The following is a 122,864-nucleotide window of genomic DNA, read 5'->3' on the forward strand; positions in this document are numbered from 1 at the left end:
ATAATACAAGTAGTATAATATTTGAATTTAAAGGAAGAGTAGTAACGGGATAAAATCTTCTTAAAAAATAAAATAAAAAAGAAAGCCACCATAAGCACTTTGCAAGTTAGCATCATTACTCCCATTCTCCTCCTCTCTTTTCTTAATTTCTAGCATTTGAGCCTGGATAAGTCTTAAAACTACTTCGTCTAAACTTTAAGGCATACAATTCGGGGATATTCCCACCTGAGTGGAGAAGTCAAAGATTTACATTGGAACTCAAGGAACCTTAGGGGATAAATGTACATTCCGTCACTTTCTCGAAGTGGTTACCGTCACATAGACAAATATAATAGCTTTCCAAACCTGAGATAACAAGGTGGAACTAGAGAGGGTATGCCGCTGAGTGAATTAGAATAGACATACTACGTTCGTATAGAATCTAGAGACGGGCAATTTAAATTTCATCTCAAGATTTCGACAAAGTAATTTGACCGAAAGAAAACGACTGACCATGATCATATTATAAAAGCATGATACCGACGCCAAATTATATATTAAAAAAAAAATCTACAATCTTTGAATTTAAAGGGAGAGCAATAGTAAGACAATTTTTTTTTTTTTTTTAAAGAAAGCTAGCATAAGCACTTCCCAAGTTAGCATCATCACCCCATTCTCCTCCTCTCTTTTTGTAATTTCTAGCATCATCAAATTTTCATCCTCTTTTTTTTTTTTTTTTTCTCCCCCCGTGGGACACGATACAGAGACGGGGCAAGGAACAAGAGGGGAGCACACGGACCGTCCGCGTGCACCACGTGGCACGCCGGCGGGCGAATCGCGGCCCTCCACGCCGTCCACGTGGCTCCACCTCGCCTCCATATAAATACGCTCCCTTCCCCCGCACGCGCCTCGCATTACCAAATCCCTCCGCCCTCTCCCCCCGCGACGACCGGACGGCCAGTCCAGATTCCCTCGCCGTCGCCGCCGTGAAACGCCGGAGCGCACGGCGCACGGACCCGACGGACGCCGTCCTCCGCCACCGTCGCCGAGGTTGAGAGCCATGTCGAGCGACGCGCGCGCCGCCTCCGGCGCCACCGCCGCCGGCGCCGGGGAGTTCATGCTGTTCGGGGTCAGGGTGGTGGTGGTGGACCCCATGAGGAAGAGCGTGAGCCTGAACAACCTGTCGGAGTACGAGCAGCCCCAGGACGCGGCCCCGGCGGCGGCGGCGTCGGCAAGGACGACGCGGGGCGGCCGCCTCCGGCTACGCGTCCGCCGACGAAGCCGTCGCGCACGGCTCGAAAGGCGGGGCCGGCCGCGAGCGCAAGCGAGGTAACGATCCGAACGAATCCTATCGCCGATGGTGATCTCGTGTTTCCGGCGCCGTGCTCTTGCGTTGTCTTTTGAGATGCTCTGTTTACTGATTAGATCATCGTCGATCGACGCCTTGCTGTTGTTCTCGCATGGCGGTGATTTCGATTAAGATCTTAGATCATGCCGAACGGTCCACCTGCCGCTTCATCGGGAATCTGCTTAATCATCGCTTGAGATTGAGACGATTCGACCATTGCTACTGGAGATCTGTGATCGCTTCCGATCGGACCGATCATTTCTCTCCCTGGCTTCGGACTTCTAGATAGAATCTGCCGTAGAAATTTGATTTTTCCCCCTTTCTACGGATTGACATGAAGCACAGATATATCGGCCGATTCTCGCCTGAAGTGATTCTCTGTTCAAGTTCAATCCTTTTCGTCTTTCGATTGAGTTTCGAATCGGAAGCATGTTCTTCTCTAGATGTGTCGTATCCATGATTTTCTTTGGTCGAAATAATATATCTCAATGTTTGCCGTGAACTGTAAATTAATGATGTTCTGCGATTCATCTGTTGTTGTGATCAGGAGTCCCGTGGACGGAGGATGAACACCGGCTGTTCCTGCTCGGGCTACAGAAAGTAGGAAAGGGCGATTGGAGAGGCATTTCGAAGAACTTTGTGAAGACTCGGACGCCGACCCAGGTCGCGAGTCATGCCCAGAAATACTTTCTCCGCCGGAGCAACCTCAATCGCCGTCGCCGCCGGACTAGCCTGTTTGATATCACCACCGATACGGTAAACTATTTCCACCAATTACCTGTTTTTTTTTTTTTTTTTAAATTCATTATTGCCGTAAATCGTTATCTTGTAAATGAGAAATTGTTTGCTTTTTGGTTGGTTTTGTGTGGACTATGCAGAGAGATTGCTTCCCAGTTTGGATTCTATGAGTTTATTGTTCCTCTCCTGTGAAAAATTAATGCACTGTCTATATTTCTTTGACTGCTTAATGTTGCTATAACTTATAGGCTTATAGCTTTCGTTTCCTTGGTGTTGACTTTCTCTGGTAAGCAGTCTTTTTAGGATTAGTTGGTGAAGGAATATGGTATATTCTCATGGTTGCACGTTTTAAAGGTTGGAACTTGGACTTTGTTAGTTTCTCTTGCCCCTTCTTTCTTCTCTGCTGCTGGACTGCATTCAAGAATTGCCGACGACTAGACATTGCTTGTTTTTTTCAAGTTTTTTAATATGTAAATGTGAACAAGCGCGTAATCATTTTTACGCGGGTGGCTTCATAATTGGGAAGTTGAGCTTAAAAAATGAATTGGCCTGGTCTTGTGATTTCTCGAGTAGTGGGCTACTGCAAATCAAAACCCACTCTCATTTCTTTGTGTAGATAAATATGATAATTGCACTGTAGGGCCAAAAAGAGAAAGCAATTATCTAATGACTGGTTGTGCTTTTTTTTAAGGTCACTGCTGGTACAATGATGGAGGAGCAAGCTCCTCCAGTGGATGTTGCGACTGAGTCATACCCTGCACCACCAACACCAACAGTGCCCTTGGAATCCAGCAACATCTCGGGTTTCTCAATGATGCCACCGACAGTACACGTTGTGCTACCAGTTCCAGCAGAGAATCCTGTGGAAAATCTGAGCTTTGGACCAGGGGGCCAATTCGACAACTCTCCAGCGAAGCTAGTGCGCCCGGTCCCCATTCTTCCAGCTCCAGCTGTCCACGATCTCAACTTGTCTCTGGCCTCGCCTTCGGACCAAAGCGAGCCATCGAGAAGACCCTCGGCTTTCCAGATGACCCCGAGCTTCGGCAAGGGGGACAGCATGATCAGCGTCGCATGAGAGCTTCCGGGGGGGCCTCACAAAAGGTTAATCTATATAGCCTCGTGAAGAAAACTTAGGTTAGGGGAAAGATAGGGTCGTCGCTGATCTGTACAGACAACGGAAAAGATGGGATGATCATGTCTTTTGTCGTGCCGTCGATGCTATTCTTCTGTGCCTCATTAGATATCTTGGGTCATTTTGTCCGTCTTGTCCTTTGTATCTGTGAGCTCAAAAACTGAACTAACGAAACCTCTCTCTCCGTTTCATTGCCGTTTCATTTATTCGTGGGGTCTGATTTCCAACATCTACCGGTTCACCTAGGAGATCCGTGAGAGCGAAAGCGAATCAAACTGAGCCCCACCGGTGGCTGGTGGGGGGTGGGGGCAAAGACCTTTTATTTTACTTGTATCGAGGGACACGGTCGAGATCGTGATCTCTCGGATAAGATGAGGTTCAATAATTGGTGCTGGCCCTTTCGATTGGTCCAATCTATTGGTGGATCTTGTGTTAGCTTGGGTCGGCTCGAAAACAGATAAAACCCACCATGTCTGAAACTGGATAGCGAAAGGACAAAGTAAATCCGGATATGGTGCTGGTCGTTTCACCTTTTATGTATGATATTGATTGCTTGATATTCTCGTATCTGCGTTTTGGTTTGGTGGTTTTACCAATTCACCTGGGGAGAGTTGTTTGGCAAACATTTAATGATCTTGTTGTGTGCGGGGAAAGGTAGAGATCACACGAAAGGTGTATGTTCTCTTAAGAAGGATTTTCCTGCCAATCATTACTGAAAATTACTACTTATATTTGTAATAATATGTGGATAGATTGATGTCAAGTTAAGGAAAGCTCGACTTCTTAACCTGGTAAGAACGGTGAACGGTTAATTCACTGACCTCAGCATACATCGTCCACGGGAGGAAGGACTTGATTGTACATGTTTGCGACTTAGAAACTCGTGAATATGACATGCTATGTGCATACACTTCATCTGTTTAGTTAGCCAAAAATCAGCGAGGTTCAATTCACCGTATTATTTCAATGAATTAGGTGCAGTATTGTCTTTTATCGAGTTGCTTGGCCACAGGGGGACTTAGAAACTCTTGTGAATACGACGTGCTGTTTGTATAACGCTTAAATCTGTTTAGTACACGAAAAATCGGCGTGGTTCAATTCATCACATTATTTTAATAAAATAGGCGCACTACCGGTCTGTTATCGAGTTGCGCGGGCACTGGGCAGGACGTGTCACGCTTTGGTCTTGTCCTGGGAGTCGGACGGAATACTAATGGAATGTCTAAAACGTCACGATGGCACCTCGCGACAATTCTTCCAAACTAGAGCAGAAATTAGGAAGATTCGATGGAACAGGGGTGATCTGTCCAACGATTTGGAAGATCCAACCCGGACTCAGCCCCCCGGAACCGTTCAACCATCTTTTTTTCTTCGCTAAGCAACGAGATTCCGCAACATCAGCCGGTTCACCCTCTTAAAGATTCCCCACAGAAAGGCGTCTTCTCTGCCAAGAAACTCGTTTGAAAAAGGAGTCTAGAACCGACTTATTCGTCAAAGATAGAAAGTGGAAGCACTGGATAAGTTCAGGGGTTCTTTCCATATTGAGAGAGAATCGCCCTGCTGCAACGAAACTGACAAGAGAAAGCGAATCGAGAGTTCTGATTTTGAGGTCGCGATGTAAGGAATTTGGCAAAATTCTAAGTTAAAGGCCGAGATATGGACACTGCACATGAAAATTTTTAAGATCATAAACAAATATCAACAAAAATTACGGCGACGGTTGGCGACCGTTGCCACCAATACCCTCGGACCCATTCCTGGATATCAGTCAAGACACAAAATGTACGGACACACATCTAAAGTGCTAAGGGCATGCAAGAAAAGTGGGAGGAAGTCGAAAGAGGAAGTTAGGAACATATGATTTTGCATGCAAACTGACCAGCAAAGCCAAGACAGCCAGCCACCCCAGACCATGCGCGCAAGAGAGAGAGAGAGCTGCCTATGAACTTTCCATAAACTTTATTTCACTGATAGAAGTAGGCAACGGAAAACAAGATTAACATTCGCTTGAACTATATGCGATAGTTAAATTACCCTGCGCAGGCGGGGAAACATGGCTACTTGTACCTCGGCATACGAGGTGGAGGAGGCAAGATGGTAGGAGCATTCGCAGTTACTTCGTGGAAATGAAGTCGATTCTTCTTGTGGACCCGTTCGATATAGTCGGAAGCCCTACAGTCGACGTTCATGTCATCACGACGCACATATGCAGACTCGGTCCCATCTTCCAGCTCCACCAAGTAGGTGACGGGCATCGACCTGCCCCGCGGCCGCTGTGATAGGCAGGTACCAGGAGACTGCACAACAACTGATTTCTCAGCCATCATGGAAGAATCCTCAGCGAAGCTATGACTTCTAATCGGAACTGAACGGACAGTGGTGCCTAAGGTCGTGCTGGCTATTGAAAGAGATGAGGACCTAAGGATGTTGGTCATCATCTTCATAGACCTCTCACAAAGGGAGTCGTTGCTTCTGGTGTTATAACTCATGGCTATTCACTCTTGACTACCTCCACTAAACAGCTCTCAGAAAATAGTAAAGCAGGAAGAATTGGGTTAATACAGAACGAGGAGGATGGAGCTCTTATAGAGCAACAGGACAGAAATGAGAGACATAGTTAGTCAAATTTTCTTGTCGTCGGGGCTCCTCTACACTCAAGAGACCTACTTTTACTGTGGATTCGCTCATATTTCCCGAAATGAGGAAAAAGAGGGGTTGTAGGTCCATGATCTATTTCGTGAAGCAACAAAAAGCATTGGTTCTATTTCAAAATACGCAATTCCAACAATTGGGCTTAGAACAAAAGAAATATCTCTAGTACACCACACATTCTTAATACTTTCTAAAACTGATCATAATGTCTTAACTAGTTGGGATTTGAGGCTACTCCCAATTTATTTCATCCAGATTCCAATTTGAAGAACTTTTTGTTGACACTAACATAATCTTGACAAAAGGAAAAGAGAACTTGATAAGGGTCCTTCCATGAAAGAGGGGTTTATGCTTGGAGATCCCACACAAAGTAGCAATTTAAAACTAAGTATGTGCCAGTTACGCGTCTAGCTATAGAGCTGCATCCATGACTTCGCTTCATTTTGGATAAAGCTAGATTCCACTCTTACCACCCTTTTTCACTATGCACTCCTGAAAGCTTCCAACTAATTCGGCATTTACTTCAGTAACCTTCACGAAGAAGTTTCGCTCTCTAGGCAACTATGTTTCTCCCCACCCTACACCATCAGGGGTCGCATCGAATCCTTCATTTTGTCAAAAGGGGTATTCCGGGTGTCTAGATTTCTGTGAGTCAGTCATAATACATATTGCTTGTTTTGCAGGTAAAGAGCAGTAGAATTGGATTCTTCCGTCTGCTTTTCTAATTGAATTTCTGAATGCTTGTCTCTGCCACTCGTTTTAACATTTTGTCACCTTCAAGATGACGTCCCTTCACCCCTGTCATTTGGAATGAGATACTCAGAACCCAAAAGAAAGAAAGGCCACTCACATGGCTAGCTTATCAACCCAAGCTAGAGCGGCCCCAGGTGAAGCTCAAAATCAACTGCTCTTTTCGTTTGAATTACTTTAAAAAGGATAAAAACAAGAGGAAACTATTGAATGAACCAACAATGGGCTTCACGATGGATTACTTTAAATTACAGGAACAAGCTCTTAGCATTGGCTAAAATAATTTGCGTCTTGAAATAAGTAAATAACAAGTCAATACAACGGTGCAGCCGGCAGGACTGATGGAGAGTAAAAGTGGTGAAGTGTGGGCTTCATCTCATGTACTGAAATAAGCCTTACTTTATATAGGCAACACCAAAAGATGAAGAAGCAGATTTGATTACTAAAGGGATGTCCCTAAACAACACATAAAGTAAAGATATACAGCAAGGTACAAGTAGCTACAGCTCAAAAACAGCAAATCAAGCAATTCAGTCAGAATATACTAAAATCAAGCAATGGTAAGTTGTGGATATCTCTAATTCCCTCAGCTAATGCAAACTTACAGTAGCTTATTTCTCACTTCCAGTTCTGCTACGGTGGGTGTTACCCTTCCACAGAACTTGATGAAAGCCATGGGTTAGGGGGAATGTAGGTATAACCCTGAAAATATTCGCCTGCAGTAGGTGTTGGAGCTGGTGAGTCATCTAGAGGCATTGCAGTCCAGCATCTGTCAAAGTTCGCTGTACAATCTTTTCCAGAAACATCTGGCTTGAAATTTGGCTGCACCTCTCGAGCCTCCAATTTCTTCCAGTTGATTGACCGGAACCATTTGTGACCTTTAATCTCTTCTCCACCTTTTGGTCCACTTCCTAATCTTTTAGATGGTTCCTTCTGTAGCAACTGCAAAGAAGAGGTAACAACCGATTCTAATTATTTGTTAGTTTGCACAACAAAAAAATATAAAGCTCACATTGAACAAATGCTTACTCCTTTGAGCAAAGAATGAGCTTCGCTAGTCAAGCGTGGTGGCAGTTTAACTTTCTCATTGATAATTCTCTGCTGAAGCTTCTGTCTATTTGTATGCGTATATGGTGGCTGCAAAAATTATAAGAATAATGTAATTCAGGAAAAAAGTGGGATCTTAGGCAGTAGATTTGTATACTGAATGCCTTAGTCATTACCAGCTGAGGCAAATGCAGAAAGTGGGCAGGCAAACAGCTGTTGAGTTACATTCTACTTTTTCTAACTATATGATGCCCAAATCGACACTTAATATACTAGCCAATGCATTAAAAAATTGACCAATTTCATCTGAGATTCCAGGAATCACAGCTGAAAAAGGCTGACTGACCTCCCTAGATATCAGAATAACTGAAAGCAAGCAGGCCAGGGATATGTTAGGGTAGAATGAATTAGGTTACCAGAAAAATGAACCACCCATATGCATAGAGCATTACCTGTCCATTTAACATTTCATATAGAAGTATCCCAACGCTCCACCAATCTGCATCTTTATTGTGGCCTTTAGAAAGCAAAATTTCAGGAGCCATGTATTCAGTGGTTCCGCACATCGAATTTGATCTGCTTAATTCATCAATTTCCTTTGCTAGACCAAAGTCAGTAAGCATTACCTGTTTGAAGAACAGATATTGAATGCCGATTTGAACAATGTATAAAACCAGAATCATGTGTAGAATGCATATTTATGTTGAACAACTTAGTTACGTGGCATTACATGTCCATCAGCATCCATGAGAATATTTTCAGGTTTAAGATCCCGGTGCACAATTCCGCATTTGTGAAGATGTGAAACAGCAGATACTATCTCAGCAGCAAAAAACCTCGCTTGATCCTCACTGGCAGCCACAAAAGACTGATTAGTTAGAACAACTACAAACTAATCACGTAAGTGATTCAAGAATTCAAGTCACGAGATACCTAAATATCCCTTGTCGGTAAAGATGAAAGAAAAGATGCCCTCCGTTTATGAAGTCCAGGATCAAATAAAGCTTCGACTTGGTCTGTCAAGTGGACAAAGGAAGAGAAGAGAAAATGTGTCACAACCTAAAAGAGTAACGATGAATAAATTGATCGAAGCCTGAAATAGTGATGGTAAGGCTAAGATTCTCCAAAGCATATTCATGTTTCAAAGTTGAAAACCAAGCTTCAAAAGCAAATTATACTCCAAGCACCGACTCAACTAAAGGATTGCCCTTATGTCATCATGCTTTTTTACAACTGGAAGAATTACAGCAACATGGCAAGGCAGGTATTATGCAATAAATTATAATTTTGGGTACAACTAAGCCCAAGCAAACTCATTGGGAAGATCGTTGATTGCCATAAATGTATCATGGTCCGACATTTCCCCATTCCATGAAGGCATAGATATCAACTTTGTCATACTGGGAGAAGTGTGAGGAATATCACGTGGAAGATGATAGTCCATTGCCATAATGTGAAATGGATGATACAACTGGACTGTGTGTAAGCAGTGTTAAAGAGTTTGTGCTCGAATCAATTGATGAAAAGTACATCATGAGGAAGATGTCCAAAGGTGGGATTGGGCACTCATACAAAAACAGGTCGGATGCTAATGCTGCTCTCTTGATGATGACCTCAGCAGATCGAAACTAGTTGTTGTGTGGAATCAAAACACATCCCCTGCTCAGGATAGGAGATGCCCGAGTTTAAGGGAGACATGACACAATTGATCAAAATGAGGCATTCCAATATACAAGCCACGACCCCTAAGGAAAAAAGGAAAAAAAAAAAAAGAGGCTGGCCTAGTGAATCAACTCATCATGCGCCGCGTGTCTCCTGACCGAGGCCAGTTGGCTCCAACCGCAGAAAAACAGGCAAGCTCATGATCACCAAAAGCATCAGTTTTCAACACTCACAGCCTGCTAAAAAATATGAAAACGTCTGTATCTACTTTCAAGTGCCAACAAGCACTTCGAGTATTGCATGGCAAAGGCAAATTATGCTGCTCTACCTATCAAGTCTAATAGTTTCGTACTCGTTTCAACAACTCCACAAAATGCACTTTTCTCGAACCAGTATAACAAAAGGCAATCAAGAACCCCACAAAATGCACTTTTCTCGAACCATTAATGAAAAGCAATCAAGCAAAACAGTTAACTACTCTCAAGCCAGAGAACTTTCACTTCCCCATCCAAGAAAAACTAAAGCAGTCTCCATAATCCAATTAGCAAAATAGCTAAATATCCTTTAACAGCACAAATTTCACTTCGCATCCGATTCTCGAACCGCCACATAACTCTCCAAAACGCACAATATATCCACAACTCAAGTCCAAGAAAAGAGCTTCACATCTGGAAACAGAGCAAACATCACCTGGAAAGAATACCGGAGCGGGACGATGAAGGGGTGCACGACCTTGGCGAGAATATCCCTCTCCGCCTTCATGTAATCCACGTGGTTCTTCTTGATGATCGTCTCCTTCCTCATCACCTTCATCGCGTATATCCCGTCGCCCTCCCCGCCGTGCCCGCCCTTCTTCCTCACCTGGAACACCTTCCCGAAAGCGCCCTTCCCCACCACCCGCAGTATCTCGAAGTCCCCCGGCCCGATCTTGGCGCCGCCCTCCGCGATTTCTCTCCCGCCGACGCCGCCAAGGTCCGAGCTTTCTCGCTCGTTCCCCTCCAAAATCCCGCCTTTCGCATCGTCGTCGCCGTCTGCTCCTTCGTCTTCGGAAGAGTCGATGAAAGGGAGAGAGTTGGAGTGGGCGTAACGAGGGAGGGGCCCACGAAGGAGTGGGACCGGTTCTGGATCATGGGCGGGTCCTTGGGCGGTTGCGGATTGGCGGAAGAGTAGGAGGACGGGTTCGGGTTCGGGTTCAGGTGGGGCGTGATGGGGCCGAAGACCTCGGAGAAATCGAAGTCCAGAGGGGGCGAGGAGGAGAGAGGAGGAGCGGCGGCGGCGGAGGAGGAGGGGATGGTGAGGTTGGCGAGGTTGCGGGTCAGGAGGGAGTAGAGGGGCTGCTTCTTCTGGGAGGAGGACGACGACGCCGCGGCGGCGGGAGACACCATCTTGTCGGCGGCCGTGGGCGGAGGCCGGCCGGAGATGGAGAGCCGGCCAAGAAGGTGGCTTCGAGGCAGGCCGACGGAGCGAGGATTACATTGTTAGAGAGAGAAAGAGGAGAGAGAGAGAGAGAGAGATAGAGAGAGAGAGAGATGGAACGCCAAGAGTTATAGAGAGAGAGAGAGGGAGGGAGGTGGCAATGATGGCGACTGCGGGGATTCACATTTTAGAGAGAGAAGGTGGAGATGAAGTGCGGCTGCTGCCGCCACAGTCATGATTCTCTCTCCTCTTTTTTTTTTTGTTTTAATTTTTTTTTTCACAGCGATTGATTGATGATGGGGAAGAAGCAGTTGTGAGGAAATACGCACGGGGGGAATAAGAAGTCAAAGCCCCATATCATCTTCATCATGGATTTGGTCTTCTTCTTTTTTTCTTTTTTTTTCAATTGAATTTCAGACAGGGACAAGGTGTGGAATCATTTTTTGGGAAAGAGCACGCGAGTCAGCCTTGCCTGGAATGGCTAAGTCAATTAAGATTATTCTTTTTTTTTTTTTTTTTATGAATTGTGGTTTTTTACTAGACTTTTTTTTTTTTTTTTTGAGACAAAGGCGTTCCTATTTCGGTCACTAGAAAAGAACGGCGAGCTCGTACCCTTATTTGAGATTGAGTTGGCCATTGGGTACTTATTTGAAATTTCCACTAATTTCCTTACACCTCCTTTGGCATTACGATAAGTTTCCGGCCGATCGTGTCATGTAGGATGGTTGGCGTCCACGTTCGTAAATTCTAATTAAAATTGGGTGGATAGATTCAATTGACAAAATTGAGAAATTTTATGATTGAATTGGCCAAACTTTAATAGGCCTAGGATTTTTTAAACAATTTTCTAATAAGAGAAAGCATGAGTTTGTGTGTTGTATTTGCCCTTCTTGTACCAAAGAAGGTTGGATTGTGATGCATATACATTGATAGTGGAGTAATGAGCAAAATACCATCAAGCACTGTTTTTCCATCCCTCGAATCGATGATCTTCTTGACCAGCTTCATAGCGTTACTATCTTTTTCAAGATCGATCTTTGAAGTAGATATCATCAAATTTGAATGAGAGCTGGAGATGAAAAAGCTGCTTTCAAAACAAGAGATGATCTCTATGAATGAATGGTCATGGCTTTTGGTCCTCTAATGTTCCTAGTACATTTATGCGCCTTATGAATCATGTCCTCCAACCAATTATTCACAATTTTTTTGTTATTTATTTTCATGACATTCTTGTTTATAGTTCTACTCAAGAGCAACATTTGAACCATCTTCACCAAGTTTTCATGGTTCTATAGAACCAAAAGTCATATGCTAACTTGAAGAAGTGTCAGTTCTTTACCGATAACCTTATTTTCTGAGGCTATGTTGTCTTTGAAGTAGGCATCAAAATGGATCCTAGCAAGGTGGAGGCAACATAAGTTGGCCCATTCCTACATCTATACATGACATTTAGAGTTTCCATGGTTTGGCCTTATTTTACCATTCTTTTATCAAGCATTTTGAAGCCATCATTCTACTATCATCAAATGCTCAAAGAGAGGGAGTTTCAAGTGGTCCAAAGTGACACAACAAAGCTTCAGAGTCATCATAGCTTTATCAAGTGGATTGTTGGCAACATTATCTATTGTTCAAGAAATTTATTCTCTTTTCGCATCATGAAGCTTTCAATGGGTAGAGTTTCTACAAGCTTTTCACTTGTCTTATCAAACATAAAACTACAGCTCTTGTTCAAGTGGCGGATGCTTTAAAGCATAGGCATTCCTTGCTATCCACAATGCATTTGAAAATCTTGGGCTTTGATATGATCAACAAGTTTTATGAAAATGATTCGGACTTTGGGAAAATTTGGAAAGATTATTCAAAAGGTCCAAATTAGCGATTCTTGTTGTAAGTTGGATTTCTTCTCAAGAATAATTGTTTGTGCATACTAAAAAGTTATCTAAGGGAAGCCCATGGTGGAGTACTAGTCGATCATTTTGGAAGAGACAAGACACAATCTCTTGTCAAAGAAAAAAAAATTTAGCCTTGAATGGAAAAAGACGTAATGAGACGTGGAGAAGTGTAGAACTCGTCAAATTGCTAAAAGCTATGCTTAAGACACTGGCTTATACATAAAAAAAATTTAGCCTTGAATGGAAAAAAGACGTAATGAGACATGTGGAGAAGTGCAGAACTCGTCAAATTGCTAAAAGCTATGCTTAAGACACTAGCTTATACATTCCATTACCGGTACCCACAGCCTCTTAACAAGATGTAAGCCTAGATTTTGTGGTTGATTTACCTAGGATACAAAGGGTGAAGACTTAATTATGGTGGCTATTGATCGGCTCTCAAAAAGGCACATTTTGTACCATGTAACAAGACTTTGGATGCTACTCATATGGCAAATCTTTACTTTCAAGAGACTATGAAACTTCATGGTATTCCAAAGACAATAACATATTAAAATTTATCATAAGAAGCTAGGCATAACATTTCAATTTAGCTTTTCTCATCACTCTCAATCGATTGGTAAACTAAAGTTGTTAATAGGCGTTTGGGAAATCTTTTAAGGAGCTTAATTGGAAGTAACTTATGTCAATGGGACCTCACTAGCTCCAGCGGAATTTGCTTAGAACCGGTCTTCAAGCCAAACAACTGGAAGAAGTCCTTTCAAGGTTGAGTATGGAAAAAAATCATATTGGTTCATTGGGCTTAACTCCACTTCCCATCTCTTAACATTTTAGTTGAGATGCCAAGCAAAATGCCACCTATCTAAAGAAGTTTCGTAGGTAGATTTGGGAAATAATTATAATGCACAATGCGGAGTATCAAGAAAAAGTAAACAAGTATTGAAAGTTTGCAACTTTTAAAGCAGTAGATTTGGTTTGGCTTCATCCTACAAAAGAAAAATTTCCTAGGGATTGTCACGGGAATCTAAAGCCTTTGGCTAAGAGATCTTTCAAAGTGCTACAAAGAAAAATTTCCTAGGGATTGGAGATAACGCCTATAAGATTGAACTCCCTAATGGATTATACTCTTTCAACAACATTCAATATTACGGATCTTTCTTACTACCATGAAGATGAAGATAAAAGAAACTTTGGGACGAGTTTACATGCAGCAAAAGCGTCTAATGCCAGAGCATTTCTTGAAGGCCATTAATACATCAACCTATAGAGTCAAGATCTAATAAATGTCATTAAGTTTCCCAAGTCCTTATTCAATTGTAGTTGTTTTCTAGTATAATAAGTTGTCTTTACAATGAGACTTGAAAATTACTAATGCTTAGATGGTCATTCCATGCTTATATATATAAACATGCTATGATGAAAGATAAATTAAGACTTGATTTAGAAGTGATCGATTTTTGGTCCAGTTCCCAAAAATTGAAATTGGGGACAGGTTCGATTGATCCTAGGATGGGAATCAGACCACATTGTTGAACCAATCCAATCTAATGGAACCAGTCACTACTTTTTCTTATTACTTTTTTCCCATTTTTTTCCCACTACTTGAAACCAGAGAGATATTATTTAGTTCACTTTTTCTTTTGAAGAAATAATTAAAAAAATAAACGTTTTTAATCGGTCCGATCCACTCCTGTTCCCCTTAGAACAAGGTACCGAACCACCTAGACACCAATTCCACTTTTAAGAACTGAAAATTGAATTGGCACTCCGAGGAACTAGACCAAAACCGCCAGCCAATTCGGGCGATCCATTTTGCACACCCCCACCTTGATTGATTCACAAATTATTTGAGCATTTATCAATCAGAACTCCCAGAGCACATGTTAAGAGTAGAGAAGAGGGCACCTCATCTTTCAACTTCTGAATTTTCTTTTTCCACTGTAAATTATCGCACAGAAAGAAATTACAATCCTCTATACAAATAATTATACCCCAAAAATTGATAAATCAAAGAACCGAAACCACTCTCAACCATCCTCACTAGAAATACAACAGAACGCGGTCTGTCCCATCCGAAAGCATTCGACGGGGGGGCAAATAAATCTCCTAAAAAATCGGAGAATGACAACTCAAAAGCACCGTGAAGAAAAAATTATAACCTTATGCACAAGACGACCAATACTGACGCGTAAGGCCTAATCAAAATGGCCTCTCCGTGCCGATCAGCCTTACTGTGATACAGGCACCAGGTTCAGCTCAAGCGGTCTCAGGGCTCCTTGCACGATCTCTTGAACCGTCCTGTTTCTTCGGCAGACGTCAGATAGCTCCTCTATGGGAACCATCAGGGCATTGATGTCGGTCCCCAATGCTGCATCAGATAATGCTTGTAGAAACCGTGTGCACTCCACCTCTGTGACTGCTGTTGATGGAATTAGCGAAATGCCGTTCTTGGCCCATTCCAATGCTTTGACTCTGTATGCTCGTGTTAATGCTAATAGTGCATATGCTACCTGGAAAAAGCAGGATCAGGTGAAATGAACAATCTCAGTTCTAATTTTCGAGGTATAAACTTGATGTGCTACAACGTGTAAGTGATTGAGAGAACTAGTTCTTACTGTTTCTAATCTAGAGCTTGGAAGAGCTCCAGTTAATGAGGCCAGCAAAATTCTTGCAATGCATGGTCCTCGTGGAACAATCACGCTATCCCTGATGGACACGTATTGCTTATCCATATGAGATTGTGATAAATCAAAAATATCGGTTAAGAATCCCAATATCGATTTCGAGGCCTCCCTACAAGGTAACACAATTGACAAATAACAATAGGTTTAGGAACAGCTTACCTTCTGAGTAAACACTAAAAAGGAAAATTCCACAACAAAATGCAAGATCGTGAATTATCAGCAACAAACATTCTGCTAAGAATGCGCACGATGAGAAAATGATAATATCTTTCTTTCCAAATTCCAACACGTATATCTTATGGAGCATAAGATGCTCGAGCGGTTCCCCTTAATAAAGGAATTCCTTAACTCGTCTTAAGTTTCATCTCTTTTATTTTCACATGATTTCCATAATTTCATTTTCATTGTCTTTGAGTAAACATGGTCCAACCAGTCGACCTGTGTTGAACTGATCAACCCAAACACTACATACACCTTGTGATTTTACAGGCTGATCAAATGTTTGTGAGAGAGAGGCCAAACCTGTGTTGAACAGTAATCCCAACCAATGAACAATCGACCAATGAAGGAAATACATCTGATGGGATGAATAACTGTGGACAATATCGAATGCATCTTGATGCTAATAAAAAGCAATCATCTGCTATATCTGGTCTAGCAGTGAACTCCTGGAAAATGAAGGATTAAAATGTGTCAGCAGAACATGCTTATCTGCAGAAAGAAACATAGTTCATTGCTCATTCAAACCATACCTTGATGTTGGGGAGAAGGCACGTTGTTTGCTTAAAAAGCACTTCAATCAAATTTTTCAAATAGGTTGAACAAGAAAGGTCGGAACCAAATATCTGCATCCAAATGTTTATTGCATATTTAAGCATATATGCACTTATAAATATGATGCAAATCACAGCTCAGAGTGTAAGTGTACCTTAATAACTTCACTAGAGAGATAGAGAAAACAAGGCTGATGGTGCTGTATGTATAGGCCTTGTATTTCTTCCAGCATCACACCTATTGTGATCCCCATGAACCTCTTAGAAGTTCTAACCTGAAATAGACAATTGATGGTGATAAATACTATTGCATCCAGCATTTAGAGCAACTCTTATATACCGCCAAAAGTGAATATAGTACCCTTATGCAATGATCACATGATTATTAACATGAATATAGCAATTTAAGCAAAAGCCAATTCAAGGCACTGCAAAGTCATATCCTCTAATTTCTTCCAGTTTGTTACAGTGACCACTTCTGGTTTTAGATGAGTAAAAGGCAAAGCTAAGGACGGTGGACAAAATGCTTATTCATAATTTGTTTACTGGAAATTAAATGAGGGATGGACAGAAGCAATGAACACCCAAAAGTTCAGTGCAGAATAGTTTAGCACACTCACAGCGTATTTACAAGCACGGCAAAGAGATTCCATAGTCCGCATGTCCCAAGCACGACTGCAGCAAATCATCAAAAGCACTTAAAAACATATGAGGGTAGTGAACCAATTACTCTACAAAGGACGAATCTATTCAACAGAGAGATTTATGCACTCACAGGTCAAAGATTGCTTTGAAAATTGACCAGAGCCTCTGAATAGCATCTGCGACAGCTTCAGGATGATTCACATATCTGCCTTCCATCAAGTTATAAGGGAGGAGAAAGAAACATGAGCAGAAATAACATGGAAGAAAGAATATCAATTCCATAATTCATGACGAACCTAAAAATGTAGGCAATCCGATCAATATGGACAGTTAAATCACGAGCATGTTTCTTCTCAACTACTTCTGGACCCTGGCTTATGATCCCCTGGAGTTCAAAATTTATGAAGCTGAGAATACTCCTGGATGGAGGAGGGCCAACTGAACACAGACCAGAAAGAAACCAACCTGTAAATGTGTAACAACGGGCAGACATAATGCTTCTAAAGCTTTCTTTGCATGGTCCGGAGGAAGCTCCGTTATGACAACACTGAAGAACAGGATATGAATGAAAAGACATCATTATGAGGAATTCAAACGAAAGTTTACACCACAAGGCAAAATTGACAACTAAATATTCTCAATCAGCCAGCATACCTTAACGCCTCGACTAAATGCAATGAGTCATCAGCAGAGACTTTGAATTCACCACTAACTGCTCTATGATATACATGAAACAGGCCATCCAAACATCCACAGAGCTTTCTTCGACAATCTATAACCAGCACAGATATCCTTATTAGGGCAAAAGGCAGTGTGGAATACAATCTACAGAGAGAGAGAGAGAGAGAGAGAGCACAGTATACAACTGAGACATACAGCCCCATATTAAAGAGCCTGACAGTGTAAGAAGCACCATACCATCACAAAGATGCCTGAATGCAAGAGCTGCAGCTGCCGCAGAATCTTCAGACGTACCCATTCCGCTCAATAGAATATCTATGACGAGAGGCAATATAGAGAGTCCACTTGATGCAGCATCAAGCCATTTTGAATAAGCTCCAATCGTCAAGCACACTGAAACATTTAAGTGACATGTGACAACACTCAGCAAAAATACTCTCCTATTAGATCCAGGGCGATCATAGTTCAAATCCACCCTTCAACAGCCATGAAAGACCCTCAATTAACATTAATAGCCCAAAGTAATCTATTTATGCCCATGCTCCAATTTCCACATGACAGACAAGAGAGGAAATTGTCGAACTATTAACAATTTATTACCAGTCTGAAGGAGTTCCGGCTGCTGAGGAAGCTTTGGAAGCAAAGCCATAATCTGAGTATAGCAAACCAAGGCACAAATTAAGAGCAGTCATATAGAACAGCAAACAAAATTTGAGCCAACATATAAAAGATGGAAAGGCCGATAAACAGATAGTATGAAAAATTGTCACCCGTCAGAGGGAAACAGACGATATCTCAAAGTTCCAGATTTGCATCTACCAAGTTACAAACCCCCTCATTGTCATCAGTCATCAACAAGGAAAATCAAATCTGTGAAGTCCATTGATGTCTTGTTCCAGCCATTAAGATCACTGTGTCATTTCCTTCTTCAACAATTTACTCTTAAAATGAACAAAACAACAGCCTTTTCCATTTTTCACTACTTGGCTTTTCAGGTGAATATGCTATGCCACAAACCTAGGATACCATGAGTGGTAGAGAGTAAATGAACAAGCATGCTACTTGCGAGAAATCATCAGCCAAGCTTCAAGGAAGGAATTTGCTGAGCAGAAGTGTATATACCATTTTTCACATTTTCAGATGATAGCTTGCTCAATGTCAAATAACTCATGAAGCAGAGAACCGGCTCTGCTCTCATTTATTCTAACCAAGAGAGGGCATGCAATCCCACAGCTTAACCAAGGCAGCAAGAATAACAACTTGTGCTCAGTCAAGATATGAGGACTGCCTTTTTTAATTTAAGTTTCTTCGAGGAAAGAGAAGAAAAATCAGAAAGCATTCATACCAAGGGCATAACTTCTGCTTCATCAACTGAAACATAATTCGATATTGCATGGATGCAAAATAAAGCAGCCTCTGCTGGACGCCATTGGCTCTGCTCACCATTTGTACAACATGCTACAGCCTTCAACAACGAAAGAATAACTGTGAAGTCCACCATAGTACTCTCAAAGACCTATTTCACTTTTGCTATTAAGCTGTTGATTATGGGTTTAATTAGTTGAAAAATTACTTTACCAGACTGAACAATTAAAAACACTACAACAAGAAAAGGAGCTTTTACTGATATAGGATCATTGATTGTACATCATGACAACTAGAGGTACTACTGGGAATTTACTACTTCAGCATATAAAAAGAAACCAGCAACTCAAAAGTTGGTACAAATTAAGACCCTGTTCAAATAAGAGAAAGTAAATAAAAGGTAACTTGCTAGAAAATCAAGACATAGGGACCTATCACCTATAACAAGTCACAACTATATAGGCCAAATATATAAAAATGCAGAGTAATCCTCATGTGCCAAAAATCATGTGATATTTGCATTAAAAACAGATCAATATCCTTGTTGAATCTATTCCCACAATGTGTCAAGCCTTTGTGTCTCTGGTGAAAATCAGCAGAACATAAATGTAATGATTGAGACATTCCAAACACTCCCAGAGCAAAAGCAACAAAGCCAATTTGCTAATTATGGAAGTGGGGTGGGTTGAGGAATCTCAATGGCATCATTTGTAGCATACAGAGTTTCCAATAAATGCATGAAACTTTTAGTAGCTTAGGGACATTTCTACAATTAATTCTCCAGTAAATAGTCTTATACTGCTGATGTGAGCAAGGAAAAGCATTTAAAACAGATTTGGGATTTAAGCAGAAATGACCGATCAAGGCTGAATAAGTTCAAGGAAATTTGAATGTAGAGCTAGCATCTCCAGACAAAGGATAGCACTTGCATCAGCCCTCCAAAAGACAAATTCAATCCGACACGGCACAAATAATGACAGTGATGGAAACAACAGATTAGTTACTATATTATGTACACACCTCCATGAGCTTCACATAAAGAATCTTCAGAGTAGTGTCACCACCCAAAACTGATGCTGCATCGATCAATACATCCGCAACAGCTAATAAAAACCAGAAATTTCATTAGGAACAGCAGGCGCAAGGTCCTGGATTATGATGCGCGTTTACAGGAAATGGTACTCATTTCAAGGAAGAACATAAGTCATTTTTCATCTCACTTACTGCAGAGACTCCTTCCACATGTTGTACTTACAGCAACTAAAGTTATATCAAACCAAACACGGAAGCTTCTTACAGAAACATAATTTATAGATTTGAGCAGTGGATAGTTAAAAGCAAATGGCCAAAGGCAAAATGCAGAAAGAAACCTAAAAGAGATTGTCAAAGATAAAGAACAGGATTTGAAATGATGATCAGACATAATGGTAGCAAAAAAACACTGGTATAAAGAGACAAACAGAAAGAATAAGCCCACTAAATCATCAAATGCAGCAAATTTAATTAACAGCAATGACTAATATTGAATTAAAAGCAATCTAAGTCGGGGACCAAGGTAGTCAAACTCACTTATTTAGCTAGGATCAGTGAGGGCCCCTTAAAATGGGATTGTAAGATCTAATTGGAAAATCATAAGATTTTACAAATTTTATAAGTGGTGATAGGATATGTTAAATGTCACCATATATATTGATCATAAAGCTCCAAAACAAAGTTGGATCAATAGAAACAATTCAAATGATACCATTCTCATAATATCAGCTCCACTAACCATGCCTTGGCACATGAAAAGAGAAACCACAACATCATATTTTAATTAATTCTTCAAGTTCAAATCAGAAAAATATAACCAAAGAGCTAAAAACATTTAACCCCATTTGACATATAATTGTAAGTTAAGATGTCAGGCATAGAGAATTCAGCAGTAAATTAAGATTTAAACAGAGTTAGAAGAAGAGAATAGAAGTTTGAATAGAATTTGAAGGTCAAGAAAAGAAGACAGGATTATGTCAGAAATGAATAGGAAAGCTATATATTTTCTCTTACTTCAGCAAGCTCTCCTGACAAATCCAACCTTTCCATTTCCTCATAACATTAGCAAATTCAGGAGATAAATAAAACAAACTTCATACACCATGCTCCTTTGTACTTGAGCTAGTACAATTTTGTAAACTTGCTGCTTCGATTGAGTTCTTGAAACGTTGAACAATGAACAGAGAGACATGAAGAAAAGCTCTCTTTCTTTTGCCTAAAAGAGTTTAAAACGTTGAACAATGAACTTTCTGTTTTACTTATTTTTCTTATTGTTTTTAAGTCAAGGCACTAGTGAAAGGGTGAACTCGCCGTTTAACTTAACTGACTAACTGTCTGGCTTTGCTTTTTATTTGCTTATGGGCTTCAAGAGTCCCAATACCCCAACTTGAGACCACGCAGGCAGTGAGAAAAAGGGTACACCAAGTCAAACTGAGTTGACTCGTAATTTTAGCAATTTAAATGAGTTCCCTCGCCATTTTACCCGATTCCAATCCGCTGCATGATTTTTATGCGATTGGACACAATTCCCATGATTTGGCTTGTAAAATCATATGGTTTTTTGAGTCAAATCGTGATTTTCAATACACTGGTCAAGACATAAGGTTTACTTTGTTATAATGTCTGATTCAATATGGAGATAATCTTTACTGCTGCTCGCAAACTTCCGACATGCGTCTATAGGAACAAATAGAAACAGTTCCATTCTCAAACATGCAAGAGGGCTTTAGGCATACCAAATCTAGTATGCTTAAATTCCTTGAGGTCCTCATGTGAAAGGTCTTGATAGTCATGTGGATACTGAACCCGAAAGCTCACCTGCAAGAGAATAATTGAAGATATCTTAACTTTCTCAGACAATGCATCATATGGCGGAAAAGTCAATGTCTCCAACTGCCCATCTCTTATGCTCAGGCCAGTCGTCAGTCATTAACTTTTTTAACCAAATAATATTTCTTCAAATGCCATATATGATTTTTTAACATCCAGTGATAAATAAGTACAATGATGAGAGACATCTCCAATTACAACAACGGGGACACATGACTGCAGGTGGCAACAGTCTTCAGTGGCTGGTATAAGTGGCATTCTTTCGAACAACTAACTAATAGGGACCATACCTAAGCGTATCATCAAAGATCAGTAGTATATTGTCATGATGTAGGCAGTGACAGTGATGACACATCTTATCAGACACCAATGGAGGTCGAAAGAATCAGTAGGCATCATTCATGAATGCTAATTTATAAAATAATAAGCAAAAAAGTGCCAGAAGATGCATGAGGCATCAGTGAATTATCTGTGTTAAATCTCCCAAGAACAGGAGAAACGAGATTATTTGCTGCCACAAAATTTACCAGAAAAAACAAATAGTAAATTTAACTCAGTCAAGAGATTATCTTTCATTCATGTAATAGTATCCGAACCATAGAATGATAAAGCTATTCTTGACATTTATAAATCTCATGTTAGTAGAAGCATGACGAGCAAAGTTAGATCTTTCAGAAAAAGCAACTAAGTGAACAACCATGAATATCAATTCATCTTGACCAGATTCCAGTGGGTTACAACCAGCGCATATGGATACACCATCCTTACACAAGCAGAATGCATGTGCCCCAAACCCACCCACCCGAATACCCATCCCCCTCAAACAAAGACCAGTAGATTAACAATAGCCTTATCGTGAAAATCTGATACATGTTGACAAAAGAGTTGTCGATGCACTTCATCTATAAAGAGAGGATACCGATAATGGATGAAATAAAAGTACAAGGAATAAAACTTGAGAAACCTCACTCTACACTATATTGAAATTGAGTGCGCAACTGTTTGCGCCAAAAGTTCTAGTTATTCATGAATGGCACAGATTATATTCTAAATCTTTAAAACTACCTAACTTCACGTAATGCAATGCATTTATGATGAGAATGCTATAATTTTTGGCAACCCAAATGAGAACTTTGGATCAACATCCCTAATATGGAGAACCATGACTAAAGCACACTTCTAAAGTTGATGACGAAGATTGGCACATCCAAACATCCTAACCAGAAAACTCACCAGAGAAACGAGATTTTCATAGGCTGACCGAAAAATATGTAGCCTGCGGTTTCTTTCAGCTTCAATTGTTGCTTCATTTGGTAATGAAGCATAAGAGTCCCTATTAAAGCAAAATGAAAACTTGAAAATAAATCTTCAACTTCGCATGATTAAATCAAGATTTAGGAGATCTCCAAAAAGATTCACCTTCTGGTCAAGTTAACCTGAAGATTATGCCAAAAGTTGAATGTCATTGATGCAATATCAAATTCAGGGTGAGAAGCAACTCCCAGCAAAGCATGCACTATTAGCATCGATTCATCGGAACCTGAATATGCAAGATGTATCAAATATATAATACAGATTTTACCAAGAATACATACTTTGAAATAAAATTATTCATGCTAAACATCAAAAAGTATGCAAAAGTGATGCAGTTAAGTGATGGCATGTAGGTATAAATATGGCACATGTACGGACCAGTTGCAATCAGTTCTACATATGAATCACCCATATCAGCAAAGAGACGGGCGATGGCTTTTACATCTTCCTCATCCTGATATCAGAAACACATGCAAAAGAAACACCAGTCAGGAAGCAGCAGGACTAAATATCAACAGAAAATGGACCACATTTAGCATTTGAATGTTATGGCAGTAAATTAGCAAGACAATGATGACCATGCCCCTCTGAAGAACTGTTTCCACTTGCTCATAAGCATCTTTTTTTTCCCTTTATGACAAGCAAAATTTGTTAATGCATGCCAAAGGGTTCATATCAATGCACCAAGTCAGCCAATTAAAAAACATCAACAAGCTCTCTGAATTGTTAGCCATCTATAAGAGTTCTACCACTATTGAAGAAATAGGCATTTTCTTTTCCTGAGAGCCCATACGTCAACAAGGCTACTCAACCTGCAGCTAGGTAACAGTTTGGAAGGACAATGATTTATTACCTTTGAAGGATCTCTGAGCTGTGATTTTAGATTCATAACGTGAGGCACAATCACTTGAATCAGAGGCATCTGTACAGCGACCCCACCAGAACTTGCGGCTGCTGTTAAGTGAATCAATTCCGACACAACTGCATGCATGACAAAATATATAAGAAGCATAACATAAAATAAAAAACATAACAAATTAAGAGTAATATCCACAGAACACCAAATTTCAGCAGTAAATTTCAATCTCCAGAAGTCAAAGCTCTTTTCAACAACACATACTCTGGTAACAGGATTGCAAGTACAAGAACACCATAGAGAAGCCTCGGCATCCGAAAAAGTTATGCTTATGAGCAGAAACTCCGCATACAATTTACAATATTATATTGGTTTTCTACATTGTATAGCATAAACAGTGGAAAAAAAAAACTAGCTATTTGGTCTCAAGTTGCTTGTCTCTCATCAATATACGGCAGTCTAAAATCAAGGAAGACATGTATATTTAAAGCAGACCAAAAAATGATAACTGGACATTTCAGATTTCCTGTTTTATGCACTACATAAGTTCCAAGATTCTAGTGACCTGAACCTGATTGATTTGTCACATCCACGATCAGACAAATTAAGAGGTTCACTCCTGTGCGCTAGCAAATCCAATCACCAGTCACTAACACATCACAATATCTCAGGGTCCCCTCTCCCCCAACCAAAAACACAGAAATAGAGTGGAGGGTAAAAAGGAAGAAAACACAGTCATGCACATACCCACACTAAAAGGTTGAACTAGAAAACTGCAAGAAGGTAAAGAATGCTGAATAACTAAAAAGCAAATCCCATAATAGCAAAATCTCAATACCATTCACAGATGCCTCGGAAAGTAGTTCTGAGGTCAAGCCTGAGAGAGCAGTATGTACTAAAGGGTGAGACGCAAGCATCAACCCTGGTAGCCTGAAACAAAGAGTACTCAATAAGTACCAGTAAAGACGTAGACATTCTCCTACTCAGAGAACTAACAAAAGTCATACATTGGCTCAAGAGCCAACTGAGGAAATTTCATGAAATTGTCATTAATTAAAAACAAAATCATTTAGCACAACAGAAGGAAATATAATAACAAAGAAGAACTGAACGGAATGTTTTCATATGACGCCATGGTTACGTTAGACACATAGAAGAAGTCTACTGTAGGAGTTGCAGAAAACATCATAGCTGCTTAGAGACCCATGACCTGGCTCAAGGAGGATTGCATATCTTCCAAGCACCGGATATAGGATAAATTTATTCATGTGTGCACTTCAATAAGCTATGTTTACCACTTGTAATTGCACTAGTGCAGTTGGTGGGGCAGGGATAAATGTTTCAGTGCAACCATCAAAGTAGAAATGCATACCCGTTCCTTAGTCGAAGCCAAGACGCAAATGCCTCAAGAACCTGAACAACAGTGAAATAAAATTCATGGAGAATGGCTAGATGCATAAAAACAAGGACAAAGAAGGTAAGTGCAAGGACTCAAGAATCAGAGAGATAAGTGAACTACCACGAAGTATTTTGTTATCAAGATTAAGAGTGTTCGTAGTGTGATTTAGGAGAGTTACAAGAACAAAATATCCCATTGTAAACATCTAAAAACTGCTTCTGGCGATTCAAAAATTGCACTTTGTAACAAATAACATCTAAAAAACACGATTACACTATAGTAAAGAGAAAAAAAATAAAAAATTACAAAACTAACCATAATATCACTATTCAGAAACATGCTACAATGCCCTAATGAGGGGACATGTGAACCTAGCTGATATAGCATAATTACTAGGGGTGAGCAGAAGGAACCACTCAAACTGGCCGGTTCTGGGAGGTAGCTGGTTCCAAAAAATTCGAACCAGTGATTTTCGATCCAGTTTCTGGTTCCATGAGTAGAACCGCCCACCAGGACTTACTTTTTTTTTTTTTTTTTTTTTAATTTCATAAATCCCTGCCAACCAACTCCACTCTCGCTCTACTGAATTCACTCTTTCAAAAGCAAAATCGAAAAACTTCCAAAAAAATCAAAGACATGGGGGGGTCCTCTCCTTTATTTGCTCATTTCCAGTCCAAAGTCCACCCCTTTCTCTCCAGAAGAACCCTAGTTCCTCCCCCTCTTGCCAGTGGAATTTGCCCTTTTTCATCCTCCTCCTTCCCATGCCAAGCAATGGGCTTGACGCAGGTGAGTGAGGCCCTGTGAGATTTGGGGATACAAAGGGGTTTGCGAGCGTGATGTTGGATAAGGAGCTGGAGGATCAGCTTGCGAAGGCGGAGACTAAGCTCCTAGAGCCGCCAATTCCATTGGCACACTCGAGAACCGGACCAGACCAGTTGGTCCAGTTCTAGGGGGACCAGTCCAGTTTCCTAGGAACTGGCCCCTCTGGTTCGGTTCCTGGGTGGGAACCGGACTGCCCAGGAACCAATCACCCCTAATAATTATGCAGCATCCTTAGCCATTGCATATTCAACGTGTAGTACATACTATGTATAACCTCACACCTGCACTAAAATGATAGCATACATCTAATAAGGACATTGCAACAAAGGGAAATTATGTTCAAAGTATCTTACCTGCTCTCTAACTTCATTAACATTCAAACAAGCTGTCAAGATATTTAGAGCGACTTCCATTTGAGATGAGAGCTCCTTCTCAAATTGCCGGCGCCTTTCTGGACGAGCGGCTATCTTGTAGTTTGTAACCTCCTGAGCAGAATCAAACACGCCGTATAAATGACATAAAAGTGACAGATCCCGAAGAGTGTCATGTCAAAGGAGAAAATTTTCCTCTGCCCTTCTTTCCATTCAAAAAAGCAAATTTCTGGGCTTGATACTAATCAGATCCTCACCTACACCAAAATAGTGTGATTATAGCTAGGAAGATCACTAGGATGTGCTTGATTATAGCTTAAAGCAGAAATAAATTACACATAAATACTTTCAATTAGTCCTTATTCTGACAAGATACATCATATTTAGCTCATTAATATACTTTCACGGAAGTCTGAAGTCCTACAGTAATTATTCCATTTCAAACAAACAACATTTCGCTGTCCAAGTCTTGCAAAGCCCATTTGTGTTGCCAACTTTTCACCTCAATGATATCTAAATATTATGATCCATCCACATTGGTGCATCAACATGAGATCCAAGCACTTTGATTCACCACTTCAATTAACTCGAATCATTTGACTAAAGGACATGCATCAAAAAGAAAAAAGAGCACAATCTACACCTGATCTTTCCAACAAGAGTTGTGAGGGAGTAATGATCAAACGTCACCCCTGGTAAAGTTATCGTCAGGTTTCGATTGAATAATTTAAACCTGTCTCTTTCATCTAATAAAGGTCCCACACTCTTCTACTGACCAAATGTTATTGGTTAGTGAGGAAAAACTGGCTGGGATTCAAATTACTCAAAAGTTTTTGTTCCAGGCATATGACCTGGATATTTGCACTATCCAAGACAGTCTCATTAAGTGATAGCCATAAGGACACCGCTAACAAATAAGCAAGTCTGCAAAAAGAAAGCTTTAGGGGATTGCGTGACTAAAGAGGCACTAGAAGAGTATGGCAGCAATTACAAATGTGAAAAAAGAGAAAAGAAAGTCCATCTCTATCAATTTAAGTAATGCCTTCTACAACTCCGGGTGTGAACACACAAAAGCCCTCTGAACTGGAGAAGACAACAGACACCTCAATCAAGTTATGTGCAAACATTTCCATACCCTTGGAAAGCTTAAACTATCTTCATATTCTATTCACATGGTGATTTCATAATTTCAGCAAAAGAAAACATCAAGGTAAACAATTTCTATAATGAGGCATGAGAACAATAAGGCTCAGCTACAAAATTACCCAAACGGGAATATATATACCTCTGGAAGCACCGTGAGTAGCTCCAAAAATCCTGGGACATATTCAGGATGAGAATTCATCTCATCCCTCAGCCAATTGACGATGCCACCATCCCCCCAGTCTTCAGCAGGGACATGCACAGCCAATGCAGCGACTGCAATACTAATCTAGAAGGCCAAGAAAATTAAGCACAATAAGCCCTTAATACCATACTGTTAATGGGAATCAGAATGAGAATGATTGACAAAGTAACTTGAAATCTATACCTGAGTTCTAACTCTGTGAGGGCCCTTGTGGAACTTTTTTAGTAAGTTCTGCATACCAGGGGAAGAGAAAGAATAGCCATATCCATTAGAAAAAGTTCTAAATGGTCAAAACTTGAACATATTCTCGTTTGACGCTGTCGTCAAATATAACCTAATGATACCCCGCAGAATCCTCAAGAAAGCACAAGATATATCATTTAATTGACATAGCATAATTTTCTTTTCTGACTTCCAAATTAAAATTCCATAGCATTTTTCCCAGCTTTTAGACTAAAATCACTTACTCAAATGTCTAATTTTAGATCAGTATTTGTTTTACCATGTTAAATCTAATTAAACATTATCCACTTACATTTAACGAATCCCTCAGTGGACGAAATGCTTCACAAGGAAGTTCCTCAAAATCTCGTTGTACCTATCAAAAACCACAAAAGTTATTAAAAGTCAGAATGCAGATAGAATAACTTGCCCATCACAACCCCAGAAGTCAAAGCCTGGCCTTCTTAACATTATTGCTTGTGAAATCAAAATTCCATGACCCGTGACTTGTACGAAGTGTGGTGAATTACCTTGCTCCGAAGGGTCTGGGAACAAAATATCAAGGTTTCTAGATTACTTGTTGAATCATGCAGCAAATTGTCAGCCACCTGTGCAGATAGAAGAAACAAACAAGACTTAAAGTTCCACGATTATAAACTAGCTGCATGCAGTCGTTTTCCTATATCAAAAGAATAACAAGTCCTCTTTCAAACGAAGCAGACCAAGCTCTAATGTATGCATGCAGACCTGTTCAGTTCATTCGTTTTTCACATGAATAGATGTCCCAATTTTAGTTCATAATAATTTTATTGAAGTCTGTCAGTCTTAGCTACATTTGATAGATTTGGCTGCATGACAATGGTACATTCACCATAGAGTTCTCAATTCCAAGAAGAGGCCAGCAACTTGATGAGTCTGCTGACTTGGACTTTTTACGAGCAGAACTGAAGGATTCTATTTTGTTCCTTGTAAATAATGAAATTTGGATGCACTAATATCCAAGTGGCGAATGAACATCTTTCTGACAAAGGCAGCGGATGGAGGTCTAAGAATGCCATTTTCCTCCCAATCCTAGAGTACAAAATCAAGCTTTGAAATAGATGAAGGAAAATAGAACATGTTTTGGTTCCACCAGTTAGTCTTGTCGATGCATTTTACCATGGCCCTTGTATTTTCTCAATGGCAGCACACACCCTCTTGGAGAAAAGTTTTAGATGGGAAGGGACTTGGTGCATGGCAAATCACGACGCAGGTTCAAGCAATGTTTGTGCGTGTTTCATGTGTAGCGACATCCAGAAGATAGTAGTCAGCTTGTCCAAGCCTGTTAGAGCCCTAGCAGCATTTTATTTAAAATTGCTTGCACGACAGTCGTAAATGAGCTGCTAGCTGAAGATAAACTACTTGTATCCATTCCAACAGTCAGTAAAGTCCCCAGGCTTCAAAATTGCATCCACTGCCACTCCAAGGCTCCACAGAGAATTAAACCTTTTGTGCGAACACAACTTTTTTTTTTTCAATAAATACGATTCGTAGCACTCGAAACAGCACAGCTATCCGGTAGACGACCGATTAATCCCAAAACACACCACGAACCGCAATGCCGATATTCAGAAACCAGAATCGACAGAGCCAAACACAACGAAACAGACTCCAGACCGCACGTCACAACAGAGAACGCGGACGCGAGCTAAGAAAGAGAAACGAAACCGGAAAAACCGCATCGAATCGGCGCCCCGATTCCGGCCGCCCGAACAAAAACCGAGCCGGGAAATCCCTTCGATTCTTACCTGCCAGGCGTCGATGGTGTGCTGGAAGTCCTGGAGCCAGCGGTCGGCCTGCATACGCACGGCGTCGTCGGGGTGGTGGTACAGCGCGTTCAGCGCCTCCTTCACCGTGTTCTGCAGCTCCATCGGAGAGGCCGCTCCGCTCGCTTGCCCCGACCGAAATCCGATTGCCAAATCGCTCTTCCCGGATTGCGATTAGGGTTTTGCCAGGCCGATGCTCATCGCCGATGATTGAAGAGAGAGGGAGAGGAGAGATGTTGGAGATTAAAAAGGGTTTTTGGCGCCTCCCTGTGAAGAGATAGAGAGAGAAGGGGCGAAGGGGAGAAGCTTTTTGGGCGTTCTCTAGAGAGAGAGAGAGAGGGTTTGAGTTGAATCGTTCGATCTGATCAAAAGAACAAAATAAAATTTGATTTTTTGGAGCCCCTCGGAACTCCGTCCTTGGGGGCGCCAGGTTTTGTTCCGCTGCGGGGCGCGCCGGGTGGGACCGTGTCGCGATTGGACGGGTTCGATGGACGGCTGGGCCCCGCCGTCTCGTGATGGCCAGAGCCGGCCGGGCGATCGTGGGAGCGGAACGATCGGAGCCGCTCCGTTACGGACGAGATTTTTTTTTTTTCGGGGATTTTAATTTCGATTCTTTCTCCTTTGATTTGATGTTTTCTAGCTGGACTAGGTTGTCTGATTCCTTGCACATCCCTTTTTGAACAATAAGACACGAATTGAATCCCTCATCATTTCTTGCTTCCTTGGCCCTTCTTTTTTTCTACCTCTTGGGCAAAGAGAGCTGTTCAATCCGCGGTGCAACAATTCAATCCCGAATCATTATACGGATGACAATTCGATTTTGAACTTTCCAAATTTGTTAATGTGATTTTAAGCCTTCTTGACAACTTTCATTGTAATCTTCTAGCCAATTATTATTATGAATCGCTCACCTAAAATTATCCACATCAACATACCTTATAAAACAAACGGTGATGATTTGAGCTTTGTCAACGATTTTCATTGGTAATTGGTTGAAAGAATTAAATTGGAATTTATGCAAAATTTAAGACTATCAACAAAATTAGAAAGTTTAGAATTGCATCAATATCTTTACATTAAATTTATTACTAATTTCGTAGATCTTTTAAAATAAGAACTAAAAATGCTTGAGATTTTTTATTTCCTCTTGTATTCTAAAAGGGGGTGATGTTCGCTTAAGTAATTAGAGCAGGTCAATATATCTTTCCTATTTAGAAGATCTAATTAAGAACAAATGTATACATATCTATAATCTTTGAACATATTTAATAATAACCACTAGGATTCAGCCTAATGGGCACCCTTTCAATTGGAAGGGAAGGTCAAACAAATTTTTTCTCATAATATTAGGTGGGGATGAGTAATTTTAGGAATATTTTCTTTTTCGAATGTATTTAATAATATTAATTAATTTTCTTTTTCTTTTTTGTCTTCGCAAGTACATTTACTCGAAAATTTTATGCTTACAAAAAGAACAAGAATCCAATCACGTCAGCATAATTTCGATATCAACTATTAATTAGTTACCTAACGCATTGCGTTAAATCTAATGATTCACCAAAAAAAAAAAAAAAAAGCTTCTCACCAATCACTTGATGGGTCATCATGAATCACAAGCTAAAAATCTAATGTCTAATGGGCCGGGCCGGCGCAACCGAGCCCAACGGGCCGAAGACCTCGCGCCGGCCCGCACGACTTGCTATTAACCGTTCTGATGCGGCTCGCGAGCTCGCGAGCTCTCTGCTATGGCGGAAGCGGAAGCCCCCTCGCCGGCCATATACATACCCGAGGAGTGGTCGGAGGCCGCCGCCGCCATCGCCCGCGGCTCCTCCGCCGCCGCCTCGCCGCCGCCGGTCGCTCTCATCTGCGGCGCCAAGAACTGCGGCAAGACCACCTTCTCCCGCCACCTCCTCAACGTCCTCCTCCGCAGGTCGGTCCGCCGCCGCCGGCACCTCCTCCTCCTCCTCCTCCGCCGTCCTTTCCGTTCTTCCCGATACGCGCGCGCCGCGTCGATGTTCGCTTCGTCGTCGGCCTCGCTTCGAGAGTCGAATGGTTTTGGCGGCGCGGTCGCCGATGAACGCGTTTCGCCTCCTGTCGTGCTAGGCCGATCGTATGTTCTTCGATGCGTTGATTAGTGCTAGTGCATTGCGGTTCGGTGATTTGCGTTCTCGAATGTTTGATTTAGCAAAGCAGTTTTAGCAGCTGCGATTCGATGAGATGGTCGCATGGTTCGGTTTCGACTTCATCAGTGCATACGTTTGCTTACCAACGCGTTAAGGTGAACATGTAGGAGCTAGTGGTTTCATAAGCTAGGAAAGGACCTAAAAAGATCTTATTGATTTGGCAATCGAATCTCGGCGGATTACGAGTTTCGTGCTCGAGTTTTGCTGGCACTTTTGATGCGCCCGGTTATCAGTTAAGCAGCCCGGTTGAGTTTGGCTTGCATTAAGCTCAACATGTATGAGCTAATGGTTTCATAAGCTAGGAAAGGAGCTAAAAAGATCTTATTGATTTGACTATCTAATCTCGGCGGATTATGAGTTTCGTGCTTGAGTTTGGCTTGCACTTACGGTGTGCCTGGTTTTCAGCTAAGTAGTTCAGCTATGTCAATTTGTTGGTTTTTGTATATTTGATAAGTTGAATTCGACGTGTTTTTCTCTTCCAATTTGTATACTTGACATTCTTCTGAGCTGCTCTTCCTCTATGCAGATATAAAAGAGTAGCTTATTTGGATACGGATGTTGGGCAGCCAGAATTCACTCCCCCTGGGTTTCTCTCTCTTACCATAGTTGACAAACTGACACCAGGTACCATTCTTGTAATTGCCACCTTCTTTTGTTTCCGACCCATGAATTGTATCTCTATTTTCGTGGCTAACTCTTGTTTTTTTCTCTTCCTGTTCTTTATCATCTATTCTTTTGCAAAGTAGATTTGACAATTCCCTGCTTGAAGACACCTGAGAGGTACTTATCATGTTACTTACCTTGCTGCTGCTGAAATTTGACTGGATTCACAACGTTCTTCTACTGAATTAGTTGGTTGGATGTTCTCCCTCATAGAGGGAAAAAGATCTATAGTGTGGCTTACCAGTTTCCCTGTATCAGATGCTTTTTCTTTGGAGATGTTTCTGCAAAAAGGGATCCTGCAGCATATTTGAAGTGTATATATGCTCTCTATGATTACTTACGTGAGGGGCACCGGAGTTTGAACAGCAAAGAAGACCCTGCCATAGTTGGATTGCCCCTTGTCGTCAATACGCCCGGCTGGGTCAAAGGCATAGTATTTTCCATATCTAAATCACTATTATCATTTCTGCTATCTCCTTGAGACCCTTTAGGGTTCTCCTTTTCTTCTCACTTTGTAACTGCTCACGTCTTACTGATTGTCTCCAGGTGTTGGTTTTGATGTACTGGTCAAGACGTTGAGATATATCTCTCCTACACACGTAGTTAAAATAAACATCTCGGCTGAGAGCAAGAATCTACCACCTGGGCATTTCTGGTTAGATGAGGATTACGACGAAAGTGTTCATTTAATAGAGATCAAGTCGGCTCGGCAGGATTCTTTCAATAGATCGTAAGCATTTACCTTGTTTAATGGTTATCAATGAACCAATAGTGTCAAGAAGCGAATTAATTTGCCTAGAACTTGCTCTTGTTGTCCTCAACATTGATGTGACAGAGGGGTCTTGAGCACAAAGTATTCTCTCACAGCATTAGTAAGTTTTATTGGAATTCTCTCTAATTAATAAATGGTTATGACCGTAATGACATCAAATCTTCTTGCCTAATGAAGTATTTATGTTATTATGTGCATTAGGAGCTCTTTTCATCTATTTGAGTATGAGTGATCAAATACGTTCATGATGGTGCTTTCCTCATCTATGATTGTGGGCTACCATGTCGCACATCTATTTCTATTTTCCTTTTGCAACAGAAATCATGTATTCACACTAAACCTGGTTCACCTAGGAGATTGTATGACTTTTATGGTTCTATGTGGTCCAGGGTTCTCACACAAAAAGATGCACGGCTTTTACGAGATATGAGGATAACTGCTTATTTCAGGCAGTGCTTCCCCAGTAGCTCAAATATTACCAAAATAAAGGAACTTGCACATGCATTGGCCTCTCATCCCCCTTATGAAGTTCCAATTTCTGCCATCAAGATAAAGCATCTACACTGCCAGGTTGGTTCCTAGTGATGGATAAATGTCGAAAGTTTCTTGCTGGAGATTTTGGTATCAATCTCTTTGGATTAATTATTTTGAAATAGAGGAAATAAGTGGACAACAAACGACAGGAACTTATCTAGAAGATGGTTTGTCAACTATATTATGACTTTCTGTGTTACCTAAAGCAGATGATGCCTTCTATTTTTCTTCTCCTTGTGGTCTGTGGTAGGTCCCAAGTACTGATGTATTTTATAGCTTGAATGCATCCATTGTCGGCTTGGCAATTAGCTCCAACGAACCTGATGATTTGCCTTCTTCTGTAGGTCTTGGTAGGTTACTTTCTTCTGTATCTGTTTACAATTAGTTGCTGATGAGCTTATGGTTCAGGTGTGCTTTCAATAATGTCTCTGCATAAGATAATATACTTATCTAGCTCACTTTTCTTGATGGACCAGGTATCGTAAGAGGTATTGACTTGTTGAAAGGATCTATTTATGTGATCACCCCTGTTCCTTTGAAGATGCTGGAGAAGGTTGATCTATTTCTGCAGGGCTTCATTCAAATACCTACGAGTCTGTTGCAGGTATTGCATCTTGATTTCATCCTGCATCAGATCTTTGTCATCTAGACTTGCATCTTCATGGATATCTACATCTTTTAGTTTTACGATCCTCCTATCGGTGGGATGACACAACACCCTTATATTTTGATTTGTACTGGTTTTATTCAATGTGCATTGGCTGCGCTAGCGATGGATTTATGGTCTTCCTTGGTTTTTACTGTCACTATCTTGACTAACTTCTGCATGACATTTTTGGTGGGCATTATTAAATTCTTGCCCAGTAGTTCCATTCTGATACGGGCAGATCTGAACATTTCAGTTGTCCTTTGTAGGTACAAGGATACATGTCCCCATACATGTCTACAGATGTTTTACCCACAAGCTAGCCGAGGGTAGTCGTCATCTGTCATATGGCCTCTGCAGTAATTTAGATCAGTCATTGTACATCCAAGATGAAGTGCGATATAGTAGTTACAGGACAGTTTGGAAGTAGAGGGATATCGTTGTAGGAGTGAATTTCCTAGTTGAGTCTACGTGCGGTGGAGCGAAGCGAATAGACAGTTCACACCTCAGAAAAAAAGTATTTTCCTCATGCAGGCAAGCGATTTTGTTGAATTATTTGACTCTAATTTGATTCAGGAAATTGGTGTTCAGGGAATCATGTACTCTATTGGCTTGGTGCATTGCATGAGAAAGAAGTACGGCAGCTTGAGCAGTTACTATAGCATGTCCTTTGCTGAAAGCTTGATTTAATTTACCCATCATAATATACAAAGTCATGTTCATCAAACAAGTCGCATTCAAATTGTAAGTTTTAAAAATTGGATACGATTAGTAAGATTTCTACAAACTCCATTCATGGTGGAAAGAGAATAAATCTTAGTCGTCGTTGATATAATTTACCCATCATAATAATATACAAAGTCATGTTCATCAAACAAGTCGCATTCAAATTATAAGTTTTCAAAATTGGATACGATTAGTAATTTCTACTAACTCCATTGATAAAGAGAATAAATCTTGGTCGTCGTTGGATTAGAGACGTCTGCATTTAAAGTTGAATATTAGCTAGTTGAATTCTTCAACATGTCAACCATCTAGAAGCGATCGTGTAAATAAAATACAATATCTCATGAGCATCACTTCACTTCTGGATAAATATCGATTAGTCTATAACAAATGAACAGTAGAACAGTAAAAAGAAAAAGAAATTGTGAAGCAATACTCATTCAATGTTAACAAAGGAACTAACGTTTGTTATCGGTACTTTCTAAAAGGAGTTGGAACATAGAGTGGATATAGCATGCCATATTGAACGTTTGTTATCTTTACTCCTAAAAGGAGTTGGAAAAAAGAGTGGAAAACCAATTAATTCTAATAATACTAAAACTTATCAAAACACATTTTATCTATTAATTCCATAAGAAATGGATATTCCACGCGTTGGATGAGATTGATAAAGATTAAATGCAAGAAAAAAACCAACTGGTTTAAGACAAAGATGGTGTCTTTGGTTTGCATGTCTGGTGGAGAACCGTCATTTCAGGTAAGTTCTTGACCGTTTCTATTAATAGTCGAAGCAAAGCTTACCACCGATACTTTTAGAGAATCGTGAGTTGAAACATAAATCTATCAAGCCAACCTGTCTCTGTCCTTCCCTGGAGAAAACAACAGAGAAGAGAAGAGACAAGAACAAGAGGTCATGATCTCGGTCTGCTCTGACTCACCAAGGTCATGATCTTATTATGTCTCTCCATTGATTGATCACTCCATTTCTCCCTAAACTTTTTTGAAGTTTTTATCAGTCACTTCACTTTCCTTCGTGATTTCGTCGCCGCGAAAGGCATATGGCGAAGCGATCATTCAAGTGTTTTGTGGAGCAGGAGCTGGGAAAGTTCCCGCTCTTCGTGATCTACGCCATGCTCGAATGGTTGCTCATCATCATGCTGTTCGTCGACGGGTTAGTGGCGTTCGCCGCCAATGAATTCGCCAGGTTCTTCGAGATGCGGGTTCCTTGCCTTCTCTGCACGAGGATCGATCACGTGCTGGTCCGGAGGACTCCTGATTTCTACTACAACGACTCCGTGTGCGAAGCGCACAAGAAGGAAGTGTCGTCCCTCGCGTACTGTCACGTCCACAAGAGATTGTCCGACATCAGGAAGATGTGCGAGGGGTGTCTTCTTTCTTTTGCGACCGAGAAGGAATCCGACTGCGATACCTACAAGTCCCTCGTGGGCATATTGCATAAGGATCTCGAAAGCTTCGTTCAGGATGATCCCGGGGTTCATTTGGCATTGCATTCAGGAAAGAAGGATGAGAGGGCTGAGGTCAAGAAGAGCGGTGATCAACGGTGCACATGCTGTGGAGAGCCGCTCAAAATGAAGCCGTCTTCGCGTTCGAAGAATGGCCAGAAATCTGGAAAGTGCACTAGCCCGATCGCGCAAGCTCCCGCTCCATCTCCAAGAGGACCCTTCGTGACATTGAGGAATGAGGAGGCGTCTAACTTGATGTTGCCTCATATCCGTTACACAGAACTAAAATTCAACCCTGATGCTGGATCCGACATTCCTGGCCACGATGCGAGCTCGAATGCGCAACTTCCTGACAACCAAGGTAATTTTTGTGCCGGCGAAAATCATCCCTCATCCTTCAATGATCTCTTCGAGAAATTTCAGAATTTTGTCTTTAGGTAACAGCTAGGACAATCATATTCATTTCCTAGTCTGAATTCTTTTCTTTCTTCTCATCCATGACAGGTACATTTGAGATGAAAATCGCTTCGGTGCCATTGCTCACTGAGAGCGATGACACTGGTGAAGCAATCAGAACCCCTCCCTTTGCGAGGGGAAACAGGTTCTTTGGCATCCCACTTACTGATTCAGCTAACTCGAGCCCGAGGGTTGGTTTGAAACAGTTAAGGAAATCGATGCTTGACAAGGTAGATTTTGCTTCTGAGCCCAGTGACGGCAGCATAGCAAGTGAAGACTCTATTTTGAGCCATTTAAAGAGGCAGGTTCGCTTGGACCGCAAGTCGCTGATGGCCATGTACATGGAGCTAGACGAGGAAAGAAGCGCCTCAGCTGTCGCTGCCAACAATGCGATGGCCATGATCACACGGTTACAAGCAGAGAAGGCGGCCGTCCAAATGGAGGCCTTGCAGTACCAGAGAATGATGGAGGAGCAGGCAGAATACGACCAAGAAGCCCTTCAAGAGATCAGTAACTTGCTTGCTAAGAGAGAGGAAGACATCAAATTATTGGAGACCGAACTTGAAGCGTACAGAGAGAAGTACGGATGCTTGGAGGGTTTTGAAGTTCGTAAGAACAGAACAGCAGACAAGGATTGCCAGGAGCCAAAGCCTCAGACCTATTCGTTCTCCGACGGGGGTTCCGAATGTGGAAGCCACTCTCCTAGTGTCAACGGAGGAGAAACCGTTGGGGATATTGCACAAGATCACATCATCCTTGATTCGTTGCAGGAGGAAATAGGTAGCAGTGACTCTCCAGAAGAAAAGATTTGATCCCAGTAGGAGTACTACGCTTAAGAACGAGTGCATTTCTTGGTTAGTCATTATCAGAGGAGGCGAGAAGTGGAGATGGGAATGTTACGACGACAGAAGCATCTCATCATACGGAGTGTAATAACAATTTTAAAGAAGGACGTGAAGGGACTGCACTTCCAGAGCAAAACATATCAAGTTTTAATAAATTCATTCCTGATGGTAATTTATTTCCCATACTTAGGTCCTAACAACTGACAAGACACAGAAAGGTTTGCCTGTATATAGGAGTGATTTTAAACATCTGGACAGTTGCAGGTTGCTCATTGTAAAATTCAATTTTTCCTCGAGCGTTTGTGCCGGAAGTTTCTCGCTACATCTCAACGTGCTTGAATATTCTGTGTTTTTAGCATGATCATTGAGATGCCAAAGAGCATCTTGCACACTGACATGTAATGTGCCTGCTGAGCAGTATCGAATCATGTCCTGTCCGTCATCTCAAACAATTTCCAGTGGACGGAAACTCAAATCTGAGTCAGGTCCAAAGGACCCTAACATGTATAGAAGTTTGACGGAACGAGTAGGAAAATAAATGCATTAGCTGGGATGCAATTTATATCACGCGAACCATCGATAAATACAATGCCGTGCATGGTTCTTTCCTTACATGATCAGTTAAACTGTGCATGTATGGCCAACTTCATCATGATTTTCTATGCTTTCTATGGAAAGAAAAAGAAAATGATTTGTCCCCAACAATGATCCCAGATAGACTTCCTTTTCCCTTAATGAACCTCTATGTTTCTGGCAACTGATGATGCCAACGAGATTCCCACATCCCGCTTTCACTCTTTCTCATCCTGGGAAGATCTCTGGAGTACTGGAGTTAGAGGCCTAATGGAGCTCAATTCCTGTCTGGACTCTTTCCAGCGCTTTGAATGTCGTCGCCGATGATTTGCAGCATCACAAGTGATTGAAAGAAACATTATTTCATGGGAGAACCCATGTAACGCAAATTGGGAATCCGGCGATTTCAACATTTTTGCCTGTGTACTTATTTGCAGAAACAGATACGAAGTGGCAACTTTTCCCACTTTTGTAGCTTGATGATGCAGTGAAGGGAAAGATGATGTGCAGGAAAATTAATTAGATCTTGCACTTGAAAACTGGATGTCAAACTTTGGTCACATCCTTCGTTGTCTCCTGTCTTCTGAGAATTGAGAAACTCTTCTCATTCCCTTTCAGAACAAGGAAGATAATGAAATGATCAAGTTCAAGGAGCGTTTGTGTCATCACATTTGGTATCCCTGAACTTCCATTATTTTTTCAATATAGGCCTCAAAACTTATATTAATTACGATTGAATCCCTGAAATCGTATTATTTTTTCCAATCAAGTCCATCCATATTCAATCTCGACAATTTGGAGTGCACCCTATAGCTAGAGTCCGCCACTATTGTGGCAAAAAATTAGCCACCGTGAACAATTAGCTTGTGTCGACTCAGCTCACAACGACAACAATTCAAGATACAACCGCCACAATTACGTTAAAATTTTGTGTACTTATCAATGGAGGCACTCAACATCTCAACATAGACTTTCGATCGCCAATACCAACCCGGCCTCGGCTTCGATTTAGCCCGAACTGGAGACGGAGCGGCTGGATCGGGAAATTTCCATGTCAAGAATTCAAGGATCATATTGAAAAATAAAGTCCAATTCACGGACCAAAAGCGCAAAACGTTCCGTCTTCTCCGCTTTTTATTATACGCAAAAAGGAAAATGCTCGCTTGCGATAAGTTAACTACTCGGAGTCGGGTGGCACCGATGACCCACGCGCGCACGTTGGCATCGTCCGTCGCTTCGAGATCGCTCTCCTCCTTGGCTCGCGTCCTCGTCCAGCGCCCCTCCGCCGGCGCCCTGCGCGCCGCCGCACGGACCAAGATGAGCGAACCCGGCAGCGAAAGCCAAGAAAGGGACCAGCTTGAGTCCACATTCAAGCAGAAAAAGATCCTCCGTACCCAAGTCCGGAGGGCCCTCAGATCCATGGACCCGCTTCAGAGATCTCAGGAGGGTAATCGGTTTCGTTCGTTTTTGCGGATTTTGTTATGTTATTAGTCGGAAAAGCTTGTTCTTGATGATGGGTTTTGCATATGAAGCCTCTCTGTTTGTCTAATGTATGAAATGGTAGTAGTCGAAATAGCTTGTTCTTGATGATGGGTTTTGCATAGGAAGTCTCTATTTGTGTAATGTATAAAATAGTGTTGGAGGAGCTTGCTCTTGATGATGGGTTTTGCATATGAAGCCTCTCTGTTTGTATAATGTATGAAATGGTTTTAGTCGGAATAGCTTGTTCTTGATGATGGGTTTTGCATACGAAGCCTCTCTGTTTGTGTAATGTTTGAAATGGTATTGGTCGGAACAGCTTGTTCTTGATGATGGGTTTTGCATACGAAGCCTCTCTGTTTGTGTAATTTATGAAATGGTATTAGGCGGAATAGCTTATTCTTGATGATGGGTTTTGCCTACGAAGCCTCTATGTTTGTGTAATGTTTGAAATAGTCGGAATAGCTTTTCTTGATGATGGGTTTTGCATACGAAGCCTCTCTGTTTGTGTAATGTTTGAAATAAAATTAGTCGGAATAGCTTTTCTTGATGATGGGGTTTGCATACGAAGCCTCTCTGTTTGTGTAATGTTTGAAATAAAATTAGTCGCAGTAGCTTTTCTTGATGATGGGTTTTGCATTGCTCGAATTTATGTTGGTGTGTTTTGGTTTTGGACCCTTTTTGTTTGATTAAGTAATGGGGAAACTTTTTGTGGGATATGAAGTTTTTTCATCAAGGGAATAGAATGAAAAGGGTAGGAAGAAAGCAGTGACATAGATTTCTTTGGTTGTAGGTTGTAAATTGTCATCTGGTGACTAAAGTTTTCTGATTTGCTCCACAATGGGATTTCCATCCTTTGTTTCAGCTTTTTCAAAGGAATGCATACCGAGCATACAGGACAAAATGTTTTTGTGTGTATGTGTGTTTTCTCTAGCCGATACATGCAGACGGCAGAAGTGTGTTATTACGTACATAGAATTGATGGACTAGATTGAGGCTATGATCGATGGAATGTTGCGACTTAAAGCTAATAAAAAGGCACTGCAAAAGAAAGAGGGCTTAAAGTATTCCAGGTTTGATTTGTATGTCTTGGTGTGGGTTTGTAGTTAAAATCATGGAGAGTTTCGCTTGAAACTATGGATGACTTACAACTGCTTATCCCAGTTTCCATGGACATTAGTTACTAGTCACAGAAAAACAAACCATGGCATTGATTTTATCGGATGTGACGCATCATTTTCTTCATCAAAAAATTTTCCTGCTCAGTACAATGTGATTGACATGGCCTTTATCAGATGAGACAATCCAGAGTCTTGTGCTAGATGCTCCATGGTTCAAATCTAGTCAGAGTTTGTGCGCATATATCAGCTGCAGTGCCCTACGGGAAGTAGATACCTCGAAAATTCTCTCACAAATTTTGCAAAATTCGGCCAAAGGTGTGCTCCCCTGCTTTCCGCCTTTACAGTCTCATTTAGCTGCCCAATTCAATACTCCAAATTTCCTATCTCTGCTATGGGCATAGTGATCATTAAGGTTGTTTCTCATGTACCTGAAAACTGATATATTTCCCAATTTATCTCTAGATGGCCACATACAGATGAAGAAGAAGCTTTATGTGCCACGCGTGGAAGACAAAAACAGCCACATGAGAATGCTCAACATCTCAAGTGTCAACGATATGATCGCAAACTCAATGGACATATTAGAACCTGCTGCGCTAGATGCTGATGGAAATGAACGTGAAGATGGTAATTGTCTTCTTATCAAAACCATGTCTCTTCTTACTGCCATTCTTCCTCCTTGCTTTCTTCTTTTCATCAATGTAAGAAATAACATTTAAAATTCCTTGGCTGATTTTTTTATGCGGACTTTGTTTTGACGTTATGCATCATTCCTCATGGTTTATAAAAATGTGGTCTCTTATGGTCCCGAATTTAAACTTACAAAAGCTTTTGCTAGTTAAGACTACCTTTAGGAAAGCTCATCAGATTGAATAATTACTTAATATAATTGTTTCTCTTTGTTTGACTAATTCCTTACTGTTGTGGTAGAATTTGGCAGATCCCCCATACTTTTTAGGGTGTTAGGCTATGATTTTTATTAAGTGTCCCACTATTCGTTATACTATTATCTATTGCTTTGATCGAGCTAGATCAATAGCATTTTCAGATCTGATGTCTGGTTTCTGCTTCTTTTCCATGAAAAGATGTTTGAACCTTCTGAGGGCATTACAAAGTTGAATGGACAGTGATGAGATTATACATACTATTTGGAAGGGTATATGAGTGTTACGTGATTTCGTGTAAGTGGGTGGAGAGGCATACTATCCTACATATTGTCACTTTTCCATTCTACTGAATGCGAGATACAAATTGACAAAGGATGAGATACTGCATTTGTGGCTTCCTAATTTATGTGAGGCACACGTTTGTTATTCATTTTGTAATCGGAGGTTGTAGCGTGTCCAATGAGGATAGCTACAGTTGCTTCTTCATCTTTTAATAAATCTTTGTGTATGTTAATCTTTGTGATCCTTGAGCTCATGTTAACACACTAGATCTCAAATATTGAATTCCTTGATACGCGTAAAAACATGTACACCAGATGCTGTCTCCTTTGGTTGCGTATTTATGCTGCATTTTGTTAACCTATACATGAGGCCTGAAGGAACTTCTCTTATCTCAGTCATGCAGGCAGATGATCCTGTTGACTTGTTCCTTTTACCTGGTAATTGTTATCATTCATCCTATTATTGTTATACAGCATGCTTCAAGGTTAGAGAAACTAGAACATCAGTTGCTTTGCTTGTCTTTGTTGCTAGGACTCGCATTTGACGGATCTGGAAGACGCTTGGGCCGAGGTGGAGGGTAGGATTGCGATCACTAGCTTTCATTTTGTGTTCGAGATCTAGGCTCTATCAGTAATATACACTTGCTATGATAGTGGATCCTGACCCCGTTAAATTTCTTCATTATGGTGACAATTAACCTGTCATAGTGTTTTCTGTCTTAGTAATGTACTTCTAATTTAGGAAAACTTTTGCTCCACATCCCCCAGAGAGCAGAATCAAAATATTTCTCATTAGGATTTTGCTTGCTTTTGCCTTTTTGTACTGACTGTATTGTGTTTGCAAAAGGTATTATGACACTTTCCTGAGAAACTACCAAGAGCTTGCACATGCTCGGAACTGGAAGAAACCCCTCCTCGGTATGTTGGTGAATAGTTTCTTTTCCTTTCTTAATTTATAGGATGGTATAGCTCAAGAGTTTCGGCCTGTTCATTTCCAATGCTTGCAGTTGCCTTGTCATACTCTCCACAGATTTTGGAGAAAGGAGTCATACCAGTCACTCCAGACGACATCCCAGTAGATGCTCTCGTCTCCCCCTCTGGTGTGATTCCCATAAGCCCTGCAGCTTTGGACAGGTTGGCCTAGGATTCTGTGGTCTTATTTTCCCAATATTAATTCATTTCTCAATACTGGTCCAATTGGTCGCAGAATGAAGATTTGACACGGGCTTTGGCACCCTGCCTGGGTTCTCTGCCAATCTAATGTGGGACCTGCAAAGGGTGATGTCCATTGCTTGAAACATGTGGCTGGCTTTATCAAAGTCATGACGATGAGTCCTTAATGCCAATTATGGTTTTGCACTGATCTCTAATACCATCGATACATAGAAGAGCCAGTCGGCGAGAACACCCTCCTGATGTGTCTTCTGTTTCATGGATCAAACATTCCAACTCTTAGTAGCCCAGGTGAATCTTTGCTCTCTTGGGGAGCTTAGCTTGGTTATGTCATTCTGGGCCTTCTCTCTTATCACAGATGTGTAAAAACCACATTGTAACTGTTCCTTAAGTAGCAATTCATTAGTGAAAAATGAATCGGTTTGATCCCTGAACCAGAAGAGAGAAAAATCAAAAGAATGCCAGTCATTTGGGCAGACAGCAATTTCCAACGTTTACCAGGTCAACTCCGCGTGTACCAGGTCAATTGCGTGCTGCTCGGGGAGTTGATCCCTCCACTACATTTTTTCCAATTCTGATAGGAGAAAGAATAAGCTGTTCGATCGTGTGTGGATGAAAAACAAGCATGACAAGGATCTACAAGGAACAGTTTTATGAGAGCTACTTGTATGACTTATTCCTCCGGTGGACGACAACTCACTGCCTTCCCTTTCACACTGTCCTGAAAAATGGGGACCCTTTTTAGGCTAAATCTGCTTTGTTGCAATTTTCATCAGTCGCTTTCTTCACCAAACATGCTTCGAGGTTTCGACGATCACCATTACAAGTTTCCAAGACATTGTCCTAGACTCCTAGGAATGGGTCGAGCAAATTATGCTTGGCTAGCCAATCTTTCTTTTGTTCTCCTTATACCAAATTTGATTTTGTAGGCCATGTGGAAGTGGTAGATTGACAAAAGATTTAGAAGGGCTAGAGATTCTTACCCATGCTTTCCTAGTTGATCAAGGAGTCAAATCAAATATTCGCATAGTGTCTTTTAATCAGGGGTACTGGCCCACAAGTTAGTTGAAAGACATTGTGTGAAACACAAGTCAACCTAGCAAGGACTTTCACCTCCCTCTCTCATCTTCACCATCGCAAGTGGCTATTATATTGATCTACCAGGTCCTCAAACAACTTCCAGAGAAGTTGCAGTAAAGTCTAACATCCCCAATATCTTTATCTTCCTTGCCCGGGGAATACTTTTGAGTTTTACGACTTAGAGTTGAGACGAAGCAATTTGAAGACATACTCAGATCCGAGTGCTTTCCTAGTTGATCAAGTGGGTCCAAATAATATGTCCCAACTCTCTTTCTTCGTGAGAGGAGAGTTTTCCATAGAAGTAACATGGTCTATCCAAATCAATTTGCTCAATTATCTTACTAGCTGATGGCCCATCTCTACGCACTCCTTAAATTACGTCTGCTTACTTCTGAAATCCCTTTTTCATTTGGATTAGGTGGAGACTATGCTAGACAGATTATTCAAGTGCTTTTGTCTTCATTGCTGATGCTGCTAGCAACGACCTTGCAAATCTTTCTGTTGATTTGTCCGGTCATTTTAGTTGTGCCTGGACTTTTATTTCAAGCCCCATTCGCACGTCAGAAGGGCCAGTTAGTCTTCTGCAAGTTGCATCCAACTAAGGACCACTAAACAAACTTGTATATAACAGCAGAGAGATGCTTTTAACCCACCGTAAGTCTCATTCTTTCTTCTACTGCCAAATACATTTTCCAGCTCTCCCATGGCGATCTCACCAACTTCGTGGATCTCACCGTTGTTTTGGCTAACAATAGTACTCATCCTAGTTTCTTCTATTCCTTGTTATTCAGCCGATCCGGACTCGTTACAGGACTTCTGCGTCGGAGACTTGAAGGCTGCCATAACTATTAATGGCTTCCCCTGCAAACCTGCCTCAGAAGTAACCCCAGATGACTTCTTCTTTGATGGCCTGAGCAAAGAAGGCAATACAAGCAATCGATATGCTTGGAGCCTGACTCCTGGAAACGTCCTCAGCTTTCCGGGGTTGAACACGCTGGGGATTTCGATGAACCGCGTCGATTTCGCTCCTGGCGGACTTAATCCGCCCCACTCGCACCCTCGTGCGACCGAGTCCGGGGTCGTCATCAAGGGGAGGCTCCTTGTCGGATTCACGACCACCAGTAACGTGTTCCACTCCAAAGTGCTCACCGCGGGTCAGATGTTTGTGGTTCCAAAAGGGTTGGTGCACTTCCAGAAAAATGTTGGGAAAGGGAAGGCCCTTATCTTCACAGCCTTCAACAGTCACTTACCCGGGTCGGCGGTTCTTCCTATGACACTATTTGGCGCGACACCCGCCATCCCAAACGATGTCTTGACGCAGGCTTTTCAAGTTGAAGAAGAGGTGGTCAATGAGATGAAAGCCAAGTTCAGCACTTGAAAGCCAACTCAGTACCAGGAAAGAAGCCAGCCGGCCTCTTGATCTCAAGATTACGGATTTCAGAAGATTAAATTGTGTTTAATGCACCGTTCTGCTCAGACAAATTCATTCTTTGGGTAATGCCGGCGAAAACCCACGGATCAATTTGCCGGTCTCACTTGGCAGTTCATATCGTTATTTTTTTTATTTTATCAAAAGCATGTAGAAGTTATAGAGATTTGGATGAAATAAAGTAAGTGGCAAAATTTTAAGAAAAATACGTCGTGGAATTGCCGCCTCATATTATGTTCCCAAAGCCACAAGTAAACAGTGTACAAGGTATCTGATCCGGTTAGACAGTACAGACGGAAATCAGATGCATTTCCTGCTGAGATTAAGTATTACATAATTTAGAGAATGGACCGACAATTTTCGATTTGCGGATTTGGTGCTAAACAATAAGATATCAGCAACAAAGTTCATGTTACATATCGACGTGGACCTGAATAGTTAATCTGGCTCCTCACGATCCTAAGTTAAGTCGAGCAAGTCCGTTGTCATCATGTCTCTCTCTTAAATCCGCCACCGGTCTGCATATGAAGCCAATCCGGTTGTGCTTGTGATCCTTGCAGGTAATCCCTCGCTGCTTGTGAGGCAAACATCATCCCAGTACCGTCAAAATGCTGTGACATGAGCTAAAACCCAGATTGGACTAGTCAATAATTGCAGCTGCCAGTTGCTATCGTCGGCAAGCTAAAATCAACGTTGCTGGTGGAAGTTTATTCAAATTGAATAGGACATAAGTGAGCCAGCAAGAAAAGTGACGTGCATTAGAACTAGCGTTCTCATTGTAGTTGCATTGCATGGTCTTGTGGAAAACAAAGACTAGCTCTTATAGTCACAGAACAACAGGACAGGCGTCGATTAGGAATGCAATTTACTAGAAGCTCAATGAGAAAAACGTCATTATCTTAGAAAAATGGAAACGGGAGTCTTAATTGGGCCTGATGCCATGCCGCATACCCGTTTAGGTCATGGACTAAATTAACACAGCTATCTTCTGTCCATAAAGCATGCGTACTTACATCTTTGGGAACAAAGCCTTCCACTGCTGGGCTCATGTCCATCCTTGAATTGACTGCTTCGAGCTTCATCGACAAGAACTAGAATATCCATTGTATAGATTTAGATCGATAAGACGAGCATAACAAGTCATCCGGTATTTAGCTGGAATAGCGACCGAAAAGCCTTACCTCAACCTGGTGCTGCAATGATTGGATATAATTGATAATCTCATCGAGAACCAGTGCCTTTCCAATGATCTGATCAGAAGGAAAACATCAGGAATTTAACCATGTAGCCCAGAACTCATGTATATGGTAGACGATATACGTTAGCTTTGGAATGGTTTGAAAAGGTTAAAACCGTTTACCAGGAAGGTGAGAAGCGACATGGGACAATGAAAAACGCTCAGAGGCCTATATATGGTTAACGATGGTGCTAATTCAGCCAAGACAAGTAGCATACCTTATTGCAACCAGGGACCAAATCTTGAAGAGTTTTCATCCTCTCACTAATCTTCTCTCTCCTAGCCTGCCAAAGAGACGCGAACGTAGGCACAGATTATACAGCAATTGATTCCATGCCTATGTATATTCCAGTCATGTATGTTGCCCAACATAGGTCGAACACTCAAAAGATTACTTACTCTTTCTGCTAAGCTGTGACTGTCCGTCGCTTGGCCCCTCCTCGCCCTCACATGTATGTAGTCTTGCTTTGGTGGCTCAGACGGTTTAGCACTCTGTTCCGCTGACGATTTATTACAAGCAACAGAATTCGCCTCTACTTCAGCTTTGGAACTGCCATTTTCATCACGGGATCCGGCTATCTTCGCGCGTTTGGCACCATTCGAATTGTTCTGTTCCACAAAAAGAATGATAATCAACACAGCAAATCCGACAGAGGACCATAGATCTTCGCATAGCAAGAGTACCAACGCAATTTGGCACTCCCATCTCTTGCTCCTAAAGATCAAGAGCTTTTGGCTCCGGACTCGAAGTCAATGCATTGCAGACTTTTACAACCATTCATTTGTTCCCCCACATCCAGCAAAAGTAAAGAAGACTCAGACCCATAAACTGTCTACCAGTTCCAATCAAATTGCAAGAAACCTTGACCAAATTAGGCCAAGACCATAAAAGTCAATGCCTGAGTAATTACATCAAATCTACTCAAATCCAACGACCCAGAATCATAGTCCGAGAGCAGAACATTAAAAATCGAAACTTTAGACGTATCAAGAGAATTGCACTGCGAACTCACCAAATCACTGCCCACGACGCAGCTCGAGGACACCATCTTGGACGACTCGTCCTCGGAGCTCGCGTCCTTCATCCTCCTCCTCCTCCTCCCGCTGCCGCTCTGCTCCGTCACCGTGGACTCCTCCACCGACCCGTCGAGGTTCCCGGCCCGGAGGCCCGGCCCGACAATGCCGGTGTCCCCGCCGAGGGGCCAAATCTCGGCCAAGCTGTAGGCGGAGGGGTTGGCGGCGGAGAAGGAGGACGCGTTGACCAGCGGCGCGTCCATCGCGGTCGACGATGGGTCCGTCCTGTTCACGCACGACCCGAACCGAACCGACCCGACCAGGGAGGCGGATCCGGATCAGCAGGAGGGGGAGAGGAAAGGTGGGTTCTTGGGATTGGGAGGAGTGGCAGTGGGCAGTGTGCAGTTGCAGGGAGTGAAGTCCCAGGGGGTGTTGGATGGGGGGGGGGGGGAAGATCAGTGAGCTGAAGACTTGTTTAAGTAGGGGAAGTCAAGAACTGAACACAACACAGAGAGAGAGAGAGAGAAGAGGAGAGAGAGAGGAGGAGAGAGAGAGATGAGTGGGGTCCTTGCCTGGAGATTGGAGGAAGAAACAGGAGGTGTAGGTCCACTCTTGCTCATGAGCTGGTTTTGCCCCTTTTCTCTCCCACTTGAACAACTTTTTAACTAAATCTTAAAACTCATCGTGAAAATGTAATTAATTCATGAAACTTGAATTTTACTGAAGATCATAAAGCATGTCTGGAAATGTAATTAAGTTGAATTTACAAAAAAAAAACACACACACACACACACAAACTTGATGAGTTTTAGGATTAATCACACTTTTGGAATAAATTTTAAGATTTTATTACATTTTGAGGAGGTCTTTCATGACTTCAATTGATATTCCGAGAGAAACCATGCGTTCTCGATTTCTAATGGTTTAATGATTACCGATGTAATAAAAATTGTTTCGTCATGAGATAAACAAGGAAAATGTAAATACCGTTAATTTTGTATGTAAGATGATGGCTTAATTTTCATTAGCAAGATGTATCTTGACTCGAATAGTTCAAGCCTAAATAAGTTATGCACGAGACTATTTATTAATAGTTGCCATCATCTCAATCTTACATTAACTTAGATCTAAACCTAGAGATAGCTCTTGGTGTGTGTTACGTATGCATTATATTTTATTTATATAATACAGATTCCATATGCAGAGAGAGAGAGAGGGAGAGAGATACAAAATTGTTTATTTATTTATTTGTTTGTTTAAGGTTCAAATCATAGTCTTCTAGTTAAGAGAGGCTTTCCCGGATCCTAAGGACCTAACTTTGCAATTTAGTCCTTCGGCTTTTCTAATTTGCCAAGGCATGAACAGAAACTTAGCCCAAACAATGCTCCTTGCCACGTGGAGCTCCTAACTTGTCTATCAAAAAAATAAGCAATGTAGCTAAGCAACCCTAATCAATCCCTTTAAAGCCCTCTTTGTATTTTCCCCAATTTAGCTCTAAGTCTTTTTCAAATGCCACTTACATTTGTCAAATCACCATCTCATTTTCGACTACTCCAAAATTGTTTCACTTAGCAATCCGTCGTCTCAATTGTCATATCAATCATACCAATCATTCTCAGATGACTTCTTATACACCACTAAACATTCACATTGTTTTCCAATCAATTACCGTGATCAACTGGAATCTAATCTTATATCTCGTGACAAGATGGCCATGATGGAATCATGAGTACAGAGAATCAATTCTCAAATAAGTTTAAACGGATTTTTTGAGAAAATTTCTATAAGATCGAAATATAGTCAATTTCAAAAGAATTTATTCCAACCTCTAAATCATACAGATCTACTATTTGGAAACTTTTCATTTGGACTTTGAAATTTAAGTTAAGATATTAATTCCGAGGCAATTTATTAAAAATGACAAAAGTTCTTCATTGAGTTATCTAACAAGTGTTCCAAAAGCATTTATTGATGAAATTCTGTCCTCTCCTCGATAGACACGTGTCCGCAAAAATATAGGTTGATTTTGGCGAGCAAGGCAGCTAAGTTTGAATGGGTTTTCTGCATATGGAAAAATACAGCTAAGGTTGCTGTAGGTAAGGTTGGTCTAAGTAAGGTTCCCTCTGCAGCTCAAATAAGTCAGATCACTTCCGGCACGTTTTCTTTCCTTTGCAGAAGTTTCAAATTTAGTCACCAGGAGAGTTAAACATAAGTTGACAAAAAGAAAAAGACTTGTCAAGAAATTCTATTTTCAAACAATTTGGGTCACCAAATTCAAATTAATCTAGATTCTTCTACTGAAAAGGTTGGAACATTTTTCCAACCCCCTTAAAGTTGAGGCCCATGGTCAATCCAGCCTGGAAAAGAAAAGAAAAGAAAAAGGAGAGCAAAACCAGAGCCCGCATGAGGTTGCCCATGGTCAATCCAGCTAGGCCCATTCTTGCTGTTTGAGACAAGAACATTGGTTTTGTCTGGAATTTACTATGCAGAGAGCTTGCCTTTGGATTAATCATTGGTGGGGGTGGCTAAAGCTTGAAAGAACGGTGATTCTTGGCCCCATGCTCTAGAACACCCTAACCCACATATTTGATGATGAACTGAAGCACCAGGACCCATCTTTCCCCTAGCAAAATCAATAATCCTGAGGGGCCCCTGGATCTGCAAATGGGGTCACAAACGTTTTCAGAGTACCTTGACCAACCTCCCAATTATGTGATGGGATGTGGGAAATTACATACCACCATCATCCACGCCAGAGTTCCGTGAAATTTGAATTCTAGAGCCGGCATGGTGTAACTTCGAGGTTGCCAGCTCTGTGATCGTTCTGTGGAGGTTGGAAGGAATTTTGGCGCAAATCAAAAGGCGAGTCGCATTATTGGCCAGCTGTCTCTATGCATGCTAAGGCCCTGGTTTTGAAATTCGAATTTGCTTATAAAGATTAAAGAGTGTCTAATGCTTTTGATTACAAAGACCAATGCCCTTTGCATTAGCATGGAGTCAATGTAGGGTCGAATCGATACTTCAACTCGATGAAGTGCTTCGGATTTGATCCTGCCTCCTCGTGACACAAAAGTCCGAGGTCTAGTGTAATGCCACTAGGCCACTTGGTCTTGGACCATTGCAATAACATGTCTAGAAGTAGCACTGATCTATGAACCAAGCTCTGTGAGCTAACTAGGTGCTGATGTGCATACCCATTTCAGCTTCGTAACAGAAGCCCAAGAGACCAGCTACTCTCCTCCGCAAAAAAGTTGCGAAACTAAAGAACAGGAAACACGCAAGAAGAAGCTAGAAAGCCAAGTCAAATTTCAATGAAAATTGGAAGACTTAAAGAGCTTCCTATTCCATGTGGCTTGTCCCCCAGTAAAAATCCCACGACAAGCGAGCAAAAGCAATGGCTTCGAGATTCAGCTTCACCCTTCCATCAAGTGAGCCCACTCACTAGGAAAAGCTTTACTTCCAACACAAGAAAAGTGATGAAACCAGCAAAAGGGCAAATGCCATTTCCCAAACTCCTGTAAATCAGAATTAATGTACAATTTACAAAAGGACGGCATTGCGTGTAGCTTTTTTATAGCCTCTCACAAGAGTTCCCTAAACCCAAAAGAAGCTCTCCAATCTTTTTCCCTTTTCTGCTTCCCCTAGCCACCCCACTTCAATCTGCTCTCTGTACTGTAGTTTTAAACAAGAGGACATACATCTTTTGATCCATTGAGAAGTACATGAACCCCCCTACCGAGTGCGTCACAAAAGACCCAAAGCTTGTCCCCACAATGCAGTGCCAAGCAGGTCCGTACACCCCATCAAACTCCTGCAACACCCGAGCATATTCATCAATCAAAAACCGCAAGCAGAACCCATTAATCTTTACTAGAATCATAATCAAAGCTGTAATCTTTTTCGGAATTTGGGTCGTTTGTTGTTACCTTCTTGAGGGTGGAAGCAAGCGCCCTGCAGCTGAACTTCTCGAGGCTATCGGAGGCCTTCCTCGCACACTCCACGGCATGAATCTGCATAAAGGGCGGCATGTCGACCGCAACAACTCTCACTCCGCTGCTGGCGAACACATCGCTCAGCTCAACCTCCACGCCGCCGAAGGACCGCCTCCTCCTGCCGCTCGCCGCCGCCACCGCCGAGGACGTCGAATTCCTCCTCCCGCCATCCGCACCCTCTTCGGGGCCCTTCCTCGACTCCTTCTCCTCCAACGACAGAGACGCGAACTTGACCGCGTCGATCCCATCTCGAGACGCCTTCACCTTGCTCTCCTCCTTCTCGACCGCCCCACCTTCCCCGGCCGACTTCTTCACCTTCGCCGCGCAATCGCCCTTCGTCTTCCTCCCACGCCTCCCCACTTCTTGATTCCCCTTCCCTTGCCTGGCGGCGACCGAGCAAGGAGAGAACTTGGTAGCCTCAAAGTCTGCAGATTTATTCAAGGCCATGGCTTGCAAGAACTTGTCTTTACACGCCGCGTAGCTCGCATTGGCGGCGGGCTTCTGGGAAACCGCGATCCTGGGCACGTCGAGGGGCCTGGAGGGGACGGTGGGATCTGGGTGGTCTTCGACCATCACGGCTCTGGCGGCGGCGGCGGCAGCGATGAGGGCCTGCTTCGGGTGCTTCCTGACGGTGGGTTGGGTCCGGGCCTGGAGCTCCGCCGCTGCCAAATCGCGCCGGTGCTTGGCGTGGTGCGCCATGGAAGGTGCTGCCGGTGGGTAGAGAGAGAATGATAGAGAGAGAGAGAGAGAGAGAGGGGAAGAGAGAGAAACGGCTGCTGCTGTTGTTTATGTCGGGAAGAGGAAAATGTGTGGGCAGCGACGGGAGGGACGAGGTGGGGTTCACTGGATGCGGACATGATGTGCGTCTCTAGATCTGCCGCTTGGAGGAGGATGAGGTGTTCCGGGGCCGGTGATTCGTTTGACCGTTGACTTGATCTGTGTGGGGGCGGGGATCGGGTGCGGCCGGGGGGTAGGGTGAGCTCGATGCGCCCGTCTTCCTCGGCTTTGAGGTGGGGGTGAGCCTACGGTGGCTCTGCTTGGTCAGGCTAATTCAATGAGGTCTGGACGCTATAGTTATGGAAAAAACAAGAGGACGCTCTGACCACTCCATACGACGTTTAGGTACGTCTTGGCTGATTGCTTCACGAAAACTCTTGACCGTCCTTCCGACGGCGATGTTTCGAGAGGTGTAGCGACACAAGTTATCAAAAGGAATCAGGGGTGAGCATGGTCCACGAATGAACGGTTCTTAACATAAAATCGGAAACTGCCCACTAAGGATCGGGTTTAAAAAATTGGAATCAAGAACTTTTCATTGATTCTATGGTTGGACTGCCAATTTGGTTGAATTTCCCAATGTGTCCATAGAACCGGTCCCATCAAGCTTCACGCACTTAATGCAACATTTTTCAATAAGCCAAAGTAAATAGAAGTAGATCGGTAAATATATTACATTTATATTAAAAGTTGAGAATTGAGATTGTGAATGAGAGATAAAGAGACAACTTAACGAGATAAGAGTAGGACGAAACGAATATTCATTAAGCTTCAAATTAGGGATTTTATGACTTTCATTTTTTCTTAAATTTTTTTATTGAAAATTTTTCTAAAAATTATATATATATATATATATATTACCGATCCGGTCTGAATAAACCGTTCCACTCCTAGAACCTGAAATCAAACCATTACCCATTAATTCTAATAAATTGGAACTGAGAACTGAACTAGTTCCCTTGGAAACTACCCGTTCCAATTCGATTCGATCAAATTCCAATCGGTTCGCGCAATTCCCAATTTTTTTACACACTCCTAACAGGAGTATTGTAACTTGACATGAATACATATGGTTATATAAAAGATCAGATACTTCTTCCAACATGAATAGCGCATGCCTTCTGTTAACCTAAATATCGTTCCTTAGGGTGGGAGCAAGAGCGACAATAATTGTACTTATATCCGATTGACCAGTGGGAAAGTTAAGAGCTCACGGGAACGTGATGGACAAAATAATGGCTTCGGAGAACATTGAATCCATGCTGCAGAATCCATCGTCCTCCTTTTTTATTCGTATTTTCTTGATTCCACCCTGAATCTGTCATCTCCCGTGAAGGAAATTTGAAAGGGTAGGTGGAAGAAGACCCCGATGCGAAGTTTCCGAAAGCAATGTCCGACCTTCTCTGATGACCTAATTTCATAAGAAATAGACTGGAACTAGTGCACGTTCACCATGACCCTGATGCAAAGTTTCCGAAAGCAATGTCTGACCTTCTGATAACCTAATTTTCACGAGATAGATACAAATTAATGCATGTTCATGACACCAGATAAGTACATGCGGAGGGCTTACGTGACTGAGAAAGATAATTACTATTAGTGAGCAAAGAAGCATGTGGACGGTTAAGCAGTACCCTGAAAACTCAAGAATCATAAATCCCTGTGCCAATTTAGAAGAACAATGTCAAAGTTTTGCCATGAAAGAAAACAGCACTCGCCATCCAAAAAAGCTGAACTTAGGATATCGATCAAATTTATCCACACTTATGCTTGTAGAACCAATAAACAACAAAGCGCTGGAAAGCAAAGAGAGAGAACAAATCCGGCTTAACTCGCCACCTCTCGATAAGCAGTTACACAGCAGCCATTGATCAAGTCACTCGAGCTGCTCCAAAAATTATCAGTTCATGCAGCAGGGTACAAGTTTTCCACCCTCGGACCTCATCTGCAAGCACGATCACGAGCAGATGATCTTGAAGCATGGACTCGGAACCCTTCATCCAAAAGGCTTCTCCAATTCCCGACTGAAAAGCTTTTACAAAAGAATGTGATAAAATACTCATGATAAACAAGAAATGTATTGAATCCTCAGATCCCCTAATAGATAAGAAATGTCTCCCTATCCAAGTCAGAAGAAATATGCAGATTAGATAAACTGGAAGCCCTTGGAAACAACTAAACACCACAGCAGTCACCTCTTGACAGCGCCAAAGTAAGTTACCTGACAACCAAGCAAGTAGTGTCAGTTCACAAATACGATCAGAAACGTGGATTCCATGCCGCAAATTAAGTGACTAGAAGTAAAGCTCTTTTCACATTTCCCTGCATCTGCTCATCTTACAACACTTGCTCAATCAGAACAGTAACGTCCAATCAAGCATGCAAATCCAGAAAACTACAGACTATCAATACCCCACTAATTTGGAGGAATTCCCTAAACTACATTATGCAATCAGCTCCAGGTCCTTGGGTGGATATAGCCAATTACAAATTTACACAATGAATGGAAAGAACAGTAAATAGAGCCCAATGCATCTAGCAAAGCTTGTAATTTCTAATTCCACGGACTAGGTAGTCGAGCATCCTTGAAAGCCGAAGTGCCACCAGATGCTGCTGGAGATGGTGAGGATGCGAAATAATTTGTTCCTGAGACAGAAACTGCAGGAAGATTCGCTAAATGAGCTTGGGGAGCTGGAGGAGCAAAGCGGGATGGACTACCACCAACAGCTAAGCTTGATCGTGAGGGATACAGAACCTGCAAGCAAAAGTATGCACCAGATCTTATAGTTCTATCTGAAATAATATGAACTTTGAATTCTAACGTCTGGATTTGTGCTTAAGACAACTTTAAATTCACTCACTATAGCAGCTCATTGTAACATTTTACATAATGATACAATCGTAGTTATCAAGATGATATAAGTCCATCATCACGTCTTCCCCTTACGAGAGGAAATACTTCATCACAAGGAAAGAAACTAAATTTCTCCTTGCTAAGGTGGATAAGTATGTGCTAATAAAGTTGAATATGCTCCAAACTTTTCTTTTTCTTTTTTCTTGGTGAAGGTGAGACGCTGAGAATTTACAATCTCATTGAGTGCCACTGCCTTTTCAAAACTGCCCACACCATATAAGTTTACTTCACATCTTCAATATCTCCTCATTACGTGTGCTCATCATTAATTACTACGCGATTTTGGCCAGGAATGACATAGGATGAGCTTGTACAATTTCAAATTTCATATCATGTGATGTACAAACTATAAAGGACATAATCAGAATCACAACTTTCTAATGGCTGCATCCATTACTATTTAGCATATAATCACCACCAGGCACTAATGTGCTTCTATGTTTAGCTCACATTCAATAGCTGCTGTATTAAGGGACCAGAACTCTCAAAAAGAAACCCAACCTTTTTTTTCATAACATAATTGAAAGTGAAAAGCCGAATGTTGTAATTTCTACACAGATTGGTTAAGAAAATCCATAAGCATTGGAATTGCCAAGTGAAGCTCATCCAGAAAGAGTTACACTTCTGATTCTTCTTTACTGATAATTCTAAATTTTTGTTTCCATTTTCTGTTATGTAGTTGTAGACACACATCCAATAAGGAAAATCTGCCATAAGACTTTCAAAAGAGAGTGGTGAACAGACAAAAACTATTTTGGAAATATAGAGTTACGAACAGCTTTTCCTCACTCAGTTACTTTTTGTTGTCCAATACCCTGTCAAAGTTCAATCGTCTAGCGAGCATCAACAGTGCTATTAACTGATCCATGCTAAACCATCCAGTTGCACTACTATTTTCTCATCTATTTGAATATCAACCTTAGCTATTGAAAACTTTGTCACTGTGTCCCCTAATACAGAAGACAATTTCCCTGGGGGACCATTTGAAGTATTCTGCGTAGCTGATACAAAATTATTTAAGTTGCTTTGAATGAGAGATATGGTCAAACAAAATCTAACAAAGTGTGATTAACAATAGATGTATTTAACACAAGGTATATTTAGTCATAACATTTTCAGAACAGCCTAGGTCCTAAATCTGCAGTCCGAATATTCAGCTTTCCCTCAGTAATTAAAACCAATAGACATACAGTTTGGTAGGTTACCTCTTTGATAACTGAGTCATTCCCTGGTCTCAAGCAAACAGGTTTAATGCGAAAAATTAGTAATTCAGAGAAAAAAAGCTGTTCATACCGGAATGTGCTGCGACAAGGCAGGCCTCCTAAGAGGGGACTCTGGAGATGGTGACACGCTGCTCATACGAAGCATCGGCCGAGAAGGCATGATATGGTTCGAGGCATCATCTGCTTCTCCCCCTTCCATATCACCGCCAAAATGGGCCTCGCAGCCCATTCTAGGAGTATTAAGTCTGGTCATCGAGCCAGAGTCATTCATAACATCCACATGAAGCGGACCAGATGGCCGAGCAACCATTCCTTGCGTGCCCCTCCTCTTCAATTCCTCTTCTGCATTCAAGATCTACCGGCAAAACATATTAGTTCTCCATTGGCAAATCATGAGTTTGTCTAGCTTCGCTATGCAAAGAAAAAGAAGTCCACTCACCTGCTTCAGAACTAGCACTAAGCTATGTTTCTTGGCATTCAAAGTTTGCAACTTCTCCTCAACAACCTTCTTCCTTTTCTCTCTGTCGGTCGTCGGCGCATCGACTTTATCAGCATCCTAGCAAGTAAAAAGTACATCAAATTCTATCAGTCACTTGAATAGGCGGACAGAAAGCACACAGCCTAGCAATTGGCGATCCTCCCAAGGTTCGGAAAGATACGAATTTTCATATTCACCGAAAGAAACATCCTTTTCAGTTCCAGCGCACATTCTTTCAGACAACAAGCAATTGCCCTATGTCCCTCTCTTCGAATCATGCGAGAAGGATGAAAATTCAACAGCCAAAGCTAAACTCCGTACCTGGGCCGCATTGTTGACCGGCTCCTCCGCCTTCTCGGCAGCCGAGACCTGACCACCTCCATCGCCCTCGGCGGACTTGCCCACCCAATCAGGCTTCGCTTCCGGCGAGCGATTCGCACCGTCGATCGCCTCTCTATGATCATCAGCCTCTTCCTTCACCTCCGCGGCGACGACGCCCTTCGAAGTCCCCTCGCCGCAAGACTCGGCGCCTCCTCCTCCTCTCTCCACCTCAGCCTCGACCGGAGGCCGGCCGCCGTCGAGGAGGCCGCCGGGGCCGGGACCGAGGTCGGGAGCCGTCGTCTCCGGCGCGGCGGAGGGGGCGGCGCGAGAGAGGGCTCGGGAGCGGCGGTGGAGGAGGGATTTGAAGTCCTTGGGGGAGATGCCGCGGTCGGGCATGAGCCATCGGCGAGGGACGTCGGGCACGCGGTGGAGGTTCCCTCTGTACAGAGAAATCGCCACCATTTCCTCTAGGGTTCCGCCGCAGCCGATCGGAATCCGCCGCCGCCTTCTTCTCCTCCGATGAGGTTCGCCTGCGGAGTTCTCGAAATCTCGAAATCCATGGCATTAATGGTCCGTCCGGGCCGATCTCGGCGGTTCGACCGCTCGGCGAGAACCGGACCGGTCCAGGCCGGCCCGGCCCAATTGCAAACACTTTTCTAGAGGGTGGTAAATAAATATATCATATCCCGCATTTGAAATTCAAGATCAAAAAGAGCCGGGAAGATCCCGAATGATGTTCCAATCAAATATCTAACATACCACTAAAGCCGACTTTAGGGCTGGTCCTCATTTGGCACGAGAAACCCTTTTTTAGGATGCCAAGGCCAATAGAAACTGCCTACCAAAGACTATATTTGGCCTGTGAGTACCTTGAGTAGCGGGGCCCATTGCCCAAGTTGCAAGCCACTGTTGATTGATTATAGTGAATATCATGTTACCACTTCCGTGGTGGTCACCAAAATCCAATCTCACTGTCATGCACGGTGTTAGGTGACTGTGGCAACAAAGATGTCCTTTTCGAAGGTGGTTGTTGTCAACTCTCCTTGGGGAACTACTTATATGTAAGTGGAATCTCTCCTGTGCCATTAAGGTGGCTATTTGACCAATCCACTAAGATCACCATGTTTTATTCTAAGCTATTTATTTTGTTTTTATCATCTTATCTTATATTAACCAACAACACATCACACGTCAAAAGTCATAATTGATGGTTTGGTGATAAATGGCCAATTACACCACAAGTTATAAACTTTACATACGAAATTCAACAGCATTTAAAACCTTTTAAATTGGCTCAACCAAGTCTCATAATTGATGGTTTGGTGATAAATGGCCAATTACACCACAAGTTATAAATCTTACATACCAAATTCAACAGGATTTTAAAACTTTTTAAATTGGCTCAACCAAGTCTCATGACTTTACCAAAAGTACAATTGAAACATGAGCTTTCGATTGGTTTAATTAAGCTACAAGTTTTTTTAGTGACGCGCATAATTTCCGGTATCGTTCATCGAAAAGACTTGATTACATCCTAGTTAAGGTTTTGGACTTAATTGAATAATTTGAAAGGTTAAGCTCTTGATTGTAATTCGTACACAAGGTCTGGACTCCTCCTCTCAATAAATGCTAGGCTATAAAGATATGGTCTACAGGATAAAACGTGGATGGTAGAACTAAAGGGGACCAACAGGCACGACAGCCGCCCAAGCCTAGGTGAAGGAGAAAAGGTCGGCCCACCAACTTGGTCCTAGGTGTGGCCGAATACCGACCATTTAGAGGTTGATTGATTTACATGTTCCTTAAGGAAAAAATATGGACACCATGCTCTTCAGAAACGTATCTAACCATCGACTAAGCAAATAGCTGGCGGTTTACAGAGATTAAAATGTAATTGTCGAGTTCCTTGATCGTCGCCTGTAATGACCTGATTGAACGAGAGTTGAGAATGATGGCCAAGGCGGGAGGATTCGCACAATGAGTGGCTAAGATGGCAAATGTGGTAGGAATGAGCTGGATTGCACATTAAACGGAGGGAGGGGTTGTGTTTTTAAATTGTACATGTGAAACTGAAATTAATTTGCGAAAGATGTCTTTCGACTTAATGATAGCATTTAATATTTCAACTTGAGTATGAAGTACGCAAGAGCATCTTCTGGGAAAATGTTTATTTGTATGCCAAAAGAAAAGACGTGGACCTTCATATGAGACGAGTTATAACAGATAATATTTCAAGTGAGTTAATTGAAGGGTGTCAAAATATAATATTAAAGCAAGACCCCCTCATGTAAGTATATCATTCAAGGACGAACACATAGAAGCCTGGGGCCTACAATGACTCCATCCGACAGAGGGCTTTCATAAAGAGAGACTATCGATTGGCTTTTAGAATGTCCAATGAGGTAGGAATACACCGAACTACACCCTGAATATGAATAAATCACTTTTGAATTATATATATGAAACTAAGATTAACAAATGAAACGTATCTTTTGACGTAATGACATCATTTAGCATTCAAATTTTAATGCTAGATATGCTTAGGTGAGAGCACTATCAAATCTCTTAGAAAATTACTTACATGTATGCCAAAAGATAAACCACCACTTTTGATACTGGAAGGCCAAAATGAGCTAATTCATATCACATTGCCTATATCGAGAACCACACTCATTTATAATAAAACTTATTTGAAGTTTATCATCATAATGAGTCTTTTAATTGCACTCATCCTATTCAACCTCACATCTAGCCCAAAAAGGCCTACTTCTAGTTGGGAAAATCATTTAAAAGGTCCTTAACCTATTATATTTTTGTCAATTTAGTCATAAACTTTTTAATTTTGTCCATTAAGTACTAAATCTTCTCACATTTTACCAATTGAATCCATTCGGCCAATTGTGGTTAGAAATCATTGACATGTGATATGACCAGCGTTAACGTGAATAGTTTTTAATAATTTTTAAATATTTTTTTGATTTATCTTTTAATATATTTATTTTTTTAAATCATCGCCGGCAAGCATCATGAAGTCTTGCCCAATGCCCATTTGGGCAATGGCCATGATCGTCGCTTGCGAATAGTGAGGGCTTTACAACCCTCGCCAAATTTGGGCAAGAGTTGCAAACGCTCGCCCGCGGTTGACGAGGACTTCATGGCCCTTGCCTAAAACATCACAGCAACAAGCAAGGCCACCTTGCCCTAGTATGGGCGAGGCTGCCTCCCTTATGGCCGTGATGGCATTGCACAACTCTAGGCAAGACAACCTCACACAGATCTAAGCAGAAGTATCTTAGCGAGGGCTTGATGGCAACTCTCACTAGCCAGAGTTGTAAAAAAATAAAATTAAAATGTTATTAAAAATATCTATGTTAGCGTCGACTATGTCACAAATGATTTTACTAGTATCCACATCAGAAATTTTTGCCAAAATTGGGTGTATAGATTTAATTAGGAAAGCATAAAAAGATTTATGACTTAATTAGCAAAAAAAAAATATAACTATATTTAATAGAATTAAAATGTTTTGGACAATTTGCCCCTCCTCACGTTTGAAAATTTGAAGATATCTTTCTATATTACGTATTAGTGCCTGAGCACGTGACAACGCGCACAAGAAAAAAACCTCGATCATGTAAACAAGTGACCGAAGAGAAAGTAGCATAAACATGTTAGCCATGCCTTTTTTATCAGGTTAATATAATGAAAAACTCCCAAACTAATATATATGTAACAATTTTAACAAAAACTAATTTTTGAGTCACTAGAAATCTCAAACTAGAATACTCTGTAACAAATTTACCAAAAATTAATATGAATTTCACACGAACTTGCCATGCCAATTGAGTTATTGTCATGTATCATCTAACCCACTAATTTCACGATAAAATTGACCATAAGCTAAGAAAGGGTAAAAAATATGTTACGAGTGTATCGATTTGAAGTTTTGGGTAATCCTAAATTTAATATGAGATATATTTGACATAAATATATCAATTTTGAATTTTTCATGATATTAATCATTTTTTATATTATTTATTGTAAGAGTAATCGCGAAAAAAGAAAAGAGACAAACTACACTCTCAATTTTATAATATATATATACACACACGTGTGTGTGTGTCATTTCGTGCAAATAAATTAATAATTTCTCATCAATTTCAAATTATCATTCGTCACTCGTGCGAATATGCAAAGTCGGTGACGTCATCCATCGTAGGCCAAAGTAAACGGTTCTTTATCCACCGAAGAAGTGGATATTCCTCGAAGCTCGAGTTTAGAACCGTTTTCGCGAAGGTCCAAACCCAAAAACGACGTCATTATTTCGCAAGCTTTCAGCTGAAACGACCATGTTTCTATCGATTGCCAGGTCGTTTCGTCCCTCTTCTGTTCACGCCTCATTAATTGCCATGCGCGCTCGCCTCTGTACTCTTTTTTTTTTTTTTTTTATCTCTTGCGAAAGACAAAAACGACATCCCGTCTTTTTCCAGAAGCATCCTATCTTCATAAACACGCCTTAAAAAAGGGCAAGTGATTGACTCTGTCGAGATAAGGTCATTGGCATTATTGAGAAAAGGCCAATGAATGCCAAGGACACCCACTCAATATCACCATCTTAATCAAAAATCACATTGCAATGACCAAAGTTAAAGATGCAATCGGTGCGATGCCAGGTTATCGACACGAGCGGGACAATCTAGCAATAAAGGTGATTCGAGACACGCACGTGGTACATCCGGCAATAACTGTACCCACATTTTCCTGATGGTGAAGGTAACGGTAGGCTCATAATTTGCGGGGACTTACAGTATAGTTCTTGATATTTTTCCTTTTTGGGAAATGAGGAAAATGTTGTATCCCAATTAATTTCTCTTTTGGGTAAAGAACATAAATGGTTCATAAACTTTAAAACCCAATATAAAGTGTGATCCAGTAATTTTGAATTTATTCAATATAGTTCCTGAACTTTAATTGAACGTGTAATGTCATTCTTGAACTTTTAATTTATTTAATATTGATTAAATTTTTAGTATATGTTCAATTTAGTTCTCAGACTGTATGAAAATATTAGCTATCATCTTGGATATTTTATATAGTCTAAACTCTAAATTGGACACATACAAAAACTCTAGGGAATCACATTGAATAAATGAACAATTCAGAAATAACATAACATATTGATCTAAAGTTTGTGAACTACATCGAACGAGTTTAAAAGTTTTAGGGGCCCCAGTTTAATATTAACCTAAAATTTAAAGATCATTTGTGTCATTAATATTTTAATTTGAGACCTACATATTTCCTTTCTCGGAAAAGTAAAAAAAAGAAAAAGGAAGAAAAGGAAAATAGAGAAAAAAAAAAATTTCCAGAAAAGGGAAAGTGGAATGAATGTCGAAATTCACCCCCCAAAAAATGCCCAAATTAAATTTCCTGCCCCATATCTTCTTCAACCTCCGGACGAGAGAGAGAGGTCTGTATAAAACCACCCCTTCCCCCAAAAACCCGAACAAGAAGACAGCAATAATAGCGAAGCCGACGTTTCCACAGAAGAGAGAGAAAGCTCGCTCCTTTCTCTCTCTAGCCATCCCGTTTTCACAGAAGAGAGAGAAAGCTCTCTCCTTTCTCTCTCTAGCCATCCCCTCCATCCCCCTTCCCTCTTCTCTCTCTAGATTCTCTCTCTAGGAGCGGCGATTCGAGGGGGGGCCGGGGGGAGGAATCGGCGGCCGGTTGCGGTGGCGGCGGGCGGCGGTTGGCGGCGGGGGGGCGATGGCGGACACGTTCTGCAGGGACTGCAACAAGCAGACGGAGGTGGTGTTCGACCACGCGGCGGGGGACACCATCTGCTCGGAGTGCGGCCTCGTGCTGGAGGCGCACTCCATCGACGAGACCTCCGAGTGGCGCACCTTCGCCAACGAGTCCAACGACAACGACCCCGTCCGCGTCGGCGGGCCCTACAACCCGCTCCTCACCGACGGCGGCCTCTCCACCGTCATCTCCAAGCCCAACGGCTCCTCCGGCGAGTTCCTCAACTCCTCCCTCGGCAAGTGGCAGGGCCGCGGCGCCAACCCCGACCGCAACCTCATCCAGGCCTTCAAGTCCATCGCCATCATGTCCGATAGGTATCCCATCCTCGCCTTCCCGTTCTTGCGGTTACTCGCCGGTATATCGTCCGATTTGTCGCGCAAAATCGCGAGAAATTGTCGGATAGTGATGGCTCTGGGTTAGCAATGATGTCAATTCTATAAGCTTCGGCTTCTGTTGCTAAGGGCAGATGAGGTGCATTTGACGCCTCTCGTGTTAAGGCAGGAAAGGATGGATCTTTTTGGTACGGGCGTGGCGCGTGTTTGAATTGTGATATGTGCAAAGCTATTGGGCATTTGCCCCCACCTCTTGCCTGTGTGAATTATGGGTCTTTATCGAGGTAACTGATGTAATTTGTTGTTTTCAGGTTGGGACTCGTGACGACGATAAAGGTACGCCAGTTCTATTTTCTTGCTTCCCCAAGGTATACGTTGCAATTGCCGAGAATGCTAGTGACTTTTCTGAACAATGTGGCCGGGTTTGGTATTCTTGTCTTTCTGTTCTATAGCCCGTTTCCCTGGTTTATGTCAAGGGGCTTGTGAATTTTGCTGATAGGACCGAGCGAATGAGATATACAAGAAGGTAGAAGATCAGAAACCTCTGAAAGGTCGAAATCTAGACGCGATATTGGCTGCGTGCCTCTATATTGCTTGTAGGCAAGAGAACAAACCTCGTACAGTGAAAGGTAATTTTTGTGTTGCATTTGCTTCCGAGTAGACTCCTTGGCCGAAAACTATCTGACTGTGCCGATCACGCAACTAGAAATATGCTCTGTCGCCAATAATGCTACGAAAAAGGAAATTGGCCGAGCAAAAGAGTTCATAGTAAAGCTGTTGGAGGGTGAGATGGGTCAATCTGTAGAAATGGGAGCCATACATGCTGCAGATTACATGGTATGCTTCTTCGTGGAAAATTTTGAGTCCCTTCTGCTGCTCCCACTCACCTCTGCTTTTTTCTTTCGACTTATTGAGTGAGAGAGTCAAGCGACTGTCTTTATCTGTGAACCCTTAGAGACGTTTTTGCTCCAATCTTGGAATGACGAATCAAGAAGTCAAGGCTGCCCAGGAAGTTGTCCTGAAGTCTGAAGAGCTTGACATAAGGTCAGATTTTCTTGTATTCATGTTTGTACCATGTGTTTGGCAATTGGGAAGTTCTTGCTTTCTATCCGGGAAAAAAGGAAAGCCCACAAGAAAGTTCTGGGCTGGTAAATGCAGAAAATTTAGGAGGCCCAAATTTCTTTTATTGTCAATGATTTCTCTACGCATCTAGCTAATGCCTGAATAATTAAGGTTGCCTTTTCTCTGTTAGGGTCATGCATATGATAGGTAAACAGCTGTTTGCAATGAGATTTAGGTGCAAGGTACCTTTGGGCACTGTAGTTGGTCTTGTGCCTAGCGACCTTATTGCGCTTTTATATTAAATTTTTTAGCCATAATTTTTTCTTTTCTCAGAGGAAATGTATACCCCAAGGTTGTGCTATAGCCTGTAAGAATATTCTAGGCACAAGTATGCAATTGCTTTTCCGCAAAAGAGTTGGGACTGTCTTTCCAGTGTTCACATGATTGTTCTCATCTGTGTACGTACTTCCCCTCAATCTATGCAGGAGGAGCCCTATATCCATCGCAGCAGCTGTTATCCACATCATAACTATGCTGTCTAATGACAAAAAGCCTCTTAAAGGTTGGAAAGCTTAGATTTCTGGTTTATGATATATCCCTGTGCTTATAATGCCTTAATGACTGAATATAAGAGGTTGCTAATGTCTGCAGATATTTCAGTGGCTACTAGAGTAGCCGAAGGGACTATTAAGAATTCCTACAAGGATCTTTATCCTCATCTGTCAAAGATAATTCCCAGCTGGTTTGCCAAGGAGGAGGACCTCAAGCACCTCCCCAACCCTTAAAATGCATCGAAGGTGATGATTATGCTTCTCTCTGCAGATTTTTTGAAATCTGATACTGCTCTTACTTATTTGGGCGTTGGAATTCAATTTCTTAGCAAATGCAAGCTGTATCACAGTGGGTGTCCTCAGCAAAAGCCGTAACAATGTTCCAGAAGGAGTTGAAATGGGAGATGAAGTCAAATTCGTTTCGAGATATTGACATGGGGAGTGGCTAGAAGAAGAAGGGGGGGCTTCAGGCAGCCAAATTTTTGTACATGACTAGGACTTTCTGTATGTACCAGGAGCTCCCTCTTCTTGGTTTACTGCAGATCTCGTACATTACTAGGGAAGATATCTGAAATGCTGTAACTGTTAGATCTTTAGGCAAATAATTTTTCTACAGTAAATCTCGATTGTAGTGCTCCTTTTAAGTAAATTCAATGTCAGTGCCTTGTCACCTCTTATCTGTGGACTGAAATATCTAAACCTGTACACACGGCGCAGGTTTCCGGTCTTGATATGCTACTGCTCTCTCTCTCTGAAATGAGTTATCACTTGTCAGGAACTAAGCTTGACAACTGTTTCAAGGACGCACGCTCACCCCCAAAGTTCTCTTCTTTATGACTTTTCAGGGCGTGTCTACAAGCGCGATAAGAGGGGGACAATCAATTCGATGGGCGTGGTAAATTCCATGAGCTACGAGTGTCGCAAAATCTATTTTCACGAACTTCAGACATCGCTGCCATGTTGGTTGGTAGTATGTTGCTCCGACGCATCTATTCCTGTGGGAATGGGTACGAGAATTGTGCCTCTGAAGTCATTATTTGGTCACCGACTACTGTAGATGGGAAGCGAACTGGTTTGCACTGGCTGTAGACTACAAATCTAATGCCGGGGTTGAAAAGAGAATGAAGACTACGTCCACGGAACTTCATTTCCTGTCTTGTCCACTTAATCCCCTCGTGAAGCTCGACCAGATTGAGGCCCATGCGTGTGGCGCGTATGGATGTCAAATGGTCAAACAAGAGTCGAGAGATGGAAAATAGAAGCAAGTCCTAGTTTGAATAAGATAGACCGTATCAAAGCAAGAGAGGGAAACTTTCTTTTTTATTTTACTTCTGATCATAGCCACGTTTTCAACGGACACTGCCGGTTCTGCTGCATAACATCGAAACATCTCCCTCCAGTCGAGCAGTTTTGGAAAGCATTGTGTGTTCTGGAGTCCCGAGCATCAAGCACTAATCCATCAGCTTCGGAGCGTGAGAATCAAAATGCGAGAAGGATACACAAACCAATCAATGATGCCATAAAAGAAATAATTAATTGCCTAATCAGGGGGGCTGGTGCTATTACACTGACTTAAACTTCCTGAGCTGGCAATACGATTTTGTGGATCCGACGACCAACCCTAATGCTAACACGCAGATGATGGTAATGATCGCCAAAAATTAAAGAACTACAAGGGCATTAAAGCCTAAACATCAAAGCGACATCTTTCACATATAAGTTAGATGTTATTGTACATCGATTGGGCCGAGTCAACATCTCCCAACAAATACCAATCCATCCTATGGATTTTCAAGAGAGTGGCCATACTAAAAAATGACTATCTAATCTACATAGCTCCCTACACTGTGATCCCACTGCCTGTCAAAGCAAGTGCTCACTGTCGCAGTTGCTTTGAGCACTTGCTTTGGCTACGCCATAAGAGAAAATCCGATCATAAACTTCCTCTGCAGGCTCGTTACAAAATTTATAGCACCTCAGATGGTACAACGAGCTTCCATCAGAAAGTAATACTAACCTTGCGGGAGCTTTATATATCATCTTCATTATCATCCTTCTTTTCAGGATTAGGACCATCATCAAAGCCTGACCCAGGGGCAAGCTCATTGAGGTCAAGAAAACGTCTTTTTGGTTGATCAGCAGCTTCCTCTTGGCTTGGACTCTCAGTTCTCTCAGCCGGCTGAATATCTTCTTTTTCTGCTGTATTGGGGTGGTTTGCGACAGGATGATTGACTTTGGGTTCCGGCTCATTACCATTTCTTTCTGAATCTTGACTCTCCATTGAATACCCCTCACTCTCAGTTCCTTCTGATTGTTCATTGGATACGTGCCACTTGTCAGGTTTTGCAGCCTCCACTTCAGATTCTGAGAGCTCATACTGTCGATAATTAATACGATTCCTCGTTGTCCTTTTACTACGTCTCAGACCTTTCTGTAGTTCAACCACTGATCTTAATTTGGTTTCCCTTCGCGTACGCCCAGGCAATTTCTTAGGCTTTCGAGGCTCATCACTGTCCTCATCACTCACACCCAAGGAATGTTCCTCTTCCTCTTCCTCTTCCTCTTCCTCTTCTTCAGGATTTTCTCCATCCCAACGATACTCCTCATCTCCCTCGGAGCTACTGGACACCCTTCTCTGCTTGCGTTTCCTGAGATACTCCTCGTCATAAACAGCTTCTCCAACTATATCATCATCACTGTCAAAGTCTGCGTCATTATCTGATACCGCTTCAACAAAGTCTTTTGCTGAATATCTTTGAGGCCTCCGCCTTTGTCTGTAGCTGGGCGTAATTTTTTAGTGATGAATAATTTGATCAGTCAAATAATATGATGTAAAACCAGATATTAACGTACCTTCGGTCCAAGGTTCCAGGTTTTTGATCGTCATCAATGTCATCAAAATCAGGTGATCCAGGAGACACAGCGCTAAAATTAGTGTACGGAGAGGCATGCAAGAATTCACTACTCCATTTACCATTTGTAGAAGCTTCAGGTTTGATGAAAGCACCTTCTCTTCTGTTGATAGGTTCTGGTGAAGGCTGCTTACGCCTGGAAAAGTACATGAGAATTGCTATTCCTTGTCAGTTCACAAACATCTATGAAGGTGGATATCATAACATATGGAATATAACAATGCGTAAAATTCAAATTCCATACTTGGTTATCTTGATAGCCTCGTTGATAGATCGGTCATAATCATCTGCAAAATAAATTTACATGCCCATCAATATGCATAAAGCCATTATCATCATCATACAAGAATATCGCATGTCCAAAGCACCAGTCTCTCATATATAAGGGAGGGAAACTCATGGGGAAAAAAACAAGATGAGAAAACACAGTAATTTGCAATTGCAGATGAAACATATCGATCAGCTTACATAGATGGAAATTCGTCTGATGAAATACAAGAGGATTTCAACCATTCGATTAAAATGTTTTGAGTTGAAGTCAACAGCAGGACTAAACATCAAACAAAACACACAAGCAACACAGCTCAGACAAAATATCCCACATATTCAGACGGCACACCATCTGCTACTTACGAGGCAATACAAGTACATTTGAGTAACGGGAAAAACTGCTTCAGAATCCGAACTAGCCCATTGTGTGGAAGAGTGAAGAAGAGGGTTTGGACAGTTGAGAAAAATAAAACCCTTGAATTGCTCAGAGAATGATTCCAACATATTCAAGTGATCAAAGTTACTTTCATCAGGGCAGTCAGCCGCTTATAGAAGAATCATATCAGCAAAGAGCACATTCATGACGGAATTATGGTGAAAATATGCAACAATTGCTGGAATGAGACATCAACTCCTTTCAAAAGGATATATAGCGCGCGCACGGAGGAGTGCATTGCATCCTACATTCAATTTTGATTTCCGAAAGATGACAATGCTGTAGTGCAAGACATAGGGAAAGAGTGCATTTTGCATTCTTTACCGAAAGTATAGGTGACAGGTTTCCTATCACGAAGGGAGCGTCCGGGAGCAAGCCCATCCATGTGCAAGAAATTATCAAGCAGAAGAGCTTCTCTGTGTTGCTTTTTAAGCAGCTTCTCTTTCCTCTGTGTAAATCAAGCAGTTAATTTAAAAAAAAAAAAAATTACCAACAAATAAGGAGATGACACGGGAACACCCTGGGATGAACAAGTACTGGAAAACACAGGTAATTTAGAACCGTGCAGACATTGAAAAAGGCAAAATTGCCTTGACCAGGAAAAGAGTTGTGGTACCTTGTGAACCTTTTCAATCTCAGGAAGCATGTCTGCCTTCAACTTTTTCCCCAGTGACACCTCTGTCCTGTTTTTACTGGTGAAAAGCTTCTCCTGGAGCATATCACTTACGATAAGACAGAACAGCAGAAACTGATGAAGGTGGGAAAATATAAATTTCACAGGCATAGCATTTGCAACAGATAAAGCAAATCTAACTTTTGACTGAAAAGAATATTTCCACCATCATTGCTCCGCCTAATTGGCTGAGGGTCCACTACATAGTCAGATAAAACAACCATCTACAATTAATTAACTAATCTAACCCAGGATTATAACCATAGATGCTTTTTGTAACTCACAGATACATCTTGAAATTCATCCAAATTGGTTGCAACTGTTTCCCACTGGTATGATGCAATGGGGATGACCTGGGAACCCCTTGCCTTTGCTCGTTTAACCTCAACTTTCCTTATCTCCCTGTAAAGCCGATGACCAATTATTGGATCATCTTCATACCTACACCAACGTCAAATAAATCCTTACAAAACTTGAAGTATTGAAGTTAAAGAATTATATTTCATGCAAAGGTAGAGCACTTATACACAAGAACAAACTACGACAGATCTCTGCGGTGTAAGAATGTACCAAGAAAATTTGCCACACAGCACAGAAAATAAACCAGGCATAGAAAATAAACCATGTGCAAAGACAAATCAGTAACATGGGGAATTGGATGGTTGGTAAGTTCAACCACTCACCAATAATGGACTCCATATGAATCTCCTCCAATTCGCTCCATACGGAAAGCTGAAAGGTGCATGCCACACTTCATTGAACTTTCAATGAAGCCCCGGATATCTTCTTGCTGCAAATAACATAAGAAATTTATTCCACTAGTCCTGCCTAAACTGAAAAGACCATGACGGAAAAAAAAAAATGAAACTACAGAAGAACATATCAACTAGATGAATGGAAAATACAGGGTCCAAAACATACTCAGGTATGATCCATCATTAGCCTAGGGCCTATCTCTAGAAACAATGGAGACACTCAAGTAACATCTGAACATCCAACAGCCAGACCAATGTCGTACACATTACATTGCTTTCTCCCCCTTTTTCACCTTTTAAATAGAACAACTATTTACCGAACAGGAAAATGGGGGAAAGAAAAGGAAGCTAGATGAAGGGTTCCTTTATTCAAACATCGTAAGAGCCAACATTAAATATTTCCAAAGTATAGAGTAAAGTTGACTTGATTGGATAAGATCCCCAAGCAAAGCCAGAATTGAAGATTTGTTATAGAGTTATGACATATCTAGGCATTTTAAAACGTAATCTGACAATATGCATATTCCATTTGAACAAACCACATCAGACATAAACAAAAGACCCAGGGACTTTTAACCCATCCTCAACCATTTAACATTTACCGACTTGCATATTCATCGAATCAAATTCAGAAAATTCTGCATGAACTCAATAAATTCAAGCTAAAATCTTGAAAGTGATAAGAAGAGAGAATAACTCAGTGATAATATAACTTTGTCTCAGTACAACACATAGCAAAGTCAATTAGCTGCGCACATCTCAATTAACAACTTTCTAGATCTTTTGGTGAGAATAAAAGTAGCTGCAAAAGAAGCTGTATCCCACCTGATCAATGGGATCAAAGGCTCACGTGTAACACATTCAGGAGAGAAACCACCTTCATATTTAATATGGTCAAGATACTTGAAACAAACTCTAGCATAGAAACATCAACAGCAGAAGAGAAATCATAACCAACAACAAACATGAATAAGAGATGTGCACATTTCTTAGGTACACCTGATATTCCGAGATGGAAGCAACTCGACAAAGATCATAGATAATGATTAAAAGAAATAAAGCAAATAGTACTTTTGATTTCTGGTTTCAAGAAACAGGAGTCACAGACCACAATTAAAGAGAGAGGCTACAAAGGACTAAGCCAGTACAGTCTCCTAATGTAAAAGTAAGGTATTTCACAACCCACAATACTTTCATATCCAACAATCTCATTAAGCTCTAAAGCATATTTACCAATGGAGATGCTGCTGGCCATGCATGAATTTGACATATCTTTTCTCTAGAAGTACTTCAGACAGATGAATAGATATTAGCAAGCAGAAGAGCACACAGATGGATGACATTGATTAGATGGATACCTCTACACGAATGTCACATAATGCTTTCAGGATCACCACACGGACCCCGGGGTCAAGAGATTTATAATGTTCAACCTCAGCCCTGACAAATCAACTCGACTTAATAAGATAGAATCAGAATATACTCCATAACTAAGTGCAGAAAAATCTAATGCATAACCACTCACCCATGTGCCGCAACGATGGGTAACTCCCCTTCTGCAACCTGCAAAAGCTCAGGTTAACCTCAGAGGCTAAAAGATAATACCACATAAGAACTGTTGGTTAAAAGTAACAGTAGGTTCGAATTACCCAATGCCACCAGTCTCTCAACTTTCTGCACAAGACAGTAACCCAGGTATCGCGTGTAAGTGCCATCCTTGTAATTGGAGGGATTGCCTACAAATGAGTTAAGACTTAAGCACACCTATACAGAGTTTAGTACCGTGAAAAAGTTAACGAAAATAGCCAAGGGCACAAAAGGAAATAACAGCCGTTACCCCAAAATTGTAACTGTGGATTAATTTATCTACCAAGCAAAAGTTCTAGCAATTAACTACTATCATTTGCACTCAGCTTTACCCCTCATCGCCACTTCTTAATCGTAATGTTTCATTCATCGCCCTGCTCACTCTACCACCAAAAAAAAAAAAAAAAAAAACTTAATTCCTGGACAAGAAATCTTGCCTACTTCCCTCAACCCTCACAATGAAGATGATGACTGAAAACTGTATAGGGCTAGTAAAACCAGAGTTCCCTACATTCCCAAATTATGGCAGAATTTTAAGGAAAAAATAACACACTTAATGGATTTCCGGGTAATAATAGATTTCTGGGCAATTCCACCAAGAATATAGTGTACTACTTCACCTGCCAGTCAGATTCCATGTGACTAATCAACTAAGATTCAGGCAACTTCAGCAGAAACATATCGAAGACTAAGATACGATCACAGAACCGTGTAAACCTTCCAGAACAAGTCCTTGCACAAGGGGTAGCAAACCATAGAACAAGATTTGGAAAGCGCGTTACAAGTTCGAATCGAGCTCCCACACCTCAATGATCTCTCCTAAATGTAAAAGAACTGTGACCTCGACAAGAAAGCACCAACCTTCAACAGAGGCATGTGTATATCCCCTAACGTGTCATTGGGCGAGAGCAAAGCCGTTTCGAACTCTTCCGCAGAGAACTCCACCGAGATATTCAACAGAGGCCTAAAGACCTACGCAAACCCAAGCCAGCAAAATCAAAACTTCCGCCCCTCAAGAAGAACAAGGCCACTTCCCCAACCAAATAAAAAAGCCTAAAACTTTTCACGAACGAGCTCACGCACATGCAAGAAATTGAGTATCGAGGCCAATTCCCACATTGACCGGAGGCTCCACCGCGGCAGCTGCCCGGCCTCGGGGGCCGCCACGAGCGGCGTGACGATCCTGCTGCTGGCGCATTGCGCGGGCGACTCCTCCTCCGCCCGCTCGCGCTCCTCCTTCCTCGCGGGCCGCCGCCGCCGCCTTGGGCCTCCTCTCCGCGGCGCCGTGCTGCTGCTGGTAGTGCTGCTGCTGCTGCGCGGCCTGGAGCCTGGAGGCAGCCCTAATCGCGCACGCCCGCGCGGGGCGGCCGCTCCGGGTGGGGACCACCACGACGGTGGTGGTGCCGTTCTTCGCCTCGTCCTCCTGCCGCTTGCTCCCGCCGTCGCCGGCGCCCTTCGCCGGCGCCGCCGCGGCGGCGGCGGCGGGGGGCCCGGGGCGTCGGGCCGGCGGTCGGGGAGGATCGGGCGGAGGGGATCGAAGCGGCCGGCGACGAGGACATGGCTGGGGAGCGGAGATCGGGGAGGGTTTGGGCGGGGGGAAGTTAGGGCGGGGGATTAGGGGGAGGAGATCATGGCCGTCGGATTGGGGAATCGGCGGTCGAGGTCGGGAGAACGGGGGAGGGGTAGAGAGAGAAAATCAGGAGAGAGAAGGTAGAGAGAGAATCAGGGGCGGGAGAGCAGGAGAAGGGAATGGGGGAGGGGGCTCTGCGACTTTTTGCTGCTTCTTCTGCAAGTGGAAATTTTTCTCGAGGAGAGAGAAAGAGGGATGGAGGGAGGGTTGTGAGGAAAGAGGAGAAGAAGAAGAAGAATGGTAGAGAGAGAGAGAGCAGAAGGAGGAGAAGGCCTGAAATTCCAATTCGGATTTTTCTTTTCTTTTTGTTACTTTTTTATCTCTTGGTAAAGAATTGATTTATCATGTACGTGGTTTAAATTAACTAGGGTCAATATCGGTAAAAACATAAATTGATATATTTAAAGTAAGGTTAATACCCTGAAAAACACTCAAACCTGCAACTTGTGCATAAATTTCCCCAAACTATTTTTTGACCATAAAAAACCCTGGAAAATTTGTGACAAATTTATCCCGATTATTTATAAAAAACCCTAAACCTAAGTACATTTATGACAAATTCACCCCAAACTAATTTATTCGACTGCAAAAAACCATAAACGGTAAATTTGTGACAAATATACCTTATATTAAATTGGATTAATACCACAAAAAAATCATAAAAATTGTAAACCGAAAATCCTAAATTGGTATCTTTGGTTAATCGTCACGTGTCATTTAACCTAATAATTTGATAATAAAATTTAACGAAAACTAACATAGGGTAAATTTGTCACAAGTGTAACCCAGGTTTGGGGTAAATTTGTCAAAGGTATACCAATTTGGGGTTTTTGGTTGTCAAAAAAATAGTTTTGGGTAAATTTGTCACAAGTGTGTAGGTTTGGGGTTTTCGGGGTATTAACCCTTTAAAGTATACATATGACAAATTTACCCTCCATTACTTTCCGTTAAAATTTATTATCAAATTACTAATTTAGATGACATATGATTGCTAACGAGAACACTAATTTGGGGTTTAGTTTGTGACTTTTTGTGATATCAATCCAATTGAATGGAAAATAATGTAAAGTAAATTTGTTATAAATGTACTAGTTTCAAGATTTTAATGATAAAAAATTAGTTTAGAATAAATTTATGACGGATGTATTAATTAAGAGTTTTTTGTGATATTATCATTATTAAATTAACTAAATATAAGAAGTATGTTGTTTTCAAAATACTAATTATGTGTATCTCAAAAGACATATTTCACGGATATACATAGTCTTCCATTAAATTTTACCATTAAATTGCTAAGTAAGATGACATATTTGTCAACAAGTGTACTAGTTTTGAGTTTAATTAAAAAATAATGGAGAGTAAATTTGTCACAAATATATTAATTTCGGGATTTTAATAATAAACATTTAGTTTAGAGTAAATTTGTCACGGATGTGCTAATTAAGGGTTATTTGTGATATTAACCTTAATAAATTAACTAAATATAAGAAGTACATAGTTTTCAAAATATTAATTATGTGTATCTCAAAAGTAATTGATGTATTAAATAATTGTGTGTTTTTTTTTATATATTTAGTCATTTATCAAGTGCTAAGGAACACTTTCAATGAAATTCAATTGGATTTGCATTTTTTTCTGAACACACTCCGTAAAGAAGAAGTCGTTTCCTTTTACGAGGGCGGTTAGGTAAGACTATTTGAAAAAGAAAAAGGAGGCAATGATTTATTTTGCAGATTAAATTTCAAAAGAAAATGACCAAGAAATATATTGCTTCCATGGCCTTTGTGCATTTCTCTTTGGGTTAATGAAATATCGAGGAGAGGCTGATAAATCAGGTCAATAAAAATCTTAAGATCACAAATACATACCTTGCAATCGGGCAGAATTATCTTAATGCACATCCTTAGAAGTTTTCACATTTCGCGAGATTTTCAACGCAAGGATTGGGGAAAAAATCCATGGATAGTTCGATTTATCTCTTTTAATATAGTCTAGATGATTCAAATTGCGTTCTTAGTGTAGGGTTTTTACTTCTTGTCCCATTTATTATCAGATCCCGTCATCTATAATTGAATTTCTTGTACCACTAGTAATTAATCCTCTTGGTTAAGTGGACGATTAGACTTGGCTTAAGTAGGTTTTGTAATTTCATCCTTTTTCTTTGGCCTTTTTGGCAAATGTCTTTTTAGAGGCATAATCTTCCTAGGTAATATAATAAGGATTAATACTCATGAAAAACTCCAAATTTATATACTTATGATAAATTTATCTAAAATTATTTTTTTACCATGAAAACCCCAAACTAACAATTCATGACAAATTTACCATAAGCGATTATAAAAAAACCCTAAATTGATATATTTATGACAAATTTACCTCAAAACTAATTTATTTGACCGCAAAAAATCAAATTGATAAATTTGTGATAAATATACCATTCATTAAATTGGATTAATATCACAAAAAAATCACAAAAATTAGAAACTATAACAAACAAAACGTAAAATCCTAAATTAGTATATTAATCAAATCACGTATTAATTTAATGAAAATTAATAGATGGTAAATTTGTCATAAGTATACCAGTTTGGGGTAAATTTGTCAAAAGTATACCGATTTGGGGTTTTTGGTGGTTAAAAAAATAGTTTGGGATAAATTTATCGCAGATGTATACCAATTTGGGGTTTTTAGGGTATTAACCCATATAATAATAAAACATTTTCCTTTTCCTTCTGGTTGGATCTCTTTTGACCCAGCCAGTTCTCTTAGTTTGGGCCGACATGTAATGGGCCCAAAGTCAACCCCATCGGCCCAACTGACTTTAGCAGTTCAAGTTGTTCCGTGAAAACATGTCATATGCCTTTTTCTCACACAGTTCAAAGGTATTTCCGTGATGATCTTGAAGCAATTCCATGCAACAGCACCTCAAACAACACTATGATCTGCAAGCAAAATTGGAATTCACACTCGCGAAGTTGCCGGAGAGAGTGCATTTGCATAAAGTTGCTACATTTTTCAGGCCGTCAGGTAGGGCTACATGTTGCCCCAGAGGAATAACCACAGAGAGGCAACTAGGCACACCAAGCTGCTGTATCTGTAGACCAACAGGTTTGCATCCGAAGGCTGTGTGCTCGGAGCCGGGGCCGAGACGTTGGTAATGCTTTCTTTCGGGCATGTGTAGCTGCAGCGGCTTGGGCGGACGACCCTATATACCCCGTTGTAAGCCAGAATGTATATGTCCTTGCGATTGTCTTCCCCGAAAGAGTAGATGTAGTTCAGAGACGGAAGCGAGCTTCCTTGCACAGAGTCGCACTTTATAGGCGAGTCTGTCGCGCAGCTGAAGGGTATCTCACTCGAAGTGAAGTTGCCACTATTCTCAGGAGTCTCCACGGCGGCCCAGAGCGCTCCGGCGTATAAGTCTGCGTACAAGTACCTAAACAATGCGTGACATTTTAGTTAAATGGTCCATTCTGCAGTAACTTACAGACCAAGACATGCACACAGAACATCCCCAATGAGTACCAAATGCAGAACATCAAATGCAAATAGATGCGCATCGCTACTAACCTTCCATACATGCACGGGTCTGTGGTTGACCGATAAAAGTAGCCGCCAGTAATGGACGCAGATCCTAGCTTGTTATTAACCTGTGAGTGATTATATCCCAGCACAGGTAAAATGAAGTTTTCGCCTGTACTGAAGTATTTCCTTCAGAGGCGTAACGATACGGACCCTCATAAGCATGCCAGCCATAGTTTCCGTCCTTGGTGATTAGATCGACCTCTTCATATGTATCCTGTGGATTACGATGATCAATTTCAAGATTAGTTCAGAGACAGACTTGAAGTGCCTAACATGATGCCTATCTGTCAATTTGGCTTTGCAAGTGGCCTTTAGCAAGCAACTATGGCATACACACAGAAGAAACCCTTCTCAGTCGAGACGTTTCTTCGAGACAAATCTATGAGTGCTGGTTAAAGATGATGAACATGAAAATATCTCTAACCTGACCAACATCTCCACACATAAAATAGGAAGGCCTTGCTGCGTCAAAGCTGCAACGCCATGGATTTCTCATCCCTACAGCCCAGATCTCCGGCTGCAACCCGTTATCTTCGGTGAAGGGATTATCACTGGGTATAGAGTAGTTTCCCCAGAGACCAAGTTTGTTTATTTGATCAACACCTGAAACAATCAAGAGCTTGGTGCAGGTGATATGATGATAGCATCAAGAAGATAGTACTATAGATGTCGTTACTTACTCGGGATGTTATCAACATCAAGCCTCATGATCTTCCCGAGCAACGATTTTTTGTTCTGGGAAAAGTTGTAGGGGTCGCCTGAGTTATTAGGCGAGCCACCATCGCCCATCATAAAATATAAGTACCCATCAGTGGGTCCAAAGAGGATCTGTCCTCCGTGATGAGCGGTAAATGGAAGGCCCATAGTGAAGATCCTTCTCACTTCAATCGGTTGGGCACTCTTTGCCTGCACAAACAATGAAAGTTTGATCACATAACTGTCCCTTAAAAAGCAACAAGGTAAGAGAAGTAGAGGTTGACGTATGTACCATAGAAGGCTGAGATGCAGAACCATTAGCAGAATATTCTGCAATGACAGTTTGGTATTGGCACGGTTGAGAACCGCCATCGGAAGGTAGCTGTGAAGGGTCACAGTTCACATCTGAATTGCATGCACATCTTCCCGCACAACCAGGCCACTTTGACTTGTCGCAATTGAATGAAGCAAACAGCCGGCCATTCTCTGCAAAGTTCGGATGGATCGCAATACCCATCAACCCAAATTGTACATCAAAATGAACCTCATCAGTCAGGTCTAAAAAGGGACTGGACTGATCAATCTCCAAAATTCCTCCCGATCCCTGCTCAGGAATAGTAGCAAGCCAAATATAACCCTTCTGGTCAGAGAAGAAAGCACGGTTCGACCCATCAGGATGGGCAGCCATATCAAGATATGACCCATTCCCTATCTTCTCGAGGCACAACCCCTTTGGAGGGCTTGGTGCTTCTGTGCTATTCAGCTTAACAGCCTGACCATCGAAACATACAGATTCATCAAGTGACGCTCCACCAAACGCTTTGCAGAAATCTCCTTTAGACTGCCATAATGCAGTCAGCTTGGTGAAGCTGGCATTGACCAGTATTCCGGCTTGTCCTTGTAAGGAAGGCGCAAAGGGTGAGTTGAATATCGATACGTTTTGACACGTATCCCATACTGTGGAGCAGAAGTCAGTCTCTGCTTGGTTGGACTGCGATGAATTAGCCAAAACAGTCGAATTGCACAGGATAGGAACCGGCCGAGGCGTGGTAGCTACTGTAAATAACTCAGCAGAGAAAGGATCACATTTCTGTGAGCCATGATAGAGGGAAAAGGGGTGAGACCACAAATTTATTAAAGATTCACTCACAGCGATAGAAAGCAAACAAAATAAATTTCAACGGGTGTCACTGGAAGAAATTTTCTCATCATGGACTAAGTAGTATCATGACACAGCAGATAAAATCATGTGTAATTTATAGACACCAAACTTCGACTAAATTTCGATCAATGGCTAAGTGAGCATCATGAGAGCTGTTGCATCTTCGATCCACTATTTGACCACAAAACAATCATGTTGGCCAAAAGTCAGTATTGCCTCATTAGAACTTCTCTTGGAAATCATATGGAGATGTGCAAAAATTTCAGTCAACTATGAGCCCGAAATCTCAGCTTCCATTCAACAGCCAACAGGCAATTTTAACAAGGCAGGGTGAGCAAAGGGCGTACCGCACAGAGGATTGACTTCAAAATCGCTGCACAACCAGAGTCGGACACATTCATGGCTTGAAACTGCTTCTGCAACTGCGAATCTTCAGTGGAGTTGCAGCATTTGCTTCCATTGTAAGGGCAGAATGTCAATGGAGTCGCCAGGGCACTTGGCGATCCTGTAAGCATTACAGGAAGATATCAACAGGATTCAGACAGCTACATATTTCTTGCACAAATTTCATGGCAAAAGCAAATCGTGAACTTTAAAAACGCAAAATGTAAAAGAGAAAGCAATGAGAGAGAAAACTGAACTCACTTGAATCAGTGCATAGAGGAAGAGAAGCTGCAGGACTAGGAAACATCAGCAGCGAGCTAGAAACCAGAATGACAAGAGCAAGAAGACCACCCATCTTATGCCAGAATCACCCGAAACCCAAAAAAGAGTTGGCTTCTTTCACATCACTTTCTGCACTTTGTATACACCCAGTGCAAGATTTGAAAGGCACCCACCTCCGAATTTGACAAATGGAGACATTTATCTACAGAAAAACCAAAACTTTGGGGTGTTTGAACACCGAGCACCGTCAACTACTCTTTATCTCACCTCTATTTCACTCCATTATTGGCCCAATCTCTTTCTCTCTCTCTACATAATCTCTTGAGAAGAGCATCCAGAAGGGGCAAAAATAAACAATTCCTACTGTCTGTTCAGCCTTCTTTTCTCTTCTCTCTCTCTCTCTCTCTCTCTCTCTCTGAGTCCCAAGCCTTTAGACTTTTTCTATTGTTCAAACCGCTGGCGGAAAACAGATCACCATAAATCTTTAAAATTAGAGACAGAGGTGGTGGCCGGGAGACTCTAAGTTTGACTTTCACATGAATAAATTTCCCTTCTTTTCTCTTTTCAATCCAAGAAATTTAATTGGGGTGGTTGAGAAGGAAACCCCCCCTCCGCCGTGTTCTCAGCACCACCAAGTTTGGCAATGACAAATCTTGGTGGGCTTCTTGTGTCATGCGCCACAACCGCAATCCATCGCCTCCGTTCCGCGAGCTCAGACGACATTCGCTTTCACCAAGCCCGAAAAGACATAAACGCACTTCAAGAAACTCGCCGAATGTGCACACCAGCACATTCCCCGCTCGCACTCTTGGTCGAACAGAGGCCGAAAACCAATGACTTTTCCCATGTCATGCTGATCACATAACTTCTTGTTCTTGCTACATATGCATAAATTAGAAAAGGAGAAGGGGGGCCGTGCCAGCACGTGAAAAACTAGAAGACGGTTCTTGCATATGATTTGATTCTGTTCACCGCAACAACTTATGATAGCCCAAGATTTCCTGTCTTTAATTTTTTCGCCTCTTTCCGCACCAGGATCACATGTAAGACAAGCGAAAACGAGAGCCATGCCTGTCCGGGCAGCTCGTCCAGATAAAGCTAAAAAATGATTAATTAAATTTAAGACGACACGTCTGCACGTCTGTAATAAATGATTAACTAATGTAGTAAGTCAAAGGTCTGGTTTTCTTTATGTGTTAAATCTCATATATGTCATCAAGCGAGGGAGGGCGCAATGGATGGTGAGGATTGAGAGCGAACATGGCGTGTGAAAATGACCCGGATGACCAATTCTTCCACCTTCGTTTTCTGTCTTTGGTTGACAAGAGAACGAGGACGGTAAAGAGATTTTCTTGTTGGCCTGTCTTCAGGCGAGGATAAGGTTAAAGAAAGAATTCTGTCCAGATGGGAAAAGACGAAAGAAAAGGATGAAAGAGGATTTTTGAAGCTTTGACTTTTGAGAAGGAGACGCTTTCGGCATTGCACTCTTCACATTGACTAGAGTAAGTTGGAAAGTCGCCATTGTATCGTTGTTCCATTGATGTCGTGGTTTGGTAACGTTTGTGGCTTTCAGGACCATTCTTTATTCCAAACTCTAGTCAGATAAATAAGGATCTGCAAATTACAAGATAACAAGAGTGCTTCCTTTTCAATTCGTCGGACCAAGCCATGAGCTGCCGAAGTGTCGTCTTTCCCCTTCGTCTTCGACTTTCGGGTAGTCTTTATACTCGAGCTCAAGTCACCCCAGCATGTCTATCTTGCAAGATGCTAAGAAAGTAAGGAAGACAGCGTTAATTCGAAGCTTGGTGCTTTGCTAACCCGGTGCGCAAGAATATGACTTGCATAAAGTTCACATTAACCCGCCAATAGATAAATGACCATGTTGTCTTTCACAAGAACGTTCTAAAGTCAAATGCTTTTGTCGGTGTCCGATTCATTTACTATTGCAACTTGCATTGAAATGATCTCCTGGTCAGTCCTTTTTCGTAGTTAATGCGACAATGACGTCCTCTTTGGACTTTCGTTTTAGCCCGCTGAATTGCAAAGCGTCGTCCACCGCCACCCCCACTTTTACACAATACTCAATAGTATAGTGGAAGACAATCAAGAGCCAAGCATTCTTCTTGGTAAAGAAACAAATTAACTACTTGGTCTTTTTGATTTTCTTTTTTTGGTTGAAAACAGCTAAATGAGAAGGGAAGCCCTAAAGTTTTACACTGCCAAATTTGAATTCCTTTCCCTCAAATTACCACGGCTTTTGAATTAGTAGTTGATCAACACTAAACAGAGAATATTCACCAAAAAATAAAACCACTAAACAGAGAATGGAAGATCTAGCTGCCTTCAGTTCGAAAGAGCAAAATGAGCAGATAATTCTGATAGGAATCAGACTGCATGTCTCCGTTCTCCCTACCACAAAGCCACCGCAATCATCTGGGACATAAGTTGGCAGCAAAGAAGGAACCCAACGATGCAACTAGCACTACTTCAACAGCATTCAAGTCTGCTGTACAGAGGTTAACGATTACTTGTGCAATGCCACGTACCCCAGAAATAGCCAGCTTAAAAGTTCACCTGTGTGTTGGATCTATGTTGTTCCTCCTATTGAAAACACAGGCCGCTATCGCATTTTTAACTGTCCAGTGCACCAAGTGCTTTCATGTCCTCCAAGAAAGCCGTGTACGAGTCATCAATGCCCTTTGGGACGGTGGAAGATGAACTAACAACCTCTGGCTTCACAACTGTAGGAGTCACAGGTCGCGGGGCTGCTACTGCCGTTGAGACTGCTGCTTTTGGTTTCGATTTTGGAACTGCAGACTCTCGCCTCACCCGAACAGATGCAGGAACCTGTTGCCACATAAATATGCTCAGCTAAAACTGCCAAGTAATGAAATATAATGCAGAAGGCCAGAAAGGAAGATGCAATGACAGCAGTGAACAAAGGAGAATGGAATCACCATGGCCGTAAGTTCCGGTGTGTGCTGAGCAAGTGGCCTTTTTACAACAGTGGGGGCTGCTGACTTCACATATGATGGCTTCGGGGGTACAGGTGGCCTAATAGCAGCAAGATCGTCTTCTAGCAGAGTGGGTGGTGGACCAGGTGGAAGCGGAGGCCTCATCATCGGAGGAGCTCCAGGCGGAGGGCCATATGGTGGCCTTGGAAGCAAGGGAACCATCATTCCTGGTGGGACCCCTTGGTTGGGAAGCCCAGCAGCAGATAAAGGTGGCCGCATTTCTGGTGGAGGTGGCGGTGGCCGAAAACGTGACATGCCGGGCGGTAACACATCAGACTGCATGGTTGGCATCATACCAGGTCTAGGCACTGGCTGTTGTTGCCTTGGAGGAGGCGGTGGTGGTGGGACCAAGTTAGCGACATCCATGTTGTCGGAAGGATTACTGGCTTCATTTTCAAGTGAGCCCTCAGATGGATTGCCTGCAGACTTTGGTGGCAATCCTGGAGGAGGCGGTGGTAATGGAAGCATGGCAGGTACCTTTAGTTGAAAGAAAGAAGAAGAGGTAAACATTAGATTCCATTCACATATATCACTAAATGTAGTGACTAATAGCAAGAATATTTGAGGTTTTTTCTTTCTTCCTTTTTGTCGAACAAGAATATTCAAGTTAAGAGTAAAGACTAGTCCATGATGCTAGTATCCACATATTACTTCTAAGCTTTAGCTTTTGATCTCCATCGACTTCAGATTAATGGCTTAAGCACACTAGTCAATCTCACTATTCCAGTTGATACCACACATGTTTAGGAAGAGTTTACCTGAGTATCCTCAGGTCCCTGGCGATCTGCTGACAATGTGGATACAATTCTATCATTAACCCCAGGAGGTGGTGGCTGAGCAGATTGTTGTGGAGGTGGAGGTGGTGGAGGTAAAAGGCCAGTTCCAACAGTTTCTTTAGGTGGTGGACCAGGAGGAGGAGGGGGACCTGGAGGTGGTGGAGGCAAAGGAGTACCAACATTGGTGGCAGCAGGCTTTGGTGGCAATGGAGGAGGAGGAGGTAGAGGCAAAGATGCAGCTAAGGCAGAGGCATCACCAGAGGCCAATGGCACAGGTGGAGGAGGTGGTGGTGGAGGAGGAGGAGGAACTGCAGAAGGATCATCCTCTGCGCCTGAATTAGATGACGACGCACCAGCGGAAGTGCTTGCAGAAGGACCAGATAATGGAATTCTAGGTCCTGCAGGACAAAGTTAATAACTCAGAAAAATGACAAGAGAGCATGTAAAAGCAAGGACTGAGAACAAACCAATACCTATTGATGATTTAAACATTGGGGGCTTCCCAGGTGGTGGGGCTCCTGTGGGATTGAGAGTAGGATGGAAGTATACAGAATCCTGCACCAAAAAAGGAGATCACGTCAGTAATGTAAATAAGAAAAGGGTCAAAAGTTTAAAATTACTTATTAATTACCTCAGGCTTGGGGTGCTTGACTCTCTCTTCATCTGCACTTGCCCTTCTTGGAGGGGGTCCCAGATGGCTGCGAAGCCAAAAAACTCACTATTTCTAGAGAAGGCATTTCTCAATCCACAAAAATAAAGACAAAAAACAATATGAATGGGCAAATTAAACAAAGGAATACAACCTACCTAAACATGACAGGGGTTTCACCCTTTTCACGCATCTTCTCTTCATATTCCTGTACAATAACACAAAAAAAAGCCTGCTCATTACTGGTGGCCAGTTGTTTAGGTTAGCTGACACTCTACTTTCCATTTAAATGGTACAGTAGAAGAATATTGTGAAAAGATAATCCAGTGGAGAGGACATTCTGAAAAGAAAAGAAAAAGAAAAGGCTCAACCATCTGATTACATTTCAAAGAACTTCACGCATCAATAATTGCATTTCACATTAACCAAAGGGTGAAGAATGATCCATTTAGATTATCCTGTTTCTCCATCAACTTTAAAATTCACCAGGAAAGGGTGGAAAATTGTCTGAACAATTCTCAAGCAGCATTATTCAAACATCAACATCATCAAATCAGTATCTTCATCCTCTGTAATGTATATGACAGGAAAAAGGTACTGCCAATTACTAATTTAATTGAAAAAGAAAGAATTATTCAAAATACCACCCGTTAAAGGCATTATCATCTTCTCAAACAGATAGGAAAAGCAAGATTTTTATTTTACCCCTCATGATAGTCAAATCACCTCTCTGAACAGCAATCGTCTAGCCAATCATCCAATTAGCTTGGAGATATGCAAAAAATAGGAATCCCTCCCTCAGAGCTGATTAAATTAATAGTTAAAAAGGGATTACCCAGAGACTCAGAAGCCAGATTCATACCAAGGACCACAAGAACTATATCACAAGCTGTCCATCAGTCTTGTCTATTATCCTGTAAATAACACGACACTCTCAAGTTCTAATGTTTACAAAGCCAGAAAAAAAAACTGAAATATAAAATTAACTTTTGCAGAGTAGGGCCACACCTGCTTTTCCTTCTGCAAGAATGTCTCAATTATATTATAATTTTATCGAGCATGTGCTGTTTTAGTTGGAGATTTATGAAGTTTTCAGTTGCATCAAAACCTAATCTACCAAATCTTGATGAGCTAAGAACATGAGCCGAAAAAATTTAGCATTTGCCAACATACATAGATGAAAGTAAAGGAAGCTCACAGAGACAACTAAAAAATGGAGGTAACGGAAGCTTAACATCATCAGCAACACCTATCCTAGGAAAGTTTCCTCTATCTCATTTCTCTGCTATCCTCCACCAAAACAAACCAATTGTCAATTCATCCAGCAGAGATACAGAGGGTGGGAACAACACAAGAGGTTCATCCCTTCAGATCACGCCCTAGGCTTTTGTATCATAGATGGAAGTAGGAAGCTACACACAGTTGGCAGAAACCACCCCTCATTATATGCAATGCAAGCATGCTTAGCACTAACTTTAGTCGAAAAGGCCATAGTTTAAAAGAAAGAAAATCATTCCATGCTCTCAAGGATAAATTTGAAAAAAGAAAAGATAATCATCACAATAGTGACTGACTGCCACGACTTTCACTCAAGTACAAGACAAAGCATCTATATGTCCATCAATGCACTAGCTTTGCTTGTGGATTTCTTTGATGAGGTAAATATGCATTGACAGGATATAACAACAGGAAAAAGAAATTGAAAAGACAAACCTTCTTCATAAAAATAAAATTGGAAGGAGGTATCTTGAGTTATTTCTGTGACACAATGAAAGATATAACTATTGAAGCATAACATCATCCAGAAAAGTATCTAATCAAGTCCTGAAATTCCTATGGACTTATTCATTTTCTTGAAAACAATGGACTTCACAATTTAAAAGAAACATGAGCAAACGTGACTAAACATACCTTTCTCTTCTTTAGAACAAGATTAAGTGTGTCTTCCAGTTGCCTCTTCTTGTGCTTTCTAGCTTTATCCAGAGCACCATCAGCTTCTGCAACAACAACAGCTATGTGAACTTGACCTATCGGAAGAGGCTATGGAAACAAGCTGCAGCCACATACCCGAAAGGCAAAAAAAAACAAAATCATTGAAATACAAGACAAGCACGAGGATTTTTAAGTCTACAAAGCCTAACAGAAACATCCCATTTGCCAAACTCTCTTCCCTCGTCAATAAGAAGTACAAAACACAAGCAAAGATATAAGACACAGGCAAAAGAACACAAACTGAAACAGAAAGAGAGGGTAATAGAATATTTGTTGGGTCACCAAGCCTAGTCTGGTCCAAAAGAGTAGTACTTTGTCACAATATTAATCACATCACAAATAATGAGCCAGCCCATCAACCTGATTTAGGATTGGGTCATCAGGCATAGCCAGCCAATGCATACATTTCAGGCCCTTGTAAAGCAAAAGCGTGGAATATTGTATCAAAATATTCCTTAACCAATCAAAGCACAATCAACATATCAGAAGCACATGATCTATGTTCAATATATAATCACGACTTTTTGCTCAAGGATTGCCTTTACGAGTGACAAATAAAAATCTAAATTGCATGTGATTGATTATTCTCCCTCCAAGGAGTACTTTTCTTGCACTCTCCACTCATTTTGCTTCCGACAAGAATTTGTGCTTGCCTCATTCAATACCATATGTTTTATTCAACAAAAAGGAACATTAGGTCTAATGAGCTTTGATGTTGTGAGAAAATTCTAACTTTTTTCATAACTCTTTCTATTGAATTTATCCTCAGAAGCTTTTATTATTTTATCTCAATATTGCAATGATGTGGTTGATAACATCGAAAAGATCCCTATGTGATATAAAAACGACAATCAGGAATTTTCTAAGTGTTATTGAGTCCCTACATGATACGAAGAATTCCAAACTTATTTTGTTCACAAGAGGAAGATCCATATAAAAAGGATGCAATTTTGAGAATAACCAAAACACATGTTCCAATCTTACACAAATGAAAAAAATTCATGCCCTTGCAACACACGGAATGCTACTAGTATAGCCTATTAAAATGCCTTACATGTCTCGGTCATCAAAACAGTGCAAAAAACAAAAGTCGGAGAACGCTGAGCTGGTGACACAGCATCTTTTGAAAAGTCGCCACTGTCTAACAGATATGGTAAGTACTTTTTTCCTTAGAGAACAAATAGCATAATTACTTTTGAACTGCTTATGTTGTAAACTCCCAAGTGTAATCGATTCTCTTGACTTACAAACTTCATCCACTACAATGTGTCTTTTGACAAGCACACTTATGCCAATGGACAGACACTCATTTTCACTCAAACATAATGTCGGATTACATTATTCACAATGGGTTTGCACCCCTTCTGGTGCCCTATAGAGCCAATACCAAACTAAGTCAGGGCCACATCTAAGCCCAATCACTCCCCCAAGACCAGGAAGTCTCTATACGCGCATGCGCAGGAAAATGAGAATGAGAAAGAGAGGAGCTAAATTGGTCTGTGAAAACTCTTAGACTGGAAGAAGTTCATATAAGCATCACTTTGAGAAAATTAAGCAAGACAAGCAAACTCGAAAGTTCTAACCACCATCTACATTCAATCGAGGGAGAAGTCGCACAATTCTAATTCAGGATAATATTTTTCAAAAAAAAATTAGAGCATAATGACAATCTCGATAAACCCATCGCATTTCTAAAGGAAACTTCAACCCACCCTTAATGGAAGAAAAATAACAAGAAGCCGTGCCTGAACGAGCAAAATTCGACAATTTCGACACTTACTCATCATCTCCAGCTTCTCAATCTGCTCCTTCAAGTTATCGGGGTCCTTCTTCAGAATCCCCACCTCCCTCACCTTCTTCCTCTCCTTCTTGTTCTGGCACACAAAATCACAGACAGGGAAACGAGCTCATCAAATCGGACGGAGCAATCACCAATCGCTAATTCAATCCAACGAAGATGGGGCAATAAAATCAGCTAAAAAAAAAAAACCTAACAACACGCCATGCCCAATCACTCCAAGGCAGTGCGGAATCGAGCCCCAAAAGCTAGGGCACCAAATCGAAAGCTCGCAAAAAAAAGAAGAAGAGGAAAGAAGGTCGCGAGTGGAACGGAAATCGATCTCACCCGCTTCAATTCCTTCTTGCGGAGCTCCTTCCGGTACGCGTCCGTAGGGTTCATCACCTTGCCTCCCTTCGTCGTCTTCATCTTCGCCTCCCTTCCTCTCTCTCGCTCTCTCTCTTCTCTCTCTTGCCGTGTGCGGCGGTTGCGAGGACGGCGATCGGCCGCCGGAGATCGATTCGACGGCGGCTCCGGCTATCGGAAGAACGAACGGCCACCACTCGTCGCGCAGCGAAAAACCGAACCTGAGAATGTGCAAGAGCCTGAGCTCCACCACCGGCGCGAGGAGGCGAAAGGCGCAAATCGCCACGCTCCACGTGTCCGAATTGACGGAATCGCCCCCGATGTCCGGCCCGGCCCGTGGTTCCCCTCTGGAGTGGGCTTTGAGGTGGCGGACGTGGGCCCAATTAGAAATCGAGGCCCGATTCGATGATATACGGGCCGGGCCCTTGCCTGGCGAGGCTGGGCCAGGGCGAGACGAGATGGCTGCCGAGCCCACCGATCCTCTTTGTGGGCCGAACGTAGGGCTTCGGATGTCGCAACGCTAGAAACGCGTAGGTAAATTACAGCCCACGACCAGCTCGAAAGGCCGGATCACATTTGCTGAAGATCCGACCGTATCGATTTTAGGGGTGATCGATTTTAAAGCTGATAGGCTTAGACCTGAAATTTGGAAGGCACTCTATTTTCCTTGGAACCAACTCTAGAACATATCTTGTTTGTCTGGTCTGGTTTTAAGTTAAAAAATCTTTGTATTTTTTTTTTAAAAGACAAATTGTAATTACAGCAAATTTGTACAAACAACAAACCAACTCAAAATAGAATATTGATGCAGAGCATAAGAAAAAAAGGAAGTTGAGCCTATTTAAAAAAAGATAAATTATCTTCTTCTAACTTTACAAAATATGTTCTAACTGATTCTCAGATGAATGGTTGCAATTCCCACAACCCAATCAGTTGCAAAATTTTGAATCAAGAATTGAACCTGTTTCCACTAGAATGGGGAACTAAATTTGTTTTTATGATAAAGTCAATTTGATTTTCGAATTGAACTGATCTAGTTGCACATCCTCAATCAGTGTAACTATATTTGAAATAAGTCATTATTGGTCCTCCATTGCCCTCAAATGTCCCACGTCACAAATTCTTGAGCACGTTCCAATAACAACTTCAAGCTTGACACATTTGATTGTTGTCCTCAAATTAGAGCTTGCATCGGAACTTAACATTAGGAGTCGGCAACGTATTACCTAATTGTGACCTAATCTAAAGAATTCCTCAAGAATCAAGACCGAGAACCTACTTTTTTCAAGGCCAGATGCCGTAAGGGTTTCATTACTTTGACTTCACATTTTGCCAAAAACAAAATTTTGACCAATTAGATGGTGTCATGCGAAGATACGGCATTGTATTCGCATTTACATTAACTCTTGCAATATGAACTTCATTGTTTGCTTGCAAATTGCCCCACAAGCAATGCGATATAAGATCTCGTGTGAAACATGTCAAATTGAAATTAATCGATCTTTTTCATCAATAAACTCAAATGGGTATAAATTTTTCGCGATCCTTCATGCAATAAATTGAATTTAGACTTCATCCTACGTATTGCCATCCAATTTCGTACAAAATAGGTAAGCAGATCCACGCCTTGCGTTGACCGTTGACCTCGTCGATGTGTTATTTATTTATTGACTCGTGCGGGAAGGAGGCCAATCCCCACGTCTATAGGTGCCACGTCGCCAGCTCCACGGGAAAGGGCGTGGGCGGCACGTGGACGGCCCCCGGCGGCACGTGCCTCCTCGCGCGCGCGGTTCGGACGCAACCAGACGAAATCAAAAGCAATTATAACACAAAGAAAAATAATTCACGACCCACAGATTTTTTTTTTTTTTTTGTGGTCGGTATTCACGACCCACAGATGACGTCATATATTTTAACCGGACGCATTAAATCTGATTATAATAAGTGCATGTATATTATATGGCCGACGGCAATGACGTGAGCCTTCTGTACCCGATTAAATAACTATGTTCTAGTGATTCGGCTTGGTATTCATCCAACCAAAATCATTCGGCCTAATTCTTTTTAAAAACATCCATCATAAGTCGAGTATGACTTTTTTTGTTTAAAACAAAAATTAACTCATGTCTCAATTTCAGGCCAAACTTTTTCTTTGTCTTATAAAAAAGTACTAACTTCATGTCAAGTCCCACTTCGATTGAACCTAAAAATAAGTTTTTAGTTAATATCTAAATCTAGCCTACTATTAAAATAATTAAATGTTAAATTATGTATTCATCTAAAAGTCTAAATTTTAGAAAAGTTGGTGATGGTCCATCAAATATATCTCATTGTATTAAAATAGAAGGTTTTGAATTCAAATATTTTGGAGGCTCCTATTCGCCTCCTCAATTATATACTTTCATGCCTTTAGGCTTAAGCCAAAGCCCCAAAATCCAGCTTACACATGAGAGAGAGTGTTAAAGTAATTAAATATCAAATCACACATTCATCTAATAGCTAAAGCTTTTACCCACAAAATATCTCTTACCTAATGTCACGTACTTATCCAGTGATGGCATTAAAAATTTGATGCATTATTCCACTTGTATTTGGCACAAACTTGATGAGGGCCAAAATTTGATATCAATTGTAGATTGGTGTTTCTTATGAGACAAACAAATTTGGGCTACACTTGGGACACAAGCTAAAGTTGACTTTTTTATGAAGCAATAAAAACAGCTGAACCGAGACTAGGACCCGACTAAAAGTTGGTGCTTTTCCACAAGTAAAAAAAAAAAGGCCATACTAGGAGCTCGGCTTAAAATTGGTGTTTTTTGATGAAAAAAGTTCGAGCTAGAATTGAGACTCGAGTTTTTGTTTTTCTTTAAGGAAATGGATTCTCATTTTTAAGAGATAAACAAATTTGGGCTAGACTAAGACATGGGTTAAAATTGGTTTTTTTCATGAAAATTTTAAAAAATATAAGTGTATCATAAGTCTTAAAACTTGTTACAAAAGTACAACCAAGTTATAAAACTTCCAAAAATTCAATCAAGTATTAAAACTTATAATGAAAGTGTAATCGAATCCTAAAATTTTCAAAAAATGCACTCAATGAAATGACTTGATCAAATCAATTTGACAAATTTCTCATGTATTAAAACATGAAGTTTTGAATTCAAATATTTATAGGCCCATATCTGCCTCCCCAGTTATATATTGTCATGCCTTTACGCTTAGGGCAAAGTCCCAAAGTCCAACTTACATGTGATAGAGAGAGAGTGTTAAAATAATTAAATATCAAACCATGCATTTTCATGCATTTAGGCTTAGGACTCAATTGCGCTTTCATTACAAGCTCGAGAATCTAGTCAAACTTTTTAAAGCTTTTAAGATTTAATCGTACTTTCTTGATAAATTTTGACATTTTCAATATACGTATCTCTTAAAAAAAGTTTGAGATGGAACGGAGGTCCGACTAAAAGTTTGTCCCTTTTTTAAGGAGAGGAAAAAAAAAAAAGAAGTTCCGGTCACGATAGACCGTTTCGATTCGGGAAGTCAACCGTCGACCGGAAGCGGCGTGAGGCACGCCGGCATGTAAGATCGGAGGCGGCGCACCGGGTCCAAGAAGAAACGGTCGAGATTTTGAAGAGGCCGTCGGGTACGACGTTGCTGTCGGCCACCCCGATCCGCGTCAACCGATTTTTAAAAATTCTCCAACCGAAATTTAAAAAAGATACTTCCCCAAGAACCTCCAAGAACTACTGCAGGGGAACTCCTGGAAGTCCCCTCGATAAATTCCACCGCATGTCTTCCTGTTCTTGCTCTTCTCCTTCCTTCTAGCCTCTCCCTCTATTCGAACCCCCCACATGTTTGCTTTCGCGGTAGATGGGGGACGGCGAATCTCCCGAATGCCGGCCCGGTGCCGAGGAGGAGGACAAGGAGGAGGAGGAGGAGGAGGAGGAGGAGGAGGAGGCGCCGGGGCTGCTGCAGGCGGCCGGGGAATCCTTCTCAGGGATCCGGCTTGCGGAGGCCCCGATCCTCCTGCTGGTCTACTTCCACAAGGCGTTCCGGGGGGAGCTCGCCAGGCTCTGCAGCGGTGCGGCGGCCCTCGCCGAGATGGGGGCCCATGGCCGCCGGGAACGGCTGCAGGAGCTCCGCGGGAGGTTCGAGTTCTTGGTGGTGGCGTACGAGTACCACAGCGCTGTGGAAGATGAGGTTAGCATCAGGATCAGGATCAGGATCAGGCATTGTGGCATCTGGGTGTTGATTTTGTTATACAAAAAGTTTGCTTCTTATCATTTTCTTTTTTAGCTTCGATGCTGAGAAGGCAGAAGACAGCAGAGCCTTTTTCAATCCTCTCTTTTTGGGCAATCTTTAGTTATTCTAGTGTTTGAGAGAAATCACCACCTGACTCATTTTGTTATCGTGTTAAAGAAACCGAAACTGGAACCAAGAGTAATCTCAGTGATTAGCTTAAACTCGGCTTTTTATTACGAGATAATTGAGAATCTTTGTCGGGTCAAAAGGTTGTGCCTACCTGTGACTGCATAATTGGATCTCTATGCAACTTTAGCAATACATGAATTGACTTTTCAAGAGCAATGAGCTTTATCAGCTGAGACTGTTCACAAAGGATATACAGCTTTATTCACGGTGGGGTCTAGGAAGATAGTGGGAAGTGATTCAAAATATTAGCTCGGACAAAAGAACATCATGTCTCGAGAATTGATAGGTCTGGAAAGGGGAACAAATTGATTACTCTTATGCAGAGTGCTTTATGCTTTTTCTTCTCCTTTCAATCATAGTTCAGCATCAATATCATAGTTGCTTGTCTAATTCACCTCGAAGGGGGAATCAACATTATCATTATTTTTTTCCACTGCTGTTATGCACTTTGACACAGCCTTAGCAGAGTTCTGCAGAAACTTCTGAGCTCTAGGACCATTCAATATAAGAAAACCAATCGAATGTTGGACCATTAAAAAGGGTGCAAATTGATAAGTCACTTTGAAAAGGCTGAAAAACAGTCAAATACCTATTTTCCGTGTTAACTGACACTTAAGTTAAGCTTATATCTGAGATTAGTTCATAATTGGCATGCTCATCAACCTTTAAAGATGAAACCCTGAAAACTGGGCCATGCTCTATCTTAATCTTCGCAACATGTCCCAAGCATGGGTATCTCAACTTTTAGATACTTTAAAGCTGATAATCATAATGATTCTATCGAATAAAGCGTTCTTTGCTTTTTCCCTGACAGATTATATTTCCGGCATTAGATTCGCACGTCAAAAATGTAGTGTGTACATATTCACTCGAGCATAGAAGCATAGGCGAACTATTCAACTCGACCATTCAGTTCTTTGATTTATTGACGGAGGATGATGATGATGAGCCCAAGCCATATCAAGAGCTCGTGCTTATCCTCAGCACCATCCAGTCATCCATTTGCAAGCATGAGCATAAGGAAGAAAAGCAGGTAGCGATACGATCTATCCATTTTTATGTTTTGTGCAGTTTAAGAGTAGAGTGATGGCAGTGACTAGCAGAAGTGTAGATACACAGTTTGTACTGTTTAGCACGCATGGGGATCAGATGATGCCAAAGCTGTTTCTTTTGCCTATTCTATGTGCAAGGAAGCTCACTTTTTAGTTTCTAGACATTGTGTCAAACTATAAGAATGAAAATGAGACTTAGTGGACGAACTGATAGCCTCAATATTTCCTTGAAATATTTGATTAACTTTGTTCTGTTTACCTTTTTCTTCTGACTTCAGTTTACATGACTGTAGGTGTTTCGGCTACTGATGCAACAATTTTCCCAGAAAGAACAGGCTTCACTACTTTGGCAATTCCTATGCAGTGTCCCGGCCATCCTTTTAGAGAATTTACTTCCATGGATGATCTCCTTCATTTCCCCTGACGAACAGGAACAAGTCATCGATTTTGTTAAGGACACGGTCCCTAAAGAAAGCCTGCTGCAGGAGGTAGGCCAATGCCAAATTTTTTTAAGACACCGCGTTTTACTTCCTGCGTTTAATAAGTTCAAAACTCTTGTGAAAAAGGTATTAATAGGCTGGATTAGGAAGACTGATCGATCATACTTGATGGGCAAGATTGAGACTAGAGCGATGTGTGAATTAGACGGCAGATCTGCAAGTGTGGAAAGCACTCTTGAGCGGCAGCAGGAGCAGAGAGATAGTGTCGGAAAAATATCAAAATTCTCTCTGACTGATGGTTTCAAAGTTTGGCACGGTGCCGTTAGGAGAGATTTCCAAACAGCACTAGAAGCTCTCCATCGAGTCAATAGATCAGGGGTGTTTTCCGATTTGTCAGCAGTACTTATGCAGCTGAAGTTCCTTTTAGATGTGGTAGCCTTTTATAGGTACTCATACTCTACATTATTACTTCACACGTTCCTGTATTTAGGCTACCTCGGTTCTTTTTTTCTACTTCCTGATTATTTATAATCTCGATGCATCTTTCCAACTCGCAGCAATGCATTGCATCAAATTTACTATCATGAAATTAATGGACTAGCCAATGGCCGTGAATTTTCCTCATTTGATTGGATTGCATACAAGAGCCAAATTGGATGTCTTCAACAGTTGCTTCACAATGATGCACAAGATGAGACGCGCCGATGCAATTTTGTAGAGCAGCTTTCCTGTGAACTGAAGTTGTTTCTAATGGAAATCAACAGATTATTTTCTTACCAAGAGACAGAGGTACAGTTTTTCCAGTCCACTACGGCCCTTAAGGAGTTAAGTTGGACCAACATTTTAATGCAGAATTCTATTGGATTAGAACATTGACAGTTAATGATGTCTTTCTAGATGAGCACATTCACATATTACTTTCTATAAGGAGGTTGTTCATGTTTCCAAACCATTTTCAACTATAATATCATCATGCAGATTATTTCAGCTTTTGTCAGGTACTTAATGTGATTAGCAAAAGCTGCAGTCATGAAATGCAAATTCAGCTTCTGTACACGAGCATATGCACGTTGCCTTTTGGATGGATCGAATGTGTGATCACTTGGTTTTCAGCTCATTTATCAGCGGAGGAATCAAGGTCCATCCTTCTTCACATAAAACGAGGAGACAGTACGATTAGCCGCTCTTTTACCTTGCTACTGCATGAGTGGTTCCGTATCGCTTGCTCAGGCAAGAAATCGATCGATGAATCCAGGATGGACCCACAATATTTTTTCAAAACAAGGTTGTTTACACTGCCCAAACATTTCGAGGGAGAAGCCAAGTATTCTGCTTCAACCTCACAATCAAATGATAAATCTTGCAGAGGATCTTATCCCATTTTATTGGGAACTGAGTCGGCCGTTATGATTAAGTTGAATACATCTAACTCTGGTAGAGTTGCTTTGAGCTCGTTCTTTTCTTTGAGACCAAAGGCATCGAATATCTCTTTTAGGTTTCCAGCAGTGAAGAATGATGTCATTTCCAATATGGATCAGTGGGAGCCGGTCGATATTATCTTTTTCTTCCATAAGGTTATGGAGAAAGATCTTACAAATCTTGTCCAAAAATCACTTAAACTATCGGACGATGCCAGTTTCCTCGAAGATTTCTGTAAACGATTTGTTCTAATATGCAATCTGTATCAAATCCACAGTGATACAGAGGATGAGGTAGCTTTTCCAGCTTTAGAAGAAAAGGGCAAAGTGCAGAACATAAGCTTCTCCTACACCATTGACCACAGAATTGAAGCTCAACACATTAACGACATATCGTCCATTCTGGATAAGATCTCTACATTGCACATGTCTTCAAATAATTCTGATTTAAGTGTGAGGCGAAGTCATCGTCATCTGTGTTTGAAGCTTCAGAATATGTGTAGGTCCATGCATAGGATAGTCTCTGAACACATCCGCAATGAGGAAATGAAATTTGGTCGTCGGTTAGAGAATGCTTATCTATTGCAGAACAGGAAAAGGTCATAGGCTGCATGCTTGGTAGAATAAGAGCTGAGGTATTACAAGATATGATCCCGTGGCTTATGGAGTCTTTGACACCCAAAGAACAGCAGAAGTTAATGTCCACATGGAGACATGTGACAAGAAACACGATGTTCAACGAGTGGTTGCAGGAATGGTGGGAGGGGGATAATGTGGAAAAGGAGGTGGAATCGGGTATCTCGCCCTCGAAGACAGCAGATCCTTTAGAGATAATCTCGACATATCTATCCAAAGACATCCTTGAGGAACACAGGGAGAAAATTCGCAACGAAGTAGTTAACTTACCACAAGGGCATGTTACCAATGACAAATCCAAGCAATGGAAAATGGGCACAATCAATAAAGGAAAAGTCAATAGGCATGAGTCTGATAAGTGCACAAAACTTTCTAACGATGATGCAGAACTAGGTATAGATCTGCAAGTTGACCATAAGTCCGTGCACCAGGAGAATGTTTCTACGATGAGTCAAGAAGAACTGGAAGCTGCAATTAGGAGAGTGTCCTGCGATTCTTCCTTGGACCTGCATAAGAAATCATCCATCATACAGAATCTGTTAATGAGGTCGCACTTCTGAATCATCTTTAGGTTTTTACTCCCACTTTTAAGCAATGACTAGACTACCCAGTTAACACAGTGTTCTCTATCTTGCATGAATATCCAGTCGTTGGATTGTCGCACACCAGAAATCTAACCCGGCTGCCACTGTCTCGAGTGATGGAGAGAAAATACCTGGTCATTCTCCATCTTATCGTGATCAGTTCGAGATGACTTATGGATGCAAGCACTACAAGAGGAATTGCAAGCTTCTCGCTGCATGTTGCAACCAACTCTACCCATGCAGGCGTTGCCATGATGAGGAAAATGTTCATTCAGTTGACAGGTGCGTGCAATATGACATGACTTGTGAGCATCTTCTTCTCTCATAAGGTTTAAGTTCTAACTTTTGTACTCACCACTTTCGCTGATCTTATGTGATACAGGAAATCCATAACCAAAATGATGTGCATGAAATGTTTAACGATTCAGCCAATTGGAGCCACATGCTCAACAGCTTCGTGTGATAATTTAGTGATGGCCAAATACTATTGCAGAATCTGTAGTATATATGACGATGAAAGGTGAGAGCATGTCTTTTAGCAACCATAGTTGTTGCAGGTAACGGCCCTCAATGCCACAACATGAAGTATGCCCTGCTCTTTTCTTTAATGGCGAAACAAGTTACAGTAATTACCGCCACTAGTTGTGCATATTTGTTACTGCAAATATCTTATTGCTCTAATTTTCTTCAAATTCACTTCCTATATAGAGAAGTGTCACAACTCACAAATTTTTACTTTACAGAGTAACATGATTCATTTTATTTGGATTAATTCTCGCTCTATTGGATCATTTAGTAAGGTAAAAGTTCATTCACTAAGGCTCAAAGATGGAAGTTATTTCACAGGGAAATCTATCACTGCCCTTACTGTAACTTGTGTCGTGTGGGAAAGGGATTGGGCATTGACTATTTCCATTGCATGAACTGCAATGCCTGCATGTCGCGCTCCCTTTCAGTTCACAAATGCAGACAGAAATGCTTAGAAGATAACTGTCCTATTTGCCGTGAGTACATTTTTACATCGAACTCTCCAGTAAAGGCCCTCCCCTGTGGCCACTTGATGCACTCGGCATGTTTCCAGGTATGCACTTCTTCATCACTAGTCTTGATGTCTCTCCTTACAAATATTTCACTTGAGATTGATGATTCTCGTTCTGCTTCCAGGAGTATACTTGTACTCACTATACTTGTCCGATTTGTAGCAAGTCACTAGGGGACATGCAGGTTTGTTGCCCGATATTCCGATGTGCTCTTTCTCTGTCCCATTAGTAGGAATGAGCCTTATATTGTTCTCTAAGATCCTTTGACATCTTTCTTATACTTCCTTTCTTAATGCACAATGTTGTTATTCTTGATTGGCATAATGCCATCATCGTTGGTAAACAAAACTGAAAAGCAGAAAATAGTTTGCAAGAACCTAGCATACAAAGGAATTATTTGACAAATATTCGATTTCAACATCGTGCAGGTTTATTTTAAAATGTTGGATACACTTTTGGCCGAAGAGCAAATGCCAGATGAGTATTCTGGCAAGACCCAGGTTGATGTAGCTTAATGCTCTAGTTTGCTTTTAATTGGGCATATTCTTCTCTTGTAAGTCCGTTCGAAAATGACATAGAGAACATATTTACAGGTTATTCTCTGCAATGACTGCGAGAAGAGAGGAAGCACATCTTTTCATTGGTTTTATCACAAGTGCCGTCATTGCGGTTCATATAACACGAGGCTGCTTTGATTCCAACCTAAGACGTATATATGAGATAACTCTCCTCAATGTTCGGATAGCACAAAAAACAATTCTGCATTTTCCCTGATGGAGAAAACCGTCTCCAGCTCCAGAGGAGGGAAATGGAAGAAGTAAAAGTTTGAGATTCGTCGACATGGGGCATTGGGGAATGACCAAGTAATGTTGCTTGCTTTTCTTGTTTAAGGCAGTTCAGGTTCGCATGAGTTGCTCTATGTGTCTGCTTCACATGATGGAAAAAAATCCAGTGATTGAGGAAATAGAAAGTTCACCTTTTCATAGTGGGAAAATATGAAATGTGTGGGAAGAGCTTCTGCTGTGCCAAAACTGCAAAAAGTTCAACTCCCATCTGTCTGTGCCAAGTACAGTAATGTTATACAGTACAATGGCAGTGCCATAGAAGCTCCCAACCTTTGATGTCTCTGAAATGATCGGTAGGATTTCATCTAATGACTGATCCTGCTTGAGCATTTTAAAAGTAGTTAAAGGGACTCAATGGAACAACAACAATTTTGAACAACTTGTATTGTACAAGTTCCATAGATGCTTTTGCAGTTGTTGAGAGACGAATGTTATATGTGTGGTTTATTCAATCTTAATAGATACTGATCTGGAGTCGACAAATGAAACTTACTGTCACAGAGATTATCTGATCCTGTCATGCGTCACAGACTTCGTTCATAACAATTGACCACAGTACGATAATTTAGGCATCAAGCAGCAAAGTATGTCATGCCGTACCCTACGCTCTATTTGATGTTCGGCATTTCTTAATAGGAAAAAGGAGAACTCAGAAAAGTCGGAAACTGCAGTAACAAAACTAATGATCAGAAAAAAGGGTAGACCCTTCGAGTTGTTGTCTGATCAGTTGACACTGGTGAGGCTGAAGCATGCGGCAGCGCTCTTCAAATCGTTGTTGCCAGCATGCTTGATGGATTGCCTTGTATCCTTCAATGATGATTCCGAGCTGCATATGCATTCAAACTCTTTACTTCTTCAATGAAAAGAAACAAGAAAAGGAAATAGCATTGAAGTATAATGAAGGCATTTAAGAATTTTGCTGTTATCGTATTAGATACGATGAGGCTCGTATCTGTTACGTGAAAGAAGAGTTGTACCTCGAGTCGCATGCCTCTTTATAAGACTGTGTATCGTCCATGGTGTCGAAGAAAGGTTGGAGTTCATCGTAGTCTTGGACTATTTCTTGCTGCACGTCCATCGGCTGCGATGCAGCCATCTGAATTGCATTGCTGTTGCTGTAATTAGCGTATTGATTTTGCATCCACAAGGCATTCTCGACATTATCCTTGGGCACCACGTCACTGGAGCTGTCGTAACCAGCTACGCCTCCGTTGTTACCGCAGTGATCTTGCGGAACGGGCAAGGCGGCCGCAGCGCTGCACTGCTGCTGCGTTTGGTGGAACAGGGGAAGCGCGCCGTTTGGTGGGGCCATGCCCAATTCCAGCTGAGAAGGCACGTCTTCAGGGACCGGAGAGACCTGGTTCTGTTGCCTGTACATCTCTAGCTGCGCGTAAATGGCATGGAGCTCTTCCTTGGCCTGCTGTATTTGGTACTGCAGGTTCTGGATGAGGCCGTAGCAACCGTGCACCGGGTACCAATCGCGCATGTTCGCTTGGTCGATGATGGATCTCATGGCGATGGGCTTCTGGTTAGGATGCAGGCCTTTCAATATCTTTAGGATGTTGCTCACGCCAAACAACTTGTGCACATTCCGGAAGATCTCCGGCTGGTCGGCCGGGAAGAAAGGAGCTAGAGGGCAGTCTGGTTTGCACTTCCTCCTCTGGTACTTGCACGCCGCACATGCCTGGCTGGCGCCACCCTTCAGGGTCATTTCCTTTCGTTCTGAGAAGCGAAGCAGGGATTGATGGGAGCGCTAGGATTATCGGCAGGACTCGGAGAGGAGAAGGGAAGGTGTGGGAGGGGAGTGGAAACTGATATTAGCTAAGAGGCATGGTGTGAATGAGTCTGAAGAGAGACTGAGTAAAAGACGAGGGCCGATTTCGATGGACGTGTTTCCCTGAGGTGTTCTTAGGTGTGCGAGCGTGGAGGAGTTGGTTTTCTTGTTGGAGAGAATCAGCAGAGTCCTATTCTCTTGGGAGATTACACATGTCAGCCCAAGTTCACAAAAACGCACGGCGTTGTTTGTGGTTGAGAATGTCTTGCCCTAGGATCGATTCAAAACAGATGTTTGAATCGAGGTTAACATGGTACTGGAGAAGAACACGTGCTTCACATTGTCGATCGGAGTCGACAGCTAAGATTAACTCGTTACATGGAGAAAAGTCATCGCCTAATCCGACCTAAACACATGCCACGATGTACCGGCGCGGCTTATTACACCATCAGGACCAGTGAAGCTAAAAACAAACGCTCCAAAATCTTAAACAGGGCGTTCGCGATCGACATTTGAAGTGGGGTTTTCCTTTCGCCAGATGTGAACCCCACATCGGGTTTTCAGTTCATGGAAGGCGGTGTGCCTCCGAGACCACCATCCATGAAACAGAACCAAGTATCACATTAATCTGTAGGAATCATGAGGGCTTGACTCTGCATGGAATTCCGATGAAACTGAAAAATCTATTTTTATTTTCCCCGTCAAAAAATTTCATGACATACAAGAATACTACCTTTTCGCAGTCATCAACGTTGTCGAAGGCCACGGGCCATGCTGGTGCCTTATACACAATTTGAACTTGGGGAAAATACTTATATAAGCATATGTAGAGAGCTTTTGCACCTAGAATAATTATCAGCTATAACAACTGGTGTATACACCTGCCAACGCCTGGACGGATCACTTCCCAAGATGTCGTCATGATAGGCTCCCCAAATATACATGGGCAAACTTGTACCTACCGTCTTTATCCTCGGCAAACCCACCTTATTGGATCGTCAGGCACGCCTTAGAATTAGACCCTACTTCTCAATAAATCTTGCGGAAGAACACAGCTTCCTCCGACCTCTAATTTCCTGGAAGACCAAAATTTCAACACATTGTTCCTCCTCTGGGGAGGTACCCAGTGCTCCAAAGCAAAATCCAATGTTATCGCCAAAACTTCTCATTTTACACCAAACTTCACTTCATACGAATCTTCTCTTCTTTCTGAAACTGGTGATGCATATCGTTATCCGAACAGCAAGAGCTTTGATATCTCCCGGTATGAACAGTTTCTCACAGTTTAAAACCAGCGAAGGTCCCCCTAAAATAGATTTTGAGTTGTCCCGCGCCCGCAAAAGTATGGAGAGGAAAAATATTCTATCTATTTCACAGCTTCAAAAAACAAAACCTGAGGTTGCAAATGCCCCCTCTCGCACATTGTGAGAACATCTGCCCAGCTACCAATTACCTATGCAATCAAGGCAGATATCAACATCTTTCTTGGAAAAGAAAAGAAAAGAGGCCCAAGCTGTAAATTTAAAAGGTATAATAGTTTGCCAATCGTGCAAAAAGAATCTCATAATTGAGGTGAAATGTTGAACTTACTTTGACGGTTTTATCATCATACATGATCCACTTTTCATGTTCACAACTATAGGCAAAGCAATGGTAATGTTGCCCATAGTAGCAAACCTACGTACAGAATGAGAAGAAAAAACCACCAGTTACAGAGAGAAGAGAATGAGCAAACCTGTGTACATTAACATAACACCAGAAAATATACAAGTAAAAACTAATTCTCCCATCAAGCAGCGACCATACAACAAAAACATCTAAACGGTGGCATGGAGATTGTACGAGCACACAAGACTATCTCATCAGGTAATGACCTCTAGCTTCTATGCCAATAAGTACTAATTAGTCAGTCACATGCCAGTATTGCCCTCAAAGTTTCAAGCATGGAGATACGGGAAAGGTTAAGGCGTTTTCCACTCTACAAAACCTCACTCACTTTCCATTCACAGCGTTTTCTACTTAAAAGGAAAAGAAAACACCATCAGTGGGCAGCCCATACAGAGAAGAGGATTACTACTATGCTCTTTTATTTTATCCTCTTTTTTTTTTTTTTAATTGTTGGATTACTCTAAGCTCATGTGTAGGGTCTCCAGGCAAAAACCATAATGCATACCAATGGAACCAAGTTACACAATCGCACAAGCATGGTCTTAGGGGAAAAACATATCGAGGGTAATAAATATACATACCACTGAAACCAAGTTATGCATATGCTTAGGATCAAGACCACGATAGAGGACGCTGATATCTATCTCAGTACTGAGGGCTGACAATGTTGCTGCTATGTCATCAGCACTCTCGCATGTGTTCTGCCAACCTACAACTGCAACACAAAATCAAATATATATGTGTAAGCGCTATCAATTCTGATAAAAAATAATGCTTTGACCTCAGCTGCCAAGAACCACCTGTAGTGAAAACGTGGGGTGCGGTGGAGAGGAAATGATGTTTGTAATTGAACTTCCCACAGCCACCAGACTCTGGATCACAAGTTAATTGATGGTTCATCTCCACAATATTCAACAGCTGATCGAATGAGCTCTCTGAACTCATGACCTGATAGACATGGGGTAAGAGGATTAACAAAATAGAACTTATTTTATAAAAATGATCGACTCTCATCATTAACCCATAGAAAGGGGCCAGTGAAGAAAATCACTAATTCCAACAAGACATACCTTCGTCGTTCTGAGGGCATTGGCATTAATATTATGAAAGAACGAAGTATATTTCAGATGTCTGGATTCCAATCCGCAGTTGTAGCAATTCATTCGCTCAAAGATATCCATTCCAAAGAGAGAGTGTACAAGACAAGGTTTACAACAATCCCAGGATCCTCTAGAGTTACTCTCTTCTGATTCATCATCAGAAACACTTGAACAATATGTAAATGACCGGTGAAGGCAGTCAAAAATTACTGCCAAGACTTCAGAAGCATCATTCATCTGAGCCTGTTCATTGCTTTAATCTGTCAGAGTTCCACCAATCTCCCACTCAAAACAAATATAAAATAGAAGGAAAGAATAAGTCTACCTCCTGGAAAAAATTACTATCCGGGTACAGGTTACTTAAAGCTATTCTCAAAGCAGTAGGAGCAATGGCTTCCTTCCGTGCATCTGCAGTTGCTGTGCTCAGAGCAGTGAAAATATCATAAAGGGCACATACAACACAAGGATCTCCCACATGTCCATGGTCCAGAGTAGATCTTTTCAAGAACTCATCACGGAACTGCCTTAAATGCCACAGGGACTGAAAAAATGCGCACAAAAGAACAAAAAGTCAGGTTAGTGTAACCCTTGCAATCATTCTGAAACAGAAGCATGCCATAGAAGGAAATGATAAGGGTAATATATTGCTTCCACAAAACCTACCTGTATGATTACATTCAGAAAGCAATTATATTCACCAATTTCATTCTGCAATCCTGTACCAAACACATCTGCTCCGTGTTTGGTTTCTATTACTGCCTCACCATGTATAACACCGATATCATCTGCAGTTCTGGATGGCTTGTGCGACCTCACTAAAGTAGAAGCCAAAGGGCTCATCTGACGCGCTTGGAATGTGTCTGAAACAGAAAGAAAAGTCAGCGTTTTGCTTATTCAAATGCAGAATTGTGCCTCTGTGCCCATGTGCTCGTGAGAGAGAGAGAGAGACAACAATCAACATCAACCGCAAAAGAGTAATGTTCTATTGCCAAAAGGAAGTCGCATTGACAGTTGCAGTGCTGTTCTATTTAGCATTTCACCTTTAAGACAGCAAACCCCTGTCTAAACTGTCTCCATAGAATGATGAGTGACATTTTCCACGCACTCACTTTCTCATGAAGTTGGTCCTTTAGGGGTTATTCCATCTCGTTGAACTTGCTTCACTTTCCTCCCAATCAGGGCCAATTTTCTCGTATAAAAATGCATGAATTCATACAAAGTCACGTTTGGATACAGGTCATCCCCTTTTTCATTGGTCAAGAAAATACAGGTCATATATGATACTTAGTGTTGTGTTTAAGTTTAGGGGTTTAGGAAAAAAATTGTACTATCACTCCTTGCTCTTGATGTTTAGATTATAAGTAGCCACAAAAAATTGTTATCTATCATAATCAGATAATCAGTAAATCAGATTGTCGGTGATGCAACTGAGAAAAGCGTGAGATATCATTTCCAAAGCTAACACGGATCACTGAATGACCTATAGCACAGAAAAGAATATGAACACCCTTAAGAATAGTCCTAGTAATAAGCTTTAAAAATTGCCTGGCGTTCTGCACAATTTGTGATGATGACGTATATCACCCAAAAAAACAAAAGTCAGTCCAATAGCAGCCAATAGGAAAACAAGCAATGTGATAGTAGTCAATCAGAAAAATTGACTCCTTACCTTCAACAAAATCTGCTAATAAGCACAGTCATCAACACACAGACAAAAATGAGAGGCCGTACAAATAAACTATGAAGAAATGTACCAAGAGATTGGCTGACAGCTTTTTTAAGGTCAGCCTGAAATCTTTCTTCATCATCCTCCTCTGCCTGTAATTGTCTCAATGTCTTTGTCTGATGTCCTCCTAAAGTTGATTTTCACCATAACAACCAGATTTAAAATCCAAAACATGAAAGAGATGCACTTTCCCTAAAATCTGTAACAAGAAATTTAAACAAGCTACTAAAATGGCTCTAAAGAGCTAAGATGCCTAAAAGTCAACGCTCATATGTTCTTCTGCTCTGGTGCACCGTATGATGTGCCAATATTGAATTGGAGAATACTTATAGGCTATTAAGCCTTTGGTGAATCGTGAACTTGAAGCAAACACCAAACAGGCAATTAAAAGAGTATTCCGAAAAAGGGTAACTACAAAGAGTTCTAGCATACTCAATCCCCACTTCTGGAGCTGCTAAACATTTTTAGGCCAAACGATAAAAGCTAGAGGTAAGTACTTGCTCTAGAATGATGTTAGTAACGAAAGTAATTCGACCAATTAATGAGTTGTCTCTGGTTTCCCTTCCTATTCTCTTCGTTTTGAACGAGCAGGGTGGTTGTTGAGGGAAGAGATGGAAAGGACTCTTAATTCTAAAGAATCATACCTGATGTGACACAAGCTCTGTTAATCTTTTTGCAATTTTTAAGATTTGGATCATTTTCTTAAAACATCGTTGCCAATGATTAGGACATCAGCCCATTCATTCCAGCAATAGCTTCCTTCAATAAATAAAAAAAGAATTTTTTAAGGGGCACTTCCTTAAATTATAACTTGTCCTTTCAAAATATAAAAAGATAGCTTTTGCATGCCTCATTTTCTTATGATACGGTAACTTACTGCAATTCACTCATTTTCATGCCTTCAATGAAAATTTAAACTTACTATATCATTTGCTTAACAAGTACTGTTAGAACTCTCTCTAACAAGATCCAAGTAAATAATCAACAACAAAACTAACCCATGACGTAGAAATAAGTAACTCAAGATCGGACATTCAGTGACATAGAACATACCCTCAACATGTGCACTCCCGGCTTCAACAATTTCTTTTCCCGAAGGGAAACTCCCATTGCTTCCCTCCATTGGTTTGGTGGAACTCCTATGGCGCCTGCCTCTCCTTCCTGTTCGTCTATCAGAGAGCAAAACACCATCCTCAGAAAGTCCTCCATTGGGGAGACCTGCAAAATGGAGAAAAGAATTGATTGATCTGTGTCAAAGTGCAAGCCTCAATCTGCATAATTCTTGTTAAATTGCAACCTCCTTGAACTTTCGTCTCATCTGTACTTTTCTTCTTCAAATTATCAGGATACACTGAAGTAATCTCATGAGAAGTTGGCAGGTCATTCTTCAGTCCCAACTGTCGTGAAAATAGCAAACTTGTAAAGATCCCGCTGGAAATTCTAGGTGAAACTATGCATTAAAGAAAGCATGTGATTCAACCGTGAATAAGCAGAAAGTGTTCAAGTAATAGTCCAACATCTATATCGAAAAGTATCTCCAAAACGACAAGCAACAAATAGCAGATGTCATCTTTACCAGACGAGGAGATTTGAACTGTTCATGTGCATATTGATCATCAGCTTGACTCTCCGAAGTAACGTCAGGATCTCCTTGCCCCAGCTTCAAAGATGTGCTGGTGAATTTTTTTTGTTGCTCAGCAAGCTGCCTCTGTTTGGCTTCGTTCTCAATGCGTCTCTGATACTCCAAAGTTTCTTCGAGCTTTCTTTCCTCAGCTTCAAGCTCAATTTTTCTTCTCATTTCCTCTTCCTGTTCTTTCAAGTCATCATCATTCATATAAGCTAAGATATCAGAATCTGGCTGGTCACCTTCAGATGCCACCGATGGAGAACTGCATCAAGTGGAGTTCAGGAGCAGTTATAGCCATATCGCATCTTGTTTTCCTTACAAAGTGTAATTCAGGAAGCGCATGTAGTGACATCAAATCAGCAAACTTACTCTGGTTCATCAGTCTCTTGGGAAAAGATTTGTTGCTCATCAATTCCACTAGCCTATTAAGAAACAAAAGATCAGAGAGAGATTAAATTTGCATAACTACCCTCAATGAAGAAAAGGTCTTGTTGCTGAAACCTTGGTGGCCTTGGTTTTTCTGAACTCTTTGTGCCTTTTCCTATCCTTTGTCCTGTCTTGTGCATGCCTCGAAGTGAGGCCTCCTCCTTTAGAAACTTTTTTTGAATCAAGGGCAAGTTCCGCCAAAAATGCCTCCCTCGCAGCATCAGACTTCTCAGTCGCATCTTTCTCTGCTAGGTCCTCCAAGTGTGTCTAGCAAACAGCACGGAAGGAGCAGAAGTAAGTCCCTACAAATGAAGCACCTAAGCAGATCAATAGATAGAAACTAACCTTCATGTATGACTTGACTAAAGGCAGCACTATCAACCGATAATCGTATGCAGAAAGAGCCTCCAGCTTAAGTTCCAATTGCTGCATCCCAGCGACATTTCGCATGATTCGAGCATCGATTTTGCTAATCTGCATCACCAAACAACTGAAAGCTCAATACAAGGGTACAAGGCTCTAATGTTCAATTATCCAATTAATCTAACCTCAGTAGAAAATTCTTCTTTCTGTTTCTGAATTGTAACTTCTATGCAAGTATCAACTTGATGCTGATATTCTTTAGTTCTCCAATCCTCATCTTCCCCAGACTCCAGGTCACATAAATGAGAAGCCGTTCCACTATAAGAATCATCGTATCCAAATTGATTAGCATTCAAAGCTTCTGCCTCTCTTAGGACACTTCCTATCACATCTGACTCAATTCTATTGCCAACAAAAGCAAGGTCATTTTCATCTCCCTTAAGTTCCTCTCTCCTCTTCCTCAGAACAGACTCAAGGCTTCGGTACACAAACTCATCAGCGTTCTCCCTCTTCTTAGCCTCCTCAACACAAAGGTCCTCCAGTGCTTGCAGTGCTTCTTCAAAGCCAATAAGCTCACATTTTCTCTCACATAGGTTCTGAAGTAAATAAAATTCCTTCTCAAGCATTTGGAGGATTTCCATTCCTTGATGCATTTTCTCTTCTTTTCTGTGGTCCCAAGATGCCAGTGGCTCCCCACTTGAGGGACCTGTATACATCCAGGACAGCAGAGCATCAGCATTGGCGCCCACCTTACAAGAAGTCAACCCAGCAGCATCATGTGCAGCAGAGTCATGACTACTATCTGTTGTGCATTCTGTGGGAAGTAAACTTTCATCTAAGATTAAGCATGACGCATCCCCACTAAGGACGATTTTCTCCTTAATCTCTACTTCTTGTGATACAGAATTAGCATCATCTACAGGGCTATTAGTCTTCTCAGAGTGTCTGCTCAAACTAGCAGAATGACAAAGCTCCTGCAAGAATTTAACGATCTTCTTCAGTTGAGTTGCTCCTAAGAAACATATGCGAGTCGGCCCATGATCCACCCCCTGGTGCAGGAGCTGAGAACCTGAAGTGATACCCTGAAGTTCATCTGCTGTAAACTGGAGGATCTTACTGAGATGGCTAGCGGCAAGGCATTTGTTTCTGATTAGAACCTCGAACAGAGAACGGATTCTTTCCAAGAGCTTTGCACACTCAGGATCATCCAATGTTGGCCAGCTATCAATGAAAACCCGTTTCGCATCTGACCCAGCATGATCAACGTCTTTGTCAAAGTTATTACTGTCTTTATCAGTACAACCATTGCAGTTGTAACCAAAATCACTTTTAGCAGGGGAAGAATCCCAAGCATCTTTAAAACAGTCATCACAGTCATCCGCATTGTTCTCTGAGCAAAAATCCTCATTGGAATCGATGCCCTGACATTTCTGCCGATCTCCTAGCATCTTCATTGCAGCAGAAAGATCAAGTGGTTTCCAAGAGCAATTAAGGATCATCTCAGCCCACTCGCTGTCAACATTTTGTGGCAAAATTGACTGCATTTTTGGTAGAAGGTTACCCATGTGCTCTTGAACGACATGCTGCATATGGGATTCAGAGTCAGAAAACTTTTCACTGCATTTGCAACAGACCCAAAGCTTCCATATCTTATTAGTATTGGCATACTCTACAGCGTCTGACAAAACCTTATTGGCTGAATCGTTATTTGCAGATCCAAAATACGCCTTGATATCGCAAATCCTAATCCTAAGCATCTCTTTCTTCATTGGAACACTCAGAGTATTCCAATAAGACCGAACCCAATCTTTCCTCTCCGCGGAAGACCCATTCTTCTTCCCATGCTTCCGTCTCTCAACCCCTCTCTGCCCACTCCCACCAGAAGAATCCAATCCTCGGTCACCCTCATTTTGCACACTGGGGGTCTCAGATTTCTGCTGCAAAAGCCTTGCAGCAGCAACTCTAACTTCAATCTCCTTCCTCCTCTCCTCTGGCGTCTTAGTCGCCTTCTTTATCTCGTTGGGCCTCCTGGGTTGGACTAACCGGACCTCCATCGGGTCCTCCGTGACCCTCCTAATGGGAATCAACCTAAACTTCTCTTCACCACCACCGATATTCTTCATCAAAGTCGAGAGAGTGCCGAAGGAGGACTTCTGCATCAGGTTGTGCAGCTCACCTTGCACGTGCTCTATCCGCGCCTTGGCACTCGTAATCTTCTGCTGGCTCTCCTCCTGCAGACTCTCTTTAGCAGGATCAACAGGATTCTCAATAGCCAACGCCCTCTTACACTCGGAAATCACTTCTTCATAGTCCTTCCCCTCGTTCGCCGCCTCAAAAAGCAAATTTGCATGAAAATGCGCAAACTCGATGGAACGCGGGGACAACTCGACCGCCCTACGTGCGGATTCTATGGCATTCCTCATGTGCCGCTGCTTCGCGTTGGGATCATCGATGATGGCAGCCACCTTGACGCACACCGTGCCCTGGAACCTGTGCACGAAGGCCGAGTGCGGCGAGCTCTCGTGCTGCCCGCACGACTCCTTCATCAGCCTTAGGGCTTTGGTGTGGTTCCCGCGCCGGAGCGCGTTTAGGGCTCGCTCGCACTCGAGCTTGATCGCGGCGTAATCCGAGCCCTCCGATTCGCCCGCCGCCGCCCCGGCCCTCGCCCTATTCGAGACAGGGCTCGACTCGCCTTCCCCCCGGCCACGGCCATCGGCGGCGGCGGGAGCGAGAGCGAGAGCCGGAGCCGCCGCGGCCGCCGGGGTCGCCGGGGCCGGCGGCGGCGGCGGCGGAGGCTGCTTGGACCTGGGAGCGGGGTTTCGCTTCTTAGGCCCCATGGATTGACCCGCCCGGTTCCGAATTCATGTACTCGGCGCGCTGCCGCCCGATGCGCGCGCGCGCGCGCTCGCCGGAAGGGGAGGGAGGGAGGGAGGCAAGCGGGGAGAGCGCAATGCTGCGGCGGCGGCGGCGGCGGAGCTCCGGCGATTGGGCGGCGCGGGGGGATTCGATCGGCGACGCGATCGCGGCGGCGAGCGTCAGTGAAGAAGAAGAAGAAGGAGGGAGAGTGAGGGGAAGCTCGCTGGGCACCTACTCAGGCAAAATGGAGGGGAGAAAAGAGGGGGTGGGGGTTGGAGGAGAGATTAAGAGAGAGAAAATGTAGGAATTAAGGAAGGAGAGAGAGATAGTGTTTTGTCTTTGTTATGTATAATTTTATTATTATTATTATTGTTGTTGTTGTAATATTAGATTTAGATTTAGATTTAGAGATTTAGAATTTAGATCTTTACTTTTGTTTATAGTTTATAATTCATGTAATAGAGTAGTGATGGAATTTGGTGAGTATGATTCCTTGTTATTCTTTGAAGACACGTGAGAGAGGAAAGTTTGGGGAGATCGTACTTGGAAAATCGTTTTCGTCTTGATGTTATCTCGGCTGGATGATTTAAAAATCGCTTAGAAAATCTAATTTGCTTGATCAACCTATGAAATAGCATAAAAATGGGCTTATAAAATAAAGATGGCCATCTGATTAAATTATGTTTTAATGAAAATATTGTAATTCGAACATTTAGTCTAAATAAAATATTCGGTTTCATATGAGATCAAATGGTATATTGATGAAAAAGGGGAGCTATTCCCGCTTCCCTGGAAATGGAAGAATCAAAGAATTTATCCTATGGATTAAGATAATCTAGGAAGGTTTGATTGAATTATGATAAAAAGAGGAAAAGGAATTAGAATTTGGCATTTGGCATTTGGCATTTATTCACTTTATTGATAACATCATACTTATCCTACTTAATTAAGGATAAATACGTAAATTGATAATACTATCTTATCTCTCACGCACTCCAATTCTAGAATTTGAGCCTTACCCGAAAAATGAGGTTCAACTTTTTCGATATATCTCTTCCATACAAATATGTGTACGTATATATGCACAATTCTTTGATTTGTTGAGTTAATATTTACTTTCTCAAAAAAAAAAAACTCAAATGTTTCACAATAAATGAGTCTACAGAATTTACAAGGTGCCGGTTTTTTATTTTATTTTATAAAGTACATTTTTGCTAGTATATATAGAAGAAATCCGAAATATGCATTTAGTTTTAGACTTTTTCTAATAAATTTCATTTCACGCCACAAAATCGTCATTTGATAGTGGATACTGGATAGTACCTTTAGAATTCATATTCCTTAAATATCTGAAATTTAAGTAATTCCTATCTTTGGTAAGTCAAAAAATTTCACGTCATATAACACATCTATCAATCTGAAAAATCTGAATCTTCTATCTTCTTTTTTTTTTTTTAATTCGTTTTTTCTCGTGCACTAGCAAAAGAGCAGGCACATATGCATGTGGGTAAAAAGAAGAAAAAAAAATGTTAAAAGCATGTGAAGAAAAAAAATTATTTTACAACGTAAATCTGTTCAGAAAATAAATTTGAATTTAAACGATTGTAAAAATACGTTGAAATATTTGCGATTAGTATGATTATCTCCATTATCTTGATTTGCCAATTTTGTTATATATTACCGCTGCAATACATCTCAAAAAGGACATGGTCATCGCATGGTAAGTCTAACCTTCTTAAGGAAGGTTCTTGGCCGGAAAAGAAAAAAAAAAAAAAGGAAAAAAGAAGCCTTCTTAAGGAAGGTTGTCGTAAATCAGAGAAAGAAATCAACTTTTGAAATTATCAGCGATAAATAAAAATATATAGTTAAGGCACTTGTCCAGAGGACGTAAGTTTTCGTATAATGATCAGTCGAGCATACTTGGGGAAGAAAAAAATGTTACAAAATTAATGATATATTAAGATGAACAAGGAACTAATTGTTTCGATCTTGAACTTGGCCTTTATAATGGCTCAAATTAAAGGTGAGCAATTCTATTCAAATTGGTTCCCGGTTTTTAGAATTCGGAACCTATCTCGGAACCATTTAGAGATGTGTAAAGCAAACAACCCAAATTAATCGGTTTATGAATCCTAAAAGTGGAACCGGTGTTTGGGTACTCTAGTTTCCAATTATAAGGGGGAATTGAATCGACTAAACATGCTTTTTTATTTTTTGTATTTCTATAAAAAATTAATTTGTAATTTGACAAGATATCTAAATGGAAACATATGAATTGTCTCGAACTATGAATTTGTTCCCAATTATGTTTTTTACAATTAAATATTTGGATGAAAATATGAAAAAATTAGTGATTGGTTCCATTTGACTAGACTAGTTCTAATTCTTCGTCAGTCCGGTCCGCAGTTCCATCTTGGAACAGGATTGCACCGAGAATTAATCATCCCTAGAACCATCTAAATTTTTTTTTTTTTGGTTCCATTAAAGCCGAACTTGCGATTTCAGGGTCTATTTTTGTTTCATTTTTATAAGTAATCTATCAAACCTAACAAGACAAAGTCGTACTATGTCGTCATGCTGAGTAAATGAAAGGGGTTGATTCAAAAGTAAACTAGAAACACGTGTAAACTGGTGATAATTAGTTCATTTGAGATTTCCAAAGTGCATTGAATACTGAGTTTATCCTACAATAAATATGCTTATATGTTGCAAATAGATTCAGGTAGATTCTAATGGGTACAAATCTTCCATCTAAACTAGAGCAAATTTTAAACTAATCATAGTACTGGAATAACATCATTAGCATGTAATGATGTTCCAAATCATAAAAGTTCGATATTACTAGCATGAAAATAGGTGAAAAGATCCATGGATACTACTAATTTTAGGATTATCTCCACTTGGTCCCATTCTCTTGTTCTCAATTCGATTATTTGATTTGACGATTCTCAATCTGGTTCAATTTGCTTCTTATCTAGAAATTGAATCGCCGACTCCAAAAGATTTGAAATCAAGAAGGTGGATCAAAGAGTCCCAAAACCAAGGACAATCGGTCTAGTAACTCAAATGGAGAACTTCGATTTTCCTCCAAGTGGCAAATTTGTAATTATGGGCAAAAGCAAGTAGCACGGGATGAGTGCTTGCGTGCACGAATCTAAGTTCACATTATTGTCTTTTTTGGTCGGAACGCAACTTTGTGGTTTTATGGCAAAAGGTGCTTTTAGCATGGCCGACCAAAAAATGATAAGGACCCAATTCATGCTAGATTTTAGAGAGACAAATGCAAACTTTAATTGGGGATTTATTTTAATTTTTAATTTCCTACCCACGAATTTCATGAATATCAATAATGTCTACCATCAAAACTCACCACGATAGCTTTCTCCTTTTTTTTTTTTTTATCCTGGTAACGGATGGCATGTTTAGATTAGCTCAATAATTTTGCTATGGTCACATGAACATCTCGTGTTCCAAATTTAAATTCAAATCATTCTCATCATCTCATGCCATACAATTCATTTTTCTTAAAATGTTTCGACCATGAAAATAACAAGTATAGCCCATTTTCCTTTTCATTTTTTGATGCACTGTTTCGCTCTCTTTTTTGCAAGTAATAGGAGATGAAAAAGAAGATTGAAAAAAAGATAACGACTTGCCATCAACAACTTCTTCTAAACCATAACACCATAAAAGCATCGCCAAATATCAATCATGTCCATTTGTTTCTCGAATTATGAATAATTCAAATAACATTTTCCCAAAAAATGATGGTTTATATCATTAAAAATAATTAGTTAATGAAAAGTGTCATTGTTTCGATAAGAATTCATATTTAAATATTTTTGTAAATAATAAAATATTTTTCATTCATTTTTATAAATAATCATTTTAAAAATATACATATTTGCAAATCATTCTTTTTTTGTGATCGAGGACTCCATCATGGGCCCCCGTGCTCGGACAGCACCTAAGGGCCGGGCCGGGCCCCTATATTTTGGAAGAGATTAGCTCAGCATCTCATCGTCAGGGCTCAAATCATTTAGTCTTTACTAAATAAAAGCATTCATTAATGAAGGCTCACATTGATCCGGATCACAGTATTATATATCAGCATCATTATCAAATGCAGAAAATGGGGAAAGCACGCGACATGCCACGTGAGTGGTTTCCACGTCCTTCCTCACCCAATTAATAAATGATAGGATTCATTGATTACTACTTTGACCCAAAAATAAAGGGGGGAAAATTATACCCTTTTAAGCGAACATACCTTGGCGCTTTTTGTACTCTTTCCCTAACGGAGCTCCTTTTAATTTTAATCCATCCAATCGAATCGAATCGAATCATTCTACTTTCTCAAATTTGCTAATGAAGTGCTTCTACAGTAAACTTGGACCAGATTCAAAGGACATGGCTGGCACAGGAGTTTTACAAGATTGAAACACGCAAGTGCTCACGTGGACGGGTTTGTAAAGATTTAGCTTGTTTAAACAATGCTCGAGAATTACATATGTAAAATTTAGCCAATATTGAATAAAAGTTATTTGCGTTATGCTACGACATATTGTCGGTAAGATCTTAAGTAGATTTTAGTGGCAGAGGGACTTGACCAGAAAAATTGTGAGAATAGAAAAACTTAATTCGATTAGAGAAGGCGTGAAAGTATGGGGATAAAAAGTATTCAAAAATGAATTTGAGACTATACTGATTTTCCATTTTATCAAGCAAGAGCTTGATGGTGAATATGGCCCACTTGTTTAGAAGTCATATGTGGTCCATCATATGACTTTGCACATTTTTTGTCCAGTATCACACCGCAAAAATAATTGAATTGACTCTGTATGAAAGCTAATTAAAGGGCCGTAGCATGTAAAGTCAGTATAAAAAGTCAAGCCCATCTCTATTCATCTTATCCCTTGGTGAATTAGACTTGTTTATATATGTGGTCCATCATATGACTTTGCACATTTTTGTCCAGAAAGAAGAAAAATTAAAGGGCCGTAGCATTTAAGTATGTCCCTTATTCATCTTTTTGCCGAAACTTTTAGACAATAAAAGAACATATATGTATATTATATATACTTTAAGACGTAAAAAGAACATATATATATATCTAGGAATTAGGAGGCTCTCTCAAGTGGGGAGGGTAAACTCTATCGCACTCACAAGGGTGTTTAAGGAACTAGTAGGTTGGTATGATAACCACCTGTGCCAGTGAAGGTGGGAGGGATAGGTGAAAAGCCTACTACAAGGTTGACTTGTGCTTCAATGAGTGTCTCTCTTGCGAAAATAGAAAAACTTAATTAGATCAAAAAAGGCGTAAAAATACAAGGATAAAAAGTATTCATAAACAAAATTGAGACTATATTGATTTTCCATTTTATCAAGTTCTTGCTTGATAATGAATACGTCCAATTGTTTAGAAGTTCATCAGTGGTACGTGATATGACTTTGCACATTTTTTGTCCAGTGTCACACCACAGAAATAATTGAATTGGACCTCGCATGAGAGCTAATTAAACGGCCGTAGCACGTAAAGTCGAGCTCATCTCTGTCCATCTTACCCTTCTCAATTGGACTTTTATCACACAACAGAGAAGAAGACAAATTCATGTTATGAAAATGAGATTTTTCAAAAGAAATGAATTGATAATGTGTGTTATGAATATTTTTGTGCATATGCCACCCCTATTAATATTGATATGTACAAAGGACAATGACACAAATAATCCCTAACTTTTGTCTACCGTGCAATGTCATTCATGGACTTTTAATTCGTGCAATGTGATTCCCGATTTTTTACCAAAGGTGTAATATTTTCTCTAATATTTTAATTTCATTAATATGGTTCCTAAAGCTGCGCATGACAACGCTTCTATTCCGGGGAAGAGTTTTTTTATTTATTTTTTTTTTTTTTTTTTTTTCAGAAATAGTTCTTTTCTATTTCGTTCGGAAAACAATTTCTAAGTAAAAGAACATATTTGGTAACTACATAAAATTTCTACTCTTGGAATAGAAAAAGAATAGAAATGCGTTTGGTAACGCAACAATTTCTTTTTTGTATTTATTCATTTTTTATTCTTGCTTACGGATCGCCGCCGTCGCCGCCGGCGGGCGGCCAGCGGCAACCGCCAACGGCGGCGGCGAGCTGCAATGGCTGGCGGTGGTAGTGGCCGGCGGTGGGCGGTGGCTCCAGGCGGTTGATGGTGGCCGCGGCAAGAAAAAGAAATAAAAGAAAAATAAAAAAGAAAATTAGCTTATTTCTATAAATTGTTCATGGGAATAAGAAGCAATTTTTTTTTTGCTTCTCAAAACTGTTCCCAGGAACAAAAAATTAGAAATTGTTCCCGGGAACAAATATTTTACCAAACAGGGTTTTGTTCTTTTTTTGTTTCGAGGTACAAAAGAATAGAAATTGGGAGAAACGGGAGCATTACCGTGCGCTACCTAAACTACTTATAAAAGTTTGGTGTAATCCTTTTTTTTTAAGCTTAATTTAATCCTTTCATTTGCATCACTTTTCACATATTTAGGGACTAAATTAATCATTTACCAATAGTTTGAGAATCGCATTGAACAAATTAAAAATTTAGTGACGATATTGTACGTTGGGTCAAAGTTGGAGAGCCATATCAAACAAATTAAAGATTTAGGAGTAACAGTGCATATTCTTTCAAAGTTCAAGGATTAGTTATGTTATTTTCCCATATGTAAAGTAATCTTTTTGCACATATCAGTTTTATCATCTGAAATCAACTTTAGAAAATCAGTAGATGATTTGAAAGAGGTGTGGTTTGTATGCTTATAAGAGGTAGGTCACATTGGGATGATCGGTTTTAGGGTGGACAATTTTCATTCCAGAATTGAGAATTGCCCACTGATTAGTCCATGGAACTTATTGAAATGACCTATCTTTGGAAGAGGTGCGAGATTTGAGGGTGAGTGATGAGGTCAGAGGCCAAAGCTGATGGAGAGTGAGCATGACAGAGGGAGTGATGAGGCTGGAGGTGATCGAAAGCAATAGCGAGAAAGGGGTCAACTAGGCTGTAGGGCATCGAGCAAGAGCAAGAGTAAGAGGAGGGAGGCAAGATCACGAGATGAGTGAGGCGAGAGATGAAGAGATAACTAGGGCTTTGAACTGACAAGTTGAAATGTAAGAACAAGAAAAATATATGTGTGCATGTACCCATTCAGTCTAGATGAGTAGTTGCACACTTGGAATCAGGGGTTTGATCATTACTTACTAATTTTAGCAAATTGGAACCAATAATCAAATGGGTCCCCACGAAAATCACTAGTTATGAGCCGATTCGGTCTGGTTTCAAGCGATCCAGGCAATCTCGCTTCTTTTGCACACTTACGGGTCACACTCCTTATTGTTATAGACTTTATTTGTTTTGTGGAAAATGAATATTATTGAAAATGCTTCTAAAAAATGATTGTTGACATTATTTGAAATAATTAGTTAATTGATTTTTTTATTATGAACAATAATTTATACCTAAATATTTTTATGAACGATTAAAATTATATTCGTTCATTCATTTTTACAAGCAATACAAATCATTATCTTTAGAAAATGTATTTTTAGAGGGTTAGTACCTAAAAAACTCCAAATTGATGACAAATTTATTTAAAATTAATTTTTGACCACGAAAAATATCAAACTGATATATTTGTGATAAATTTACCATAAAAATAAAAAAAAAAACCTTAAATTGATACGTTTATGATAAATTCACCAAAAAGTAATTCTTTTGATTGTTAAAAACCCCAAAAAATGTATATTTATGACAATTATATCATTTGTTAAATTTGATTAATATCACAAAAAATCACATAATTGATATAATTATGATAAACGGATAGTGAAATCTCATATTGACGTATTGATTAACTGTCACGTGTCATCAAATTTAGTAATTTGATAATACAATTTAATGAAAATTAATAAATGGTAAATTTGTCATAAGTGCATTAATTTGAGATTTTTTGTTATAAAAAAATTAATTTTAAATAAATTTTCTATAAGTGTATCAATATGAGGATTTTCAAGATATTAACTTTTCTTAAAATCATTCACTTTCGACGTAACGAACCAATCTTGGAACAGGATTGTACCGAGAATTAATCATCCCTAGAACCATCTAAATTCAATTTTTTTTTTTTTTGGTTCCATTAAAGCCGAACTTGCGATTTCAGGGTCTATTTTTTGTTTCATTTTTTATAAGTAATCTATCAAACCTAACAAGACAAAGTCGTACTACGTCGTCATGCTGAGTAAATTTAAGGGGTTGATTCAAAAGTAAACTAGAAACACGTGTAAACTGGTGATAATTAGTTCATTTGAGATTTCCAAAGTGCATTGAATACTGAGTTTATCCTACAATAAATATGCTTATATGTTGCAAATAGATTCAGGTAGATTCTAATGGATACAAATCTTCCATCTAAACTAGAGCAAATTTTAAACTAATCATAGTACTTTGGAATAACATCATTAGCATGTAATGATGTTCCAAATCATAAAAGTTCGATATTACTAGCATGAAAATAGGTGAAAAGATCCATGGATACTACTAATTTTAGGATTATCTCCACTTGGTCCTGTTCTCTGATTCTCAATTCGATTATTTGATTTGATGATTCTCAATCTGGTTCAATTTGCTTCTTACCTAGAAATTGAATCGCCGACTCCAAAAGATTTGAAATCGAGAATTGGATCAAAGAGTCCCAAAACCAAGGACAATCGGTCTAGTAACTCAAATGGAGAACTTCGATTTTCCTCCAAGTGGCAAATTTGTAATTATGGGCAAAAGCAAGTAGCACGGGATGAGTGCTTGCGTGCACGAATCTAAGTTCACATTATTGTCTTTTCGGTCGGAACGCAACTTTGTGGTTTTATGGCAAAAGGTGCTTTTAGCATGGCCGACCAAAAAATGATAAGGACCCAATTCATGCTAGATTTTAGAGAGACAAATGCAAACTTTAATTGGGGATTTATTTTAATTTTTTAATTTCCTACCCACGAATTTCATGAATATCAATAATGTCTACGATCAAAACTTACCACGATAGCTTTTTTCCTTTTTTATTATCCTGGTAATGGATGGCATGTTTAGATTAGCTCAATAATTTTGCTATGGTCACATGAACATCTCACGTTCCAAATTTAAATTCAAATCATTCTCATCTCACGACATACAATTCATTTTTCTTAAAATGTAAAATAACAAGTATAGCCCATTTTCCTTTTCTTTTTTTGATGCACTGTTTCGCTCTCTTTTTTGCAAGTAATAGGAGATGAAAAAGAAGATTGGAAAAAAGATAACGACTTGCCATCAACAACTTCTTCTAAACCATAACACCATAAAAGCATCGCCAAATATCAATCATGTCCATTTGTTTCTTGAATTATGAATAATTCAAATAACATTTTCCCAAAAAATGATGGTTTATATCATTAAAAATAATTAGTTAATGAAAAGTGTCATTGTTTTCGATAAGAATTCATATTTAAATATTTTTGTAAATAATAAAAATATTTTTTCATTCATTTTTATAAATAATCATTTTTAAAAATATACATATTTGCAAATCATTCTTTTTGTGATCGATGACTCCATCATGGGCCCCCATGCTCGGACAGCACCTAAGGGCCGGGCCGGGCCCCTATATTTTGGAAGAGACTAGCTTAGCATCTCATCGTCAGGGCTCAAATCATTTAGGGTGCGTTTGGTTAGCACCTTTTTTGTTCCCAGAACAAAAATTTATTTTTTTGTTAAGGAACAAAACAAAAAGCGGTAAAACACTTTTCTATTTTTCTTATTCTTTTTCTTCTTATTTTCTTCTTCTTTTCTCTTTCACCGGTCGTCGGCCATGGCGCCCGGCCCGGCGAGGAGGCCGGCGGCCTCGCCCGGCCACCGGCGAAGCTCGCCTTGGTGGCGCGGCTCGACCTCGCCGGAAAAAGAAAAAAGGCCAAAAGAAAAAAAAAAAAAAAGGAAAAATAGAAAAAACAGAAAAAATAAAAGAAATAAAAAAAATTATACAAATTTATCAAACGTGTTTATTTATTTTTTTTAGAACAAGTTTACCAAACGCGTTTTTGTTCAAAAATATCCTCGAACAGAAACATTTTTCTATTTCTATTTCGGAACAATTTTAAATAGAAACGTAAACAAACGCATCCTTAGTCTCTACTAAATAAAAGCATTCATTAGTGAAGACTCACATTGATCCGGATCACGATATTATATATGAGATCATTATCAAATGCAGAAAATGGGGAAAGCACGCGACATGCCACGTAAGTGGTTTCCACGTCCTTCCTCACCCAATTAATAAATGATAGGAATGATTACACTTTGACCCAAAAATAAAGGGGGAAAATTATACCCTTTTAAGCGAACATACCTTGGCGCTTTTTGTACTCTTTCCCTAACGGAGCTCCTTTTAATTTTAATCCATCCAATCGAATCGAATCATTCTACTTTCTCGAATTTGCTAATGAAGTGCTTCTACAGTAAACTTGGACCAGATTCAAAGGACGCGGCTGACACGGGAGTTTTACAAGATTGAAACACGCAAGTGCTCACGTCCACGGGTTTGTAAAGATTTAGTTTGTTTAAACAATGCTCGAGAATTACATATGTAAAATTTAGCCAATATTGAATAAAAGTTATTTGCGTTATGTTACAACATATTGTCGGTAAGATCTTAAGTAGATTTTAGTGGCAGAGGGACTTGACCAGAAAAATTGTGAGAATAGAAAAACTTAATTCGATTAGAGAAGGCGTGAAAGTATGGGGATGAAAAGTATTTAAAAATGAATTTGAGACTATACTGATTTTCCATTTTATCAAGCAAGAGCTTGATGGTGAATATGGCCCACTTGTTTAGAAGTCATATGTGGTCCATCATATGACTTTGCACATTTTTTGTCCAGTATCACACCGCAAAAATAATTGAATTGACTTTGTATGAAAGCTAATTAAAGGGCCGTAGCATGTAAAGTCGAGCCCATCTCTATTCATCTTACCCTTCTCAATTAGATATATATCGGACAATAGGGAAGAAGACAAAATTGGATTTAAAGTATGTCCTTAAATTATTTCGCCCAAACTTTAGGATGTAAAACCTGTGGTATCCCTAAAGAAAAATATAGATCTAGAAATTAGTAGGCTCTCTCAGGTGGGAAGGGTAAACTCTATCACACTCACATGGGTGATTAAAGGAACTAGTAGGCTAGTGTAATAACCACGTGTGCCAGTGTAGGTGAGAGGGATAGGTGAAAAGCCGGTGAAAAGCCTACGGCAAGGTTGACTTGTGCTTCAACCAATGTCTCTCTTGCAAAAATAGAAAAACTTAATTAGATCAGAAAAGGCATAAAAGTACGGGGATAAAAAGTATTCAAAAACAAAATTGAGACTGTATTGATTTTCCATCTTATCAAGTTCTTGCTTGATAATCAATACGTCCACTTGTTTAGAAGTTCATCAGTGGTACGTGATGTGACTTTGCACATTTTTTGTCCAGTGTCACACCACAAAAATAATTGAATTGGACCTTGCATGAGAGCTAATTAAACGGCCGTAGAACGTAAAGTCGAGCTCATCTCTGTCCATCTTATCCTTCTCGATTGGACTTTTATCACACAACCGAGAAGAAGACAAATTCATGTTATGAAAACGAGATTTTTCAAAAGAAATGAATTGATAATGTGTGTTATGAATATTTTTGTGCATATGCCACCCCTATTAATATTGATATGTACAAAGGACAACGACACAAATAATCCCTAACTTTTGTCTACTGTGCAATATCGTTCATGGACTTTTAATTCGTGCAATGTGATCCCTGAATTTTGATGAAATGTGTAATATTTTATCCAATATTTTAATTTCATCAATATGGTCTTTTTTTAAGCTTAATTTAATCCTTTCATTTGCGTCACTTTTCACATATTTAGGGACTAAATTAATCATTTACTAATAGTTTGAGAATCACATTAAACAAATTAAAAATTTAATGGCGATATTGTACGTTGGATCAAAGTTGGAGAGCCATATCAAACAAATTAAAGATTTAGGAGTAATAGTTCATATTCTTTCAAAGTTCAAGGATTAGTTATGTTATAAAAATATAAAAAGTAATCT

The 122,864-nt window shown here is 40.9% G+C and overlaps 17 protein-coding genes across 23 annotated transcripts; 7 read left to right on the top strand and 10 right to left on the bottom strand.

The window, feature by feature from the left end:
- Positions 1-882: 882 nt before the first annotated feature.
- LOC104418706 (transcription factor MYB1R1) lies at positions 883-3,403 on the top strand. The gene is given in 4 exon segments (XM_010030123.3): positions 883-1,227; positions 1,229-1,308; positions 1,875-2,083; positions 2,757-3,403. Coding segments are annotated over 4 exon segments (861 nt in total). The 5' UTR covers positions 883-1,039; the 3' UTR covers positions 3,141-3,403.
- A 3,613-nt stretch (positions 3,404-7,016) lies between these two features.
- Positions 7,017-10,856, bottom strand: LOC104418715 (serine/threonine-protein kinase AtPK1/AtPK6). Its single transcript, XM_010030134.3, is given in 7 exon segments — positions 7,017-7,541; positions 7,629-7,736; positions 8,099-8,272; positions 8,377-8,497; positions 8,580-8,662; positions 9,999-10,402; positions 10,405-10,856. Coding segments are annotated over 7 exon segments (1,476 nt in total). The 5' UTR covers positions 10,694-10,856; the 3' UTR covers positions 7,017-7,244.
- A 3,669-nt stretch (positions 10,857-14,525) lies between these two features.
- Positions 14,526-30,107, bottom strand: LOC104418723 (transportin MOS14). Its single transcript, XM_010030148.3, has 27 exons — positions 29,746-30,107; positions 28,489-28,566; positions 28,272-28,334; positions 27,920-27,967; positions 27,674-27,820; positions 26,371-26,502; positions 25,169-25,209; positions 24,635-24,726; positions 23,794-23,921; positions 23,319-23,394; positions 23,046-23,166; positions 22,860-22,959; positions 21,533-21,614; positions 19,785-19,867; positions 18,745-18,864; positions 18,000-18,051; positions 17,637-17,792; positions 17,373-17,490; positions 17,184-17,265; positions 17,015-17,103; positions 16,849-16,923; positions 16,694-16,748; positions 16,229-16,348; positions 16,053-16,145; positions 15,823-15,968; positions 15,232-15,409; positions 14,526-15,126 (listed from the first exon to the last, which is right to left on the bottom strand). The coding sequence occupies exons 1-27, from the start codon at positions 29,866-29,868 to the stop codon at positions 14,845-14,847; spliced, it is 2,880 nt and encodes a 959-aa protein (XP_010028450.1). The 5' UTR covers positions 29,869-30,107; the 3' UTR covers positions 14,526-14,844.
- A 1,400-nt stretch (positions 30,108-31,507) lies between these two features.
- On the top strand, positions 31,508-35,220 carry LOC104418728 (polynucleotide 5'-hydroxyl-kinase NOL9). Of its 2 annotated transcripts, none has more exons than XM_018867051.2 (9): positions 31,508-31,693; positions 32,473-32,570; positions 32,690-32,726; positions 32,868-33,037; positions 33,156-33,339; positions 33,771-33,951; positions 34,166-34,265; positions 34,392-34,519; positions 34,831-35,220. In XM_018867051.2, exons 1-9 carry the CDS (start codon positions 31,509-31,511, stop codon positions 34,882-34,884), a joined length of 1,137 nt encoding a protein of 378 aa, XP_018722596.2. In that variant the 5' UTR covers position 31,508; the 3' UTR covers positions 34,885-35,220. The 2 variants fall into 2 exon arrangements, with proteins under 2 accessions (XP_018722596.2, XP_010028463.2); XM_010030161.3 differs by having other exon boundaries at positions 32,693-32,726.
- A 665-nt stretch (positions 35,221-35,885) lies between these two features.
- Positions 35,886-38,282, top strand: LOC104418736 (probable myosin-binding protein 5). Its single transcript, XM_010030173.3, has 2 exons — positions 35,886-37,111; positions 37,255-38,282. The coding sequence occupies exons 1-2, from the start codon at positions 36,346-36,348 to the stop codon at positions 38,016-38,018; spliced, it is 1,530 nt and encodes a 509-aa protein (XP_010028475.1). The 5' UTR covers positions 35,886-36,345; the 3' UTR covers positions 38,019-38,282.
- Positions 38,283-39,776: 1,494 nt separating this feature from the next.
- On the top strand, positions 39,777-43,999 carry LOC104418745 (5-formyltetrahydrofolate cyclo-ligase, mitochondrial). Its single transcript, XM_010030185.3, has 8 exons — positions 39,777-40,071; positions 41,399-41,539; positions 41,687-41,851; positions 42,789-42,830; positions 42,925-42,970; positions 43,240-43,310; positions 43,400-43,526; positions 43,600-43,999. Exons 1-8 carry the CDS (start codon positions 39,780-39,782, stop codon positions 43,610-43,612), a joined length of 897 nt encoding a protein of 298 aa, XP_010028487.1. The 5' UTR covers positions 39,777-39,779; the 3' UTR covers positions 43,613-43,999.
- A 771-nt stretch (positions 44,000-44,770) lies between these two features.
- Positions 44,771-46,280, top strand: LOC104418756 (germin-like protein subfamily T member 2). Its single transcript, XM_039306487.1, has 2 exons — positions 44,771-45,299; positions 45,437-46,280. The coding sequence occupies exons 1-2, from the start codon at positions 45,284-45,286 to the stop codon at positions 46,021-46,023; spliced, it is 603 nt and encodes a 200-aa protein (XP_039162421.1). The 5' UTR covers positions 44,771-45,283; the 3' UTR covers positions 46,024-46,280.
- Positions 46,281-46,284: 4 nt separating this feature from the next.
- LOC104418764 (transcription factor bHLH79) lies at positions 46,285-48,789 on the bottom strand. Of its 2 annotated transcripts, none has more exons than XM_010030215.3 (6): positions 48,325-48,789; positions 47,711-47,920; positions 47,530-47,595; positions 47,256-47,324; positions 47,088-47,165; positions 46,285-46,685 (listed from the first exon to the last, which is right to left on the bottom strand). In XM_010030215.3, the coding sequence occupies exons 1-6, from the start codon at positions 48,586-48,588 to the stop codon at positions 46,563-46,565; spliced, it is 810 nt and encodes a 269-aa protein (XP_010028517.1). In that variant the 5' UTR covers positions 48,589-48,789; the 3' UTR covers positions 46,285-46,562. The 2 variants fall into 2 exon arrangements, with proteins under 2 accessions (XP_010028517.1, XP_010028510.1); XM_010030208.3 differs by having other exon boundaries at positions 46,285-46,697; positions 48,325-48,788.
- Positions 48,790-51,610: 2,821 nt separating this feature from the next.
- LOC104418780 lies at positions 51,611-53,198 on the bottom strand. The gene is made up of 2 exons (XM_010030225.3): positions 52,252-53,198; positions 51,611-52,136 (listed from the first exon to the last, which is right to left on the bottom strand). The coding sequence occupies exons 1-2, from the start codon at positions 53,014-53,016 to the stop codon at positions 51,981-51,983; spliced, it is 921 nt and encodes a 306-aa protein (XP_010028527.2). The 5' UTR covers positions 53,017-53,198; the 3' UTR covers positions 51,611-51,980.
- A 1,616-nt stretch (positions 53,199-54,814) lies between these two features.
- LOC104418789 lies at positions 54,815-58,762 on the bottom strand. The gene is made up of 4 exons (XM_010030235.3): positions 58,031-58,762; positions 57,671-57,787; positions 57,302-57,586; positions 54,815-55,849 (listed from the first exon to the last, which is right to left on the bottom strand). Exons 1-4 carry the CDS (start codon positions 58,490-58,492, stop codon positions 55,649-55,651), a joined length of 1,065 nt encoding a protein of 354 aa, XP_010028537.2. The 5' UTR covers positions 58,493-58,762; the 3' UTR covers positions 54,815-55,648.
- Positions 58,763-63,538: 4,776 nt separating this feature from the next.
- LOC104418814 (transcription initiation factor IIB-2) lies at positions 63,539-67,118 on the top strand. Of its 2 annotated transcripts, none has more exons than XM_018867089.2 (8): positions 63,539-64,149; positions 64,479-64,503; positions 64,667-64,796; positions 64,874-65,004; positions 65,123-65,211; positions 65,715-65,791; positions 65,881-66,026; positions 66,626-67,118. In XM_018867089.2, exons 1-7 carry the CDS (start codon positions 63,797-63,799, stop codon positions 66,012-66,014), a joined length of 939 nt encoding a protein of 312 aa, XP_018722634.1. In that variant the 5' UTR covers positions 63,539-63,796; the 3' UTR covers positions 66,015-66,026; positions 66,626-67,118. The 2 variants fall into 2 exon arrangements, with proteins under 2 accessions (XP_018722634.1, XP_010028570.1); XM_010030268.3 differs by lacking the exon at positions 66,626-67,118 and adding an exon at positions 66,110-66,513 and having other exon boundaries at positions 63,546-64,149.
- A 342-nt stretch (positions 67,119-67,460) lies between these two features.
- On the bottom strand, positions 67,461-74,027 carry LOC104418801 (DDT domain-containing protein DDR4; the record flags this gene model as incomplete). Its single annotated transcript, XM_010030245.3, has 12 exons — positions 67,461-68,560; positions 68,634-68,828; positions 68,937-68,979; positions 69,723-69,846; positions 70,015-70,107; positions 70,356-70,512; positions 70,755-70,861; positions 72,185-72,266; positions 72,352-72,389; positions 72,476-72,562; positions 73,275-73,385; positions 73,497-74,027. Coding segments are annotated over 12 exons (2,319 nt in total), but the record flags the coding sequence as incomplete, so codon positions are not given.
- A 2,954-nt stretch (positions 74,028-76,981) lies between these two features.
- Positions 76,982-81,069, bottom strand: LOC104418825 (HIPL1 protein). Its single transcript, XM_010030278.3, is given in 8 exon segments — positions 76,982-77,476; positions 77,611-77,734; positions 77,737-77,839; positions 78,050-78,228; positions 78,306-78,531; positions 78,614-79,411; positions 79,831-79,988; positions 80,129-81,069. Coding segments are annotated over 8 exon segments (2,082 nt in total). The 5' UTR covers positions 80,223-81,069; the 3' UTR covers positions 76,982-77,076.
- A 1,239-nt stretch (positions 81,070-82,308) lies between these two features.
- LOC104418836 (protein EARLY FLOWERING 5) lies at positions 82,309-88,980 on the bottom strand. 4 transcript variants are annotated; one of them, XM_010030291.3, is made up of 9 exons: positions 88,706-88,980; positions 88,361-88,454; positions 86,500-86,585; positions 84,747-84,796; positions 84,571-84,637; positions 84,413-84,494; positions 83,922-84,337; positions 83,107-83,640; positions 82,309-82,996 (listed from the first exon to the last, which is right to left on the bottom strand). In XM_010030291.3, exons 1-9 carry the CDS (start codon positions 88,784-88,786, stop codon positions 82,781-82,783), a joined length of 1,626 nt encoding a protein of 541 aa, XP_010028593.2. In that variant the 5' UTR covers positions 88,787-88,980; the 3' UTR covers positions 82,309-82,780. The 4 variants fall into 4 exon arrangements, with proteins under 4 accessions (XP_010028593.2, XP_010028601.2, XP_039162681.1 ...); XM_010030299.3 differs by lacking the exons at positions 88,361-88,454; positions 88,706-88,980 and adding exons at positions 85,294-85,353; positions 85,451-85,502; XM_039306747.1 differs by lacking the exons at positions 88,361-88,454; positions 88,706-88,980 and adding an exon at positions 85,451-85,502.
- A 3,308-nt stretch (positions 88,981-92,288) lies between these two features.
- LOC104418864 (zinc finger protein BRUTUS-like At1g74770) lies at positions 92,289-99,621 on the top strand. The gene is given in 13 exon segments (XM_010030330.3): positions 92,289-92,923; positions 93,969-94,187; positions 94,500-94,694; positions 94,773-95,092; positions 95,204-95,435; positions 95,645-96,608; positions 96,611-97,247; positions 97,348-97,566; positions 97,667-97,804; positions 98,131-98,365; positions 98,449-98,508; positions 98,753-98,824; positions 98,918-99,621. Coding segments are annotated over 13 exon segments (3,723 nt in total). The 5' UTR covers positions 92,289-92,593; the 3' UTR covers positions 99,020-99,621.
- Positions 99,622-99,713: 92 nt separating this feature from the next.
- LOC104418854 (LOB domain-containing protein 27) lies at positions 99,714-101,351 on the bottom strand. The gene is made up of 2 exons (XM_010030320.3): positions 100,147-101,351; positions 99,714-99,995 (listed from the first exon to the last, which is right to left on the bottom strand). The coding sequence occupies exons 1-2, from the start codon at positions 100,878-100,880 to the stop codon at positions 99,893-99,895; spliced, it is 837 nt and encodes a 278-aa protein (XP_010028622.2). The 5' UTR covers positions 100,881-101,351; the 3' UTR covers positions 99,714-99,892.
- Positions 101,352-101,606: 255 nt separating this feature from the next.
- LOC104418879 lies at positions 101,607-110,946 on the bottom strand. Its single transcript, XM_010030350.3, has 15 exons — positions 108,039-110,946; positions 107,836-107,964; positions 107,566-107,757; positions 107,434-107,486; positions 107,014-107,326; positions 106,735-106,834; positions 106,491-106,655; positions 105,466-105,564; positions 104,375-104,571; positions 104,037-104,252; positions 103,682-103,954; positions 103,412-103,559; positions 103,193-103,326; positions 102,534-102,620; positions 101,607-102,396 (listed from the first exon to the last, which is right to left on the bottom strand). The coding sequence occupies exons 1-15, from the start codon at positions 110,688-110,690 to the stop codon at positions 102,310-102,312; spliced, it is 4,845 nt and encodes a 1,614-aa protein (XP_010028652.2). The 5' UTR covers positions 110,691-110,946; the 3' UTR covers positions 101,607-102,309.
- Positions 110,947-122,864: the final 11,918 nt, after the last annotated feature.

Source organism: Eucalyptus grandis, chromosome 2 (genome assembly GCF_016545825.1).
Source record: "Eucalyptus grandis isolate ANBG69807.140 chromosome 2, ASM1654582v1, whole genome shotgun sequence".
In the NCBI taxonomy this organism is placed as follows: Eukaryota; Viridiplantae; Streptophyta; class Magnoliopsida; order Myrtales; family Myrtaceae; genus Eucalyptus; species Eucalyptus grandis.

What these genes read in the sequence shown, in the direction of transcription:
- LOC104418854 (XM_010030320.3), bottom strand. Translation starts at nt 100,880, where the DNA reads ATGACCCTGAAGGGTGGCGCCAGCCAGGCATGTGCGGCGTGCAAGTAC. An exon ending in AAAGAGGCATGCGACTCGAG is followed by an intron (nt 99,996 to 100,146) that starts GTACAACTCTTC and finishes ATGCATATGCAG; the next exon opens with CTCGGAATCATCATTGAAGG.
- LOC104418836 (XM_010030291.3), bottom strand. Translation starts at nt 88,786, where the DNA reads ATGAAGACGACGAAGGGAGGCAAGGTGATGAACCCTACGGACGCGTAC. An exon ending in TGAGAAGCTGGAGATGATGA is followed by an intron (nt 86,586 to 88,360) that starts GTAAGTGTCGAA and finishes TTGTTGTTGCAG; the next exon opens with AAGCTGATGGTGCTCTGGAT. An exon ending in CACCGGAACTTACGGCCATG is followed by an intron (nt 82,997 to 83,106) that starts GTGATTCCATTC and finishes ATGTGGCAACAG; the next exon opens with GTTCCTGCATCTGTTCGGGT.
- LOC104418879 (XM_010030350.3), bottom strand. Translation starts at nt 110,690, where the DNA reads ATGGGGCCTAAGAAGCGAAACCCCGCTCCCAGGTCCAAGCAGCCTCCG. An exon ending in TAGTCAAGTCATACATGAAG is followed by an intron (nt 107,758 to 107,835) that starts GTTAGTTTCTAT and finishes GCTGTTTGCTAG; the next exon opens with ACACACTTGGAGGACCTAGC. An exon ending in TGCATAACTTGGTTTCAGTG is followed by an intron (nt 102,621 to 103,192) that starts GTATGTATATTT and finishes TTCTGTACGTAG; the next exon opens with GTTTGCTACTATGGGCAACA.
- LOC104418745 (XM_010030185.3), top strand. Translation starts at nt 39,780, where the DNA reads ATGCTCGCTTGCGATAAGTTAACTACTCGGAGTCGGGTGGCACCGATG. An exon ending in TTTGCAAAATTCGGCCAAAG is followed by an intron (nt 41,540 to 41,686) that starts GTGTGCTCCCCT and finishes ATTTATCTCTAG; the next exon opens with ATGGCCACATACAGATGAAG. An exon ending in CTGGAAGAAACCCCTCCTCG is followed by an intron (nt 43,311 to 43,399) that starts GTATGTTGGTGA and finishes CAATGCTTGCAG; the next exon opens with TTGCCTTGTCATACTCTCCA.
- LOC104418780 (XM_010030225.3), bottom strand. Translation starts at nt 53,016, where the DNA reads ATGGCGCACCACGCCAAGCACCGGCGCGATTTGGCAGCGGCGGAGCTC. An exon ending in TTGCTTCCACCCTCAAGAAG is followed by an intron (nt 52,137 to 52,251) that starts GTAACAACAAAC and finishes CGGGTGTTGCAG; the next exon opens with GAGTTTGATGGGGTGTACGG.
- LOC104418764 (XM_010030208.3), bottom strand. Translation starts at nt 48,588, where the DNA reads ATGGACGCGCCGCTGGTCAACGCGTCCTCCTTCTCCGCCGCCAACCCC. An exon ending in CATTGCAGCACCAGGTTGAG is followed by an intron (nt 47,166 to 47,255) that starts GTAAGGCTTTTC and finishes TGGATATTCTAG; the next exon opens with TTCTTGTCGATGAAGCTCGA. An exon ending in AAGGCTTTGTTCCCAAAGAT is followed by an intron (nt 46,698 to 47,087) that starts GTAAGTACGCAT and finishes TCTGGGTTTTAG; the next exon opens with CTCATGTCACAGCATTTTGA.
- LOC104418736 (XM_010030173.3), top strand. Translation starts at nt 36,346, where the DNA reads ATGGCGAAGCGATCATTCAAGTGTTTTGTGGAGCAGGAGCTGGGAAAG. An exon ending in GCAACTTCCTGACAACCAAG is followed by an intron (nt 37,112 to 37,254) that starts GTAATTTTTGTG and finishes CATCCATGACAG; the next exon opens with GTACATTTGAGATGAAAATC.
- LOC104418789 (XM_010030235.3), bottom strand. Translation starts at nt 58,492, where the DNA reads ATGGTGGCGATTTCTCTGTACAGAGGGAACCTCCACCGCGTGCCCGAC. An exon ending in CGGTCAACAATGCGGCCCAG is followed by an intron (nt 57,788 to 58,030) that starts GTACGGAGTTTA and finishes TTTACTTGCTAG; the next exon opens with GATGCTGATAAAGTCGATGC. An exon ending in CCTTGTCGCAGCACATTCCG is followed by an intron (nt 55,850 to 57,301) that starts GTATGAACAGCT and finishes TTTTGCTTGCAG; the next exon opens with GTTCTGTATCCCTCACGATC.
- LOC104418728 (XM_018867051.2), top strand. Translation starts at nt 31,509, where the DNA reads ATGGCGGAAGCGGAAGCCCCCTCGCCGGCCATATACATACCCGAGGAG. An exon ending in TACGCCCGGCTGGGTCAAAG is followed by an intron (nt 33,038 to 33,155) that starts GCATAGTATTTT and finishes GATTGTCTCCAG; the next exon opens with GTGTTGGTTTTGATGTACTG. An exon ending in GCCTTCTTCTGTAGGTCTTG is followed by an intron (nt 34,266 to 34,391) that starts GTAGGTTACTTT and finishes TTGATGGACCAG; the next exon opens with GTATCGTAAGAGGTATTGAC.
- LOC104418814 (XM_018867089.2), top strand. Translation starts at nt 63,797, where the DNA reads ATGGCGGACACGTTCTGCAGGGACTGCAACAAGCAGACGGAGGTGGTG. An exon ending in CAAACCTCGTACAGTGAAAG is followed by an intron (nt 64,797 to 64,873) that starts GTAATTTTTGTG and finishes TCACGCAACTAG; the next exon opens with AAATATGCTCTGTCGCCAAT. An exon ending in TCTGAAGAGCTTGACATAAG is followed by an intron (nt 65,212 to 65,714) that starts GTCAGATTTTCT and finishes CAATCTATGCAG; the next exon opens with GAGGAGCCCTATATCCATCG.
- LOC104418723 (XM_010030148.3), bottom strand. Translation starts at nt 29,868, where the DNA reads ATGGAGCTGCAGAACACGGTGAAGGAGGCGCTGAACGCGCTGTACCAC. An exon ending in CCCAGACCCTTCGGAGCAAG is followed by an intron (nt 28,335 to 28,488) that starts GTAATTCACCAC and finishes GGTTTTTGATAG; the next exon opens with GTACAACGAGATTTTGAGGA. An exon ending in CTCACAGAGTTAGAACTCAG is followed by an intron (nt 27,821 to 27,919) that starts GTATAGATTTCA and finishes TTGGCCTTCTAG; the next exon opens with ATTAGTATTGCAGTCGCTGC.